A 144,179-nucleotide genomic window follows, 5' to 3' on the forward strand; every position below is an offset into this window, starting at 1 on the left:
TGTATTTTATGCATAAAACCACAGTTATACAAAAGATTATAAATGCATAAAAACAAAATACATTACACTCAGAAATAGAGAAAAGAAATTCCCAAAGCTGTTTGGGAATTAGGCTTAACTTACCAAACAAATAAATCTTTACGAATATTCAGGCATTTTCGAGAACATAGAGAAAAACAGCACTAAAAATTGAGACACTGATATCGAGAGCATGCAGTTCATCTTCAACTGTTTATGATAATCATGACAAAACACACTGAAAACTTAATTTGAAATAAATGTGCACAACTGCAAATTATCCTATAGTCACAATCTAGTACTATCTTTGGACATAAACTGCAAGGAGTGTATGTAACTGTATGTATGCTAGAAATCAGCAACAGACTCAAGTATAGCAGTGCATATCGTGATACTAGATGACATTTTCACGATTCGTATCATGATAATTTATTTTAATAAGCTGGAACAGACAATGCTCCAGCAAAACAACAGTGCCATACTTAAACGAAATGTAATTAAAAACATGAACTTGCAGTCTCCGGATAATAGAGTGAATCCTTATACCCCTTGGGTCTAAAGCCCTTTTTAATGAAACATGCAGTTGGTCAGTGTTTTATTAAACACTGGCGATAGCTACGGTATGTTCAAAAAAGCTTATTGCAACACAATGTCTTGTGATACGTTCACATTGCTTAACGCTAGGGAAATAGCTGCTAATGAGCAAACTCAAAAACCTCAAAAAACCAAAGCTGTAATTGTCCTTATATTGTCCAAATATTGCAGTAATACTGTCCACTCATCATCTGACTCACTTCCAGGCAGAATTTCTTCTGAAGCAAAAGCTTGACTTTTTGGTATTTTTTCCATTTTCATCATCTTTCCTGTCAGCTCCAACACAGGCATGTTTTGACGTGCCGTGAAATACTGTCATTAATGCTTGCAAAACTAGCATGGTGTAGGAGTCCTCGTCTTGTCCTGGTCCTGTATAGGAAGCATGTCTGAAGAGTTTTTGGAGTTTTGCATCTTGTGCTGGCTGCTCTCTGTGGAGCGCTGGCGGAGTGCAGTGCGAGTCCAAAACCCAGCCACGCAGCTCCGGATCTCCTTATGGATATTGTCGCTGGACAGCACATACAGGATAGGGTTAATGGCGCTGTTGATGGTGGACAGGCCCAGCGAGATGGTGTAGGGCGTGTAGACGCACCGCTCAAAGTGGCAGTCCTCCTGCAGGTGGGGGAAGTGGTAGGTAATTGCACGCATTAGCAGGATGATGTGGTATGGACCAAAACAGACCATGAACAGCAACACCACGGCTACAGCCAGGAGGCGCACCTTGTCCTTCTGGCAGGGTCGTAGACCAGTGCTGGCCCGCACGTTGGCAAGGATGGCCCGGTTAGTGAAGATCAGCACAGCAAGTGGGGCAAAGAAGCCCAGGCAGAAGCGGGCATAGTTGAAGCCTGTGATGGTGGCTGTGCTTTGGCTTGGCTCAAAGCAGTGACGCTCTCCTATGGCAGCATTGCCCTCAGGCATGTTAAAAACAGGAGCATGGCCTAGGCCTACAACCACACAGATTGTCAAAGTAACCAAAGTGGCGAGTCTCTGGTGCCGGAGCCCCCGTGACTCCACAGCGTAGACCACCGCCACGTAACGGTCGATGGAGACACAGCAGAGCAGGAAGATGCTGATGTACATGTTGGTAAAGAATACGTAGCCAGTCACCTGACATGCCAGTGAGCTCCAGGGCCAGCGGTGCCCCCCGTTGACATAGATGGCCCATGTGGGAAGCGTCAGTAGGTATGTGAAGTCGCAGATGGACAGGCTCAGCAAGTAGATACCAAGCACATTCTTACGCCGCACCTGGAGATAGGTGAGGTACATGGTGGCCAGGTTGGCAGGCAGGCCCACGATCAGCACCACACTATACAGCACCACCAGAGGAATACGGTCCTCATTGTACGGGGTGGTACAGGTCAGATTCACGTTTCCATTCATCACTGTCACAGAGGTCTGAGTCACAGTCCGCTCATGCATGGTCCCTACAGCCAGGCACAGAAGCAAGGAAAAAAAGAGCATTTTAAAAACAGCTAAAGAGAAAACACCTTTCTGCTCATGTAGGTGAGCTATAACCACAACCACACTACTTACTGCTGTACTTGTTTACTGTTATATTAATCTTTTTTTTCTTTCCTTATGATTGTTATTTCTTTTTTCCCCATATTTTTCCCCCACTTAATTCATATGTGGGTTTCACTTGGCTGTGGACCTTGTTTCACAGAAGGGGGGGGGGGTTGTACCATTGTCTCCTACACTGCTGTTTAATAACATAATATAGGTTTCTATCCATAACACTATATAAAACCCATATACATATATAGTACTGTGCAAAAGTTGTAGGCACCAGAGAAAATTATTTTTTAAAAAGATATTTTCCTAGGCAGTTTGTGTCTTTTGCTCAGAAAAACACTAACATTAGACTTAACATTAACACAAAACATTAATCTAAAAAGTATTGATTTTTTTCTATGTCACTGTGCTTGTTTATCCATTTCCAAACATCTCCTTGAGGAAGACCAGTGTTGCTTGTAACTATCAATAGTAAACCATCAATGCCTAGTTTGACTATTCAACCTTTTAATTAAATCAGGTGAGCTGGTGATGCAATTTAACAAATCCATGCAATGGCTAAAGAACACAGAAGAAAAATCTGCTACCAAACTTTTTTTTTCGATAAACTAGCTCAAAAGACATATAGATGACGAGTTTTGTTCCAAATGCTGTAAATCTAAAGGACCTGTTTTGCTAAAAATAAGTTAACACATCCTCTACAGAGTATACACTTATGGCAAAATATGGAATGTTTCAATTTTATTGCACATTATGGCTCATTTGCTGAGTTTAACATATTGGAAGAAAATAAAAACTAAATGTGTGTGTATGTATATATATATATATATATATATATATATATATATATATATATATATATATATATACACACACACACACACACACACACACACACACCTTATATATATATGATATATATATATATATATATATATATATATATATAAGGCAGTTGCCATTTTTGTTGTGTAAAAATTTCATGATGAACGAACAAACAGAAATGGTCCATGATTACTTGGGAAAAAATATTTCTCCATTTACTACCATTAAAAGTTAAGAACATATTTCCTTGTCCTGTATAGTTACCTTTTTAGAGATCCAATGTTATACACACACACACACACACACATACAATGCCGACTAGCTAAACAAAACTCACAATGCAAGGCACTCATTTTTAAGAAGAATATGTTTCTTTCACTGCATTTTTTCAACACACTCTCACTATAACTTCAAAAAGGGGAACAGAACGAAAAGTCCAGTTCCTTTTTTCATGAATTTAGGCTCTTGTCTGTAAAACAGTATAATGCAACAGAGGGGTTCACCCTTAACCAGCCCAGATCAGTGACAGACAGTGACAATAAAGACCACAGCATCCTTGCGCACCAGCCCACTTTCAGCGATGCAGCACAAAACAACCCCCCACTCAAGCCAGAGGAGCTTCCTCTTGTCCGTGCCTTCGCCTCCAGCCTAACGAGACAGCTGCTGAAATATTCATCTAGTCTCTGCGGAGATGGGGAAAGCAGCAGGAAAAAGAAAGAAAACAGGCGGCCTAATTTACCCATCGGTCTGAGATGAGTGAGTGACAGGTGCCACAATGGAGTTAGAGCTCCACTGGTGGAAACTGCAATTGGAGCATGTCTGAATCGATCACAGTTTTGTCAGGCTGAGCTGCTTTGCACTACAAATGAATAAATTAGTGCAGCAAATGAGCTCAGTAGGTGGAAACACTGGGTAGACCTAATTACGAATTACGAGCAATGCCAGTACATCTCCCGCTGAAAAGTGGAAGTGATGGTGAATGAACTGAATGAAATGAAACAGAATGAAACAACCTAATAGAATTAACAAATCACTTCAGTGATTAGAAATAGAGGTTCACTCATGAAGAGTCAACAGCCAACATACAATAAAGGGGCCATACAGCTCCCCAGCATTAAATCAGTTGAACTGAATTCTCTGGACTGATGGAGTTTGATCCAGTACAACTGGGATGAGTTGGAATGGTGTTTTTGATCCAACATCAGCACCTCACTAATGCTCATGTGGTTGAATGCAATCAAATTCTCAAAGCAATGTTCCATCTAGTGCAAAACCCAAGCTCCACCTTCTTTTCTCAGCCCTCCATTCGCTGCTTAAGAACTGTTGCTATCTGCCATTGCTTCAAGCCTTCAGGTTATTATGAGTGTGCCAGTGTTTAAATTTGAAGCTCCAGCTGCAGTTCAAATAAAAGAACTGGGGACATCTAAAAGTGAGATTCTGTTCCATAGAGTGTGTCACTTTCTAACAAAAAAACAAATTTAAAATACGTCATTTTAAATGAAATTGGTACTTACAATTCTCTTCTATTACGAATTTTTTGATGAGCTTTGTGAAAATGTCAAAATAAACGTCTAATGTTACGTCAATGCATTGAGTTATCAAGGGTAAGACATTAAGGCCTAACCAAACATTTATTTCTGCCCAACGCCACTGAGAAGTTACACTATGTTGCCCCAGAAATAAATGTTTGGGTACTTAAATGCATCAAGTTATCGAAGGGAAAATATAAAGGCCCACCCAAACATTTATTTCTGCCCACGCAACTGAGACGTTCCACTATGTTTCCTCAGAAATGAAAATGTGGTTTTCTGACAACCACCAAGCAACACTTAACGTACATCACTAGTACAGCATTGCTCACATCATTCAGTGCTTCTTCTAAATAAAGCATTGGGGCAGGGCTGACAACTTGACCTTATAGCACATCTGAAGCTCTTAGTAATAGCTGGAGATGACTGCGTCACACAGAAGCCCTAGAAACCCCTCTCTGCCTTCATTTTTTTTCCATGCCCTCCGTCCATTTATTCTTACACTTCAGCAGTGTTAAGAGCGACACGATACATTTCGGGCCAAGAAAAGAGCTTTTTATTCACCTGTCTGCTCTCATTAGGGTGAGAAGAGTGACAGGAACCGCTCAAGCGCACGAGGGCTTTTCAGAGCCACTCGACTCAGCCTGAGGTAAAAACTAATAAATAAAGAAACAAAACCTCTGAGAACTGTGGGGTCTCAGGAACGCAGAAACCGCTTCCGTTACTATATGAGGATATGCGATTATATTTAAGGCAAATGTAAGCGAGAAGTATGTTACACATCGGAATGGGCTTCATTAACTATTAAAGCATCTTTTGTTTACCTCAAATATCATAACCCATTTTACTCTCTGGACAACAAAGGCATTCGAAACTACACAAAAGAGGACACAACAGCGCCTGCTCGTCCTTTTAGCCAAAAGACAAGTTTATTTAGGATGTTATCGCCTGAGACAGTCGTTAACCTCCTATAAAGGTTGAGGAACTTTTTACAGCATAGACAAATAAGCACAGCCGTCAACTAATGTCAATTCAACGTGATGCTACATGAGAAGAAGTAGGCTGTTACTAGTTTTCCGCATTGCGAAGCGTTACCGATCAATTGAACGTTAAGTTCACACGTCATCGCGAATAAAGACGTCTGGCCAGGGGTCTCAGGACAACTCAGCAACACAGTCCTCAGTACCAACTTCAGTAAGTGACGTCTGATGGGAGTGAAAACTGTACTCAAAAACACACTTACACTAAATCCTGTACCAATATATCACTACTGAGTGAACGTATAAGAAACTAACGTTACCTGTAAGTGCTGAAGAAAGCGCTGCTAGCTAACCTTCTCTTCAAAGCAGCGAGTCTTCATTACTGACCACGCGCCTCAGTGCAGTAACGTATGTCTCCTGCGGACTGAAGAGACTGTCGCTGTGGCTTTCACACAGGCTGAGTTAGTCTGGTCACGTGGTCACAGCTACGCTCATCACAATACAGGATGGGTGGTTGTAAAAACCAGGTTTCTCCAGAGAGAATAAATTGACCAAGGATTAATCAATCAACACTCCTGCTGTGTGGTACACTGTGGACAGATCCTATCTAGGCTCTGTTGACACACCCAGCATCACAAGAGAATTTCATACATTTATGTGCAACTTTCTTTTTCTCTTCATTGAAAACAGTGATCTCGAACTTTTTAATGCTATTGTATATAGAACCGCAACAACTCAAAGAACCACTTGAACACATAAATGGTTCTCTATACTTGGAACCCAATGTGTTTTGTTGTGTTTTTTAAAAATCACAGTTTTGAAAACTCCACCATTATTATATCATATTATTATTATTATTGTCATATAACCTTTTTGGTATTATATAAAACCCCTTTTTGTTAAGACATCTTGGACTAAATTGCAGTGTCAGTGTTCACCTTAGACTTAACCTGGGTTAAGGAAACTGGCCTTTTATTTTTAAAAAAATGTAGACACTTGATTATCCAACATTTCTTCTGAAATCAAGAGTATTTATACAAGCTGTGTGCCAAATTGAATGCCTCAGCAATGAGGGCACATTAAAGGCACTGAATTCAATTAAAAAGTTCTGGATACTTTAGGAATAGTGTACAAAGCTTTCCAGTATCAACATGAATTAAGAGCTGCAAATTGGTTTACAGTAGAACTCGTCCAGAAATTATTCAAGCTGTAATTTTTTTCCTCCTCTTTCAAAGCTAAGCGTAAACAAAAAGTGTCTGGACTATGCATGATCAGGGATTTGTCAGTTTAAATAAGTTTTCATTAAATAATTTTATTTTCACCTTTTTGATACAAAAAGCCTTTGATCAGGAATGTTCAAAACAGAGACACATGGCATTGTAAGTGGGGACTAAATACAGTGGTATCCGTGCAGTGCTGAGCAGCTCCTGGTATTGCACTTTTAATTTTCCTTAAAATGCATGTTAGTGTTCAGCTGTCATTGGCAAAAGGACACTTGGCAGCTCTACAGTCATAACAAGCTTATAAATTAAAAGACGAAGATGGAAATATTATAAGGACAAAGATAATAAAGGAAGTATAAAACGTTTCTTTATCCATGACCCAGGTGTCGTTTTTTTCAATGCTTCACTATCATGGCAAAGTTACCACGGCTGGTTTCAGATGGTGAAATTGACATAGTGAAAGCCTTTCTTTTGAGGTCCTTTTAGGGAGTGTGGCCATGTGTCAGCTGAAGCCTCCGAGTAGGCTCATTTCAAAACGTCTGTTTTTCGAAATGTCGTCCTCAAATTTGCAGGGTACACAAGAGTCAATTCTTCCATCTGATTTGCTGTAGGAGAGAAAAGTGTGTCAGCAGATTGTACTGAAATTCAGAAATATGACATATTACCACAGCCAGTTCAGTATTTGTCAAGTCATTTCAATTCAGAGGAATGCAAAGTGGATGACAGACTATGAGGCCAAAAGTTAGTAGATATACGCTCATCCAACATTTTATCTGAAATCAAGGGTATTAACAGAGAGTTTGTCTTTCTTTGCTGCAGTAGCAGCCTCTACTCTTCTGAAGAGGCTTTAAACTACATGCTGGAACACTGCTGTCAGGATTTGGTTGCATTCGGCCACATAAGCATTGGTAAGGTCAGGTACCGATGTTGGACGATTAGTTTTGGATCACAAACACCACTCCAACTCATCCCAATGGTATTCAGTGAAACTCCGTCACTACAGAAAATACATTTGTACTGCTCCACAGCCCAATGCTGGGGGGCTTTATACCCCTCTAGACGACGCTTGGCACTAGGCATGATGACCTTAGGCTGGTGTGTGGCTTCTTCAGAGTGTCTAATTCTATTGACAGTGCTTTTCTATGGAGGTAACACAAGCTGTGTGTGCACAATTGAATGCCTGTGTCAGCAATAGGTGCAACTTAAAGTAGCTGATTTCACTACTAAGAAAGGGTGTCTTGATACTTTTGTACATACAGTACATACTACTATTGATAGTAGTGACTATATTTCAGAAACTATAAATAAAAGGAACAACAGGAATGACAGCACGATGAGCATGCGTTTATTAAAATTTTGCTGCCATTGTGGAATATTGTGGGGGAGCTTTAAAGGGTGTCACTCCGAGGTCAGTTCAATTGCACGTCTGCATGCCTATTTCCCAAATGTGACAGGAAATTACTTCTGAATGTGTTACTCATGGGGCCACAGTTCCTCTCACCATGTTACCGAGGAGCTCCTCAATCTTCTTGTCTTCTTTTGAGCCACGCTCAACTTTCCCTCGGTACACAATCAGCTGCTGCCGGTCTTTCAGGTCTCTGTATGTCTGATTGGTACAAAAACAGCTCCATTATTCTGTAAACTGGGATGTGCTCATAGAAAACAAGAAAAAAATGAATGATGATATAAAGTGTCAGCCTAAATGTAATAATGTAGATAAACTCACATCAATGACTATGTCATGACATTTATATTTCTGAGCCAGGCTGAGCCTCAGCTCTGGGTCATCAATCAGGTTCATGTATTCTTGCAACACCTGAGAGAGAGAGAGAGAGAGAGAGAGCAGCACTGACACTCAAATATATACTATAACAAAAAAAAGGATTGAATGAATAAATAAAACAGGTTAAAATGAAAGACCCTTATTTGATCTGAACCACATTTATATTCCAAATTTGTGTATACTGTTGCTATCGCTTATCCACACTCTTAAAAATAAAGGTGGCAAAAAGTGTTTTTTAGATGGATGCCACAGAAGAACCACTTTTGGTCCCCGTAAAGAACTATTCAATTAGGGCTGAACAATTCATTGTTTTTATATTGTAATCAAATCAATTTTTCAAATCACAAGAGCTACAATTTTAATTATATCTGGCATTCTTCAGCATTGTGTTAACAAACTTTAAGTGGGGATATGTGATCTAACAGAGCTTATCAACTGTCAATCTGTCATTCAGTGTTCAAGTCTCAAGTCGAAAATAATTGCATTTAAATCACAAACGCAATATTGGTCAGAAATAATTTGCTAAACTTCCTTCGGGACCATCCATCCATCCATCCATCCATCCATCCATCCATCCATCTTGACTAGACCCCATTATCTTTCCAAAATCATTCAGCTCTACTTTCAACACATGGTTCTTTAAACAATCATTTTTGTTAACAAGATGTGTGCAAAGAGTCTTTTTAACGTTTAAAGAACCTCCACATGATGTAATGGTTCTACACCAAAGGTTTTTCCTAGAACCATATGTTTATGCCAAGAATCATGTAAGATCCTTTTTAAGAATGTCAGTGTAGAAACACAACTGAGGAAAAATAAAAAAATTAATGAACATCTCTGTGTCACACGATAAAACAACCCTGGTCTGGTGTACAAGAGCATATTTTGTGAGCAGTATGCATCTATGTCTATGCATGTTAGACTCACATAGTTTAAAATATATTCCACATCATATATTCACACAAGCAGTAAACGTTAAAAACACATACATCTCACTTAAATAGAAAAGACGAACTGATAAGATCAATGACAGATGACAATGACAATGATAGATGGCCAACTAAACATCACACAGCTCCCCCTAGTGAAAGAAGCTCAGTACTGAAAGAGACGGACCTGTACAGGGGCGTTGTTTTTCTGCAGGATATCCACCACTCTGTGAAAGCCGATGGGGGATCTCTTCTTGGTGTAACCCAGCCAGTTCTTGGTGTTGAATAAACTATCCACATCAAACCAGGATTTCAACTTTGCCCTTGCTCCAAGAGCTGTGAGGATGTACTGCTTTTCTGAAATCTGCCAATGAAAACATTTTGTGATCTTTGTGTCAATAGTTTCCCAGCAAAACCAACACAGTTCACTGAAAGTGAATGCAAGGACAAAAGTAAACTTTAAAAAGAAGGAAAAAAAAACTATTGCTTCCAGCAAGTTGATAGGACTTGAGCAATATGCCTTACCCTGAATGTTTTCCTGATGTTAGCTGGACTGCTGAAAGTACCCTGCATGTAAAAACATATGACAAACTTGATTTAGTGTTTGTGTATAAGGTTCTGTAGGGTATGGCTGAGGATACATAAACAAATACATGGTAGGTCCAAAAGTATCCAGACACCATTTTTAATTTGTGAATTCAGCTTCTTTAAGGGGCACCCATTGGCATTTGATTGTACACACACTAGAATAAGATGCTCTGGAGAAACTGTACATGACTCTAAGGTCACCATGCCCAATGCCACACAGCACTGGGCTGCAGAACAGTGGAACTGCATTCCTTGAAGTGATGGAGCACCACTGAATACCTTTGGGCATCTGTGATCCAGAACTAGTCATCTAAAATCTGTTCCTGACCTCACTAATGCTCTTGTGGCTGAACTCAATCAGATCCTTACAGAAATGTCCCAACATTTAGTGTAAAATCTCAGAAGATTGGAGGCTGTTAGTGTGACAAAATGGGTACTCTCTATTTATACCCTCAGTATAAATAAAGTTCAGAATAAATGCTGGATAAGCAGGTGTCCAGAAACTTTTAGACATTCAACACACTTCATACATAATTATATCCATATTTAGTCCATTTCCAACACTGCGACTGAATTCAAGGTGAAATGTGAAAAATGCAGTAAAAGTGCTTACATCAGACTCTCCGTAGTGGTAGAAACAGGAGTAGTACAGAGTGGTGATAATTGGCATGTTTAAGATGGAAGCCTTTCTTGGGAACTTCTTAAAAATCTCTGCTTCTCCCCTCTTGTCATTAGCCTAGAAAAGAAAACACAAAAACACAAAATGAGGTATCAGCTAATTTTATATTAGACAGAACTGAGAAATCTAAATTTCTCTTCAAGTGGAACTTCTGATGTGACTATCAGTGGCTATGTAAATAGCATATTTAGTGCCTAAAAATCCATTTCACCTTTAAAAGGTAAGTTTTAATACAAACACAAATCGAGTGAATTTTGAAGTCCATTTCATTGAATTGAAAAAAAGAAGAACAAGGAAAAAACAAACAACAACAACAAAAAAGAGTACTGCGATTTAGGTTGTGACCACCCGCCACATTTCTCGAGAAACCCACAAGTGTCATGCCCTTCTCATTTCCCTCTCCACTCCCCTGGACAGTTCTACAGCACATTTCCAGTAGTGGAGCAAAATGTAACCACCCACACCCCCTCTACACTCATTAGAGAGAAAAAAAGGAGAAGAAAAACATGAAATACAGAAAAGTTAAAAAGAGAAACAAGAAAGAATGAGAAAATAGCGGCCGTGTCACATCATCGCAGTTTTAGAGGGAGAGGTCAGACAAAAGTGTGGTTACACAGACAAACCACAGTGCTATCTTGAAGTATTCTGAGTCAGAGTCTTGCTTGGTTTCCACCATGGCTTCTGACAAAAATATCAGCTCTCACCTCTATGATGATTTGCCTCTCCAGAAGTGTGTAGTGATCTTGCACATGAGTAGCATCATCTTGTGAGAAAGGGAGACTGACAGAAAGATACAGAGCGACAGTAAGCCCCTTACACCAATGTGATTTACATTATGTGGATTTATACGGAACTATTTTTTTTATACCTTAGACAGTTTTTAAGGAAGTCTCGTCTTCGGCCTTCATCCTTAATATTCAAATGCTCCTTGTACTGCATTAACTACACAAGTATATTTGGGGGAAAAAAACATCAGTATTATGTTCCTGTGACAATGTATGGTGATATCAGTGTGCTATATAAATATGTTTCAATGCCACACTGGTTAGTTATGAGCAAACAATTAGGGAAAAGTTTAAGTCAGAAATTTTCATTGACATTTATTTCCCTTCCCCTTTTCTGCTAAGCTCAAAAATATACAAAATACATGAGAACACAAGTATATCTTGTTTGATTATGATGGCAGTTGTTAAACAAGAGCTACACAGTATTCATCACTCACCGCCATATCCTCTGTTCTGCCGAGGGCCCTACAATCAAACAAAGTCATTTGATAAGAGCTGATTACAGTAGTATAACGGAAAGAATGGCAGTTATTCAAATTCAACCAAACACAGGCACAGGCAAATAAGGTTAAAAAAATGTGAGAGGTCTTACAATGAATCTCTCTTAATCAACAAGGAAATAAAGAGAACCAAAGCACTGACTTACTTCATCAGCTCCACCAAAAGCTTCTGCTCTCCCATCTCTTTCAGATAGTGAACATAATGCCGCAAAGCTATTTCTCTCAACATTAACTCCCGGAAGAGGATTTCTGCAAAGGCATTATTATCATCACATTTACTTTCATGCTCTTCACTATAAAAGATGTTTTGGTTACACTTTATTTTGTCTGCTGTAGAATAGCTACAGATGCTTAAATTATAAACAAACCTGAAACGACAACATTAAGGTTAGGGTTAGGTTTATTATTAGGTTTAGGATTAGGTTTAAAGGGCCCATATCTTGTAAAACCAAGGCAAGACTGCTTTTTAAATGAGGTGCAATACAGGGCAGTCAATCAGAACAGAGCTCATTTATATATACCACTCTTAAAAGGCACAGTATCAAAACAGCCTATTAAATTCTAAGAGATTGGAAAATAGTAAAAAAAAATAAAAAAAAAAAAAATAATAAAAGAAATTATGTTTTTTGGCACATAAAACCACACAAATGTTATAAGTGGACCTCAAGGAAGAAGTATAATACAATAAAAATGTAGGATATGGGCCCTTGAATAAAATCCATTACTTACAAGTTAACTTAAAATTCAATCACATTTATTAGATATTTAGTTGAATGTTAGAATCTTAGTTTAATGGTTAGTACAAAAAAGTACATAAATAATGACCACTCACCTTTACTTAATGATTTCTTTAAATATATTAAGACCTATGAGAAAAGAAAGTAATGCACATTTAAACAATGGTCAGTCATAACCAGTTTTAGATAACTGGAACGCCTGCAAGCATCTTCTTTACCAGTGTGGTAACATCTGTGCAAGGTGTAACTGAAATATGAGATGAAATGCTTACTGCAGTAATGACATTGCCATCATTTTCGCTGACCGCCTCGTCCAGGAGCAGCAATTTTTCCTGCAGAGAACGAAACCTCTCCAGGGAAAACGCCTGCACAAAAATGTTAATGGGTTTAATGACACTATAAACAACCAAAAAATAAAATAAATTATGAAAACTAAGATCATAACAAAGGACTATGTAAGTATTACTGTGATCATGGCAGCTTTGAATGGGAAATGTTCTTTCTGAAATTCCACTTTTACTTTCTTTACAAAGTCTGAGCCAAAAAAGGACAATAGAAATAATTTTTTTTTCTGATATTTGTCGCACAAATTATACTTATTTTTGAAAACAAAAACAACAAAAAAATGCTACTTCAGAACACCAGGTGGCGATATTACAAGGTCAGGATTGAGAAGTGTAGCCGTCCACTTGAAACAGCACAAACCAGTGAGCCAGTTTTGCTAATTATTTTCACTGCTGAAATTACTCAGCATGAAAAAGACTCATAGTTGGGGGAAAACATCTCAGAACAATATGTTTACAGGGTTTGCAAATGTATATAATGATCATCATCAACTCTCAATATCAAATGTCCTGAATTGATATATTATGGTAGGATTTTTGGCCATATTACTCAGCCCTATTCTAGACTGCCCATACCTTTCCTTTCCGCATTCTCCGAACTGTCTCCTCAGGACTCCAGTCACTCATATAGTCCTGCAATCACAGTTCATTACAGCCAGGTTAATGTCATTCCACCACTGTAATCGTGACTAAATCACACACATAAGCTCAACCCCACCAAACAAAGTAGACTAACATTTGGGCAGTAGGTACACACCTTACACTCTGACTTTGGCTTGCGCAGTTCTGGCGCATATGCTCTGGTAGAAGTGTCAGAAAAAGCTAGAAAAAAGAGAGATTTCAATGTAACAGATTCAGTACATCTGAATACACTTCCTTTAGTCTTGATGACAAAGGTCTGCATTGCACTTACATTCAGAAAAAGACTGGAATTGCTTGCTCCTTCCTAATGAGATAAAAAATTGAAAGGTAGGAAATAAATAATATGAGAAAAAAAATACACAAACACAGACGTAGGCCTTTGCCAAGTCAAAACAACATATGACCTGCTGATTACCTTTGAACAAGGAACTTAAGGAGTAACCAGAACCCTGTTTAGGCAACGAAGGGGTGGTGTCGATTTTTGGAAAGCTTTGTTCTCCACCTGAACGGATGCTGGAAGCTGTCTCTTTGACAGACCAGGTGATACCTGTAATCCAACAAACAAGCCCCAGTGGTAATGGCCCAATGCAACTGGAAAAGACACAATCTGGACCAGTTTCCCCTAAGCCTAACCTAAAAATTATTTTCAGTGGTAATTCATGATTCACAATGCAATTTAGTCTAAGACTAGGCTTCATGCATGTCTGGGAAACCAGCTTAAAGTGTCCAAAATATTGTAGACAACTGTTAATCTAATGTTTCTTCTGAATTCAATGACAATAATAGAGAGTTTGTCACCTCTTTTGCTGCAGTGACAGCCTCTGCTCTTTTGGGAAACCTTTGCACTAGATGTTGGAACATTTAAGTGATGATTCAATCCACTGATTGGAAGGGGTCTCTCAATACTTTTGGACATATCGTGTATGCTGCGATAAAAGCAGAAAACTGCGAGTGAAGTCTGGCTTACTTCCAATGGGCTCCCCACTCCAGCTGACCTTCTCCACATCATCATCATCGTCATCATCTTCATCAACAAGTATGCTATTCACTGCACGTTTTGATTCTTTCAGCTGAATAAGGGGGAGGGGGGAGAAAACAAAAAGGAATTAAACCTTTCCTTTTACTATTTTATTGTGCGCTTTAATATTACATCAATTTTTTTCAGAAATATGATCTTTGTGACAGACAGTAGAAATCCTTAACTGCCTAGACCAGAGGTCACTAAAAGGCGGACCGCGGTCTAAGTCTGGACCCAGACGCTCTCCTATGCGGACCTGGACCTATAACTGCTAAACTATGGAAAATTATTTAATTTCGACAGGGTGGTCCTATTTTAATCGACTCGAATGAGTGATGCACACGCAGGGGAGGGACGAGGCAAAACACAGCAGTCGGAGAAGAAAGTGAGCCATATTATTTTACATGGTGTGCTCTAAAAACAGAAAACTGACAATAAATACTGTTGAAATATTACTGAGCTGTACTTTATTTGATTTGACATTCAGTTGTTGACTGCATAAGATGTTGATACAACTACTAGGCTACTTCATTATATACAGTATATGGCACTGAATCATAATGCAAGTTAGACATTATGATGTTCCGGACCTTTGCTTGAGGAAATTTTCTTTAACTGGACCTTATTGAATTGTAATTAAATACCCCTGGCCTAGACTCTGAGTCTGAAGCACAGGGTGCTTTGCTTAAGCTTACCTTTGTAAATTCATCGTCTTCGTCGTCAAACGTGAAGGCACTGAATTTGGAGCTGTTCCAGTATTCATCATCTTCTGGTTTGGGTCTTGTCATCTACACCGGGAGCAAATGTGCACAACAAGGCATCACATTATACAGTAACACCAGCTGTTTACCTAAACAAAACAACTCGCCTGCCTCCTCCTTGTTGTTCACCATGACTGGTTCAGCTTGCTGAAAACAGGGTTTAAAGTGCGTTTCACTTCACAAAATAGCTCATGTTCATAATTCTCTTATTCTTTATTCGTTCATTACTATCTGTCCATCTTTAAGTTTGCGCTCTAATATTGCCGAAGAGGCGTTTGAGGATCTGTGGGGCTGCTTCGAGCTGTCATCCTGCACTACAAGCCTTTATTTCGCTATTTTCACACAACACAGAAATATATTCTAAAGTGTTTCAAAGACAAAATACGATATAATGAACGTGTCGCCTGAGTGCAGCCTGGACAGCCATATATTAATAACCAAAAATCATAAATCCGACTTACCTTCGAAATATTGAAGGGAAATCAAAACCATGAAACGTCAGTCACTCACTTCCGGTAAGCCATCCTTCTCAACGCTTGTCAAAATAAAAGTTCGAAAATCTCCGCAACATTTCAGTATTTTTTACATTTGTGTTTTGGTGCCCATCTGGAACTCGAGATTCCCCGCAGTGAACATGTTTAAATAGTCATGGGTCAGTTTCCCTGAGACGGATTAAGCCAGTCTTGAATGCCAGTGCAGATTTGCCTTTGAAAAGCTTTTGTAGTCTAAATTTACGAAGAATTTAATTTACCACTATAAAATTTCCACTTTTTCTAAATGTAGTCGATTGGCCGAGCCATATTTGGGGTATTAATTTAGCTTGTTTAGAACAGGAACGGCAAGAATACCATAATTAACAAAGACTACAACGCATTAGTCACGTTTCTTTGAAAATACATCGACAAAACATCCTACATCCTAATCAAACCGTATTCAGGTCTTTATTAAGGTCGCGCAGATTTCTCAGTGGTGGTTTAGGACACAGAAAGACTTAATATAAAGTATAAACATGAACAAAACTGCAGGCGGCCACTTTAGAAAAGAGTTTGTCGGAGCAAGAGCGCTGATCAGAATTTGTGTCACTGACAGTCAAAGGGATCTGATCAAAGTTTAGTCCAGTTTTGTGAACACCAGCCCTGGGGGTATCTGAAATGTCTGCCCATTGTGCAGTGGTTTTGTCTATCTTCATAACTCAGTGGCCCAAGTCTGTGTGAGCTCACGTGGTTTTAGACAGGCTGAGAAAAGTTTTGAGGACGTATTTTCACAGAAACAATTTGGGTGACTATTGAGTACTAGTGTTTGTTTGCAATGTTGGCCTTGTAGCTCCAGTTCTACACTAAGGAAGCAAAATTTGGAACCCAAACCTGTCTTTGTTGATTAACCACATCTGGGGTAAGTGAAAGACCGTGTACATTAGATTTTTTGCCAAACTTCTCTCTTTCGTTCAGGACTGGAAACCCAGTCCTGTATTTTAAAGTGTATCCAGACAACCCTGGAAAATTCTTTGCTAACAGAATGGGACACTCTGTAGCAGCCACATATGAGTGTAGGTCACCATGCCCAATGCCAAGTGTTGAGAGGGATATTAAACTCCTGCGCACTGGGCTGTGGAGCAGTGCACCTGTGTTCTTGGAAGTGATGGAGCACCACTTAATATGTTTGTGATCCATATTCAATCATCCCTTAATTTCAGAAGAAACGTTGGATGAGTGGATGAGCAGATATTTACAAATGTTGACATAAGATCTATGTATGTATGTATGTATATATAAGAAAGAATACAGCACACATGCATCAGATTATACAAAGTCACACAACCTTGATTCATTGCCTGAATCATTGTGCATAAATGATAATATCTGACCATAATTAACTGAACAAACTCCCTGTTTTGGGCCCTGTTCTCTATCTAATGTCCAGGTGCAGATCCAGCCCCTTTCAACACTTCCATATCACACACCGTTTTGACAACAAAAACACACGACAGATACTCTTTTTATTGTTTGTTCAAATTTATGAGGCTAACAATTCAATAATTACAAAGATTTCAACGTGTGATTTGTTTCTTCTGAAGTAAAAGCAGTAGTGTTTTGAGGATAAAGTCCCATTTTTTTTTTAAGGAAGCTGAAAAGTCAGGTGGAGGGGACGGGGGAATAGGAACAGGAAAGAAAGACCATCAACACAAATCAAAAGAAATTTCCTTGGACTAAAACATGTTCATGTGCAAGTTTCATACAGTGTTTCAGGGAGGGGGGGGAGAGGAACACAAATAATAAAACATCACCATTAGCCTGTCTTGTTAAAAACAACTGAAATGCTTTAGCGGACAAAGAGTTGCTGTAACACAAAATGGCACTGAAGGCACGCTAGTGAGAAAATGGATATGACAGTCATGCCTGTAGCTCTCATGTTGCGGTTCTGATTCCACCACGTACATGAGCGTTCCACATTTATGATAACGTCTATGTTCGAGAAACTCGCACAGGGCCGCCTGTAGATACTCCTTAATGCAACAATTTATAAACTAGGGACTGAGCATGGCTATGGTGAGAATCTTGATCACATAGTTATTTCTTTACATAGCACATAAAAGCAGCAGCAGCAGTTTCAGAAGAACTATTGAAATCCTATGAATAGTATGGTCTTTTAGCTGTGTGCCATTTCTCTTGTTAAAACACTTATCTATATGTAAAGTCTTATTACTGTTCAGTTTCTTTTTCTTTTGTTTTTTCTTTGTGGTAATGTGCAGTGTTCCACCAGTTAAGTATGTTTTGTCTCAAATGTCTAGGTTAAAACAATGATATTACAAAGGCTGCCTGAAAATTCAGATCTGGGAGGGGGAAAAAAAAAGAATTACATTACAATAAAAGTGCCCACTTGTTTGGCTTAAAATCCCCAGTCTGATAAGTGTCAATGCCTCTTTGTAACTGCTCTGAGCCAGCACTCAGACTACGTAGAGAACGGTCACTGATAAAGAACAGCAAAAAAAACTTTTTCATTACTGGTCCAGCTACGTCCTTGTCCTTGGTCTGCAGAATCATTAAGAGTCCCTCAGGTCCTTCCTACCACCACATGATGAGTGAACATATCCACTGAAATATTATACACTTAAAAACAGGAAAGTCTATTTTCCCTCACTTGTGTAATTTTACGAAACAGAAAGTCTCTTTCACGATCAGAGCAGTTCATGATTACAGATATTTTTTGTGAGCATAGATTTTCTGACATTTTTAATTGCCTGGCAGCTGCTAGCTACCCATTCATCTTCTGAGTTAAAAAAAAAGAAAAGAAACCCTCACAGGAGCATGACATGGAATTGAGATAAATCAAAAATCAACATACTGATGATTAGACCCTGTTAGCTATGCTACCACCGTTGCTCCAGCAGGGGGCAGACTTTACACACATCCAGATGCCAGACATGGCAGGAGCTTTGATTCTCATCCAGGCTCGCTTTGCATGAGCCAGGCAGCACACTCCACTAGGAGCACATCACAGAAGTTTTCCGACTGTATGTCGGTTTCCCAGTTCTGTCCAGGGGATTTTTTTCTCTAGCCAAGCAGCCTGGAGAGTGAAGAGTTTTGGCGGTAAAGGTGTCTTAGGTGTCTAGAGATGAAACCGGGAGATGAGAGTCTGAATCTTGGCACTTTGTAGCGAGTCCTAACTGACTGGAGAGCAGTGGGAAGGAAAGTGTGTTTCAAAGTGAAGGTGGGTGGAAACAGGGCAGTCTTCTTTATCAGCCATCCAGGGTGTGCTCCAGGCCATCCAGGGTGAGCTGGCTACGATGGGGGGAGTTTGGGCTTGGGGGGCTGCTGGGGTTAGAGCTGTTGGACGGGGTGGAGTGTTTGGTGGAGTCTGAGTCAGGCTGCAGGGAAACACAAGAAGAGATCACTAAGTGAGAAATACAACTATGAAAACTAAGGCCTTTTCACATGTATCAAAATAAGGAGGAAAACATTTTAGCCTCCTGAATTTTGCTCAGTTTTGCTTTATGTTTTCATTAAAATGTAGTGCAGACGTGTCGGAACTATGTTCAGTTCTTTTAAATGGGCGTCAATTGTGAATATTACAACGCCTCAATGATTTTAAAGATACATAACTTGGAAATCATTAACCAAAGTCGGGTTTGGAAAAAACTCCATAAAGCTAGAAAAACCTGGTGGCAGCTTCTCTGATTGATCAAGACTATGTAACGGTGTTACAGACAGTGGTGTAGCCATAGCAATGTACACAACCCCAAGACAGCAAGCTGTAGGCTTTCTTTAGCCTTTTAAGCTTGTATTGTCTGGCAGAAATCAGACTGTGTAAGGCAAGTAATTATACTGGTCTGCAGGCCTGCAAATCAAAGCCTGCTGCTTGGAACACCCTGCCTTCATCTTTGCTGTGCGCTATAATGTGCACAATATGGACACTCACAGTGTTGTTCTTGAGGTTTATGACATCAGTTTTTATGAAGTATCATCGCCCTCTACTGTGCTGACTTGCTCATGTGAGCGATTCTGATTCAGTCGTTCTTTTTTCTCATGTGGATGGAGACTTTTTTTAAACACATTTGTTTGGATGATATTTTTATTTTTATTTTTTTAGGATGAGTAAAAATTTTATGTTTTTAAAAGGTAAACAGACAAAATATGAATGAGGCCTAAGGGAGGAAAAAAACAACTTTGTGTGTTCACCCTCTGCATATTCTTAATTTATTAATGGCCTCTTTTAAAGCCGTGGTGAGTGACTGATCAGCAGAGCCTGAGGGTTTACTGCAGCTGTGATTTACTTTGAGAACTGGGGCAGTTATTGCTGACCACAAAACCAGGGCACCCAAAAACACGGAACTCTTTTTGTGCCTGAGGTTGACATATGATCGAAGCTTGTAACAATAGCAAGAAATCATGTATTAAAACAGCCTACTTGACAGAGCCAGGACAGAATAAAATAGAAGCACCATTTGACAAAGCACCTGAGTACATTCCTTGAGAAGAGACTGCATTTAGAGACTTTTACCTCTCTCTCAAAGTCCTGATCAGGATCTGAGATATTGCGAGATGACCCGGCTCCAATAAAATCGCCACCCCCTACAAATACACACGCAACCAATGAAAAACATTAATACTGACTGGCACTCTCACAAAATCAAGGCAACATAAATGACAAGCATGATAAGCATTTGTGTGTGCGTGGGAGGAAGTGGTGAGACATGACTAACCTGAGGCAGTACGTGTGATGTGAGTCTTACTCCTCTGTTGCCGTGAAATACTAGAGAGGGGGCGTGGCTTTTCCCTAATTGAATCATCCTGAGAAGAGGGCATCACACTCTGTAGCAGTGGGCACACAATACAGACAGTTAAAACACAGAGGAAGTAAGTGAAAGGCTTGTGTTTATGGTCTTCATACCGTCTTCAAAACTCGTCTCACTTTTTTCTCCACACTGTTTTGTTTTTGGACAAAACAGCGACACAGTGATCCAACTTTTTCTCTCACAATATAGACCATACTGATATTTGAATTCAGGGTATCAGCAGACATGGAGCACTGATCTGATACCAGTGCTCTGTAAAGGCACTCAAGTTTTGTAGTGGCAAAGTAACTCCATATACATTAAATCAGATACGATATTGTTTCTTGCTGTACTGTTCTGACTAGTATGTAAAGTTTGATTCTATCACTGATTTACCAAATTCAGTGATAGCATGCAGAAAAACAAAAAAACAAACAAACAAACAAAAAAAAAACATATGCTAGGGTTGGGCAGTATAACTGTAATAAGATATACCGTGGTTATTTATATACCTATCAGATTTCTGTTCCATGTCTATCTAGTAAATGGCCAAATATACATATTCCACCCATTTTCATTTGGGATACACAGAGGATGATGGGCTCTCAGATTGGTGGTGTGAGAAGGCCCTGATTGGTTGTGCTACGTGTTCGCCAATTAGTCTAGTTTATTTGCATTTAACGTATTCTCATCGCAAATTTCAGCACCCTGTAATTGCTTCAAAGATGCTGTTTACAGGCTCACTGGACTCTTTTCCACTGTAGAGCCAAATGGTTCCCATGGCCATACCAAACCAGTTTAAGTTTCTTTTTCTGTCTGTCTGCCGCTAAATCAAGACCAGGAAATACCTAAGTAAAACATATGTACATTAGAGGCTCAGTGACGCCTAACAACCACACACACACACACACACACACATCTGCTGTCACTCCAACACCAATTATAACATGAGCATCAGTTAGGTGGAGCCGACAGCACTGTCTGACCTGTACTGTGGTGTGTGGCGCTGTTTGTCTAGGCAGCCTTCTCACCAAGTTATCGTTGCACATTTGTCTTCCCAGCATCAGATGCTTGAATTTGCTCCCTCAGATTTAAGCCATTATTATCTAAACTTGTGTTAGTAGTGCTGCAGTTTGATTTAGACTTATGTGGTGAGCAGAGCTGTTATCATGCTAGTTAGGCTAATACTAACCAGATCCTGTCTCCTAGTCAGCAGCACTTTTTAAACATTGATTTGTTGTTGTTAGCTGACAGTTTGACAGTTATTGAATGATGGGTTGCGCACTTATGTGGTGACTGTGTATGCAAACCCAACTTTTTATTTGATTGTTTTAGGTTTTGAAATAATGCCACAGGAGATGGCACAAAGGCAAAAAAAAATGTAGAACCAACCAGCGAATACTTACGCCCACCAATGTAATACTGTATACCACGGTACTATCTGGAGAGAGGCTTGAATGTATTAAAAAAAGTGGACGCCCAACCCCAGCAAGTGCTTTAATATTTATCCTTACACAAGTATGTTTTTAATCACGAATGTGACTGAGACAGCAAACTGTTCCATGGCTCAATCACATCTCAACCAAATGGACATATACACCAATCAGGCGTAACATTATGACCACCTCCTTGCATACTTTGTTAGCCTCCTTTTACCCTGTTCTTCAGTGGTCAGGACTGTGTCTGATCCACTCAGACCATCGCAACACACACTAACACACCACCACCCCATCAGTGTTACTGCAGTGCTGAGAATGATCCACCACCCAAATACTACCTGCTCTGTGAGGGTCCATGGGGATCCTGACCACTGAAGAACAGGATAAAAGGGGGCTAACAAAGTATGCAGAGAAACAGATGAACTACAGTCTGTAATTGTAGAACTACAAAGTGCACCTATATAGTAAGTGGAGCTGATAAAATGGACAATGAGCGTAGAAACAAGGAGGTGGTCATAATGTTATGCCTGATTGGTGTACGTACATTGGAGGCCAAAGTACCACAGTTGAGAGAGTCATACACTAAATGTTCTTTTTAGGATTGTGAACTTTTTAATTGTACTTTGCTAAAACAGTGTTTATTAATCATGGTCCTGGGGACTCGATGGTGTGCTGAGGCAGAAAAATAACTGTTCTAGAAAGCTCATAAACTTGAGTTGTTAAAAGTTTATTACAACCATGACTAAGAAACAATACTAACTGTGGACTGGTCATGTCTGGCAAATATTTGACCTGTTTAAGGTAAGTTAGATGCTGATGAAAGTTGTGGAATGGGGCAGCTGAAGGGGACTGTCCCCCTATTACTAGCCTGACTTGATTGCCATTTCACAGAGTCAATTTATTGAATGATCAGCTCAAGAACAATTAAAAAACAAAACAAAAAAACAAACATGGTTACAAAGCCTCTGCAGACAGGCTACAGCTTTCAAGCATAAAACAAAAGGGGAGAGAGAGAGAGAGAGAACACGAATGACCAAGGCAGGAAAAAGAAGGGAAAAGAAAGGGAAAAGAAGGGAAGGGGGGCTGTGAGGCAGGCACAGATGGAGAGAGGGAAAGGGGGTGCTAGCCTACCCTTCCGAGGGAGGAGGTGGAGGGTGAGGAGGAAGAGGAGGAGAGCTGTGGCAGGCTCTGCTGCGAGGAAGGCTCTTTCTGCAGATAGAACCCAGCAGAGACGGGACTCATGTGATACACGTGCTCAAAGTTGGTTGGAGGAGAGATCAGGGCGTGGTGACGAGAGGATGAGGGGGAAGGACTCTCACTCGGCTGCTGCCACGGCAACCAGAGACCAGAGCAAATCCACAACCACAGGGGGAAAGAGAGAAGGAAAGGAGTGAAACAGAAAGAAGGAGGAAAAGGGTGGGAGGGTGGAAAAGTGGAAGCTACTACAGCATAAGAAAAAGAAGACAAGGTGAGCAGCGAAGGAGTGAGGATACAGTGCTGTGTAGTTGTATAATGCCACAAACCTTAGGGTGACTCCAGAAGCCTCAGTGGACTCTTCAAGTCCTAAGCAAGGCTATCAACTACAACTCTTGTCCAAGATACTTCAAAGAACAAATTGTCCTAAGAAAACCTTATAAACTGCATTTTTTCGCACTATGTAAAAGTAGCAGCTGCTCTTTACATTGTGTAAACATTTCATAATAAATGGATGAATCGAACTGGATAATTGTGTTGAACAAAATCTTGTCAGCTACATCAGCAGATTGTAAGATAAGAATGCTGCTTCACAGATGGGAGGTTTTCTTATGACAATGACAAAATTAACAATAATATGTGGGATAACTATTGTGTCACTGGGCCTCTGTTCACTGATCAGTGTTGGTGTGCTGATCTAGTACCGCATGCCACTGAATCCAGTCCTGTTCTCCTAACCATCATCCAACAGTCTCTTGAGCTATTAACCTCCTAGTGTCTAAGCCTGATGAATAAAGCCATTACCAGAGGCAGGTCCATGAGGACTTGCATTCCATCTCCTGGACCCATGTGGGCCACATGGTTGAAGTTAGTGGGATTGGAAATCAGCTTAGATCTCATTTCTGGGTCTCTCAGCATCTCCCTGTTGGATAAACAGATACGAAACATTCATCCATTGGCTTTGTTGTATAGGATGTCATCGTGTGAACATGACCAGAGGGCAAAGTTCTCCTACCTCCTCTGCTGTATCCGCTCCTCTTCGGGAACCTTGAAGAGGAACTTCCTCTTGCTGCGCGTTCTCACCATGAGTTTCTTACTGTTGTCTGAAGTCTCAGGGATGGTTAGATCACACCCTTCTGGAGAAACAACAGAGGAAGACAAAAGCAGGGCAAGAACAAAAGAAAAATCTGAGGTCACTTCAGACAGATCATTTTTAAATGACTGATAATGCTCAATTTTAAGCCTGAATATTTTGAACCCTAAATAGTTTATTTTGAAGTAATATACAACATAAAATAATAATAGTAATAATACAAACAACATCACACGTTGCATGTTGAGTGTGGAATTTAAAGGCCCTGTAAAAGTGCAGCCTTTGCAAAATGTACGCAAAAATCATATAGATGCACTTTGCAGTTCTACAATTACAGACTGTAGTTCATCTGTTTCTCTGCATACTTTGTTAGCCCCCTTTCACCCTGTTCTTCAGTGGTCAGGACGTCCCACATGGGGCAACACAGGGCAGGTATGATTTGGGTGGTGGATCATTCTCAGCACTGCAGTCACATAGCCAACAGCATCCTGTGACCACTGATGAAGGACTAGAGGATGACCAACACAAACTGTGCAACAACAGATGAGCTATCGTCTCTGACTTTACATCTACAAGGTGGACCAATAAGGTAGGAGTGTCTAATAGAGTGGACAGTGAGTGGACACAGTGTTGAAAACTCCAGCAGCACTGCTGTGTCTGATCCACTCGTACCAGCACAACACACACTAACACACCACCACCATGTCAGTGTCATTGCAGTGCTGAGAATGATCCACCACCCAAATAATAACCTGCTCTGTGGTGATCCTGACAATTGACGGACTACAGTCTGTAACTGTAGAACTATAAAGTGCTCCTATATGGTAAGTGGAGCCGCTATAAATGGACAATGAATGTAAAAACAAGGCTGCGTCTCTACATTTTGCAAATACTGCACTTTTACAGGGCCTTAAAATTCAACACGCAACATGCAACACTTGTTTTAACACTCAAAAAGAGAAAGATATTTCAGAGCACTACTGGCTTTTTGCCACCATCTCTTGTTCTGAGATGTTTTCCTCAAGCTCTCATTAAAAATGTTAGCTAGCTTACTCATCCATCACACCTGATTATGCTGTTATTAGTGAATGGCTAGACTTCTCCCTTCCTGTCTGTGCCACCCAGTATACCAAAGCAGCAACTGTTTAGATGTCAAACCTTTCTTGCTAAATTGAACTGTGTAACACAATGGCATGTTAATTTAGCAAAAATACCTTGAATGTGCATTTTTGACATTAAAAATGTTAGACTTTTTAAAAGTAATAGTCATTATTGTTTTATTGTGCAGGCCTAGAGGTCATCATGTCAAACTTGCTTTTGTTTATGCACTATCGGTGAAGGCAGCTTAGAGTGGCAGTGTGTGATGAAGTCATGGGCAGGCAGCCTGAAGGAGGTGTGATGAATGAGGTCATTTCAGTTTACCAAACACAAGCGCCATTATCATCAGGGCAATCTGCCAGGGCTGAGAGGAAATGAATTGGAAACAGAGAGTGGCACAGAGTGAGGCCCAACATGCCACAGATTTCTAAATCTGAGTGTCTTTACTCAGACAGCAGGAATATGAGTGACAATGAATGAGCTGCATCTGAACTTAAAGGAGCCACAAAGTCTGGTCACATGAGGGCACATTGTTGTGTTTCATGAGCATGTTAGAAGTATAAATTAATTAGGAGTGTTAGCTTATGTATAGAGCATATAGCTACATCACACAGCATAAACTGGATTGCAAACCTTCAGCACAGAAAATTTGCTTTGACAGAATGTGGGACTGGGGAATTTATGAAAGGGGAAAAATTATCAAAAAATACTGCTTCAACATGCAGTTCCAAAATTCAAACACTACAATCAACAGAGATTCTTAAACATTATTAAAACTATTCAGAACAATTTATTACAAAATAAGAAAAGCTCAAAGAACAATTCTTTTTCATCCTAAGGTAACTTTTGTCAACAAGGAACACTGCTGCTATGATAGGTATTTATATATAGCTACTTCACAGAGGTGACAAGACATCAAAAAAGACTGAGAGACCCTGAAAAACTGTTTAAAAGGTGTCTGGATTAGTTAATGAGGAAGTAACAACTGCACAGTACAGGGTCTAAGTGATAGAGCTGGCTTGAATGAAGGTAAAAAGGTGTACCTGCAGAGTTGTTGCTGAAGTAGATGAGCCGGGGCTGCTCTGAGCCCAGAAGATTTAGACTGCCCTCCACATTCAAAGGTCTGATCTGATGAGGTAGTGAACAGGAGTCAGACAAGGATATTATTTCTGTATATTAGGATTACATTTTTGAATACAAAAAGGAGCTAACACTATGTCCAGCATTGTTGTTTACTCTGCCTTGAAAATGCTACTTTTCTCTCTATAATTACCTTTCTTAATGAAATGGTTTGGACCCATTCTGTGGTATGGACATCAAACACATCGACTCCATAGTCGCTGTACACAGTTAGGTAAGTGGAGTTTGAGCCTGGAAAGAGGACAAATTCAGTGACAAAGTGGTTGCTAAACAAAATGTTCCTGGTCAATGTTTTATGTGATGCGCTTGTTATATGCATGCAATTCAAGAAGAACTTCCTATGGTGTGATTTCATGTAAAGCAATATTACAGTCAAAAAAAATTTTCAGCCCCCAACCCAAATGTACCAGACATGCCTGGTGGCTGAAGTTGGCTTATTTAGTTTTGCTCTGGAGAAAATGGGCTAATACAGTTGAAAAAGCAGTCGTTTAAAATCTTGCAAACTGGCTACATCATCACATACTTTCAAACAGAACAGGGTTGTTAAGAAATGTCAAAATTAAATGCATATGTGGTTTCTGACACTACATAATTTATAAGGAAAAAGTAGCTGTAGTAGCAGCCATCTTGAAGCCTGAAGTCCCATGTAACTGTATAAGAGTAGAGTATTCAGTCTTTGTTAAAGACCTTCAGCATTTTACAAAAGTAACCCCTGCCTGAAAACCTGTCAGTTTTGACAACTTCAAATAATGAGCCTTTCATTATAAAGCTTCAGTGTGAAGGACAGAAATAGTGCTACACATAGTAAATGCAGTTTTTAAAGGAATAAGGCAAAACAAATCGAAAGAGCTGGATGGTCTGTAGTTTATATAGCACATAAGCTAACTAACTAGTTAAATAACTAATTCAGCTGAAACTTTAGTAACTGTTAAAGGGCTGTGGTCTCTAACAAACCTCAGCTAGATTAGCAGACAACTTCAGCTATATACTTGATGTCCCAAGCTGTTTTGCATTTTTCCCTTTAAACACAGCATTTACTGCATGTAGTTTAATTCTGTCCAGACTGAAGGCACTTCTATAATGAAAAGCTAGTTATCTGAAATGACAGGTGAAGTCACACATGCAAGGTTGGAAACAAAAAGTTTAACTGATTTACCACGTCAAGGTATGTTAATCAGTGCTTTCTCAGGCTGAGATTTTACAAGTCACCATTTCTGAATACCACATATGCAAGTCTGTTTGAGATTACCTAACAACTCAAAGCTGGAAAACTCGGAAAACTATGCAAATTGGATTTTTGGCCGAACCATCACTTTAAGCTTGATGCCTGAGTATGTCTATCTTCTAACACACACATACACATATAGGTACATACTGCAGGCGAGTGGTGTGGCAGGCCACATAAGCTCCTGGGTGCGGGAGCGCCGTCCCTGAGCATCTACATAGACTCCCAGCTGACTGAAGCACAGAAGCAGCTCATTAGATCCCACTTCCATGGCATGCAGCGCATCCAGAGGTTGCTGGGCCAGGAAAGCCAGTGATGGATCCCCAGGGCTCACCAGGCTCACAGGTGAAGACTCACCCTGAAGGGCAAGCAGGGCAAAGCCTGATGGGTAGCCCACGCACAAGCGTTCCCGCACCATACCGAGCCACTGTACTACGCCCGGTGCCTGCACCTCCCACAGCTTGCGGTAGTGGGGCTTAGCACGAGTGATCTCGTAGCACAGGACTTGGCGCTTGACGGCTGCTAGCAGGCAGGCAGGGCCCCCAGGTCGCAGCACACCTGTAGTCAGAGCCTGGCAGCCTTTAGTCTCAGTCAGTTTCACGTCAAAAGCAGCTTCAGCACCCTCCAGCGCACCCCAGGGGTGGAGGTGCACATGGCGGTTGCGACCACACAGCAGGACCACCATCTTCTCTTTGGGGATCAGATCGATCTGGTGAACTTTCTTGCAGTCGGCAGCACGGACAATGACTTAAAAGAACAAGAAAACACAGATAAGTAAAATAATATTAAGAAAACTCAAGATTACACAGATCATATTATTAGTTTCATTTATTTAAAGATGCACTGGGGTATGTGGGGCGTAGGATTCTTACTATCTCTGGTGATCTCAACCACAAACAAGCCCTCTTCTGTGCCCAATGCAATTCGCTCCCGATCTAGAGGAGAGAGAAAAGCAGCATGTGGGAAGCAATGAGAAATACAAAGAAAGAACATGTTATACACTGAAAATCCAATATCACTGAAAACAAAGGAAAACAATCCAAAGTTTTCACAGGTGTTACAGGATTCCATGATTTAATTTCTAATGACACAATCACAGCCACCACCAGAAATTTCCCAAAGTCAAAATACAAAAATAATAATAAAAAAAAAAATAAGGCAAAAGCTCACTGACCAACAATGGCTGCGGACAATGTGGTTTTGATGGCAGGCAGGCTGCTGTCGTAAGCCTCATGCAGGACGTGCACAACTCGGTTCTTCAGGCAGTTTTTGGCCAGGATGCTCTGCAGGCCCTCCAGGATGCCCACCCACTTCCTTTTTTCTGCCTCGCTCTCAGCCAGAACTAGCAGAGAAACGGCCCGCACCGGCGAGCTCAGTGTGGACGACGTTACCTATGCGGTTCAAAAATAATGAGTCATAATACCAGTACAGGAAAGAACAGACTTAATATTCTGTAGAGCTAACTTCTGTGTTTGAAAGGACTTACTCTAAATATGCAGGGAACATCTTTGCGTGTAGCGTGAATCACATCAGATGCCAACACGGAGCTTACAGAGAAGTCCTCATCTCTGTATCATAAAGAGAGAAAGCGTCACAAGGATTTAAAATAAATCTTGAACCATCTTTTAGTATGGGTGTGTAAAGAATAAACAAACAAAAGAAGCCCTAGAAGGGTAAGTAAAAGAAACCTGAGGTCAAGGACTTGGCTTGCCACCACAACAGGCTGAGTGGACTTCCCTTCAGGAACCTCATACAGGAAAAGCTTGCAGTCACACACCACAGCATACGCTCTCTGCCAGCCTTTCTTCACCCCAGTGGGCTTTGGGATCTAAGAGAGCAACACGATAATCACTATATCACTTCAGCATAACTCTCATATACACCAAATTTGAACAGCATATGAGGAAGAGTGGAAATAAACAGCACAGAATTAGACATGACAGTGGGTCTTAGACTAAAATCACAAACTTACCCTGACAAAGCCTTTGTAGGCTGTGCCTATGCCTCTCTGCACATCAATACCCAGCGGCCTTTTGGCCTGTTCTGGTGGAATAGGGCACACTTGAGGAGCATTGTCCTTACAGGATACATGACAGATGAAGGAACACACTGAGAGGGGGAAAAAAAGAAATAAAATGACACTCTCTAAAATATCTGAACTTGCAAATAGTTTGTAAAATTATGAAAAATCTTCAATTTACTCTTTCAAAAACACAGCAGGAGTAGTAATTGTCAGTTCTATTATTAAGAAGAAATGCATTTGTGGATACAGTATGGTGCACCAACCTTCACAAGCGTAGCCCTGTCTGATCAGGCCCACCATCAGAGAGGTGCAGTGTGTGCACTGAGTTGGGCTGGAGAAGGTCTTAATGCTCAACTGGTGAGCTTTAGGCTGTGGATACAAACACCAAAAAGGCTGGTAAGAACCAAGAATGAGGTTAATAAATATGCTAGCATGCAAACATATGATACAGGCCAAACTACACTTCCTGAAAAATTCTCTAATGTGTCTATAAGTTATATCAAATATTTATATTTTTAGCTTCACGTCAGGGAAAACATCAATTCCCTGAGTAGCCAACTGTACCTTTGGCGCTGTAAGCAGAGAGGACTGGTAGACTGGAGAGGGGGCAGCCGGAGTGGTAGCAGAGGGCTTTGCTGGCTCCTAAAAAGGGACAAAGTATCCCCAAACACTTCATGAGAAAAGGATTCTGAGAATAACTAGGGAGAGGCATTTAGAGTACTACTGTGACCTAGTATTCAATTAATTTCACAAGCATGTACTTTCGGAGTGCTAGTCAAAGAATTGCAAAAGCGTTTATTTAAAGTCTGTTAACAGTTCATGAAATCTTGCCTTTTGTTGAAAGCAGATACAGCTTTACCCGGTAATCGCAAGTCATTACATGCTGTTTTGTCTGTTTTAGTTCTAACACTGTTTTAGCAAGTGCCTGCTCCTACACATCACGCAAAAGGTCTGTGATTGGTTATTTTGCACATCAGTCAAGTGGCCCTTTCTTGTCACAGTAGGTAGTTCTTGGACACACTGAGTGATGTAAATTACCAGACACTCTGGCTGTACGAGATGTAAACTAGCAACACTACTATTCCATGGATTCAGCTAAGGTTCAGGTAAGATGTGTATCGGGATTTTTTTTGTTTAATCACAGGCAACACAAAATTAAGAAGAAATTTTAAGAAATGTTTTACAGATCAAATAGGTGGTTAGCTCACAAGTAGACTAGCCAATTATTCATACACATCGCAAAAATTAGCACAAATATTAACTGTCATCCTAAATATTGCTTCAAAACAAGAAAAAAAAAAACAACACAAGTACCATCTGGTTTAGGAGAAATCGTGAAAACTATGCCTTTCTGCTTTATCAAGCATCTCAAGAATGAGTGAAATGAAGTGACCAAGAGGGTGGAAGGCTTGCTATTACAGACAGCGGTTATTGAGCCAGGAAGTGAGCACTGAGGTGGAATGTCAGAGGAAGTATAAGGTGGACACTCACATCCTGCTCTGAAGCCACTGAAGGGGAGGAAGAGGGAACGTCTGATTTCTGAGGCGTGGCTTCCACCTCACTGACTGAGCTAGTCTGGAGAGGGGGAGAGGAAGACTTAGGTGAAAGGTAGTACATTGTGTGTTTGTGAAGAAGGTGCTAGTTTACATCAGTTAAGAGTGATTATTTCTTTGCTCTTTGTTTGTTGTTTTGTTTGTAAAAACATCCCCTTTCATATCAAAAGAGGCTAGTCAACTGGACACGAATACGTCTAGTATTAGGCTAAAAAGGATTTTCCCCACTGTGCACCATTGTGAAGGCGTTAGTCCAGGGCTGGACTAAAGCTGTACTTGGGGAAACTTCTTGCCAAATATCATTTCCTTCCAGCAGGTGGGGTCAAGACTTTTAAAAACAAACCTTCTACACAATCACACACACACTGACAATAACACTCTAAATCATTATGAAATCTCTGAGTGGGAGTGTTAACAGCTTCAACAGTAACAATGTATGAATGCACAACATTTTTTGCCAATACCGTGAAGTTTTATGTGGTAGGATCTTATCTGATCTAGACACTTGAGGTCTAGAACTACATCAGACAGAAGGATCAGATGAATAAGACTTTAAACTTTATACAGTGGTCAAGAACCTTTAATCAATTATAAATGTTTCAGTTGGCTGCCATACAAACATTTTAAATGTGCTAGTTACTCATCAAGTTAACAGAATGGCAGAAAATATTTAAAGTTTTTTTTTATTTAAAAAAATACAAAAAACAAAGGAATTAAATTTTGCTAGACTGTATGATTGCATATAACTGTATGCATGTATATGTGGTGAAGATTAAAAGTAATTATCATCTTAATTATAAATATAAATATTATCCTAGTGAAACTAATATTTACTTTATAGCAAGACTCACAAACAACAGAGGTCATTTGGATAATTTGATTCTTCCCACATAGCATTAGTCAGATGTCAGTCCAAGGTTTTGATAGGGATCTGCCTGTAATACTCATTTCCCTTTTCATTGGCTTAGTACCCCTGATCAGTATTCTCAGAATATCTTCCCACACGATTCAATTAACTTTTTTTTTTTCATATGTTTTTCTCAGTTAACAATTCATTCCACATTAAGGGGGTTATTCCTATGCCACTCTAAGCGCTAGCATGACCTGCAGCATGAATATGCAGTCTAAACAAATGAGGCATGACATGATTCACATTAGCTTTTTAAGAGGTTAGAAGGTACAAGGAGGCAGTTAATGCTAACTTGAGGTTGCTAATCCTGAAAGCACGCTCTATGTTTTGGCTTGCTAACCTTTAGCACCTAGAATTAGCTTTGACGTGATCTGGGACTGGGCAAATTATGGAAGGAGAACACAGTCAGCAGACAAAAAGATGTTTCAGTACCGCTTCACAGGCGCTAGTTTTTAAACATTATACATTCAGTACAGATGATTTAAGATGTTTAAAATTGTCATACAATTCAAGACAAAGAGAGCAGAGCTTCAAAGTCTATTTCTTCTCATCAATTATCGTAAGCAAAAACTTTTTGTTGGTCCTAACAAGAATGTTGTGGTATTACACGCTTTTTGTCTGCTGACGGCTCCTCTCCCACAGGGGTTAAAGGTGACGGAGGGTGGGGGAGCTCTTCACAGCCAACTTACTTCATCCCAAAATGCTAGCAGAGAGGATGCAGACGAGGAAGAGACAGAGTCCTTTTTTGGGGAGGACAAAAATAAAATTATAGGTGACAAAGCTTTTTATTTGGCCTAAACTCCCCTTGCTTTTTGATTCTTCTTAATAAGAAAATTCCATCCTCAAAGTCACAGCCTGACAAACTGGCCGTAACCCACATAAAATCTGTGTGCTTTGCAGCTTCAGCGCTTAAGAAGCAAAATTGCAAAACATCTGGGCTAAGTGGAAAATTCTGTAAATTTGACTACTTTACACCAAACCAATCCAAAAGGAATACATAAGCCCTGAAATCAGGCAACAAGAGTGTCAGCATGGGAACTAAATGTAGCTTTAGGCCTGCATAATATTTCCATTTGTCTAGGCCCTCTTCCTAGGTAACTGTTAGAGTATAAGGAAATAGCACAGGTCACTTTATAGCCATGGTCAACTGCAAGCTCCTTCTTTGTTGTCATAAGCCCTTGACATGATCCTTGGTGATTAGCTACTGCTCCAGTGCAGACTGTAACTATTGTATCGCATGGCTGAGAGCTGGATGTAACTGGAGCCAGACTGATTCCATTAGAGGAGAGCAGGAAGCATCATATCACACACTTTTACACAAGTTGGCTTTGAAATTACACTCATGAACCGGAACAGTGTAATCCAGCTGATCCAAGAACCAGCAGTCACTACTCTTTAATGGATTCTTACTCATTTCAATCTCTGCATTACCCATTTTAAAACATTTAGTTATGCATTCTTGCACTCTGAAAAACAGTTTTTCTTTTTTATGGAGACACATGATGCCTTATTAATGGCAGCAAAGCCAGGTAGCTGGAGGTCAATATTATTATTACTATTACTATTATTATTATTATTATTATGACAAACAGAACAGAAGCTTGTTAAGGCTGGACAATGCAAAAGCAGATGGAACGATGCCATGAGAAATACTCACTCTGAATGTTAGGTCATGAGCCAAGGGAGAAGTGTTGAAGTACTCAAAGATAGAGTCCTGGAAGTCTGGAAGTTTTAAACCTGCAGTGGAGGAAATAAATTCATAACAGGAATTATTTACTCTGTACAAAAGTGAAATACAGCTGGAGATTTGGCTTCAGTACAAAATATATTGCACTATGTTGTCGGAACAATATGGTATCTTTACAGGAGAAGAAAAAAAATTATGCTAATGTTAAACGGGTTTTGTCCAAGTAGTTCTGGATCATTTCTATTGGTCCATTCATCATGAACTTTTTACACACTGTAAAGGTCAGCTGGCATCAAAATTATATATAAAAAAACATGGTTTTGTTTGAACAGTGACAATATCCTGCTGTCAAGTGAGGTAAAACATTCTGCATGTTTCTTCATTACCCATTGTTACATTACTTGTATAAATCACAAATGTACAGGTCGTAATACAAAATACAAATATATAACACAGTTAATATATTTTTAATGTTACTATGACTGGAATAATTAGTGTTGTTTTAAAAACAACAGCAGGATTTATGCTGCATGGTCACCTCTGTCAGTGCGTGACCGACTCTCTTCCAGATCTTTCTTCATGCCTTCTAACTGTTCCTCCAGCTCCCTGTTTTTCGCCTCTGCATCTTTCAGTTTGCTACAAGAAAAAAAAACAAAAAACAATGAATTGGAGACAAAAGAGAAATGCAACAAAAAATGACCAACTAGAATAAATCACATTCTGGTGATTTGCCTCCTCAAATACACCTGAAACAACTCATCAGTTAACTGCCAGGTTCAGTCTGTGTGTTAGAGATATCACCAAACCGTGCTGGACACCAGCCTTTTGTTCCCCACCAATGCTGAGGCATTTGTTGTTTTATGTCAAGACACAGCAAGCAGACTTGATTTTGGTCTTGTCAATCATTTTTCAGATTTATGGAAAAATTTTCTCTAACATGTTTTCTCTTACACTGTAATAATACAAAGGTCAAAACTCTAATTGCTTTTTCTAAAGATTAGTTACTTTAACCTTTTTAACTCCTTGGGACCACCGGTCCTTGTCAGAACAAAATGGTATCTTTACAGGAGAAGAAAAAACATTATGCTAATGTTAAACAATTTTTGTCCAAAGTAGTTCTGGATCATTTTCTATTGGTCCATTCATTATGAACTTTTTAATTAAAAAAAAAATTATGAAAATAATAAAAAAATACATTTTTATTAAATAATACAGTGTCTAAGATTTTTGGCTTTCAGCAGTAATTAGTAAGCATATAGCAATATGTGTATGATCATAAAGCACATTTTCTGTTAATTTGAGGGGAGCTTTTACAAAAAAAATAAATAAATAAAAATGTAAATTAACTGCATGAAATGAATGATTTGCCTTACAATTTGGGCATGTAAATTCAGATGAAAAAACCAAAATATATCCTGGTGAATAAGAGGTTAAACTTAGCTCTGCCACACTACATTGCCTCATAGTACTGAAAAGATTATAATCAAACTAGCAAATTCATGGACAAATCCAATGTGCATTTTCTTTGTAATGTCAACGTTCTCACAAATGATGCATGTTTTCTGAGATCTCACTGGCTAATGCAACTTCGAGGCCACTCTTATAAACAGTTTTTTTTTTCCTTCAAAACATTTTTTTTCTACATTCAGAACTAACAAAACAGAGTTTCTAGAAATCCTGCATGAATGAAATCTTACATATTAATTCCTAGCCCTGTTTTGATGGATAGTACAGAAAGACATCTCAATATATTGCTAAATACATATACATTTTAACATTAAATGTTCTAATATAATACGAACATCAATATGCGCAAATAAATGTGTGGTTTAATATGTGATTTGTTTTACTTAAAGTAACCCACTCACAGAAGCAGAATGCGATTCTGTAACATCTGGTCTTACTATTAGCACACCAATAGTGGAGGCTAAGTAATGTGGGGTGGCTATTCAAAAGCCATAAATCTGGGGAAGGCTGAAAGCACTGACCTCTCGAAGGAGATGTTGGCAGCCTTGACCTTGCGCAGCTCCTCCTGGACCAGCTGTTTGGCTCTGATCTCAGCGTCCAGTGCCGACTGCAGTTCCAAACGAGCAGACATGTCCAGCTTTTGACTGCGACGCACCTTCCACAAGGGATCCTGATTTAAGAGTGAAGAGGTGGACAAGAGGGTTTATGGAAGGTCATCAAGACGACAGGCAGGATTCAATGCAGATCAAGTTAACTTTATGCATCATGCAGTTCACCTTTATGGTTAGATGTCCGCGTTCTAATCTACTAATAAGAAATTCCATGATTATATGGGTCACCGAAGAGTCAGTGTTACTCTACTATTTTTACCCATATAAAGTTGTTATAACACTGTCAGACACTGTTCACTTATTTAAATACAAAGCTGAAAGCTTCACAGCATTCTAAGTACTTGGATAGAAATTTAACACAGGGGTTGTAAACTGAACAATGAAAGCACGAAGCAACATGCAGGAAAAGAGGAGGTCCAAGCCATGACCCGAAAATAACCATATAAATATAAAGCCTAAAATTCTAGTAAAAAAAAAAAACAAAAAAAACAAAAGTATTTAGAGTCTTTAACCTAAACCATGATTTCACTTATTACAGAAGCATTTCATTGCAGAAGGAGAAAAAAGCGAAAAGCAGAGGTAAAAGATCTGTCTTTGATGTAAAAGGAGCATTTAATATGTAAGCAGGGGCTGCCAGCATGACTCCACAGCTGAGGAGAAGCAGTGAATGGTGAAATGTTTTAATTTAAGCATTATAGACAGAGCTAATCGGTCTCACATTGCAGTACAGAGAGCAGGGACTTTCCCACTGTCCTTCTCAAATCCACGCTCATCCTGTCTCAAACCACAGAACTCAACACCTCAATCTTATTCATAGACAACAGAAGGTACACAAAGCGTTGCAGCAAGTCCTTTCTGACATCTAATCATTCATTTAACGCCAGTTCTGTCCAGCTGATCTGATGAGTCTTGCTGAGAATGAGTAGGACACATACTGATCCCACAGCATGATTATTTAGCAATGGAAAGCAAACTTTCATCTGCCCCTCAATACTCCTCTGAACAAGAAAACAATAGACAGATATATTTTAAAATTTGAAAAGGACTTTTTTAAAAATTGCACAAGAGATTCAAGAGGAAGCATGGACAGATGAACAACAGCCATGAGAACAATCTGTTTCCCCCTCTTCCTTTTGGAGCCGATCCACACTGACTGGAGGACTTGATGGATGCACTCACCCGCTTTGTGCTCCTAGAAGCCACCAAAGACTTCTGGGTGGGGGTGCTCATTCCAGACCCTTGCTAAGGCAATAGGTAAGAAAACAGCACTTCACAGATCTATCATACTGTCCAAGAGAACTCTATGGGAGTAAGAACTGTCTACTTATGAACATACAAACAATTTCTGTTTGAAATCCCTGTTTCAGAAAAAGGAAGCAACAAAATGTGTTCCTTAGACTGAATGTTTAGGTGCTTAAGCAACGAATTACATCTTCAGGGATTAGCTCTTGTCTGAGGGTCGCTTATACACAACAACAGACAGTATTTTCACTGCGAACATTGTTGGCTTGCACCTTCCCATTATTTGTCCTTAACCTTGTTAGTGAAGGATATTCAATCAAATGTGACCTCCTTCCTCACCTAGAAGAGCAACATGTCACTTTCCTTCAATCAATTTCCATTAGATTTGCTATTTTAAGGTACTGAGGAGAACATACTTAGCCTGCTTTTAATTATATCAGCACCACATCGTTACTGTGCTATGGCTCAGAGGAGTTGGAAAGAAAAAAGGAGGGATGAGAAAGAGGGAGGGGAGAGAGGGGGGACAACAAGACAAATAAGACATGAAAAAAAGGGGAAAGAGAAAGGGCACGGAGAAAGAGGGGAAGAGTATATGGTCCTTGCGCCCCCAGTTAACATTAAGTGAACTTAGCACACGGTACCTTTTGAAGTACACAAAACTTCTGAACTGAGCAAAAGTTGCAGAAGTAAAAAGGGTGCAAGGTCACCAAAAAGGACCATAGGAGAAAGAAATGAGGTCATACCAAGTGTCTTGATCCCAGGCTGGAGCTACGTAGTGACTCCAACTCCTCAGTCATCTTAGAGGCCAGAGCCTGTAGGTAGCCACGGGCATCCTTCTCATCACTCACCCTGCAGGCCAACCAGATACAAAGCAATGCAGTTCATCACCACATTCTTGGGTACCTCTAGAAATGGTATGGATATAATTATAGGTGGGCTGCCTTAGAAATGTATGGTAAATGACTTCCTCACCACTGAATGATCTCAGCAATCTGCGCCTCCCAGTGGGCAACGCTCTCTTTTTTAGATGCCAAGTCTTGCAACTCATCCTCCAGCTGTCTGTTCTGGGCTGTTAGTTTGTCCACAAATGTGCCCAGCTGGAGGGGGGGATACCAAGGTTAAGGGTCAATGCTCTATGATGACCAGATTCCTCCAAGGACCCTTGGAGCAATGGTTTTGTGCAGTTATTTGTTTGCGAGCCCCAATCCCTTTCATTGCCTTTCACAGTGGCTTCTGCAGAACACTTACCCTGTCTGTTTCTGAGGTTAGCTTGCGGTTCTCCTCGGTTAGCAGGTTGCGTTCGCGCTCGTATTTCTCTTTCAGAGATCCCAGTGCCTCGTCCATCTCCGTTTGCCTGCCCAAAAACACAAAGACATTAACCTAAACGCTAGACAGCACATTCTTAAATGCACCTTCATGCTTTTTGCTTTACCATTCATGAAGTCCCTCAGACTGGTTCTACCTCACTTACCGTTCCCTCTTGGCCTTCTCCAGCTTGTCCTTAAGCATGAGCAGCTCTTTGTGCAGAGAGAGCTGCTGGCTCTCAGAATCATGAAGTTCTTTGCGCAGGTTCTTCAGCTCAGTGCTGTGGCATGCCTCACGCCTCACCAGCTCCTCCTCATAGAACAACACTTTCTTATCTAGTTCTGACTTCACCTTTGTCAGCTCTTGCTGGGTCTCAGCACTCGCACCTGAAGCTCGTCCACTGCCCTGCTTAACCAGAGACACAAACTCGTTAGAGAACTTGATTGAGGTTATAGGAGAGAATAATATAAAAGCGAAAGGTCAACATTGGCAGAAAAAAAATGAAGAGATGTCAAAAGGAAGTGAAAGGTAAAATAAAGTAAATGTATGACAGGAAATAAGGGTAAAATGGGACAGGTACTGATTCAGAGTGAACAGCAAAGCCATGCTCTTTAGTCCAGCTGTGCACCTCAATCTATGCCAACACAAATAACAGACAACACAACAAGAACAACAGAACTAAAAATAACCAGGCAGGATATCCCTTCATCTGGAGGGGAGAAAAGGGGTGAAGACAGTCTAAGTAAAAAAAGCAGGATGATTCAAGGAGGAAACAGGGTGGAAGGAGCTGGCCAGCTGGAAGAAAGGTGGAACAGGCCCACAGGGAAGCAGAAGAGAAGAAAAATGGGTATACAAAGTCAGGAGGGAAACCGAAAAGACAGACAGAGCTATAAAAATAGTAAGAGAAAGAATTAAAGTGGATTAAAGAATATATCAGATTAGCTGCAGAAAAAAAAGAAGGAAAAAGAAGGTGTGTGGGGTGACCCCTGACCTTCAATGTCTCCAGCTCACTCTCCAGCTGCTTAGAGTAAACTTCACTGTGTTCTCGCAGCTTCCGCTCCTTTGAAGCCTCTGCTCGAGCATCTTCCAGCTGAGCTTCGAGCTAAAACACAAACACACAAACATGAACAGTGAATAACACACAGATATAACGATTTAGTTCCTCACACAATTAGAAAAACACACACATTCTTTCTCTTGGCCTAATTTCAAACACACTCCCTAAGTGACATTCCGCTGTAGAAACCTGATACTTCAGGGGGATTCATCCGGCATATTGATCTAGCGAAGCCATATGTCTTAAAGTATTAAAGTCTTTCCTCTGTCATGCCTTAACCAAACGCAGCACCAAGCCACGCCTAAAATACTGCTTTAATCCTGCCTGTTCCAAAACAAGTAAATGTAAACATGTGTAACTAAGAAATTGAAGTGCTGATGTGTGCAAGTGTGAGAGAATGTGCAAGATTGAGGAAGAAAATGCAAAAGAGAGAGATACACCGGTTGGCAGAGAAAAAATAACAGTTGTCCAGACTGTTCCCTGTGCTCCTCTAAAGTCTTAGTAAAAGGAGCCTGGTCAGTCAGTGCTGCCCATCTGGCTCTGGTTAGCCATGCAAGTCCACTAAGGGTCAAAGAGGGTCAGCAGGAAGGCCCTACAGCAAGGCAGGGGTGGGAGGTACAAGGGGAGAGCTGAGAAATTCCTGCTGTCGCCCTTGGAGATCTGAGCTTGCAGAGTTTAAGCAAGGCCCGGCTCCACTCTCTCCCTGCACTTCTGTTGTGTCACTAAGGAACTCCAAAAATGCCGTGCATTCCAGGCCTTGCTGTTGTCTGGCAATGAGTACTGTCAGCCCCAGGGGGAGTCTGGTGTTATGCTGGGTTATAAATACTGCAGGACAAAACATGGCAGGAGCCGTGCGCAACGTCCATACACCAAGATGTCACACGCTGCCTCCAAACACGCATATGATTCTACAGCACTTCAAATCTAAACTTGGTTTACTTCGTAACATATTCAAAACATGTGAACACATGACAAAATGGGAACGATACTATTAAAACATCTATTCTGCAAACACTACACACAAGAACCTCCCGCATACATGCATCCTTAGGGTTGGGAATCATCCATATTAGGAATCTGGGGAAAGTTCTATTAGAAACAGTTTTTTTTGCATATGTTAATTATCTGAATGAATTCGCTATTAAAGAAGCAATAAGAAGTAAATATTAGTTTACTGCTTACTGTATTAATATTATACAAGTTTTCTTTAACATTAATGCATTTTCCAAATTTGAACCTTTTAACCATCTATAGTAGTGCAGGCTGAAACCTAGCTGCTCGCATGATGTATGCTGCTAAGATAGAATCGTTGACTTCTGCCCTTTCATTGCCTTTAATGCAATACCTTTGATACCTTCACTGGACAGTGCTTATAGGTGGCTTATGGATAAATCAACAAGTAGCCTACTAACAAAAGCAATAGCAAAGTGGAAAGCTGCACTTCCCATTAAAAGCCTCCACCATAACAATAATCCACAAGCTGTCTGAAAGAGAGGGCTACATTCATGGGGAAGTTGAAACCACTGACTGTATATATGATAAAAACATATTGGTTGGAACATGCAGCTGCTGTCATACTCAGTGAACAGAATGCGAACACTGCATTTACTGGAAAATAACAAACGCATTGTGATCACTTATTTTGTTCATACATATTGCTACAACAAAATGCACTCATTTCAAACTGAAATCTTCAGAGCAGAATTTGATCATCACAATTACCTACACAAAATAATCTGATAGTGAATAGTTATTTAAATCTTTTGACAACCCTAGTAAATATTTATTAATTTTGAACAAAAACATTATCATAGGAGCACACTGCAAGTAGCAAAACAGTCATTGCGTCTGGTCAAAATAATGACCAGGCAGTTGCTCTTAATGACAATGCAGCTTGCTAACTGTTTGCCAACAACCTTTGTGATGAACTTTAAATTTATGTTGAAAGAAGCTTAGGTCATTTATTTTGGACTAAATATCAGTTTTGGAGCTTATTAGGAAAGTTAAGGTCAGTGGTATTACAATTAGCAAATATCAAATGATACCCAACTCTATACTTCACACACAGCCACACGTGCACACATTCTCTCTCTCTCTCTCTCTCTCTCTCTCTCTCTCTCTCTCGCTCTCTCTCTCTCTCTCTCACACACACACACACACACACACACACACACACACACACACACACACACACAAAACTCTGTCCTCACCTCTTTGCGGGCCTTCTCAGTCTTGCGAATGTCCTGGCGCATGGCGTCGATCTTCTGCATGACCACATCCATCTCCTCCTCCTTGTCGCGGAGCTGTCGTGAGAGCCTCTGCTTCTGCGACCGCAGCTCGGCCATGCGCTCGTTTAGCTCTGAGAACTCTTGCATGGCCAGCTTCCTCTGCTGGTGGGCGTCCTTCAGCTCCTTCGTTTGAGATTTCAGACGATCCAGTGACTCCACCAGTTGCTGCGGATGCAGATGCAGAAGAGGGACAAAAGAGAGGGGGGGAAAAGAGAAAAAGATAAGAATAGGAGACAGGTGATGGAGAGAAAGAGAACAGTGATATTAACAGGAGGAAAAAGGTAACAGAGAAAGAGACGTGTGTGTAAGAGACAGAACGAGAGGAAAAAGAAAGCAGCCGTGGCGGTCTCAGAGAGAGGACTGAAAAAGAGGCTGAGTGAGAAATAGAAATTGTCAAGAGAATTGGGAGCACTACGCTAAAAGAGAAGGACATGCTAAAGCCGATGAAGACATCATCTATCCTTCTATTGCAGCTTTGCTATCAAAGACAAGGGACATTCAAATATCTTATTAATACAATGTGTTTAGTTGAAAATACAGACTTTAACAGGCCTATCTGTCAAATCACGCCGACAGCCATGGATAACTTGGATAACATTAGGGTTACTAAGAGCTCAGGGTCAAGATTCGAGTGGAGGAGCAGGACAAATTCAATTAGGCAGAAATGCAATGGGTTGGTAAAAAGCTCTGCCTCTGCTTAAGTGAGGGAATGATGGCATTAATCATGATGAAGTGGTCCAGTGTGTATAAACACTAGGATGGAATGAGACAAAGGGTCATGATATGGGTGAAACAGAGAGGGTAGGAGGGCTTAGGGCAGAACAGGCGCTAAAGAGAAACGATTTCGTGCCTATGCTCCGACAGCTGCATGAATGACGACAATCCATTTGTGTCACATGGAAAGAACACAATGGTATCTTAGAGTGGAAGGAGTGAGCGATGGAAAGACTCACTTTGTTAAGTCATGCCTACATGAAGAGATTCACTGCTAATTTACAGTGCGCCTCCCCAGATTTTTCTCCCTTATTTGTTTAAAAACAGTGCCTCCTGTAAAGTTTTTCCTCTTTAAAATAAACTTCGTGAAATATGGTTTATTTGTTGACTAATGAAGCAACCTGTTGTAGATCTAACTTCACATTACATAATGACAAATATGTTGCTCAAATGTAACAAAGAAAAATATTTTGAGCTTGTGAGTACATTTATATGTTATGAAGTACCACGTTTCAAGCACTGGTGGCCTGAGCCCAAAGGCTTCACTACCTTATGGATGTCTTCCTTTTCCTGCCGTAGAGCTTTGACCTGCTTGTCCAGAGCCTTCAGCTTGGTGGAAGAGCTCTCGTAGTCTTGCCGCAGAGTCACTGCTTCCTCCAGCTGGTGCTCCAGCCTATCAGAGTCTGAGAGAAACACGCACCCAGCAGAATGAGTAATCACTGACTGGATGCTAAAAAAACTACCACAGCACAGCTTCATAACTAAATAAGAACTTCTGATTCAGGAACATGATGATTACTACAGATGATCATTACAGGAACAATGCTTTCAAGGATTTTCCAAGAATGTGTCAATTTCCTTGATGATTAAGAAAGTTTAATCTCTGTAGTCATCGGTGATAAATGTGTGTGTGACACCTGACCTGCTACTCTGTCACTGTGATGTTTTCCATTATCTTGTTCTGTTTTACAAGCGAGGGTAGGATGTTGCTGCTCACCTGCTAGTTTCTTCTTTAGGCGATCAATCTCCTCATTGAGCTTTTTTATCTCTTTATCACGGCCCAATGTGCCTGCCCCACGACTGGAGCCATGGAGGGACTGCGCAGCCTGAGTGGATTCTGTGAAAATGTAGAGAAGATGGTTACAACAATATTTTAACAGCCACAGGAACTGGGCGAAAATCAAAGGCTAGAAGACAAATTTCCTCTTAGTCTTTCCAAGATTGAAAATGGTAAACCGACAACAAATCTAACAAGTGAGAGTTAGCATGCATCAGCTCAAGTTTTCGACATGTGACCCTCTTTTAAATCTATGAATCAAGGTGCAGCTTTGTGTACCCTGTAACTTGCGATTGAGCTCCTGTTTTTCTTGCTCCAAGGAGCGGATCCTCCTTTCGAAAGCTTCCAGCTGCAGACCTCCATCCTCATCGCGCCGTAGCAGCTCTCCTGAGCTGCTGTCAGCCAGCGCCGTTAGCCTCAGAGAGCCCCCGTCTGAGAAACAGCTCTCCGTGGTATAGGTAAAGCCCACAAAGGGTAGGTGCTGTCCCGTAAAGCCAGTGTGAGAGATGGGAGGCGCGATGTCCTGCATGGAGTAGACAGACTTAAAGGTTACTTGGAGAACTATGCCACACAACCAAGACAAGGCCTGCTAAAGTTGTGAAAAGCAAAAAAGTATACATAAAAACACAGATAGCAGGCTTGATTCTGTGCAAATTAGTTCTGAAATATTTCATATTATAGTTTGTCATTGTTCACCTGCCACTTTTAATAGCCTCTGATATGCATTTACCCCTGCTTTAGATTTTCTTCGGCCTTCTTTACCCTAAACACTTAATTTGAAACACTGGAGTCATTCGTGTTGCAGGCAGCAACATCAACTGAGGTCTGAGGCCAGCATGTGAACAGCACATTATATAAACTATATCGAGACTAAAAACTTGTGATTTTGTTCAAAATGTATTCATTAATAAACTCCTTAAAGTGAAATTTCACCTAATGTTTGGATAGCTGAACATCAGACTATTTTTCATGTTTAGTGATGATCTGACGGCAGCTGTCACTGTTGCTATGCTATGAGGTAACATAGCAGACGCAATCACGGGAAATGTGGACTGGATTTGGTTCAGACTTCAACAGAAGTTTGTTGGGCTATCCTCGTGCTTTGACCACAATTTCACAACTCCAGTGTAACAAGATCATTGAATCATTACGCAATGTTGAAAAGTAAGGCAATGCTTTTAGCTCAAATCCTGAAGAGAGCTGAGAAACGTAGATTACGCAGGTGCAGAGAGAGAGAGAGAGAGAAACACTTACAGGGTTTTTCAAGACATCATCATCCACATCGAAGTTGGAGGTGTCAGATGGAGAGCTGACGTCAGGAATATAAGGAGCTTCTGTGCTACGAATGTTCTCCCAGTCGATGCCAGAGAAAAAAGGGTGCTTTTTAAACTCCTCAATGCCGTTCTGGCCTAGCCTGCGCTCCCTGCTGCAGATCAGCCGCTGGATCAGGTCTTTGGCATCCTCAGACACGTCAGTGATGTGAGATGGGAACTGGAAGCGCTCCTGGAGAAGAAGAACAAGGTTGTGATAGTGTGAAACATTTGTCATCAGCAGCTCAGAATAAAGTCTTCACTTTGGTGTGTTCATCTGATTCTGCATACGTATTAAATACTGCAATAAGACACATGAAAACTGGAAAAGATAAAAAAGAAAAAATGAACATAACACCCAGTTTTGTCTCACCTGCTACTGGTTAATACAAGTAGCATTTTTTATATCTGAATATTGTATCCAAGTCTAGTCCTAGATTTTGCCATCACTAGTAGATGAATCTAAAGCAAGGAGATCTAAAGTAGATCTCAAGCAAGGAGGTTTATTTAAATAGCATATTTCATACACAAAGGCAATCTGCTTTTCATAACCTGTCCAGAAGTATTACATGATCTACAGTGTTGAATGTAGCACTAAGATCTCATAATATCAGAAGTGATATTTTACCCGAGTCAGTATTCAGCCGTGTATCTTAACACTTTGATAAGGAAAGTTTCAGTACAGCGATGATTTTGAAAGTCTTATTAAAATTTGTTAAAATAACCCTGTAAGTTAAAATAATTGCTAAATTAATTAAAAACAACCTAAATTATCTTAGCTATAAAAGGAGGACTTGAAAGGTCTGTAGTTGTTCGATACAGAGGCATAAAGAGTTCTCTTTTTTCTGAGTGGCTTAATGTTAGCTGTTTTTAGTGACTTTGGGAAAATGCCTGATAGCAGCTAATCATTAAACATTTGTGCAAATCACTTGCTACAGAGTTAAAAGCAGTAAAATGTCAGATGGTAGTGTTTTGAGAGAACATGACAATGATTTAAAGTGCTGAACATTTTCCTCTAGAGTTTTTGGTCAATTGTGTTAAACTATGATGTAATAATCAAGTTATTTCAAGGCGGTTGTAAAGACTGCATCGATACATTATCTGAGTGTGTGGTACTGATGGTCAATGGAGTAGTTTTGATTTTGAACCGAACAAACAAGCAAATTTATTGCATTGCTCTGTGGAAAGGAGCTCTGTGATTATTTTTTTTGGGGGGGTTAGTAAGCTTGTTAACTGTGATAAATAGAGTGTGGGTATTGTTGATGTTTCTGTTGATTGTGTTTGATAATCAAAACTGTTTAGTCCTGCATAACCCAAGGTTAAAAGTACAAAAGCTTTGTTTATAGATGTCATAGTGGATTTCAAGTTTAGTTTTCTTCCACTTAGGTTCCTGCCTTCTCTTTTCAGGGCTTTTACCATCATGGTGTTTTTCCACGGTGTTTTCCGTTTGTTCAGAGATCTCTTTGACTTTTATTGGTGCAACAACATCCATCACATTAGAAATCATCAACAGACTCTGCACTTATGGTTGCAAGAGAAAGTGTCAAATTAGGCAAAATGTTATGTGGCATTATTGTCCTCATTGTTTATGTAGATGTTAAAATCACCAGTTATGATTAAAAAAAATTTAAATCAAAGGAGATAACTGATAGTAGTTCAGCAAAGTCGTCAATGAAATTTGCAGAGTATCTTGGGGGTCTGTAAATGATTACAATTTGAATATCTGTCAATTAAGTAAAAAGAAACAACCAAAAGAAACTAGATTCGCATGAGCCATATCCTGGGTTATTTAAGGAAACAGTGGCATTTCTGTTTACAACATGGAATAAGATTAGGGCCAAACGATTTGGGGAAAACATCTAACTGCAAATTTTCCTATCAATATTGTGATTTAAATCTAAATTTGTGCTATTATTTAAATTTGAGCTATTATTGTCTATAAATTAAGCTGCAGGCCTTTTTTTGCCAGACCAGCACATACTTTTTTCTGACTTCTCTGCTTAAATACTGAATGTAGTGTGCCAGACTGCCAGTTCACAAACTCTGCACTTTTAGCTTAAAATTCCACACTTAATACTTTTTAAGAAAACACAATATTAAAAGATATGATTAAAATTTCAGCACTTGCAATATGAAAATGGCATTCTTCCAGCTGCGATTTTGATATATAAACGATAAACTGTTCAGGCTTGGATAAGATATGGGTACAGCTACTTTCGGAATGTTAAAAAAGGTATGTAAGGTTCTACGCTTTAGCAGTAGTTTACATAACAGCTTTATCTGCAATCTGAAGCTGTGCTTATCATTTAACCACATCCTTTACGAAATCTATCTTGCTTTTCAGACTTCATTATAAAAGAAAAGCAGTGGTTGCTGTGAGTCGGCCCACATAAACAGACATGAAGAAATGCGATACAGCAGGCACGCTTGCCTTGAAGCAGCACTCCGTAGCGCATGCTCCATTGTGCCCATGCAAATTCCATCCAAATCTTGCTTGCTTGTTATGATCTAACGACCACATTCGTTTTCCTAAATACAAAAGCGACTGATTGCTAAACATACAGGGAGGGAGGAGTAACAGCAAGTGCAAGTGTAATTCCCACTCTCTGCATACATATCAGATTTCATAATTCCTCTGATGTCAGGTACAATGACAAGCATCACCTTTAAATATTCAAATACAAAATGCAAGAATGTTACAGTGTTTGGGGAGAATTATCAGAAAAGCTGTTAGCTAAGTTTGGTATTGCTAATAGCCTTAAACTACTGAGCTTGAAAATAGTAATAATAAAATATGTTTGCCAAACATCATATTTACCAGCTATTTAATTATCTTACTAGTTGGACTGCAATGTCAAAGTCAAATCGGTGTGACAAAAGTCTTAACACAGATGTTTTTGATACATGACATCACATTGCTGTTTTACACTTTCCTGTACTGTATGCGAAATGGCAGCTGTGACAGTGAAAATATGAAGGCTCTGTGTGTGTACACATTTACTTAAGTGGGGTGGGACATTTGCTCAGTACGACGCAGCACAGAGCAGAAAATCATAACATGATGTAGAATCACTGAGATGGCATTCATTGAGATGAGGCCAATTACAGTGATGTTCAGACCTCTAACAGCTCTCACCTCATGGTTCATGATCTTGCCATAGGTCTCAACCAGAGACTCAGCGTAGAAGGGGGTCTCCCCATACAGCATCTCATACATGCACACACCCAGAGACCACCAATCACACTCCGGGCCGTATTTCCCCATTCCATCCTCCATTGCTTGCAGGATCTCTGGAGAGATGTAATCTGGAGTTCCTACGGCTACTGATGATTGGACCTGTACAAGGGAAGTACAGAAACAACAAGAAAACAATCAGAAACATTTATAATACAGACAAAAATACAAGCCAAGCTTATAAAGAATACATAATTGTCAGGTAAGCTTTTAAAAAAAAGAATTACACAAAACACAAAAAAGACTGAATGATTAACAGATATAATCTCCAGGACAACAGAATTTCATGAAGAAACTGAGGGAGAGGTTCAATCAATGCAATGACACAAGACAAAAACAGAACAGGCCATTAAACCGGCCTAACTGTAGGTTAATTTTCCCAAGTGAAAAATCTGTGGAAAAAAAGCAGCACAGGGAGCACAAAAGAATAATAATGCAAAAATAAAAGAGCAGAAAAGGCACTGGGCCATAAACACTGTAGTGGGAACTGCTTCACTGGACAAAAAAGACCTTTACTCCTTACATATCAGCTGTATCACAACACAGCAGTTAGCTCAGTCAAAGAATAAAGAGCCCATGCCGGGTGAAGTGCAGATGTTTTTGTTCATTACCTCATCTTCAGTTGTGCCTAACTCTAAGTGGCTGATGATGAGGCAGGACGTACAAAGGCTCAAGCTAAGGATGGCACTGATCTAATGTATACTAGGAGTCTTAGAAAAAATATTGCACACATCTGATATTAAAAATCTTTTAGCCTTTGGTCAATTGGGCGAGATACCTTGGTAAAAGGTAATCTGTTTTACAGACAGATAACATTGAAAATTAGTTACACAACCAAGGAACAACACTGCAAAAATAATAGTCAAGAGCACTGGGGAGAGGTAAGGAGACAACTTTTTTTTTGTTTTTGCCCCAGTTCTTAACAAGGAATTAGCTTTCGGTTATGTGTGATGGGCTGTTGCTGCTTAACCTGTCACTTCTCCTTCAGCTGCCCAGCATGGCCTGTCACCACTCCATACTATTATGTCACTGTCACACTACTGAATGCTTGAGTGACTCACACACACTGAAACTACTGTCAGCCTAGGACACAAGCTGCCTCCTGGGTTTCCTTTTAATCTGAGTTGTGCTGTTTACGAAAATAAATGATGGAAAAAAGGACCTCCTGGCACAACAACAGATGACCCTAACCAAAAAGAGAACTAATGCGGATAAAGAGCAAACTTGTACTATGTGCAGGTTTATAAAGACTCAGCACAAAAGAGAGAGAGAATCACATGGAATGCTGTGATGAAAGCTAATCTTGCCTCAAAGCCTTTAAATCACCAATCTATGCAGCTGGAGTGGTAAAGTACAAGAGGAAGGAAACTTTGAAACTGATCCAATCAGAACTGATAGAATCAGCTCAACCCAGGACAACACACAGAACAACACAACTGCAATGACTTTTGCTTCTAATCATGGGGAGATAAATCTGCTAGGAGCCGGAAGAGATAAAGATAAATCTGTCAATGTGACGAAAAACACAGAACATTCACAGGATAAAATCCCCATTGTTGCTAAGTGAATTCTATGCTAAATATAAGACTAGACTAAGCTAAAATGCTGAGTTTTGACTATACGTTATAGTTCTAAGTGCAACATGGAGAATGGTAAGACTATGAAATTAACTGTGATTGCTGACAGGGCCCCTCCTCCACTGACCCAGGGTCAAAATTAGCTCCATCACTGTCAGGGGCATAGTGATTAATGCAGAGGGAGCCCTTTCACCACACTCATGCAGATCACCTGCTGTATGGACGATGAAAGGCCTACGGGCTCTGTTTTAGAGAAGGGTGGGACTATTCACACTATGTCTGTCTCTCACTCACCGTGCCATCCTGCATCATCCTCAGGCAAGAACCAAAGTCAGCCAGGCGGATATGGCCATTCATGTCAAGCAGCACATTATCAGGCTTTATGTCCCTGTAAGAGAAAGACAGAGAGAGACTTACTGCAGCACAAAGAAGCCAACTTGATAAAATCCTGAAAACTATGCCTTACTTTCAGTTCTAAAGGAGGGGTTTCTTTTTTCAAAGCAGCACTTGATTAGTGTGCAGGCCTTTTCTGAATTAAATCCAGTTTAATTTTGTATAGCCTACAAAACAATAGTTTAGACAGCTTTTTCTTAGGTGTGGTGAGTTTTTTCTGGACTACTGTTAACCTGCCAAATCCTCACTTTTGGAGATTCACTGGCTTGTTGGCCTGAGTGATCAGTGCAGATTTTATATCTGCCTACCACATAAAAAAATGTTTCTTTAAATTCTAAGGTGATCATGTCTTGAGAGCACACCCACGTGATTACCCACCCCTTCCCTCCCCAGGGCTCTGCAGGGCGACTTGTTCCATGCCTGCCAGTGCCCTGCTTGCTGCACTGAACAGCCTGGCATTGTTCATCCTTCCCCAGCTCTCACTTTTTCTTTACTGGACTAGGGCCACACACAGCGCGCCCTCTGCTTCACAGTGTTGGCACCGTGCTGGGCACAGCGGGCATGGTGTAAACATGGTGTCAAAATTCAACACATAAATACACAGACAGACAAACAGACTCACACACACACACATACAAACAACTACCGCCATCCACACCTAACTATCAGACACACATAAAACATTTTTTTATAAACAGGAAATCATTTAGCATCAAGTGTACAACAAGACCTCTGTGACTAAATCTGTTCTGTATGCCATGCCCTGAAATATGATAGCAGGAGTTGTTCAAAAAAGGTTGTCACTAGCTCTAGGAATGAACGTGGTACTGCTAGTGTGTCAGAGGGAAACTGCAGGAAGCTGTCAAGCCCCTTTGGATTAGGAAGGAAAGGGGCTCAGCTGGGTCAGACAGCAGCCCAGTACAGGTCATCACCACATAGTAGCACTGGCAGGAAGAAAGTATTCAGCCTAAACAGACCAGGCCCATCTGCAGCCATTTTACTACCCTGTCGTAATTCTGTGATTAAGTGAAAATAAGATAAAGCTATATATGTATATGTGTATATATATATATATATATATATATGAAACAAAATTTGAACAAACTGAGCCCCATGGTTTGAAATTTGTATTAAAAAATATTATTTAAAAACGTATTGTTTAAAACTAGACAAGCATATCTAAGATCCGTTTACACCTGGTTGCTTCACGCGTTTTGAGTTTGAGTTTCAGGATCACTAAAGTAGTTTTAGAAACTTTTAGGAATTGAAAGCTTTTCAAGGAATCGTCAGTGGTATAGGAATCCGTATTTCAAACATACCAACACTGAACACAGTCTTAAGTACAGGAAATTTGGTTTTACAAGCAACTGATCTGCTCATGTTTATTGTGCTTGTTTTTTTTTTTTTCTCTCTCACACACAGACACCTATTTTACCTGTGCACGTAGTGCTGCTGGTGGATTGAGTGAATGGCAAGGACCATCTCTGCCACATAGAACTTGGCCATGTCCTCAGGTAGTCGGTCCTCAAACTTGCTGAGTAGTGTTAGCAGATCCCCGCCCACATAGTAGTCCATCACCAGGTACTAAAGAGCATATCACAGAGCACAGAACTGTTAGTCAAGTTGCAAGAGAATATTATTTATGTATATTATGGTTTGTGCAGCACTACAGCAGAGTTTTTAATTATTAAATGGACATTTTAATCATTTTACTTCACCAAATAATCAGACAGAGATAAAGATGTTCACCAGGTAGTTATCATCCTGAAAGGCATAATGCAGGGTGGTTATCCACTGGCAGTCTCCATTCACCAAAACATCTCTCTCCTCTCTGAAGCAGGCAGTCTACAGAAGACAAAGAAAAAGAAAATGTCATTAATACAAAGCAAGCATGTACTTTATACATTCTGCAAAGTGATTCTGTGTTTCCTGAAATTTTGTACAAAAGTGTTGCAACTAAATCTTCTGGAAATAAGGATAACTGGTTTTTCCCCATTTAACAAGATAATTCAAGCCTCACTCTTTTTCATAGTGAGGACACGTGGTCTTACATCCTCAGACCTCTGGCGTTCCATTGTAGTCCTTTGCTTTACACCTTCCTCTGATGATCTAATAGCTGCTAATGTACTATATTAAGACAGACACGAAGAAGGCCTGGTGTTGTTCAGCATGGGATTACTGACCAGCCGCACTGACAAAAGCTCTCCTGACACAGCTCTGGGAGGCCTGAGGCCACTGTCAGAGCTCATTGTGTAAAAACTGGGTCAAGATGGAGCAGAAAAGAAAATGGCCCCCATCTCCATCACAGCCTTCACTGCACAGGTTTGATCCTAGTCACCGGTCTCAAGGAAAATCCCCCTTCAGTAATTTCATAGAGCAAAGCAGCTACAACGGCATTAAGGTCTGTATCTAAAAAAGGTGGTGCTTCAACCATACTACGAGAGGCAAGGCAAGTCCATGTGGGAATGGTTTATGGAAGCTGTTTTGTCCATGAGAGATCCCACTCTAAATGAACAGTAGAAAGATCTTTACCTCAGCCCTCTTCAGCATCTCCCACTTGTTCAGAATTTTCATGGCATAAACTCGCTCCGTGTTCTTCATCTTCACGACGGCAACCTAAAGAAAAGATAAAAAGCAACTGAAATGCAGAGATGTTGCAGGTCTAGAAAGAGCTCAGCATGATTTCTCTTCATTTATTCATCTTATTTACACTTGCCCTACTTAGGTTATGGTCCCTTGGGAAAAGCATTTTCCAAAAGGAGGTTTTTGATCTGAGATGACTCTGAAAAGGGGTGTCAGACAGTCTGTCAGTAATTATCTTGAAATTAAGAAGAGAATTTAACACATGACCACTTGAGCCTGTAGCAGACAAACATGTCAGCTAGGGAAGTAAAAGTTACTGGATATAATTAAATACCACACAGGGATGTAAAAGACTATCTACGATCTAAGCATTATCTAACAACTATGCATTATTGTTATTATTTTAATAATCAGTTCCTATTTGAGCAGGCAGGTTTGTCATTCAAGTTCAGGAATGTTTTTGAATTGTACGCATGAGAATGCAACAGGCAACTGGTTAGGCTAGAGAGGTCAACCCAAGAAAAATACCCAAATAACCCAAAATATATATAGCTATGCGCAGAACTATCACTCTTTCAAAGGATGACAGCACCATTACAACAATATACCATCCCGAAAAACAAACATCCGCAAGAGCAACTATTTTGTCTATGTTCTTAGGTGGTGTGAGGAAATTACACAAAGGTGTGCACAATTATTATAAAATTACATTCCAGTCATTTCAGCACCTTTTTAGTTTTTGGTCATATAATCATGACCATAAAATAGTTCTTAGCTCCTCAGTTCAAACAAAAGCAGATTCTTACGTAAGGTATGTTTACTTCATATACATGCTAATACCTGGTCCCATGCATCAGAACTACATTCCAGGGTCCACACAAGGAACACTAATATCCCGGTACTTCAATGCATAAGTCAGTTGCTGTTCACTCATTAGAATCGATCATTCAAGTGTTTCACAATGGATATGAACATGGCTCAGCCAAATCAGACTTCAGAACCAGAACTATCAGTTTTGGAATAAATATTCTGGAAGGCCATGTCCATGATTTTAGGCTTGTCTGTTAACACTTAATTGCTGACTAATGAAGGCTGCTTGAGTAAAAATGACTTTAATATCATGAAATAAAAAGCCAGTGATGATCTTAATGCTTTAAAGTAGAAAAAATTACAGATGTGAAGTGATTGACAAATGTATTCAATAAAAAGTTAATTAAACATCTATTGCTACAATATCTGTGGCAAAGTTTGTTTTAGAGCTTAGAAAATTAGTATATTTTAGTGATATTGAAAACCATGATGAATTTGGTCATTGGTATCACGCAAGGAAATGTCAAAACTGTCTCATTCCTAATGTGAACAGCACAATGAGTGTGTGAAGGTGACCAAGTTCTTCCTCTAGAGAGCAGTGAGTAAGTGCAAGAAGGGAAGGGACAGGGAGGAGAGCAGAGATGTTTGCTTGGGGTGGAGAGGGAGACACCCTGCTTGAAAGAGGACATGTCAGGGAGGGGGATTAAGGACGTCTGCTATGAGTGACGGCATGATGATAATGATGCCTCAAAAACAACAAAATGAACAGCTTCTGGTTGCTAAGGATATGGATTAACAAAAGGCAGGAAGCAACACTGAAAAGCCATGACTTTTCAAAATGGTCACTGGATTACATGGCATGGTTTGAAGACTTATGTAAAAGGTGGCATATTGCGATACTTTCTGACTACATATACTAAAAACATTGGCCTGGATGACCTCAGGCATGGCGCAAGGTGTTCACAAGCTGCTTGCGGTGGTCCAGTAAGCTAGTTTAGTTTCTCTGTACTCTGTACTACAGAGATCACATGACATGTTTACCCAAAGTAAGCACTAGTGAAGAACCAATCTCACACACAACTGGTCGTAGCACTATGTGCTGCCTCAGCAAAGAATATGAGGGCAAACTGAGACTTGCACCCTCAAGATAAACACTCTAAAGGGATCTATGACTAACGCACACACCAAACAGGTTGAAACACAGAAATGAGAAGTCACGGGGAAAGTATGTGAAAGGTACACACTGAAAACAGAGGTTCAATCAAAGACAAACTCCTTATCAAGCAGACTCCTATCCACACCAGATAACTGACCTCATTACAAAAACAAACCAAACCCAATGTGCTTAGAATCCCCTCAATTCCTCCTCCCAGAGTGTCTCTCGTCCTCTTTCCATCTCTCCTTTTTTAGACACAGATTTCGACACAGGCAGTCGGCCTGACCTGATTGGAAAGGCGGGGAGGTACATGCAGGGAAGGCGGGTGGCCAGAGTCCTTTCACGCTGCTGCATGATTGGACAAGTCACTGGCGCACTCCCACACGAGGCAGAGATCATATACGCAATGACTGCCTGAAGGATCAAAGACTCTAGAGCGGTCATTTAGAAATGCTAAGTGTTGGTTTATTGCATGAGTGAGGAAAAACTCAACACCTCTATATTACTGAGATGAACAGGAATTGCTTACACCACACTGAAAAGAACTGTTGATAAAGTTCTGCAGAAAATGGAATGACTTTCTATCAGTCACAAAACCACACAGTGTGCACTGATCTTGATCTCACTGCTCCAAGTTGGGCAATATGGTAAAAAAAACACATTATAATAATTCAAGACATTTTCACAATACGCTATATTAATCACAATATTTGTTTTGCTGAGGTTAGATGGGTTGGAACAGAAAAAATCCCCAGTAGTGTGACATTTAAAAATAACTATAAAAAACTGCGAATAATGCTGCACAACTAAAGAGGATTATGTTCTGTTTGTAAAGAAACATACAGTTCATCCGTTTTCTTTAAGTACTGACGATATGCATGGTATGTTCAGAAAAGCATACTGAGATATAGCGTGACAATTTAACATGATAACGATAAATATCGTCATATTGCCCATCCTTAATTCATGGTTGGATGTACTGTACTCTCTGACTATGTCATCGAGGAGATACATTATTCACTGTACAAACCTGATAGACAAAGACAAATATTTTAAAATTAATAATGACTGGAAGACATTTCACTCCTCATTTTAGAATGAAGGAAAGTGATAACATTCCCTTTAAAGCAGCACTACATAATATTTTTGTTAAAACTAAAAGAAGCAGCGTTACTGAGTCAGGACAAAAATAAGAACACTACAATGTGAGGTCTGTGCACTGCTGCGAAAGCCTGAAATAATAATAACCAAATCAGAGGTGTCTGTTCGAATTTTGCAGGTTTATATATTAATGTCACACTGAGGCTCAATAACGTGGTCTAACTTAATATTTAGGTCGCAAACGTAAAGTCAACCTTATAGTATAACCGTGCAAAAAAAATGGAAGAAACTGCATAAAGTTATCCTAATTTTATGTCCCTCCCTCTCCACTCTACTCTACTAAAGTGGAGAGTTATTCAGAGCAAGTTTCAGGGGAGGTAGAGGGAGTGTACATTTTGGCAGCCATTGAAGTGCACGGCTCAGTCTGAGGAACCTGGTGTACCATAAAAGCCAGTCATGCAGCAGGCGTTCAGAGGGGATACAGCCATCAATCATAAACAGGAAATGCTGTGACTTATCTGGAAATGCATCCTGTAACGCCTGGGCTAGAGGAAACGACTGGGAGTGGGAACACATGAAGCCATGCCTCACATTCTCTCTCACTCTCTCACACATTCATAAACCCAACACCCCAAAACAATACTATAAACGGAGCTAACAAATAAATAGCATGAGAGATGCAACGGAGTAAAAACGTTTTGGATAACAGGAAATTTCTGTTCCAGTCATGGTATCCGGAAATGATTCCATTTGCTTGACAAATGGGTAAAATTCCAGTCACGTGGTAGTGAAACAGAACTGATGTAATGTTGAGAAAAAACATTTACATGGTGGCTACACAAAAGAATGTCTACTGTTTTTTGTTCCCTTTTACATCGGTATGTTTTAGGGGTGTGACAATTCACAAAATTCACAGCTCTGTTCAATACGATACAATGGTGTTTGATTTGACTTTTTTCCCCCCATACTGTTAAATTTAAGGTGTGGCTGAAAATTTACCTTATATTAAAATGTTAATGTTAACATTTTCAGTTTAAAGTGTTCAATATTATAGAAGTGCAATATTTTATAATAATAAGCTTTTCCCTCACTGCTCTTGGTTTAGTATAAATCAGTTATAAATTGCTCCAGCATGCTGAATTTATAAAAATTTGTATATCTCATATGGGAAAAGTCAGCATACTCTATCCATTCTTCCTTCAGACATCTGTGCTAATGTAATTAGTTCCGCTATCAGTATTTTGGATTATGCATTTCAAGATATTGCACTTTACCAGCAGCTGTTTTTACTATTATGCTTTCAAGACTGGTATATGTAAATTATGTCTATTCCGTTTGGCTGCGTCATTCAAAAAACAGTCTCCTTCTAACTTCAGCATGAGCAAGCGGAGCTATAGTACAGTAAACTGAACAGGCGGATGTGTGTGTTTGGTTTGGTAACATCATAAAAACAGTGAATTCAAAATAGATCTTTTTAAAATATATGAACTGTATGGACTGAAGAGCTGAAGTTACATTTTGAAACTTTAACAATGTTTACATACTAGGTCAAATGCATACATAAAATACTTTTTTGTCTATATACTACTGATTACCAGCTTGGACCTAATTTATATGCCTTAACACACCAAACAAAGACTAAAGAGTCAGGATAAATTTACTTTTAAAAATGTGATGTGGCTAAAACCAAAACCAAATATATCTACCATGGATGAATAGTTTCTGTGTCTGAAGGGGATGCTTAGCAAGGTTTGAAGAGCTGTGTGCTTCTCCGTACATTTTCTGAGGAGGGAAACACTATTTTTGTAACAGTCTCTCCTCTGAGACAGACTTCATTTCCTGAACCCTTCCTGGAAGCTACACCGTCCTGCTCTGCTTCCTTTGCCACTATTGGCACCCCTGTCTTCATTGTAGGACGGGAAACTCAGTACTGAAGTGTTCTGAATCAACAAGTCTTCACTAAACAAACACACAGCTCAAACACAGCTGCTATAATGTGTGTCTTGTACTGTTATACTTGTATCTGGAGATTATGTGACAGATATTTTAAGGGGTTGAAAGCAGAGTTAATTAGCTGCACACAATGATTACTGATCTGGTTGAATACAACAAACAGATCAGTTAACAAGCTCCATACTGCATGAATCCTAACAATACCACTCCCAAACCATCCTTCATCAAAGGGCTACATTTATTTGCTTTTTGTGCTGTAAGAAACTGTATCTCATTTTTATTTTGCACTATGCATCATAGTGAATAGCGATTAGGGACACACCAATACCTTTTTTTTCCCACACCAAGTACATGTACATATTTTTAGTTTTTCAACCAATACCGAGTCTGATACCATACTCAGCAACCTATGTAGAATTAAGTAGTTATTAGTGTAAATGAGAGCAACCTAAACAGATAAATGATTTAGCTGACTCTAAATGAAGTGCATTAGCTAGCTATACTATATTGTTTAAAGCTACCCTAGATTAAGTAGCGCTGCAGTGTAGATGTTTTGTTCCAAGTCAGAAAAGCGCATCTGTACGGCTGTAGTTTTGCTCCTCATCTGTGTCTTTCAACATCAGTCTCTGTAGCACAGTGACAGCAGGAATCACAACCGAGGCTGAGGCATCCAAGTCTAAAGAATCTGAGGAGTGGATGCTTGAGTTTATTGTCTGGCTGGAGTATTTTACTTGGCTGGTTGAGCTCTAGTTGATTGTCTTCTAAAGCCAGACATACACTGTGCCATTTTAGAAATCTTGATCTTTGGTGACTCACACTGTAAGTTTGAATAGTCCATCATGTGCAGACAAAACCTACAATTTATTTACTCACACTGCATGAAAACCACGTCCATCATATGTGAAACGCAGTCCTTACAGACAGCTCTGTCTACAGACAATTTCAAATAAACCTGTTTCATTTAAAATAACACGCTGTGCGCCAAGTACTGAGCAAACAGTGACCGAGCAGCGCTGCTATCACTGTGCACTGAAGCTAAAACCAGGCAGTGATGTAAAAAGTAGGCCAATACGGTCTTTCTATAAACTATTTTGCATAACAAAAAAAATAAATAAATAAAAAAAAATATCACTGTATTAACATTTATACCTCACTATTATATTCATTCAAACAGTCTAAAGCCGGCACAGACAGATTTTGTTAGAAAAGTCTCTGTTTGGCTGGCCTCTGTGTCTCCACCCGTATTGGAGAAGTACTTGTGATCGTGTGTTTAAAAATGTATTTGAATTTGAGTGCCAAGGCAGAATGTTTAAAGTTACCAGCGACTTTGTATCTCCACGGAGTAACATTGTGTGAGCAGAGCTCCTTCACTGCAAGCTTCGGTGTGTTTATTAGCGCAGCAGTGTACACTCAGCTGATGTGGCACTGTATTAGCAGCTATGTTGGTATTGGTGATTTTTTTATGACAATGAGTAGATGAACATGGTACCGGCCCGGTACTTGACACCAGTATCGGTATCAATGCATCCCTAGTAATTATGTAATTTTTGCTATTTGCCTAAAGGAGCTGTTAGTGATGCTCTTCTTAATGCACACTAGATGTGCAAAATATTACTAATATCTACTGTTGGATAAACTATGATATGCTTGCAATTCATGTCAATTACACTAACATTGTATTTTGAAATTCCAATTTATTGCTTGGCCCATCGTGATCATGAAATTTTAGCTGATGACTGCAATATATAAGTCCATATAAACCCGTAGCAGCTCTTAAATCACCAACAGACACATCTCATCTTCCTTTTATTTACATATATTCACCATATCTAAACAGCTGAAAACCTGATTTAATTCATTCACATTCTGTTGCGACAAACATATGGTCACTGTCAGAGTCAAACCTTGTCTGTTTAGCATGAAATTTGTAAAGGGCAACTTGCATTTTCAAATTCTGTTAAAATATTACAACAAAAATGTAGAGATGAGAAACTCTAGAAAGAAACTGTGGTCAGCTTTAATAATTGCAATCAGACTATCATATAATAATATATGATAGCCTGACTGCCTGACTATCATAAAATATGACAGATTTAGTAATTCTCAAGTAATGTTATCCTTGTGTTACACATCACATTATGTCCATTTTGTGCTGCCCTAGTCCAGACATAGTGGTTCAGAGGTCTCATGTTTAAAGACAAACTGTGAAACAAACAAACCAAGCCATCTAGCTGTTTTAAAAAAAAAAAAAAGTGAGCAATGCTTTTCATGTCAAGTGTTAGCTAAATGACAACTGTTAATATCTGAGCTGCCATATCCTCAAAGCTTACATAAGCTCATTTAAGAACTACTTTCTGTTTCAGAGCATAAAGCTTGTAAATGCCCAATACCGTCTAATAGGACAGTCAGAACCTCTTCCTTAGCACTATGATAGATTATGAGACATTTGCTCAACATTTACCCAGCATAACATGAGGCATTTAAGGGTGAACAGTTAAAGAATTTAAGACATAATTCCATGAAGAAGATGCTTTTTTAGCTTTAGTTTAGTTTGAAACAGAGAGGCAGTTTAAACAGCCAAGGCACATTTTAATCTGCAATGCATCAAAAATCTATTATTCCATCAATTTTAGAAAAGGTTCAGTGGAAAGCTAATAAACAAGACATAGAAGGATAAGGTTAACAAAATGCAAGTGAGAAAGACGGATCTACCTATCTATCCATAAAGTTCCAGAGAAACCCAGAGAGAGAATTCAGGAGCAGAAGATGGAGACAGTGAATGTGCTTTGTACATGGACTGAGCAGGCCAGGGCCAGTAGTGAAGGGACTTGAGCAGCACATTCCACAGTTAAACAAATGATCCATCTCAAACGCCCAGATCTGTCCCGGCCCAAAAACAGCACAGTAAGGCCAGGCCGGGCCCCAGGGGAACTAGCAGGAGGACGAAAGAGAAAGAAGGGAAAGGAGGTAGAGAGGAAGGAACGAGCTTGTGGCTGTAGATAAGGGGGCTTTGCTGGAGAGTAAAACCGCTTGCTGTTTCACCGATAGCTCATGGTTTTCATTGGATACATAGGCGCTGTCTAACGAATATGATACAGCAGAATTTTGCTAAGGGTCATGAAAACAAAACTCAGGAACACCAAAACAAACCACATTGCAAGACGAATTGCAGTGTGATGAGAGAGAACATTCTCCTGCATTTTTGTACTTTTGAAGGCAGTTTGCCTTGGGGAGCTGTCTGACTTGAGAAACATGGGGATAGCTGGAGAGTCTTATGAGAACAGGTGAGTTCAGTTTTTCTTACCTCTCCGAAGGCACCCCTGCCTATCACTTTGAGCATCTCAAAGTCGTCCCTGTGGAGACGCATCTCCTTGACTGTTGTGGTGAATGGCTTCACTGAAAAGACAGAGAGAAAGAAAAAGAGAGGCTTGATTATCACAGCCATAAATCAGTAAACATCCTCCTCAAGTGCTTCAAGTTTATTTTTCAAACAGCAATAATAATTTATTTTTGATTTATTTATTAATTAACTTGAAAAGCTCTACAAGACTAGTTTGTCTTCTTGTTTGTCACCATATAAGAACACGATGTGCTATGTAATCCCAAAATGTAGGTGTGCTGTGTGGCACCACAGTACTCCTGAGGCTCTGAATAAACACTTACTACAAGCAGTCCTAATAATCCATATCAATATGCAAAAATGCTAAAATATGCACATTGAGTAACAACTGAGGGTGCAAAAGTTAGCATCCCATCTCTACAAAAGCTTCTCCTCCTCCTTTTTTACGAGGCACTGCAGGGGGCCTGGCAGGCACCCAAGACGTGGCTAAGCCGGCCTGCAGCCCTCGCCATATGAGGACATGTGCGGTGTCTCGTGCAGAAAAGACGTTTATCAGTCCTAAGGCCACTAACTTTAAACAGGCTCGACCAGCCTTGACCTTTCAGAGAGGGATGGGCTTTCAGAGTGGCGTGGAAAGAGCATCATCTGCTTTCCAAGAGGCGATTCATCACAGGAGCCTAGCACTTAGCATCAGGTTTACAGTCAATAATCTACAGCACCGGCGAGGCCCTACACGTGACACTCACCTAAGAGTTTCAGTGCCGGTTGACGGCACTCCAGCTGAAAACACTACCAGGATTTATTTATAGAAAACGACTACTGTCTTTCACATTATCAGCCACACTAATACTTAAATGTTGTAAACAGCTAATAGGTACTGGTATTAGTGCTCAATGGAAACAAATTGTGTCACTGGTAAAAAAAAAATACTGATTTCAAGATGCTAAAAATTCAAACAACTGACAATATTGGCTGATATTTTTATAGAATTAAATATTTAAACAGATTCCAATAGTTTTACTGACTCATATGATGTGTCAGGTCTCAATTATTGTATTTTTTAAACAAAGATAAAATACAGAAGCTCACGAATAGGCCTAATAAAAATAAAACAAACCACTTAAATGAGATGATCGCAATGATTTAAGTTGATCACAATTTTACATCCCAACTTTAACTATTTTATATCTGCATAGCAACAAACAATGTGAATTGGGTGCATTTTTTAGGTGTGTGGAGTTTTAAACAAATTTTAAAAAATCAGAGAACACATTTATTAACCCATATCATGAGTCTAACAAAAACAAGAGATCTAACTTTTGACGTCTGCTAGAACACTTTGATGGCAGCAGTCAGTAATATTTGGTTTATCTGAGCTCTACCTGCATCTGTCATTGTTATCATCATCAAGGAAGCAATATAGCAAACCAGCCAATTTGGCCAAGCCGGGCTTGTACCTTAAGGGCTGCATACAATGAATGAACAAATACAATTAAATCGTCAAATGCAATTTTCTATGGCAAATATTGGTCAGCTAAAATTTTATTACCATGACAGGCCTAATAATGATCTAACACTATTCAACTGTTCAAGAGAACCACACCAATGAAGTGCATTCACACACACAAAAAAGTTATGTGGCATAGCACACACAAACATAACACAAGACTGTCATCACTGCGGAGACAACCAGACAGGGATATAATGTCAGATTATGTTCTGCAGAAACCAGTTTCAGGAACAATTTCAATTACAATGAATGTGAATGAAAATAAATGTCATTTAATCGCTTGAGCTGGGAATCCTGATTTTTATATATTGTATAAAGCAACATTACTTGTGCTGAATCAGCAGTAAATACCTTAATATCAAAGCCTTGTGTATTACATGGAACCTTAATAATCAGTTGATTTTATTGGCTGACCGATACATTTACCAGGCCCTAACCGGTATCTGCAGATATTCAGACACAGCCAGACAAGATTACTCCACATCAATCCAAAACTGTCTTACTGCTCTTTACATGATGACTAATGCTCCACTGTACCTGTGCTCATGACTATGAAGCAAGAAGGTGAGGATTTATGAGAGATAAGGCCTGAGCTTGGAGGCCTACGCGCTGCATGGATGATGACCACCCACTAAGAACACAAACACTAAGCTAAATGAGATATGACTGTAAGCAGACACATGCAACCTTCCACCACCTCCACACCAACAGCAGAAAGACAGAGAAATAAAAACCCACTTAGCTACTAAATTATACTTGGCACATCCAAATTTTACAAAAGCTCCTCTTTACAGGCTATTTCATCATAATCACTGGCTTCTGTCCTGCGTGCATCATGTCCAAAAAACCTCCAAGAGACAAAGCAACTGAGAGTTGCACACTTTTCTGGAAGCACTCCTTAAGGACAAAGGCAATCTTTTCATGTTCAATATTGCTTTTTTGGGGGGTGGGGTGAGGAGGGGTGTTCATATGTGTAATCTGATAATCCTCTCAGCCTGAATAATGCAGCATTTCTGTTATTCACACAAGCCATGACCTCTCAATTACAATAAACTCATCACCACAATCTGAATGATTAAGTCTGAAATCAGAGCGGCAGCTGCGAAGAATGGATATTGCCTGAATATTTATCCACTACTTTACATAGGACAGTTGCGGTAAAAGTGGGGCAAAAGGGTGCGAAACTAACATTAGATAAAAGACTCAATACTGAAGTCATATCAACTCATCTTGAAACTGTGCCACTCAAAGAAGTCCAAGGCTCTTTTTGGCTCAGTAAGGTCCTGATGGAACACAGAGTGCTGCCTACTGTTCCAGCAGCTGCTCCAGCCTCTCTAAATACAGGTCCATTCACACCAGTGCCAAGCTGACTTACATACACAGGCGGGCCAAAGGAAAGGACCTTGAAGCAGATTCACTGCTGTTAATTTTACAGCAAAGCTTATCATGATGTGAAAGCAAGGCTCAGACACTCAGAGATAATCTTAAATTAAAATTCAAAAAGGAAGAATTAGGTAGCTGCCACAAGATGAATGAGAATAAAACAGATCAGGTAGTAAGAAGTTTGGATCTTATGGCACCTAAAAATATGTAGGGGAAAAAATATATACCACAGTTTTATTCTAAAACACTGATTCTCTTTCCGGCCGCTGAGACTGTAAAAATAAGTCTTAAGCCATAAGGACACCTGAAAACAGAGCACTGGAAGTGGCAGAGACCTGCAATGTTTCATTGCATGGACAAAGACAGATGATTTGGCTCAAGAGAAAGTGAATCAAACACCCTCTGGCTGAAAAAATACTGTCCTGCCTTCCACAAAGCACATTAGACGATTCCTCATCCATCACAAGGAGCATTACATTACTCATCTATGGTCTGACATACATAAACTTGTCAAAAGTCATTTGACAACAATTAAATTCAAAACAAACTTCATACCAAACAAAATGCAACATTACTGAACAAATAGACATTTCAATGTATATTTATTGCTAGGAACGCACCACTACACTACTTCTTGCCTGAAACAATAATCAATAATTAACACCTTATTGTGGCCTATATTATATATAATATATTTTGCATTTTACATTTCAAAACAAATATGTACATATCAAAAATGCATCATTTTATTACTTATATATTTTTTTTACTACTCATAACCACAGCCAAATCAGACAAGCAAATTATTGACAGCTTTTACATTATTTTATTCCACAATTTAACAGATGGTCTTATCCAGGGCCATTCATAACAGTAGATGCATGTGACATTGGTAGTCTTACCAAAGTACTCCTCTTAGTACAGCAATGGTGTTCTTGTCTGAAATCATTCCTCAGTCTCCTGTGTGTGAGGCACTAGCATTAACCACTATGCTCCACTAAGTTTAAAAGAAGGGAAATTCCCATCACTAGTGACTACATATGCCTCAGTGCCTGTACCCAGACAAAAACAGGATGTTAAATTAGTGGTTGTGATTATAACTACATCCTCACATTTATCAGCATACATATACATACATACATACATATATATATATACATACATACATACATACATATATATATATATATATATACATACATACATACATATATATATATATATATACGTGCCCCTTTTTAATGCTGAACAAGGCAATAGAATTAGCTAGAATTTGGCTAGACATACAAAATTAGTTGCTCGAGTGAGTGATTGAAGATCTTTGCTCGTTTTACAGTGCACTATTAACCTTATGTAAAATTTCTAAAATTAATAGCTATGTCAAGGAAGGACAGCTTTCCCTTAGGCGGGCTAAAAAGTAAAAAAAAAAATAAATAAAAAAATAAATAAATAAAAAAAAAAACAAAAAAAAACAAAAAAAAACACCTAACCAGTCTACATCAGCCTGCCACAATGACTGGCCCATTCCCAACAAGCTAGGCTCTGAATGGACTGCACTACTGGATGAGTGGAAATCATCCAACAACACGCCTCTGTGAAATGTCTAGATATAAAAGTGCATCTCCCATGCAGACATTTGCCTGCGCCCAGAGACAGTCACAGCAGTAGAGAGCCACTAAGTGGGAGACCACAGGAGGGAGAATAGTGTGCACTGTTCTGTCTGCACCCCCCCGCAACTCCTCCCAGAAATGTAGCAGTATCGGAAAACATGTATCTAAGTAAAGATGAACAAGTGAGGAAATCAGAAGGACTTTTGTCCACTGCCGGTCAGTAGGATGAGGAAACAGCACTTGAGAGATGGCTAACACAGTCTACACTGTTCTTTCCTCATCGCAGGGTCAGAACGGGTTCTGTAGGGCATTCGCCATGACTGGGGGCTGAAACAACGTTTATGGCCGTGGCAATGGCTAGAACAATCAAGAAAGGGCTTATGTCAGTTTTTAGCTGGCAGAATCAGAAGACAAAAAAAGAGAGCTGGAACTGAAAAACAGGCAGAATCACACTTGATCTATAACATCCAACAGTGTATGAATTCTACAAGCACTAGGACCATGTTCAGCTACAGAGCACTGCTCTAGATACTGCTTCTCCCCAGTAACACGAACAGCAACACATCTTTTATTTATTGATTTGCTTCATAGCCTTCTCAAAAGTGTGCCATAGATTAACACATTTAAGAAGCATGTGCAGAGAGCAAGCAGTAAATCCACAGATATCATTTATAATTTAAGATAATGACCATACCACATAGCCCACGCAAAGCACACAGTCTAATCAAAAATAAATCACTCACAAAGAAGAAATTATTAACCAACCATCTCACACTAAACACATAGGCCTGTGGGTTATAAAGCTAAATATCAAACATTCCTTCTGAATTCCAAACATATGTGCTACTGATTGGCAGGGATTCCCTGCTGAGTTTGGATGTTTGCAGAGTGAATGAGTGACATCAGGGATCTTACAGATAGTATCCTGGGCTGCTGCATTAGGCATAATCCTCACAAATACAGCACATTAGGAGTCATATCTCTTCTCTTCCAGGAACCAGAACTGATGCTTGCTTTGGAAGATGCCAAGCTACACATAAGTGAAATCAGTTGAGTAACAGAATAGCTAAACAGTCAGCAAATGTTCTTTTAGAGGGACATATTTTTACACTGCTTGATTAAGCAATGCCCTTTAAGAGCACAGTTGAGAACCAAAACAATCAAACACAACTATACTAAAAATTGAGCGCAACTAACTCTTAGAGTTTCTAATCCAGATCAATTGGACCAAAAAAAAATCTACTGCTCCGTGCGAGTGTGCCAAGTGATTTGGTCAAGCGCAGAGCAAAACTTCATAAGGTTCCCCAACATGTGTTCTGGCAATGGCAGACTGTGTTGTCAACTGTGTAAAAGTAATCTTTCATTGGGTGATACTAAAGTCCTTATAGAAATGTCTGTCCATTTAGTGGTCATTTTGGCAAAAACCCCAGGCAGTTATTTCCAGTCTTACAAGACCCTGCTCATATCTCTTTGAATAGAGAACTACAAACCTGAAACTGAAAGCCACAGTAACATTTGAAAAACATATTTTAAATCATTGTGAAATCTGAAAAAAATTGCATAAATAGTTTGCAGCGTTTGGCTCAAATAACGCAAAAAGCATGTTTACTCAAATTGCCTTGGCTACTGCGCATATGCATATCTCCACAACGAGGGAGGGCATTTCCCACTTGCGGCTTTCCCAGCTTGTGGCTGTTTTTACTGAAGCAGGGGACTTTCCCTGTAAACATACTCCTTGCTGAGCGTTACAAGCTATCCCATTCGTTTTTCAACCAGTAAGCCGTCTCCTCCTCCTTTACATTGTCTTGGGCAATACCTGCCAAACAGTTGGTATACACAGGCTACTCCAGGACTTTTCAAGTCAATACCAATAAGGAACCACTAAGTAAACAATGTTAATTATACCATGATTTATCAACGTTTCTCATTACTTATCCAGACGGTGGCAGTCCACCATAGGCTAATTTTTTAAAGTTTCATAATTATCTGAAAATATCTTTACACTTCTCATGATAAAATAATAGCCATTGTTTTGCCGCATTGCTTTGGCAAAGCATCTCATTCCCAGTCAGCCCTCTTCCTGTTCCCTGTTGTATGCATGAGGCATGAGGCATTTTGAGGACACAACACTGTTTGATTTGCGGTAAGTACCATGAACTTTACAGTATCCCCTGCAGTTTCCACTAGCCCAAACACAATCTTATGGTTAACAATGTAAGACCACAAACAGATAATGCAGGTAATTAAAGCAGAAGTTGTCACTGATGATTAACAATCTTAGTTAGAGAACATTAACATCAGTGTGTCCGACTTGTCTCCTCACTTTAAAACAGACATTTAGCTTGTTTCTGTTTTGGAAAAGTTGACATCAATGCTGCTATCATGTCCTTCAAAATACGACTGCATGCTGTGACCACAGCTACTGTAATATTCGAGTTCTAAAATGTGATTCTTTCTTAAGGTCTTTGCTGTGGCCAGCAAGGCGGCAAACATACAAGATTATGTCATGCACATGCTCTGACAAAGTAATAATTTTCAGCACATGATGAGCAAGCTGGCTCTTCATGTAACATTTGGCTATTTGTAATGTTAACTAATCAGGATAACTTACCAAGGTTATTGCTGCTGTTTTAAGCTTAATGTTTGTGCTTCACATGTTACATATGCTGCCCTAGTCTTTTTTTTTTTGCTTTGACCATTTGTGAACTGTTAAAATCCTTTATCATGCTTTGTGGGTGTGACCTCTTTGCTGTGTCCTCACCATTTATACCCATAACAAGTGTGCTTATGAATAAATTACTAAAGCACAAAATTGCTTAGAGCACAAAGTTCTGTGCAGATCTAACCTCTTAAATCTTGCTCTCAAAGTACACTAGACTGATGCATTTAACTTCAAAATATACAAAATCTTTTTCCAGCGGACCATGCCTCTGGGCCCCCAGAGGGTTAGAGTAAGGTCCACCCACTGTAGCCTCACAAAACCCTGTGAGGGAAACACTGTACATGCCTTTAAAAAGACAAGACATAAGGATAACAAGTGGAGCTGCATTGCGAAACATCCACAAGGCCTGGTCTGGGGATTCTGTTAGCCATTTCCTCCTCTCCACACAGGAGGTCTTCATACTACTCAGAGAGAAGAAAAACATCAGAGATCCTGGCAACTCTGTCACAAACCAGTCTTACCTCCCTGCTATTCTTGGCCTGAAGAAACCAGGCCTGTGTACATGGGAGCCCAACCTTTGGGCAAACATAAGAGAAAGAAGATCAGAAGACATGCTTGCTGCTCACACTCAAAATGAGGAGCTCTGTAATTTATTTTCTCTTCAACTTCCCCAGTCCTCTCGGTATCAGTCTTATCGTGCATATTCTATGTTGTTTGCTAGTTCCTGCTACATTCTTCTGTATTCTATCTTCTCTTGTTTGTGAGTTATGGGAGTGTATGGGAGTCCCAACCCTAAGGTGGGGCAACTAAGCTCTAAGAGCCACCACACCTGAGTAACATGCTCTAAAAGCTGGCACACCCCTGTTAGGTATCACAACTGGTTGGCAGTTACAAAATACCAAGAACACTACTCAGGGGTGAGGCCTGCATTACAAAAATATCTATCCATCAATGAAACAAATGTGTGTTTGTTAAGGATGTTAAGGATCATGGCTAGATAGCGATGTCACCTTAAAGCCCACAATCCAAACTGAAGTTCATTAAGGTCATCGTTTGATAAAAAAATGATGAAGAAATATTAGCCAATAAAAACAGACAATCAAAAGTACTTAACTGGGTATGCTATTCTCTTTGTTGATCCCATAACTGCAAACACAAATAGAGCAATAAGGGATTAGCAACTACTATAATCAAATGAGCAATGTGAAAGATAAATGAACTTTGACCCTTATGACTCAATTGTACAAAGACACAAAGTAACAGAGACATAATCAGTATCATAAAGCAGGTCCAATTGACATAGTCTAGCAGTTAAGTGGGCTGACAGGCACAAAATGGCTTATTAAACATTAATAGGGATGTCAATGTGAGAAGAACAGGGAGTGGAGTCTAGTATATGTGCTTAGGCTGGTAGAGTGAGGAGGAGGGGGGTTGGTTTGGCTGGTAACAGGAGGTAAAAGCATCAGGGCCCCGCCCAGGGTTAATCTATTATCCTGCACCAGCTGCCACGCAGGCCCAGCCCCCATCAAACCAGCCATTTACCGGCAGCTCCCTGCAGAGCCGGCTGCCTGCCAGGCAGCCCTGCGGACCCGTGGCTGGATCCCTGCTTTGCCTATACTCAGGAACCTTGGTGTGCTTTACTACAGATGGGCCAGGCCTGGGGATAAAAGAGCAGGTATGGTATAGTAAGATGTAAAGCCATAGGCTCTGACATGGAAGGCCGCACCACAATCCTCAGCTCTCAGGGATTTTCTCCAGGGCTCCCTTGGGAAAATCGGATAACTTTCCTCGTGTGCCAGCTGAGGAATGAGCCAGCCATCTGAGGGTGAGAGGGTCAGCGAAAGACCTCCCTCTTAGGTTCTGAGCTCATCTGACAAAAGGACACCCCCAAGAGGCCTTACACCAAAAACGATAGAACGCCATTAAAGCTCAACTAACCCACATCCTCTTGTACAAGCCAGGAGGAAAACATAAGCCCCAGGCTGACAATAAAAGCCAGGAAGACATAGGTGGAGCCTTTTGACATGGAGGCTACTTACACTGAGACCACATGGCCTATGGTCTCAGTTCACCATAAACGCTTAAACGAAGGAATGAATGAACGAATTACTACAAATGCAACCATTCCCTTCCTCAATCTTGGGTTCTAAGGGCTGCTGAAGCTAAAGGCTAAAGCTTCAAAGCCAAAGGGCCTCAGGGTCAAAATGGGTTGCTGCTACAATGCCATTCAACAGCTAGCACATGTTTTCTTACAATGTGATTTGCCTCAATCACCACCCCAGCTGGACCAAGCAAAAAGTGACTCATACTCGTCAGAACAAAACGATTTTGCCGCTTCCTGCCTGCAGCTCTCTTCCATAGATTGAACATCCTAAAATCCAAGAAAATGTTTTGTATATGATAAGCCTGATTCTTTAAAACTACATTCATTTGAACACTTTGCTGATTCAATCCTCACATCTAACTATCTTAGCATGATGAAAGGGTAACAGGGTTTCCTGTGGTGAATGACTGAAGCCACAACACATTTAAATACAGCATTAGCTGACTTGAGTTACCTCATTAATGCAGATTTTCTAACCACAGACCCTGGTTTTGAACAGTACAAATAACTTTCTTTTCTTCAGATGTGAACTTCAGCTTCCCTTTCTGTGGGCTGAAAGAAATAGACACGACCCTGGTAGTAATGCAAAACCTTTCTAAAGCCTTCTGCAGTTACACAGAAATACAGTACAGAGCAACCTGAGCAAGAGAGCTGCCTTATCAAGTCTCTAGGCATCCTCAAGTTCAATGAAATACTTTTCAAGACTTTTGAAGCAACTTTAAATGTAATTTAAGAGCAAATTTGCAGTAACAATACACAGAATACAAAAAAACAATTCTTCAACCACATCACTCTCTCTGTGTAAGCTAGCTCAATAGCAGGTAACTTAACTTAAACACACCCCTACCTCATCACAGTGACACAGTAATCCTCACTATGTGATGTGATGCTATTTTTTTATTATTAAAAATAAAAATTAACAGGAGTTCAAAAACAGCTGCTGCGCCCCACCACACGGACCAAAGACAGTAGTACCAAAGGCATGAAATGGTCAGTGATATTTCTTGATTGAGAACACAGCCCGCATCAAGGTCACAGCAACTCTGCAACTTTCATCTCTTAGCAATGCTTACACTCTCAATGATCATTCTAGTACTGCAATGATGAGAGTTTGAAACTATCAGCTGTATATTGCACTTGCACAGAGCAACTCACTCGCACATGACACTGAATAAATAATTTTTTTTGGAAAGTGTTCTGTTAAGCTGTTGCTAAAACACTTCTGCAATGTCACTTCTTGCCTGAATGGACTAAAAATCTCACATGAGCTCTGGTGATTGGCAAGTTAGAGCAATGGTCCAGCCAAATACTGCATTTACGTGACTGAGTATTAGTGAATCAGACATGCTTCATGTGGGAAATTTGCTTCTTTGGTTTGTTTTGAGTACCTAAAAAGTAACAGAGGCTTATAGTCAATTGTTAGCATAATCCAAACCGCATGCCTAAATTCACAGATCTGAAAGTGGGGAGAAAAAGGAGGTTAAAAAAATATATCAAAACATATAGAGAAAATTTGACAGCCATGCAAGGTAGACCACCGAAAACATGCTTTGATCGTGAGACACCAAAAATGCAACCAACCTTTTCAGTGTAAACTTTGGAGATTTTTTTAAAAAAAAAGTCTAAACAACTCGCAATTAATGGAGATTATCGCAATTATTATTATTATTTATTCTGACTGCAATCATCTTTTACAGTTGTTAGATTTCACAGACATTAACTGAGACAAATAAATGTAAATAAAAGAAAGCAGTAAATGCATTGATTGAGAAATCATGGGACTTATGAAGGCAACAATTGTCAAGTATAGCTAAACAACTATATTTATGGTAAGGAGACAATATGAATCATCACCTTAAGACTCTAGCATGCTTACCAGTTAGGATAAAAGTCAAAACATTAAAGTTTTACCTTCAGTTTTCAGTGTTCAAAAGTACGTCATGATCATAGCACAGGATGTAACTGCCATCATTTGCTAGTTAAGGACAACTCGACCAATTAAAAGAGCACTGTCAGGGGCATAAATAAGGCCAGGTAATTTAACCTGTTACCACTCTCAAGCAGACGTTTGGATTAAGTTATTAATCAAAGCTATAATGAATTAACTGATTACCAAAACAGGTCTAAATGTTGGTGCACCTAAGGGGCATCTGACATGGCAAGAATTCAGCCTAAACAAAAAATAATTTCATCTTTAAATGTCAACATATATACAAACCATGTCTTTCTAAATGAGCTCACATTCATATATACATATAAAAATACTCCACCTACCCCCAATATTTAATAATAATTAATAAGTCTTACTTGAGCAAAAGAAAGACCTGATTATAAAAACAGCTAAGAAAGTTCATGTCAATGCTATAACATTGTAACTAATTAAAGGGAGAGCAAAAACATCAACGACCCTCTGTCTTAATCGGCAAATCATCTTCACGGTCAGAGTTAAACAGCCTGTGATGAGATAAAATATTTAATCAAGCTTGTATGGGCATGACAGTTCCAAATATGTGTGCTAGAACAGACTTGAACAGACAAAAACTATTCCCTTCCTGCACCCTCATTCCAATAATAAGAGCAAAGAAGAACCTTCTAACAACTACTGACAAGCTCCAGAATGCAATCAATCAAAAATACTGAAACCATCATACTAAGATATGTAGTTAAACCAACACAGAGTTCTCTGGGGGAGGTCTCATACATACATTTGGCCTTAAGAGAAGTACAGAAGTATGAGAGACCTGAACAGCTAATCTCTGTCATGCCTGCGGCCTAGTGCCTTAAAGCGAAGGAGGGGAAGGAAGGGGGAAGGGGAGACCGCCTCCACATGCCTTGTGTTGGGGGAGGATATTTTCAGGAATGAATGGAATTCCCTTCAGTAGTGCCACTGCTTCAAGTCAGGTGACTTCAATTTCTGTGGGACAGCAACTTTACAACATTATGTGTCCAAAACAAATTATTCCAAAAGGGCCAGTGAAGAACTTACGATCGCAAAGTTGTAACTCTATATCAACATGTTTTCTTATTCCTTGGCTCTACATAAGTAGAGGACTTACGTAAAATGTGCACCATTTGTTTTAAAAGACATTCCTGACATGCCCTGTCCTGACTCCCTGTTTTCTCTTGCCTCCAAGCACGACACCAACTCTGGTAAATAATGGCACATTTTACCTTTACCTCCTGAGTCTTCAGTGCTTGCAGGCATTTTTGTTCCAAGCTGCTAAAAAGTAAAAATACTGCACTTTCAACATAACATCACTGATATAACCTAACTGGCACAGTAACATCTCTATATTCCTACAAGGGTAGAGTTATACTCTGTCCTGCACTCCATTTTGCAATGTTTTGCAGTGTTCAGTTGTCTTGGCTGTTGTTTAAAGAGACTGAACGCATAAGACGGAAGTCAAACAACCCACGTTCATGATCTCAATATCACTTTCGATACATATTATGGCACCTTAATGTTAACGTGCCAAATGCCTCATTTCAAAAGGAATGTTGGATGAACAGGTGTCTACAAACTTTAATTTGATGTAGAGAACCACATAAACTACTTAAAATAAAAAATGAAACTGATTTTTGATTGACTTTATGTTAATTGCATGTCATCACCAGTCAATTGCACCAGTCACTCTTGTATCTTTTCAAACTTTTAACTGTCATTTTCACTGGCTAGACAAATTGCTAGTGTAAAGGCAAAAGCAAGCAAAAAATATACAGTTCTGTTGTAGCTCAAAGTCTGCCTAAAGTAAAGACAGACTTGTTTTTTAAATAACCACTGATCTGATAGGGATCACAATTAGTAAATTTGTAACTACAACTAGCCTACTTGGATAATGAACTCTGATGGCTTATGACAATAGTTTGTAAGAAAGCATAATAGCAGGAAAACATGATAGCAAACATACTGAAAACTATAGCACAGCAGATCACAAATCAGAAAAAAAAAAACATTATTCTGCAAACAGAATATTAAGATTTTTGTTTACACTGACATTGGTTTTCCACCATTAACCATTTCATTCTCCTGCCATAAGCATATTTCTACGTAGTAACCACTATGAGACACTTGTACAATCTATACAGAACACTGTCAAAATTCCCATTCAACTGAATGAATCATTATGTAACATGCAGCTAATCAAAACTAGATAAGCTGTAAACAACAATTAATCAATACGTTAAAAAAAAGTTAATTTGGTTTCATTTTGAATAAACAAAAATAGGTGAGTTCATCATTCAAGCTCAGAAATGTTTCTGAATTGTATGCACGAGGGTACTACAGTCAGTTTGACAGGCCTACAAAAATATCCAGCGTGCAGCTAAAAACAGTGGTGTTCAGCACCACTTTTTGGATGGAAAATAGCACAAATACAATGACGTACCCTGCCGAAAGCAAGCATCCACAAGCCTTAATACAGAAAGCTAGTTCATCTATGTTCTTGGAGAGAAAGTGTGATGCATGGCAGTATGAGGTAATCACACATGGCTGTGTAAAATTATAGAGAAGAATGTGGTGGACGTCAACGGCTTTCAAGAGCCATTGAGGTACAATGATTAATTAGTGCATTAGCACAGAACTCAGTTAATATTTGCACTCATAAGTGTACATCTTTCAACTATTTTATAAAGGCTTCTAAAGTGCCTAAGCCAGTCAGCTTTTCCATTTTTCTATGTCATTTTTCAGTTTTTGACATCATTCAAAGTAAATGCTGCCTTTTATGTTGTGTGTAAATTTCATGATGAACGGACCAAAAGAAATGGCCCAAAATTATTCAGTCAAAAAGTCTGGTTCCACTGACTTACATTAAAAGTGAAGTATGTTTTTTCCTTCTCCTGTAAAGTTACAATTTTGGAGATATGAGGTTTTGTTCTGACTGCAGTGATTTAAATCCCTATTAGCAAGATTGCACAGCAAAGCATTTTGCACATGCATACAAAAACATCAGTTGAAATTAATAATGTAATTTAGGCAGTTTGTACACAAAACATTCTCATTATGTTACCCAGCTTTACAACAGCTAGTATAAAGAACGCATTTGTGGATGGAGCACAGATAGGTCAATTATGCTTACATATTGAAAAACTGCCACAGCATGGAGTCTCCTCAGGGAGGTGACTGCTGAAATGAACATAACACAAGCACAGGAGTTTTAAAGGAAGCTTAAACTTTTGAATTTGAGGCACAAAATAAGTTTAATACAAATAAATATCCTCAACTGGTGTGTCCACAAATGTATTTTATAATTGTAATTTTATTATTCTAACTCAAATACAGAGTTCAGTTTTAAAACAACAGTTTTGGAGCCAAACATATTTGAGAAATTGGCAAGACAGGAGCAGCATTTTCAGATACAAGACAGCAAACATTTTATGCATACACTCGATGACTATTAAAGCAAATGTAATCCAAAATTGAAAAGCTAACCTTCTGAGTAAAAGGGCTTTTTTAAGCCTCGAGTGTGTGCCAAGAAAGTATGTGATGATCCAGGATGGCCAGCACAGTGAATACGAGTTGTGCAATAAACTCTCAGGCCTATTCAGGCAGATGGGAGATTTCAGGCTACAAAAACACCCATGGTGAAGGACATACCAGGCATTTCCAATGTAAGAGGAGTCGCAGACTATGCATTTCCTTCTTTTAAGCATCAATCGTTAGACCCTGTGACCTGGGGATTGGTTTACTGAAGATTCCTTCAAACCAACCTCTTAAAATCAGTTTAGCTGATTAAAAAATGACAGATTTCACAGTTGTGTGTCATGAACCAAAAGTGATTGAATTAATTTCCTGAAAATAAGACTCATTCAGGGTAAAGTCAGATATTTGTGCTTCAAGCAACAATTGGAGCAGATAACATTACCATGCTATTATTCAATGTCATTTAATTCCAAAAATGCATAAAAATAAACCTCCATTTCAAAAATTCTTAGAACTCAAACCAATGCTATTGAAAACACAAGGCAATTACATTAGGAGCATCTAAAGAGGTGTAATTCTAAGCTACATGACACAGCAGTTATTTCATCAAAACCATCATAACAACTATTTGAATGTCTGCAAGAACACACAGATAAAATTAGCCAACTAAAATACTGGATCGTTTACTGGTCTGTCTAATTAGCATATAATTGCTGATCTTGCTGTGTTTGGCCACAGTTTTATGCACAATGTTATGAGGTTTCAATTTACACAATGGAACATTCTGAGAGGTGAGCAAGTCGCAAAACTTTACAACTCTACTTCACACCAGGGGATTTACATTAATGAGAGTAGTAATGATATTAAACCATCATTAAAGAATGAAAAGCCTTTAAAATAGCATGTGTTAAGCTTAAGATGCATGAATCTGGGTTTAAGTGCAAACAGAAGAATCTACAACTGAAGCCTTGCAAGTTGACACTTCCACAGATGTATGCAAAGGGTTTCTACATTAGATCCCAAAGAACAGACCAGCTCTCCAGTACCTTGGGACAGATATGAGCCCCCAGGTGATTTAAAGAGACACACTGGCCACAATGAAAGATTGATCCAATGCTTTATCTGTTGTAAACATCCATTCTCGCTGGCTACATTGCTGCTGCTGTGGTCTTTCAAGCAAGATTTTCATGTTTTAAGGCTAGACTTCGTTTTGCTATATAGTGTTGAGGAGGACAGGTTCCCCAGCTAACATCACTGCTAGAAAGACTGAAATGTGACATTACAGAATTCTTCTGTGGCATATGAACATCCTTTCAAAATTCAACATATTTTTCAGAGAACACAGTGAAAAACATCTAGTCTCGTTGGTGCCGGGCAAGGGTGTTATCCAGGGTACTAGTCAATCACTCTGGCTTTGACATGCGCCCCTTCACATCACTAATTTGTGTCTTTGATAAGAGGTTTGACCAGCACACATTTAGAACATCAATATTTGCTTAATACTAGCAAGTAGGCCAACTATTAGGCTAACTATTCTAGACAGAATAGGCATTAGGCTAACTTAGTTCAATGTTGGGTGCATATTTATTGACACATACCACAAAAAAAAAGGATCAACTGCACAAATTAGGCTAACACAACCTTGTCTAATAACAGACACAGCCAGATCAAAAGTCAAAAGCAAAAAATGCAGTAGCTCTGTATTTCACACACGCTTCAAGTGGGCCAAAAATGAAAAAAATACCATTGCTACATGAATGTGACGACTGCACTATTTGCATTGCGCAGCAATACTAAATACTACAATGATTATCATGGAAGCCTATGGCAAAAGATGTGACAGTGTACAGTGGCAGTGTAAACTAACTGTACAGTAACAATACAATACATATCATGATACAAGCTCCTCAATTTAACACAATGACAAAACACACCAGATGTTGACCAAATTCTTGCTGGTTAAATTTTGTTCTTAAAACTATAGCAATAATGAATGAATGAATAAGGAAAGGGAGAATGACAGACATGTTTAATAACCACATCATATTTATGGTCTGAGGTGCTGGTCATATGGTAAAGTAAGTCTGTAACTGTAAAATTATTAGTGAACAACTTTTATATGGAGCCCTGCTGGTGACATCCCACATAAATAAAAATAAGGTGTGGCCACGACTTAGTAAGGCATGGGAATGAGATCCTAATGCATTGCCATGACTTAGTAAGGCGTGGGATTGTGGCCACAACTTAATTATCTCGTCCCCACACCTTACTAAGTCGGGGCCACGCATTAGGATCTCATTCCCACACGTTAATACAGCATGGCCAGGCATTTTTTTTTTGTACCGGATGTCACCAGCAGGGCTCCATACATTTAATATTTATTGAGATAAGCTGATGTTGGCTTCGTAATCGCCACCTTTCATAATTCATTCTATGTTTAAGGCACGTCAATGTAACTGCAGCACCATTTAAGGTGGAACAGATAATTCAAAAGGGAAGCTGGCGAATAAAAAAAGCTAACTTCAGCTCTATATGTGTATAAGTTTACTATTTAAGAGCTTTGGCAGTTTTGGTAGTCATTTTTAATAGTTTTTGTAAAATCTCAAGAGATTGGAATTTTCTGAACTCTGGATATACACAGGCTATGTGGATCCGGTCCACCAATCTAGGTGATCTTATCCTTGTAGCATTTTCTGGAGACTGCATCTAAAGTGTCTACATATCTTTTCATGTTAAGACATTTTTGTGGTCATTCTGATATATTTTGCTTTTGGTCTTCAGCCACCTGCAGGGTTGTAACTGCAGTAACAATGATGAGACGAGCTCTCAGAGTCAGTTACAGCACGCCTAGCAACATAGCAACGTGGTCTTCTTAATGACATTATCGAATACTATGTATTAGAACACATTTGCCACAAAGTGGATGCTGTAAAAAGTCGGCCTCTCAGACCTGATCTGTTTCACTCGGGCATCCATAAATATCGACACAGCTATCACTGTATCAATAAACATATCACCATGAGCTTATCCATGATATACTGCCATATCGATATTCTGAACACAGAGTGCAGTGCAGAAGCGGCAAAATCACTGCTTCTGGTTTAAAGCACTTTACCTTTTCTAGGTGTTCACTCATGGAGGAAAAACTGAAATATGCATAGTTATGAGGCAACATCCCCAACACAGCAGTCAGCATGCTACCATCTTTGCAGGCGTAGTTTAAGCTCACGCTTATTCGTTGCATTTGTATTTCAAGCAAGTCCACATCTGCTCGCTTCAGGGGCAACATTTAAGACACCACCACGCCATTGTTCTCCATTTAACAAAGATATAAGGTAAGGCAGACAGGAGCATCTCCCACGACTGAGAAAAGCAAGCAACTAGCCACTCGGTGAACAGTAGCACTTAAACAGAGGGCATGAATCCAGTGACTGCAAAAAGCTATTTCTCCAGAGGGACCAGGTATTTGTGTTGTCTTGTGTTTTATTCTTCTAGACCTTTTTGAAAACCAGTGTGTTGGGAGGTTTAAGGGTTCAGAAGGGGAGTATCCTCTAGTCAAAGCTCTTGCAGCAGCACAGCATGCTTGACTAGCAGTGGCTTTGATGTTTGAGACTGGCACAGATAAACAGCACTGATCCCATGGGGGAATGCCAGCCAGAGAGCAATGTTTCCTAAGCCTACTCCCTGCTAGCGCGCGCTCTCTCTCTCTCTCTCTCTGGGTCAGAATTAAACAGAAGCATAACCTGCTCTGCAGCATGCCTTCAAAGAACAGAACCTAATGCTGTTTACATGTAAACACCAGTGGTAAGCCAGGCTATTCAGCTGCTACTCTCTGACTCTATCCGCCTTATTCAGAGAGATGCACAGCTAGTCTACCTCCCTTTTGTCATGGAGAGAATACCACCACATCCAGAGAGATATGCCACATCTGTTCTCACACAAACACTGAACACATTAAGCATTCCTATTTTAAATATGAACTGTTGAAATAATAAATAGGAGGGATGCACTGATATGAGAACAGCAGGCTGAGCGCATTACCTGGCGATGCACAATGATATTGGAATCATTATGCGTATCTGCAGATGTTTGCGTTAAAAAAAAATAAATAAAAAATCAGCAGATGTTCAGATCTGACTGATATTTTAAACTGATGTTTGATGTATTCATTATACTGTAGAAAAACAACATGTATGCAATGCTGGGCTTCTATACTTAATTTTACAGCATTTTTAACCCTCTACAAGTGAGTGTTACAATAATTTTAGAAACGCTAATCCAATTTAACAGATTCTAGTTGAAGATTTGAGATTTCATAAATGTTTATGTAAATAATGAAAAATATGGGATATGGGTGTCAGCCCAAAATTCTAACATCAGTGCACCCTCACCGTTACTCAATATTTATCACGTACATATCTGTCAATGCCGATACACAAATATTTTAGATTAGCATTATGGAGAAATATAGTGTTTATATAGCTTTACAAAGGCAGTAGAATAATTAAAAGGCAGACATTCTAGTATAATTAGTACAAATACTTGTTTGAAATTTCAGTCAAATCTAAAAATCCAAACAATTATTTGCTGATACTAATACGCATCCGATATCATCACGCACCCGTAATAAAAAGTAGATAAATATGTTGATGTAGGAGAGATCACACGGAAGTGCGGACTAGAGAACTTTTGCAGTTGAAGGTAAATGCTGGTTGATATGTTTATCTCCTTTTCCTATTCTCCCTTCAGTTAGTCATCGCTGCCCTGCTATCAGGTAGGCACACGAGCACAAACACCTGCATACCACTGTCCATATCCTGCTGACCTCGATTCTACTTCTTCCATGGAGTCACATAAGTCCTCTCAAAGCATGACATGGACAGGCCAGGCAAAGTTTAAGAAATTATCCTGAGATTGATTTTTGAGGAAGCAACTAGAAGATGTCTCAAATGAAATCTTATTGCAATTCACTAGCACTCCTCATCTCCCTTGATTTGTTTCTCCATGTCAGCTTCTAAGCACTCAGTAAAGTGGCAGAGTGAGCAGAGATGGACTGTAAACCTATAGCTGTGATCAATAGCAGAATGTGAAATGTGGTCAATATGTCAGTTAATGATAAAGAGGTGCAGATCTATCTGGTCTCTGGAGTGCAAAGACCCAAAGAATAAAAATGCATTTAACAAATAACCCTAAACACACTCGACGACATCGTCTAAAGCAGTATTAAGAGTTTATTCACAGTGCCCAGCCACTACGAATAAGTTTTACTGAACTAAAAGCCTGTTCAGAGAGATCTCCAAAACATGAATACTGAAAATAACTTCCTTAACATGATGCACATGGATACTAGATGCACCCTTCTGTTGCAAGTGTAGACCACAACGCATCCGCAGAGCCAAAAGTTAGCTTAATTTTCCACATTCAGGAGCCCAGACAGGAAGTGAATGACCCAGCACTGGGCTATGGAGGAACACACAAACAAGTTTCCTGAGTCCTGGAAATTGAGTCACACTCATGGCTCATTGTGAGCGATGGGATGTGAGGTGGCACCTGCTCGTGGTGGGTTCCTCAAGGACAGTGGTGCTCTTTTGGGAAACAGACACACTGGGCTGTAATCTCATTACTGACGTCAATGAAACACTCAGAGCAGAGAATCCTCTCATTGTGCGTCCACAAGGCCAGGACAGCCCCAAAGAGAGAAGTGGTTGCCACCTTGGGTCCATCTCAAGTGGACTGCAAACTCTACCAGAGGAGGAGGAGTAAGGGACTTTGTCTGCCAACACGCTTCAGAAATACACACAGAACAGTCCAGAATAAGCCACAGGGATTCTGGCATAAAATGGAGGAACAAGCGCAGCATTACAGAGCAGCTGTTAATTATTCACTAAGCAACAGTCTATTCGTACATGGCCAAACTTGACATTATTATAAGGTGGGGGATTTCTCATTGCCCTTAAGCAGGAACTAAAACCTCTGCCACAAGTGTCTGGAAATATGAAAACAAATTCAGCAAAAGTGACATCACTGATATCTATGGCTATCTGGTAAAACAACGTTACATGTACAGTTGGTGTAGTTCCAGGATAATCAAATCCCTAAAAACTACTTTAATAATGGCACACAACCTAAAAATAAGCATTGGCTAAACAGCTAAGTTCTGATTACAGTCACAAATTGAATGCAGCAGAAACAAGATTCAGCATTTACCATTCATAAGCTATTAGTGACCAACTGTCATGGCACCACACTGGCTATGGCCTGAAACTGGCTAGCCAGTCATTTTCAATAACGAGTTACTAGGCTGGCTAACAGTTACAAAGGGACAGCCGCAGATAGCGACTAATATAATCAAGCGCTATCAGAGAATAAGCCGACTCACCCCATTCCAGAAAGTCCGTCACATGTTTTTCCCGTTTCAAGGGCGAACTGCTGCATTCGTTAAACAAACATATCAAAATATCCAGAAGTGTCTCGACACTAAGTGATCTTGCGTTCTTTTGATGGCCATCCAAGAGCATCTGCTCCAACTTCTTCAGGCGCACCTTCGCAGACATTTTCTATCAGTCAAGGCCTGACCACCACTCCCTAGCCTAGAAAAAACAGCCCCGAAGCGGAGTGAACTGGTGGGGGAAAACACGAACCCTGCGCCGCTTGGCGCAACGAAAAAACAAATACACGAATATCTGTTCGGCCGATTTGGAGCACTGAAGTGCCAGACTCCAACTTGCTAGCTAGCTATTCAGCTAGCTAGCTAGCAAAACAAGCCTAACATTATGTTCAGCTTCACTAAACGAGGCTTCTGATCGGCGCGCTAAATAAATCTCTCCGCTCTTCACGCTCGAGGCCCCGCCGGTTCCATCTGCTTTAGCTACCGTTAACGCGAATCCCGACAAAATCTGTACGCTACTTTCCACTCTGAAAAGCTGCGATGTCGGAGCTTTTTTTTAATCCCGTCGAATCTCACGCTGACCGGACGTCCATTCCCTCTCAGCCTCGGACGAATGTATCCCGAAAAAAACACGAGAGCCCCCGATGAAGAACTCCAGACGCTACGCCGAGGTACATAAACGTGCCCGCGGATTTTGGGAGTGGTGGCCTTTCAGTCGGCGAGTCTCCGCTAGCCCGTGCTAGCCGGTGTGGCTCTGTGTGAAGCCGAATATGGCCGCGCGCATCCGTGTCCAAGCTGCGCTCGCGCTCCCACACTCCAGACCGGGACACCGGAGCCCCGCCCACCGCGCCGGAAACGCCATGGAGACGCGTGACGTAACGCTTTGATTGACACATACTGGGAGCGGGGCAAGCACTGACCTCATCACTCTTCTCTCAGCAGCACCCTACAGGTCAGTGAGCAGAAATCCCGTCTGTCTGTCTGACCTCTCTCCAAAAAGAAAACCTAAAATTATATTAAAAATCGAATTTAAGCTTCTTGATGATTATAAAACCTTTTAAGTGATGTAATAAAAACAGTGGAATGATCACGTCTTTATTACTAGTTTGAATCCTATGAAAGTGTCTTCTTTATAGACACCGAGTCTGCAGGCTTTGCTTGTTCCATTGTAGGGCATATTTATTAATGCAGCCAGTCTGTCTAAGTGCCATTACTGCTGAGTTCCTGATGAGAAAGCAAGACTGAGGGGCTCAGGAAGCTGCTGACCACACCACAGTCCTCCACAGCCTGAGGCCAGAACCGACTCCATCAGCACTGTGTCCTCTGTGTAGTTTCATTAGCTGGCACTTTTCATTCCCGCCACTATTTAAAGCAGCAAACACTTTTACAAACGGCTAGTTTGCAATGAGCATTAAAGGAAAAAAATGTACGATTCTCTCAGGAAAGGGATGTCCGTCCAGTCTCTCTACTTTGAACGTTTCCTCGGGAAAAATGTTTGAGAATGATGCCCTCTGCTGGAGAATTGGAATAGGAATTTAAGTTTACGTCCATTTGCACTGCTTAATTCCCAGGTGCTCTCAATAGTCACAAAATTGGGGCTGAAAGGTTTCATGAACATGATGCAGGATGCAAACAGCCCTTCTGTTCAGTGGAGCCAATAGCCAATAATTTCCCTCTTAAAATATGATAAATATGTAAATATCTAACAAATATGAATAAAGAGAGCAGTGATTTGCCACTAGACAGACCAGTCAGCTTTACTCCTCTCTCCCCCACAACTGTATTGGATTCAAGATTCACAAGGGAACTCATAAGCTGGAATCACATCTGAGGAAGTAGTTTAAATCACTACCCAGAACCCTAATCTAGAGTAAAATGTTTACGTTGGTGTACAGATGTAAATGTCTAAGTGATTAGTGTCATAACTGAACAAATAGTGGAAAAGTAAATAGTTTCAGACTAAACTGGTAATATGAACCACCCATCATTTCATTTCCAGTCAAAATGACCATTAAGTACAAATTATTTATATTTCAGCATCAAGAAAAAAACGGAACTCACACATTTAACACACACTTACACAGAAGCCTCAACAACTAAATGTAATATATTTTTTTCACCATTTATTACAGCTTTCATATTTTTAGGAGGCTTACTTTCAGTTCTTCAAATAACTCTGCAGGGATTTTTCCACAGCTCCAAAGTTCAGTCTTTGTTTGCATTTTCTGCTTCTCATGATGCAAGTAAATTCACATTCAGTGATGTTGAGGTCTGAACTCTGGGGTGCTCAGTTCATTGTTCTGAGAACACCAGCAGCTTCTTTGTTTGATCTGCAATTTTTTGTCTTTTTCCTTTTCACAGTAAATGCTTCTTGACAGCTACACATCCTTTCAAACCCATAGTGTTAAGTTTTATTCTCACAGTTCAAGGACAGGCAAAAACACCTGTGGACTGTTTCAGATCTGAATCAAGAGTGGAGCTTGATTTTCTCTCTAAGATAAAAGCTTTAGTTATCTTTAAGCTTATTTGATGGTGGCAGTTTTGTTGGTTCTCCAGGTCTTGCACGGTTGTTTGGAGTTTCTTTTCCTATATGTCTTTCTTTTTATTGCTCCTAGTCTCCAGGAACTCCATTGTTGTCTATGACCATTTCCTTTTTACTTGGGTTAAAAAATATGAGGTTACACACATGTCAAATCTATTTGTCATCCACCAACATTGCTAAAGCCAATGAGCTGTCAGCTCAAAATAGACAGGTTGTACAACTGTACAGATTAGGACAATGTTCTAAAAAATGAGTCAGTTGAAATTACTGTAAAGCACAATCATGGTGATAATAGAAAACTTTAAAAAGCATGGAACAGTTTTCACCAGAAATAGGACACATGAGCATACCATCCCCACGTACGGTGAGGAGGATGGTAATAGTGGAAAAAGAGAACTGAAAGATCACAGTTTCAGAGCTGCACAGTTTGGTTTATTCTCGGGATTTTCACATTTCAGAATCCACTGTCAGACACCACCACCATGACCAGAAGCTTTCATGAAAGAATACTTTCATAAGAGAAAGCCACAAAATGCAGCACCAGGACTAGCTAAATGTTACTGGTCCAGAGGCTATTGTGAAAATCAGTGGCATAATGAATTTCACCAAACATCATTAGAGTCAGCCTAAAATCTGTCTGCCTCAGCCAGAGGGCTGAAACTTGGCCATGGGTGCACCTCTAAGCAAGATAATGACCTCAAACACACGTTAAAATCCATAAAGAAATGTTTGCAGGAACACAGAATCAGAATTTGGTAATGGCCCTCTCATTCTCCATATTTGAATCCACAAGAGAAGACCCAAGAATATTAAGGAACTGGAAATGACCTGCTTAGAGGAGAGGTCCAAGATCCTTCAACAAACATTCTCTAACCTTGTTAAGCAGAAAGTGGCTCAGTGCTATTATTCTTACCAGGCGGGTTACATCAAATATTAATACACACACTCACACACACACACACACACACACACACACACGCACATCTTCTAAGCCGCTTCTCCTTCTGGGTCACGGGGGGTGCTGGAGCCTATCCCAGCAGTCATCGGGTGGAAGACAGGATACACCCTGGACAGGTCACCAGCCCATCACAGGGCACAGATATTAATATTGGTAAAAAAAAAAAAAGTGTGTTACTAAAGATTTTTTTTTCAAAACACAGTGTAAAAATAAAAGCATGCAGCTTACCCATTTGCTTAAACCAAAATATTACTCATATGTGGTTTATTTAATATATTGAATTGAGCTCATTTTCATGAAGGTGGCCAAAACTTGTTGGAGTGGACTCTATACAGTAGGTTGTTTAATAAGGTTTGGATATTTTCAAGAAATAAGAGGGGAGCAGATGCTTCCCTTTGGATCAACAAAGAGAGCATTTATTGAGGGCCTAGAAATTTGTGAGATGCGCCTGAATTGTATTTTGTCCCTTGAGGACTGACATATGACATAGACTGACCAGCTGAAGATGAAATCATCTTTTAATGAGTCTTTTGCTTTGAAACTGCCTACAGACAGTTGATTTAAGAAAACTGTTTTACTGGCTGTTTAGTACTTCATAAGCAGGGCAGCCTCTGGTCTCAGTGGTAGCCTAGAAGTGTCAGAAAGTGTCATTTTTTTGCTGCCCTATCTATGAAATGTGTCTTTCACCCACATTTGGATGCTCTGACCTGTTTAGAGTGGCACACAAGAGAGACGGACCGAGAGATCAGAGAGAATCTGCCTTGTTCCCAGCCTCACTTCTTTTTTGGCCTTTTTGGGACCAAGCAGCATGCAGTTGGAAGGTGGCACGATGCACTCAATCACTGTATTCAAATGTCCCGTTTCACCTTTTGCACCGCTCCTCCAATCAGTCCAAATCTCAAGCATCTCTGTTGCCAAGTGATAAGAATTCACAGTGGGAAGGCCATCTACACAAATAATGGATTCAGAGAACTGACTGTGATATGTAGGAGGCAGGGTGAGTCACTGTTGCTTTCACCCAGTGCACCAGGCCTATAACTCTAGTCAGACATTTTGCATTAAGGCTAGTGGATAATACTTCTTATATGCAACCACTGATAACTACTGACCTACATACGCATATGCATTGACATATTCCATCAACCTAAATAAGCCAAAGCTAGATATATTTTTTTTAATGTAGTGCATTATCTGTGCACTAGGAGGAGCTCTGAACCCAGACATCATCTTTGTTTTGTCTTCTTTTTTTCTCCAACACAGCTTCACTTACTCAAGTTTGTTTTTGTAAAAACGCCCCCTTTTTATCAGCCACAGTTCATATGAGGCTCACTAGTTGCAGCTTGGTAGCTTTTGCTTTGTGGTCATAGTGTTCAGATGGTGTGACCAAATGGTGTAAAACTCCCACTCATGTGAAGCGCAGAAACACACCTGTAGATTTAATCACATTAACAGTATGCTTTATTTTTTTCAGCATACCACAGGATGACCTTTCTGTCATCATTTGAATTCTGCTCTTGGCTCTGGCTTCACTGATCACCATAACAGCCTTTTTTGACTGACCTGCTTTGCTCCTCCCCACAAATATGTAATCAGCTTAACAGCACTGCAGTAGTGTTACAGAGGCCATAAAAGTTCTTGTTCCCAGTAAACTGTGCTTCACACACAGGGATATGCAAACTTCTGTGTAATATTTTAGTGGAATTTTATGCTAGAGAAGCTCAGATGGTGGAGAGGCAGCTATGAACCATAGATATACTTCATTTTTTAGCACAGGAAAAAAGCTTTTCGGCTATTTCTCTTCCTGTACTGTGATTAGATTGCCTAGGCCACAATAATCAGACCGACGCAGTTCTAGGTTGTTTTGATACCCTTTTTTAACATGCCCTCGCCAACTTCGACTCACCACCTGAAAGTGCATTGCACCTATGTTACACATGTGGCCACACAAGCAAAGGAGGGGACAGCAAGGAGTAGATTATTAAATGTAAATGCACTCACCCTTTGCTAGGTAAGCTAATCAGCTTACCATGCAAACTCTGTAATGCTGAGTGTTTTTTGAGATTTCTGAACATAGCATACATATATTGTGTGAGTAATTGCTCCGTCTGGCTATAAACTTTGGTTTAAAACTGTGGTTTATTGCCTTTTATGCTGCTAGCTATGTAGCCTTTAGCATGCTAACTAGCAAACTAGCAAATTAAAGTAATTAAGTTCAGCAGTCATGTATAACAGATGGAGCACTTAGCTAACGTTACCTAAAACTCATTGTCAGCATAGCAAATTGAATGTTATTGTTTATAAATGTTAAGCATTTTGAAGTTTTTTAATGCTCTGACTTATGCCTTTATGGATAGAGTAGTACCAACGTTATTTATCCTAGAGTTTGCACAAAAAAAGATCAGTTTCCAACTTAAAAACTGAAAAAATTAAAAAGATTAACAGGAAACAGCCAGTCACCCCTTTGGTCAAGGTCTGGTCAGAAAACTCTCCTATTTATTTGTTTGTTTGTTTAACATTTCTTCAGTTTGGCCCGTTTATTTAATATTTGAACATTTAACATTTTTAACATTTAGTTATTTAATTTAGAGTTTGGTTTGAGTACTTAGGGTTTTTAAGAACTATTAGTATTGTTTTACACTTTGGTTTGCAGTTGTTTTGTATGGGCAGCTAAAAGAAGGCCATTATAGGGGGGTGGGCAATCAGCTGAAGCTTGCCTAGGGCACCAAATGTACTAGAACTGGTACTGAATCAGACTTTCTTTTCAATACCATGGTATAAGAACTCATTTTGAGTTATAAGATGCAGCCAACTAAAAACAGCTTGTGACAATCTTACGGTTGTAGGCTTATTTCATAGACTGTGATATGTTTTGTAAAGTCCATGTGAATCAAAAATCATTAAAAAAAAAATATTCTTTACAGTGAGACATTTCCAGGATAAGGGAGGGTCTCTGAGGAAGCTGAGCATTCGCTTGGTGAAATGTAGGCTGGTGGAAGTAGGAGCTGAAACATGTTATTAATGTGGCTACCACATGCTCCACATTTCAAGAAGGTGCTTTAGAGTCGAGGTACACGCTGCCACACGCCCTACCCCCTTCATAAAAGAGATGTTAAATGTTATTGTTTTATGTTGTTAATGTTGTTGTTCCTTAGTTTAACGTGTGTTTACATGTTATTTGTGTTATTCTGTGTTGAGCTGTTGGGATAGTTAGTATGGTTTTGTACTAACCACAAAGTGAAGGTGTATGACTATAGATAACCTCTTGCTATCTCCAGGTGTATTTCATGTGCCTTTTATGCTGGTCTTAATAAAAGAGCACATCTCAAGGCAGAAATAATGGCCTTATTCTAAATAATGGTCTTATTATATGCCGACACATTGGTGTCAGTAGTGGGATAGCGTCGCCAAGAGGCAAGAAGCAGAACAGTGCTTCAAGAAACTGTGATGGCAAAGAAAAAGTGAAGTTGGCAGAAGAGAAGTCAGCGAAAGAGACAGTGCAGCAAACCTTGGCAGTAACAAAAGAAGCAGCATGGTGAGGACCAGTGGTGGAGACGGTGAAAGAAACAGCATGGCAAGGCTAGAAGGCAGAGCTCAGCTGGACCCTGGTGAGAAGGAGCTGGTGCATATCCACCTCCCACGCTACAACAGCAAGAGTGCCTGGGAGCCATACTCCATGCATCTGTAAGTAGTCGACCAGCATCATGGCTGGATGATGGCCATTACCGTAATTCAGCTGTGCCTGTTCCTGGAACCTGGAAGAAAAAGTGCCTTAGGTGCTCGCAGGCCTTGTGGTGTTGACCATTCCAGTGGCGGTTCATGCAGAAGCTGGCTGTGCAGTTGGTCAGGAAGCTTCTTCTGATGTGAGGGGACGGCGGATAAGTGTGCTCGTGGCAGAGCTGAGCACAATGGTTCTACAGGCATACCCCACGTTTAAGAGGGCCATGACAGAGGAGCTGGCACTTGAGTATTTCCTGAACGTGCTGTGGCCAGGAACTGAGGCTGCAGGTGCACCTTGCCAAACCAGCTGGCCTCTGACCTCTTGAGGTGGTGATGGCCGAGCTCACCCTCAGTAAAGAGACATCAGGGAGAGTAACGAAGTGCCACATGGCGGAGGAGCTTGAGGCAGAGACAGCATGCCACACGGCCCTCGAGTGAGTGGCAGGGGAGAAATGGTATGTTGCCGGTGCAGGAAAAGGGGGCACTGTGCCAGACAATGCCGTGAGCCAGTAGGAAAACGGACGCTGGCCAGGAAGACTGGCTGCCTTTATACCACTGACTTTATGTCAAGTACAGCATAAACAGCAGACGGCTCACCCTGCTTATTGACATGAGCTCATTAGTGTCCCTGCTATGACCAGGGATGCTCCCATATACTGAAAGAGGCACATCAGATGACCAGGAGGTGACCATCAACCAGTTCAGGTCAGTCACCAGCAGCTGTGATGCGTGCATGCTTGGCTTAGATTTTCTTAGCAGTGGCTGAGGCCGTGCTCGATCTCAGTAGGAAATGTTGGGCTTGGATACAGGACAAGTTAAGCTGGTCATGGCAGCTAGAGATGGAACTAAGGCAGAGAGTAGGGGCAGTGCACACGAGTAGCACACTTGCCAGTGTTGATGGCGCAGTGGATGGCGGAGAAAGTGAAAGGCAGCAAAGAGGAGTGCCATTGCTGCTATTGCTGTCCCCGGGTGCCACATGCTCCACATTTCAGAGCTGTAACATGCTTCTTCATAAACGAGATGTTGTTAATGTTGTTGTTACTTAGTTTAAACTGTGTGTACATGTTATTTGTGTTATTCTGTGTTGGCCTGTTGGGGTAGTTACTGGGGTTTTGTGCTAACCATGAAGTGCGATGTATGGCTAGAGATGACCTCCTGCTGTTTTTCATTTGCTTTTTCTGCTGGTATAAATAAAAGAGCACTTCTCGTGGCAGAAATAATGGCCTTGTCTTATGCCGACAGCACAATATTATTGCCTAATAATATTTTTTCCCTATCCACTGCACAGTCACATAATCAAAACTCAGAAGGTGTTTTTCTTCTAGGCTTACCCAATTTTCTGTTCAATTTAGTCATAACCAGTTTCCACTCCGTAGGTAAGTCTCCCCCATCACACAACGCTACCAGGCTGGGAAGGTGAAGCTCCACCACATTGTTTTTGAACGAGTTCTTACACAACATCTTTGAACAAATCAACATTTGGAGGACAACACTAGCTGCCAATTGTGTTATGTCAGGTAACAGATGGCCACATTGGCTAGCATTGCACTAAGTCATGAGGGGAGAGGGAGGGCTGTCGTACCCATCCAGACTGAGCGAGGACTCATGGCCATGGATAGCTGTGGCATCACCAGCATGGCAACTTGAGATCTTGTTGGGCCACTTGGGAGTCCAGAAGATGTTTTAGAGGTGGATGAAAGTCCTTGGATTACTTTGAATAAACAATATGGAGAAATAAAAATAGCATCTTTTAATGATGTGATATGATGTGAACTGTGCTTAATATGACCAGAGACATGAAGTAACAAAGAAAAAGTTAACTTTAAAGGCAACTTGGCATGTAAATCTCAATGGAATTATTGATGGAATTAAAATATTGACTGGCGATAATCTTAGGTGATCTAATGACATCCAAAGGAGATGGAAATGAGAGATTGGCAGCTGTACAAGAGGGATGATTTAGTATCTTCTTTTTTTCTGGGGGATGGCATCCACTAGCATATCCATGCAAATTGAACTCCATGTGTCACCTCCTTTATGCAGAGTTCTAAATCCAATCATATAGAATTGTTAAATGTGCTTTAAGCTACATCCAATCCGTCACTAATTCAGTTTGATATGGAGCAATGTCATAGCTGCCTGAGGAATCATTTATCTCTGTCAATCAACAGTTCCAATTTAGCACTCAAAGGCTGCGTGCAACACATATTGTCATTCAAGTAAGGTCTGTTTTTGTTCGGTGACCTATTCTGATGAGACGATGTTTAATTCCAGAACTTTCACAAAAGCTGCTGGGAATAAGACAGCAGGGTAAGGAGGTAATTGGCTGTATAAGAGGATGTCAGGGCGAGGTAAAGAGTTTGACTGGAATTAAAGCAAGATAGCAGCATTAAATTGCCCACACCGTCATACGTGCATAGATCAAAGCTCTGTTCTGAAGTTGAGACATCAATGGCATCAAAAATCAAAGAAAGTGGGGGATGGAATAACTGGATGGAAGGTGTTCTTGCTAACCTCCTGCTTCTCAAGACCCCTAAGGGTTTGCTTCTTCTCAGACTACTTCTGCTTTTATTAGGAAGGTAAATGTGGAAAAAGGCACGTTAGCCTGATCTACATGTCTCTTATTCCATCTGTCTGCTCATTACATGCATCATCAGCAGCTGCACTCAAATGACACCACCAGCGTGTGTTTAAAGATTTACATGCTCAGGGGTGTGTGTGTCAAACACCTTTCCCTAGCAGCAACTGAGACACTGGAAAAAATGTACTTGCCAAGAGCCAAAGGTTTTCCATTTTCCATTTGGAACTGGGAGGTGAGACGATCACTGGCTCTATGAATGGAAGCGTCTCCTTTCTCTGGTTACTCCCTATGACATCAAGGCTGTGCCAGTGGCAACATGAGATGTCCACAGTGTGACACTGACCCTGACATTTGACCTCTTGCCCTGGTTTCCACTGTGTGTGATCTTACTGTGTAACCTGAGAAGTAATTCTGTGTGTGTGTGCATGAGAAAGAAAAAGAGTGAGAGAGATAGAAAGGGGTAAGACAGAAAGATACCAGTTTAATGTGTGTGTGTATGTGCTTATAGGGTTATTCTATGCCAACTTACCTAAAGCCTGTCTGGCCACAGCATAGATTTTCATGCAAAACTGCAAAACCTTGTATTTGTTTCATCCACCCATGCAACATTTTGAAATTGTGCTTAAATTAGTTTTTTGTTTTAAAAATCTTAAATATTGAATTTAACTGCTCACAAAATGACCGAACTGTGCTAAAATGTTATGTGGGCATAAATACAGCACAAAGAATAATATTTTATTTCAGAATAAATGTTTTCACGTCAATAAGTACAGTACAGTTTAAAGTACAGTTTTCAAAATTTGCATGGTTGCATTAATTTACATGAGTTTTTTTTTTTGTTTTTTTTTTTTTTACCATAGAACTTTATGGAACCCTCCCTACATGAACTGGTGTAGAATAACCCTTAAATAGTTTGCTTCACAGAGGGCTCTCCATTCTTAACTTTGGGCCACCTGTCCTTGGCTTTCTGAAGTTCTGCTGACTTGATTCAGAGGATCCATTTGGATTAATTAACAGATGTGTCTGATTTTAGTTGTCAGACTTTTAAATTTAGTTAGCATGTACTAGTTAACTGTATTGGAGATGCTAAGACACAAAATGTTTCCAAGGTGTCGAAAGTTGTTGTCCAAGTGCTTCACTTTCATATTTAAAGCAAGCATCTATATCTATCTATATCTAGCCAGTCCATTATTCTGATTCTTTGTTTTGCAATTTTTTGTGTATTTCCTTTTCTCAGTAATGGTTTCTTGACAGCTACGCATCCTTTCAGACCCATAGTGTTAAGTTTTCTTCTCACAGTGGAAGGATGGACAGAAACACCTGTTGATTTTTTGGATCTGTAGTAAGAAAGGAGCTTGATTTTCTCCTCTCTCCAAAAGATGAAAGCTTTAAGCACTGTTTATCTGATGGTGACAGTTTCAGTGGCCTACCAGGTCTTTGGAAGATTGGATGGTTGATTGGATACCCATTTTCTCTGTACCCTTTAATATTTTTGACCTCCAGTTTTGGAAACTTCTGTTTTTACTTGCAAGTGTGTAATGATTTAGACATACAGTTTGGATGATGCTAACAAGCGACTAAGCTTCTAAACTTTTTGGCTACTGTGTTGTTAGGAGTCCCATTTTCTTTATATCTTTCTCTTTCTATCTTTTGTATCTTTTTTCACTTAACTTCCTTTTACCTTTTCCTTCCCAGGGCATGTTGGTTATCTTAAACCTAATCTGCTCAGATATATCTCCTGAAAATCGAATAACATTGTACTTGAACATGAACATGAACATGTACAATGTTAAAAGTTGCACAGTACTGCAGTACGGACGCAGATATTGGTATAGATGTAGATATAAAGACAGATATACAAACTCAGTTCCAAAATAGTTGTGACAGGCTGTGAAATGCAAATAAAAACAGAAAGCAGTGATTAGTATGTTAGTGTACCTATATTAAATTGAAAATGGTACAAAAAAACATGTTATGTTTTACCATATAAATTTCATTGTTTTTGTGAATATGTACTCACACCAAATTTGATACATGACAGGACCATGTTTACCACTGTGTTATCACCTTTCACTCAATAAGACACATGTTTTCAGTGGGATACAGTTCTGGACAGCAGACAGGCCACTCCAGCACCTATACTCTCTGATTACTCAGCCATGCTGTTGTAACACAGAACACAGAATATGAGTTGGTGTTGTCATGTTGAAATAGTATAGACAAGTGAAAAAGGAAACACAAGTTGCTCCAAAATGTGTTCAGAGTTAATAGTGTTTTCACAGAAGTACAAGTGCATTATTACACCCACATATTATGACAGACCCTGGCTTTTGAACTATGCTGGTAACAGTCTGGATCGTCCTTATCTTATCTGGACTGGATATCACAGCGTACATTATTTTCATAAATAATCTTAAAGTTGGACTCGTCAGATCACAAAACACATTTCCACTGTGCATCAGTCCATTTCAGCTGAGCTCAAACCTTTTCTGGACACTGTTGACATATAACTTCAATTGTACATAGAATCTTAACTTGCATTTGTGGATGCAGCGACAGATGGTGTTTATTGACTACTGTTTTTCAAAATATTCCTAAGCACATGTGATGATGTCATCACAGAAGCATGCCAGCTTTAATGAGAGGTCGAAAGTCATGGGCATTCATTTTGGTTTTTGGTCTTTTCCTTTACGTACAGATTTCTCTGGATTTCCTGAATCTTTTGGTTTTGGATTTTTGCTGATGCATTTTTGCCAAAGTTGTGAGCCTCAACTCATTCTTGCTCACAAAGGACTAGGCCTTCCCTGAATGCTTGTTTTATATCCAAGAATGACTGCATCATCAGTTCAAGATGTTTTTTTGAATACTTCACAATATTCTTAGTCTTAAACTACCCTTGTTCCAGCTTTTGGAATGTGTTGCAGGCATTAGTTTCAGAATGAGTCCATATTTACCAAAAGGTAAATATTACATATCTTGTCTTTATACTGCTCAGTCCTGCTGCTACACAATATTATAACTTTACAGCTCTTAACGTGATAGTAATCAGCAGTTTTGCAGCCAGTAACCTATTCTGCCAACCAGACTGCCTCTTCCACAGTAACACGATCAATAATAGTTTATTAAGAATTTATAACCCATTTAATTAAAAATGCATGACTGAGAATAAATTGCCCATGCCCTGCACAAGGTATGTGGTTTAGAAGCTGTGATCATTCATTGAAAATTTGCTTTTAAATGAAGTGTTTGGCTTATTTGTGCCAGAAACACTGCAGAAGTACATTCGAGAGACAACACAGCGCTGCAGTACCCTGCAGAAACTGTGAATTACTGTAGAGGCTAATGTTGATTACTATAGAGGCGTCAGTGACTAATGAAGAAGAATCATGATCACTTCCCTGCTGAAAACAGCATAGGGCAGTATGAATTCCATGCTTGTCTAAGCTGGTTTATGCTGGTCTTGTGCTGATTTGGTTGGTGCTGGTTTATTTGGTTACCCAGCATAGTCATGCTGGTTGACCAGCATCCAAAACACAGGATATGCTGGTTTTGCTGGTCTATGCTGGGTTTTCTAACAGGGTTGTATAGTAAGATAGTATTTGTATTCTATGTAGTTGTTTTTTTTTCAGGCTATAATCAACACATAAGTATTAAAGAATCAAAGAAAGAAAGAAAGAAAGGAAGGAAGGAAGAAAGAAAGAAAGAAAGAAAGAAAGAAAGAAAGAAAGAAAGAAAGAAGAGAAGAAAGAAAGAAAGAAAGAAAAAAGAAAGAAAGAAAGAAAGAAAAAAGAAAGTGAGAAAGAAAGAAAGTGAAAGATCCCCCTCCACACACACTCCACCCCCCCACACACACACGCGTTTGTTTTACATTACTAGTGAGGACATCCATTGATTTCTGTTGATTTTGTTATTACTGTAGCCAAGTAATACTACACCCGCACCTAAACCTAAACCTAACCCTAACCTCAGGATTCAAAAGGCGAATTTTCTGCTCTTTCAGTTTTTCCAGAAGAAAAGTAATTTGTGATGAAACAAAATTTACGTTACATGTAGTCCTCACAAGGATAGCAAGACAAGCACACACAAACACAAGCAAGCACCCCATACCACGCACAAGCTCGCGGCACTGCTCTCCGTGTCACTCATTGGCTGAGCCCAAACGCCGCTCGCACGCGCGTGTCTCCTGTGTCTCGGCTGCTGCGCGTGAAATTTCACTCGTTAACAAGTTTGCTGCGCGCGCGGATCTATCAGAGAGCTGGAGGGTGGGAGCGCGCGCTCACTGCACACTGCTTACCGAACACACCGCACATACTCGTCCAGCAGCGGCACAGCGGCCACACAGAGCGGCGCACACGGGGACCCTCAGCAGCACTGAAGAAACAGGTAAGACCCCACAACCCACACATCACTCACCACACTGAAACACAATGCCCTTCACTTCAGACACAGGCTGATTTCTGCTTGTTCATAAACTGGATGTTAACAGCACCTCTGAGCTGAATTGAACATGTAATCATAAAACTAGGCACAGATCTCAACCTCTTACAGACGGAGGGTTTTTTTAAGAAAATCCCTGGAAGGAATTATTCTGAAACTGCAAGAAGTTCAGTTACTTAGCACCAGCCGACAGGAGGCTCTTCATAGTATAAACCAGTCTTTTGTTAATGCTTTTGTTTAGTATAATATCGCAAGTCATATCTATAATGTATACCCTGAAATAATTGTGGTATAATTGTTGTGATATCTTGAGATGTCTATTATAGATACTGTACTGCATCAATATTTGAGATTTATTCTCCAAGCTGCATGAAATCTATTGGAAATTTCTTGCGTCATACCAACAAGTTAAACCATCCTCAGAAATACAGACCACACATCGTCTATGATATCTGTGGTTCTGACCCACTAAGAATGCTTACATTACAGCCCTTCGCTCAGCTGGAAATATATCCATTAAACTACTAAGGTACATGCCGTACGCTGCTGCCATTTTTTTCTCCAGCTATGTTCTGCCATTGCAAGTACATATTTTTCAAATTATGTAACATTTGAGATTGTGTGCTGTGGATTTAATCTCTCATGGGGTAATATTAGACTCAAATCTCAAGTATGCTACAACAGTATTACATCTCTCAGATAGAGCGGTCCAGCTTCAGGAGATCAGCTCCCTCATGAAGTGCCAGAATCGCTCAGCACATGATCCAGCTCGAGTTTTTGGAGATTGTGAACTGCAAGTTTTGCCAAGTTGCTGTGTTTTACATGCAATCTTAAAATTAAAGTTGCCAACAAGGTTTTTTCTGGTACAATGCCATAGAAAAAACTATGTTGAACTCATGAAGACCTTTTTTAATAGATTATCCTTTTTGTGAATGTCCAAATATGGTTTTTCTACATTCTTAGCGAAAACGGTTCTATATAATACCTCAAAAAGGTGCTTTGATTTCTTAGTGCTGTTGAACCATTGTTAGAAAGGTCCTTTAAAGCAGTGGTCCTAAAACTGGTCCTCAGGGACCCCACATTTTCTATCCATTCCAACTCGTGACACATTGGGATGGAGAAAAAATATGGAGGGTCCCTGAAGATGACTTTGAGAGCCACTGCTCCAAAGAGCCATCAGGTTTTCCATCATGAAGAAGAACCATTTAACCATGCAAAGAACCACATGTATTCAAATGGTTCTTTAAGTGTCCACGGTGCGATATATAACCACTGCCTTGACTAAAGAACCACTGAACTGTTTTCTTTTTTTTAAAGCTGTAAGGCCTCAAAAGAACCCTTTATTTTAAAGAGTGCAGGTTTCACTATTTTGCAGTTTGCTCTGAGACTCTTGTGCTCACCTATCGTGCCGTCAGCGGTTTCGTGTACGACTCACATGACTTAGATAGTTCTATTTGCTCTAATCATAGCATCCCCAGTTCCCTGTATTGTTACCTGAGGCTAGCAAAGATAATGTTTAGTCATCTGTGAGGCGTTGTGTCCGCGCTATCCATTGGTGGATGGCAGCAGAAGCACCAGTCAGGCCAGTATCCATCATTTCCCTGGATTTGAATAAGATTTTCCATACAGCTGGGAGGGGGGTGGGGATGGGGGTGGGTGGTTGAACTCTGTCCTTGGACCCAGCCATGTTCAATTATTCAGGAAACCATCTCTATTTTTTGCCTCCCTGACTGTCAAGCCTTGCACAGCAACACCTCAGGGCACCTTTAATTGAAAGAAAACGGGGCTGTTTGTGGAAATCAGTCATTTCCTCTTCATTGTCCTGAGTGGTACCTTTCACCAGCTATAGCTTCCAGTAATGCAGCCTTATGAATCAGCTCCTGAGAGATTTCAAACGCAGACACAGACACACGCGTACATACATATATGCAGCTGACATAACTGTTCCTGCCCACACACAGACACAGACACAGACACAAAAGCTTACACTTTTTTTTTTATTTTGCACGCATCCTCTGTGGATGAATTAACACGTCCACTGTCTTTAGGGGTTGCCCCTCTGAAAATATTTTGATGAGCAAATGAAGGCTTTGTGCGGCCGCCCACAGAGACAGCCTTTGACTGCGCCTTTGTCCCACTATAAATGGCACCAAACACAAGCATGGCCCTTTGATCCCTCACTCAAGGCCGCTTTGTCTCTGCCGCTCAAATTTACCAATGAAAAGGCTTGTATGCTAACAAGGGCCCCCGGTGCCCGCCGAGCGAGCCGCGTTTGTGTTGGCCACTGTGATCATAATAACAAGCATGAATAATTAGTCCATTCTCAACCCAGTGAGAGAGAGAGAAAGAGAGAGAGAGAGAGAGCGCACAAACAACTCGGCCTCCCTCTCTTTTTCTTTCTTCCGCTTCAGGTCGTGCCGCCGCCGTGGCAGATCAATTTGAATAGTGCTTTTAGTAAAGTTTTTTTTTCCTTCGTCACTGTGGCTTGTTGTGCTACTTGCTGTGGTGTTACAGCTTTGTTTCATGGAAGTATCCTGACCACGTTAAGGCCGTAGGAGGCAGTTTTTTTTTTCTTTTCATGGTCCTTTAATCTCTTTTGCTTTATATTACTGCTCTTTTACTTCTCACTTTCATCTACCCACTCACTCACTCACTCACCACCCCCCACCCCCCATCAATTCATCCCCAGTCTCTCTTTCTGAGTGAACGGACTACACTGACACCTGTATCAGGGACGATAAGCCGCAATGCCAGGATCAGCTACTCCTCATTGCGGATAAGTAAGGAAAAATCTGTTAAAGTGGAACTTATCTAGCAGCGGATAGCATTGTCTCACCTGTCACCTCTGAAGCTTATGGCAAGCTTATGGGCTCGGCACATCAAAGCTCATGACACGCTCCTGCAGCCTCCTCGCTCGCCTTATCTCAGATCAGTAGGCCCTAAAGAGACTGACGTTATCCATGTAAATGCCGAACTGATAACAGGTCTGCAGTCAGATTAACGTACTATGCCGAGGCGACATTTGTTTACACCAGTGATTAGGCCGACATGGTCAAGAAGTCTATGTGTTACACGCAGCATACTCAGTGGGACGGTGGTTCAAATGACCACAGGGTACGTCATGGTTGTGATGTCTATGGAATAAAAGCATTTTTGACTATATACTGTTTTATACTGTGATTAGACAGACCTCTATTTTCTAAAGTGAAAAAGTATAACATCACTGTCAGAACAAAACCCCTTTTTTCTCCATTTTTGTTGTCACACTGTGTCAAAATGTCATGAAAAACAGACCAACAGAAATGGTCCAAAAGTGTAAAATCTAAACTCCCATTTAAAGTTAAGAATGTTTTTTCCTTCTACTGAAACATTACTTTTTCTGAGACACAAGATTTTGTTTCCCGACAGCAATGATAAGCTCATACTTCTACCGTCATTAGATTTTTCCCAATTAAAAGTGTGCATACTTGCTTTTACTTGATCGTAACTTGTTGGTTTGACATGAAGAACTTCCAAAATATCCAGGGTAACTTGAAGTCTACATCTCAAATATAGATGGAATTGAAATATCTATAATAGACATCTTAGAGTGTATCACATAATGCTTATATCACACCTTTAACAAGGAATATCACAATAAGCTAAAAGGGATTGAAAAAGTGGATGATTTGTTTTTCAATGGGGAAGGCATCCCCTTGTATTGCCCCTCCCATTAAGGTCTGAGAATAATATAATCAGCTGTTTTTTTGACTCATGCAACAAACGATTCAAACAATGCAAATATTAATACACATCCCAAGTCCTGCTTTATGTAGATAGCCCTTCATAGATTATCTACACACACACACATTTTCCAAGCCACTTGAGCTGGAGCTGGAGCCTATCCCAGCAGTCATTGGGTGGAGGGCAAAAGATTATCTATAGTTCTTTCTCAACAGTGTTCAGCTTAGCGTTAAGGTCAGTTCCAGGGTTAGGTTTAGGACCAGAGTTATGGTTAGGGTTAGGTTTAGTGTTGGGGTTAGGGTTAAGAAAAATTAAGGAGAATTTTAATAAATTTACTAAGTATTTAGTTCACTGCATGATGAGTATCTAGAGAGCATCTATAATGGGCTATATAAATAAAATGTTACCCCAGTTTTAAAAAATCAGCACAGATCCTTTTACCAAGTTTATTCAAATGCAAAAATGTCTTGCAGCCTGGCCATGACTTCTCTTCTTAAGCAAAGATGAGGTTTCAGACTGACAGAAAATTATCTGTCTCATGTCAGTGGATGAAATGCCACCTTACATTTACTCTACATGATTATGCAGCACTGTGTGGGAAATGTACAGTCTGAGTCAGGCAGCCTTAGACAAGGTTTCAACATTTATAGAGAATTAAAAACACAACAACAATGAAAGACCCCAAAAATGCTTCAAATGCGCACTGCATTCCTGCAGGCAATCAAGCCAACTTTTTAAAATTCAACAGATGTCAAATGGCCTAATATCTATGTAGGCCAGTCCTTGACCTTGTTGAACTAAACAATTTGAGGATGAAAATTTGAGGGATCCATTCAAATGCAGAAAGGTGCTAAGAAAACTCTGTAAAAGAAAAGCTGTAGAGTGCCTTACTTTGGCTTCCCTTAGAATCAGAATCAGAATCAAGCTTTATTGGCCAGGTATGCTTACACATACAAGGAATTTGGTTTTGGTTACAGGAGCTCACAGTGCACAGTATCAAACATTTACATGTAGTGAGTAAAATAAAATACAATAAGATACAATACAAAAAAATAAAATAAAGATAAAATAAAACATGCATTCCTACCATCACTCACTCATACACACACATACAGTCATACCTGTAACCTTTACATGTGCAAAGTATGAGTCTAAAGTCAATGAATCAATTCAGTGCTGTCTGTCTGAGCAGTTCTCAAAAATGCTGAAAGCAATATTAATTAGTAAGACACCACCAGGTTTATTTACTGACCATGGCACTGTCCATGGCACCATGGTACAGGACTGTTTACTTAGAAAGTATTTCACTTTTCCACTTTTCATTTCTGAGACTACAGGTCAACTAATTACATCACATACATACACATCACTGATTCATTGATTCATTGATTGACTCATTCATTTGTTTAAAGTATCTTAGCTTTAACTAGAAGTATTCAGGACTTTTTTAAAGGCAACAAGATGATCTTTTGGTTTAGCTGATGTATTAGATGACCATACACATTTGGCAATACTCAAAACCTCTTTTAACTATCAAAAAAATTAGAGGCTCCTATGCAAATGGGATCTAATATTGAATTTCACACCAGGAAATGTAATTTGATCTATTATACTGATAATTTTGAACATTAAAAAGAAAACATCCATAATACATTGATATGGATGATGTATTAAGGGTGAGATATCAGTGACTTACATCAGTCAGAATCTTCATACTGATACATCATTAATGATAGCTATGCCTGATTCAATGAACAGTTATTGAGATGTGTATCAGAAATAGCATACATTATAGACTTGGACTTGAACTACAGAATGGACCTCCACAGGACTGGGCTGTGATTTGACTGTCAGTGAAAATAAAACTCAACTTACCATATGTAGTTGTGCCATTTTTTCATGGGTTTTTATTATGGGTTTCAGTCTGGGCTCAGGAAGACAGACTATCCTAGTTATTTTTGACAGAAGTATTTAGGGTTTTGAAATGTTCCCCAAAAAGATCAGGGATGATGTCCACAAACCAAACTGCCCTCCTTATTTGCTCTGATTTGTGCAGCTGAGACCAAAAATATCTTCCTCTCTGATTTAGTTCAGACAAACTGCTTGGTACATTTCAAATGTATTTTCATGAATTCTCAAAGTTCTGGTTTCTGTAGCTGTCAGCGGGCTCAATATTGTGCGAATACAATTTCAACTCCAAATTGCTTGATGAGCTGATCTGAATAAGCAGCAGCCAAATGAACCATGGCAAGCCCCTGGCTTAAGATGTGGAAGCTGGAAAGGATATTTTTGGCTGGTCTCACTTATTTAGAACTGAGAAAATAACCCAGCTGTGGTTATTTCAGGTGGCTGGTTTCATTCAGGCTCAGCCACATTCATAGGCAAATGAGAGCATGGATGCATTGGCTGAGCTTTCTGACAGTAATGGCTTTGTGCTGGGGAGTTCACTTCCTTGTCATTTCTTATTTTAGGCTTTTTAGTGTGCAGGACATTATGACGGAGGTGATGAACACCTGCGAGACGGCGGTTGGAGACTATGGAGCATCTGGAGACCAGAACATCGGTTTTCAGGTGACCTGTTCAAGTTGGATTAGTTTAACCTGCAATTTAAGACATTACTGATGAAATCTGCAATGTCTATAGTTGTTTTTTTCTTTTTAAGTTTGATAACAATTAACCTAATATAATTAATTGACTCCAGAGCTCATTATGTGATAGTAATCCTGTTTAAATTAACCTCACAGCAAAGGAATAACAAAACCTGCTAACAGAAATAGCAATGTACTGTGTTATTATTGTCATTGAGTGTTGCTCCTGTCACTTTACACTGATATGTACATCTGAGACATTTCAATGCAGGCTATCTGTGGTAATTTGGGAAAATTATAGATAAATCTTCAGCGAATTTTTTTACTGATTGTTTGAACTGACTTAGTTTTACATTTTTATTCATAAACAATCATCATCAATTTTGTCCTCACATGCATATGATTTTATGATTAAATCTTTTACAATAGAGTAATTGTTTTGCTATAATATAAACTTTTGTGACTCCGTTTTATCTTTTATGGATTTTTACACCCTCTTATTAAGCTGCTCTTTATCATCATGTACACAGGATGATTCAGGGACACTAGCTGAATTCTAACTGGTTCATACAGTCAGAGAAATTGCTGACACATGCTCATTGCACATAGACACACAGAGAACACACGCATGCAAGAACACATACTGTGTTCTGAGTTGTGAGGTGTCTCCATTGCCTCTTTCCTCTTCTCATCTCTGCTTCCCCAGCGTCCCCGCGGATGGCTGACAGGTGTAAATGTCCCTCCATTGCTCTCTGTTGACAGGATCTATTTCTGACTGCACCTCCATCACTTCAGCCTGATTGCTATCCCTTTCGTTTTGCTCTCATTGCCCCCTAAAAGCCAATCTGATGTCTGTATGCTCATAAAGACCAGATGAATTCAGATTGCTTCCAGCAAGCTCGGGAGAGACTTGAAAGGTCACAATCTTTTCAGGAAATTATCATCATTACATTTTTTGTGTGCGTGTGCATGAATGAACACTGCCCATACATGCAGTTGAATAGATCCTATGTGTCCCCTTTCTGTTTTGTGATGGCGGCTAACATGAAGAATTCTCTGGAGTTTGATCAATATGCCATTCTGTATTTATCGTTATGGCTTGGCACAGTCTCTTGACCTTTTTCTGTCTTCCGTCCCTCTCTTTCTCTCTCTTTCATCTCCGTCACTTCACAAGTGCACTTTAGAAATAATCATACATGACATAAGTCACATCTCGCTCTCCTGAACTCTAAACAGAGCAGTGGCGTGGTCGAAGGACCTATGCATGACGTGAGGTGAATGCTGGACGCTTCATTATTGAGACCCATCTTGCTGCTCTTAATGGAGCCTTTGGAGTAGCACACAGTGGGGAACAGTCTGTAAACATGTGTTTATTCTTATCCCGAGCGATCACCTCGGCAACAGACTCTCTGATTGGCCATAATGGACGTGCATAGATATTCAAAGCGGAGTGTTGAACTCTTCAGGGCTGAATATGGATTGCGGTTGCCTTAAGCCTGTTAATTCGCTTCAAGAGCTTTCAGCAGTGTGTGCATGCCTCCATGCTCTAATGAGATCTCGCTGCTCTAAACCCTTGATAATCTGAGGGGATATTTTGGGGAAATATGGTTATAACCTTATTGATCTTGCATGCATGACAAGAAGCCATAACTCAAGAAAAGAATGACTCCAATGACTCCTGTGCTGCAGGTTTTTCCAGATTCGCACGAGCGGTACCCTAAGCTTTCCAAACGTTTGCCGTCCATCGTGGTGGAGCCCACTGAAAGTGGAGAGGTGGAGAGTGGAGAGTTGCGATGGCCTCCAGATGACTTGAGCCCTACAGATGAAACCAGAGACACCCAGGCCAAGAAAGCAGGTGAGAATTTCCAATGAACAAGTTTTATTCCATTGAGTGTAGAGTAAAACCTTGAAGTCTGTTGATTTAGACAGGTTAAAAGCATAACAGTACACCCTTAAAATACAGGTGCCATCTTTGCTTCCCTGAAGAATGTCTCATTTTTGATACCAAAAAGTGGTTTATGGATCCAACAATGGTTCCTGTATGGCAGTGTTTCCCTACTTGGTCCTCAGGACCACCCAGACGGTCCACATTTTTCCTTCATCCTATATATTGTGACTTAGATTGGAGCAAAAAATGTGGACCACTTGGGAGGCCCTGAGGACCAGCCTGGGAAACACAGTTTCATGACATCTCTTCAAAGAACCCTTTGGCACCTCAGTTTTTATGAGTGTAAATAATGAGCTATCAAGCTCCAATCGTGTTCAAACAAGCAGAGGATGAAGCAATGCTAACTGCCATGACATGTAACAAAGGCCACATTTATGCACCACATTTTAATGTAAGATCATTGACAGCGTGTGGAAACTAAATGTGTTTCAGGTGAAGAGCCGTCGGCAGAGGTTGAGGAGGCTGGCAGAGTGACAGCAAACTGAAGGGCAGTAGCTGGCACCAATCCAACCTAATACTGTGAATGTCTTCATGATGGACAAGAGTGAGCAGGAGGCTCCTACAGTTAGGTCTGACTGCAGTATCACCCGCACTAGAGCCACCCACCTGTTGACAGACCTCCCATCCAGTAGGGGGAGCTGAGGCCTGAGAGACTGTCTTTGCTGAAATAACTCACGTGCCAAACTCTAGTGGTAGCCAGCTACTGTGACTGAGTTGTACATTCTTTTTATCCATACCATTATGAGTCATCTACAATATTAGCATTAGATTTCATTTGTGCCTGGTTTAAATGATGTATTGACTTTGAGGTAGCCTATATATTTATTTGCTTTGGACCAAAGTCTTCAATATTTGACCCTATTGACCCACCACTCCCATTAGTTGAACAGCTTATAATTTGATGTGTAATACAGAAATTTAATATATGTCAAGATGAATTTCAATCAATGTAAACATGTAGTTCATCAGCAATAGTGCTTCTTTGCAAATGTAGATTACTATGAATATGTACAATAGATTATATTTTACAGCTTTCTTATATTATGTTTAATGTAAAGCTACTATAACATAGTATAAGATATGATATTCCTTAATCATATTTTTCATTTGTTCCCTAGACACATTTGCACATATTGCTTGCCATTTACATTATGTTTTTTATCTAACATTATTTCTTCTACTGCTTTTGTGTTTCAAGTCATAACTGTCTACAGTCACAGAGATTGTTCACTGGATGTTTTCCATATGAATTATAACTATATATTGTTTTACCAACATCTAAATTATTCTAATTAAACATCTTTTGCAGTCATGTTAGCCAACTTTTGAAGACAAAAACCTGGAAAAAAAACAGAACACAATCTCTGGATTGTACCAGTTCAATAACCTATCTACTCAATATGCCACGAATGTCCTGTTTATGTAAAATCTGTTACAAATACGAAGCACCTTGCCTAGACGTTTGGAATATGATAGCACTGTTGATCATTTTCTACCGAGGTGCTTACTAGCTTGGTTTGACAACATATTAAAGGCACATATGCTATAACATGTCAGTGCCTTTCTGTGGACACATGTCAGGTGTTAGCTGAAGGGGCTCTCAGACGAAGATGTGTTGACACAAGCAGTGAATTAGGCTGCTTTTACCCAACAGCAGCTGTCTTGCTCTTTGTGGACAAAGTCTGCCAGCTCCTCCACTCACTGCCAAAATGGCTACCCTCACAAAAGCGACGCTGCCTGAATCCTAGATCATTCCCCACCAGAGTGTACTATTTACCAACGTCCTGAACAGTGAGCCGTTTGTAGAAATTTCAGGTTATTTCAGATTCAGATTCAGATTCAGCTACTTTTAGGGTCTGCTTTCTAGGCACTGAAATCAGACCTGAAAAGTACAGAACACAGAATCCAAAGCACTAATTCTTCAAAGTGGACCCTGAAATATTTGACCAAACCTGAAGAAAATAGTCATGTCCTGATTTGGATATCATTTTAAAACTTTTTTGGGTTTGTTTCGAGTTCATATTGGACACCCATGTTCTCATAGCCACCCTTATGGTCTCCATTCAATAGATTTTGTCCTGCATTTGCTGCTGCCTTTGTTATTCTTGCTATTTTACTCTTCCTGGAGTCACTCATGGTTTTGACAGTGCAATCCACAAGGACCAGCACAGGCCTGTCCCAAAAGGCGCCATAAGCCCTGCAGTTCTCTAAAAGTCTGCAATTTGGTGACATCAACAACATTCGTATGTAAACAGCGAGACCTCAGGGTGCTAAGTTCAAGAAAGTACTTGCTCACCCAGCAAAAATATTTGAATGCCAAAATGAGAAATGGGACACTATATGGTCTCATGGGTACTCACAATATAGGACCACAGAACCAAGTGAGCCAAATGTAGTGCTTATTGATGATCTTGTGACAACTGTTAATCAATGCACTGTTTGTCAATGTTTATATGCACACCAATAGTTTGACAATAGTGTAACAAAGCCTGCTAAGATATGACCATGTATTTAGCATGATTTAATCATCATGGTCCAACTAATGTCTTAGTCAACCTAAGCTTAAACCATGTGGTCCAGGCTCATATTGGCTAGACTATAAAAGGGAGATTTGGACACGTACATACTTAGATCACTCAACTGACATTTTGTATGTAAGCAAAATTCCAATGATTTTTCAAAATTTCTGTAATTCTGTCGTAGAACTGTGAACAAAGTCATACAGTGGTGTGATGTGAAATGATACATTGTAGAGAAACTTACTGGCTCAGGTTTCTTCACAGTAGTGGTGATAGCAACCAGGATGTCTACAATGCAAAAATGGCCATTTTATTTACAAACTGACCAGTAAAATGTGTTTTCTAACTTTTATATGTATTGTTGTTGATGGTAGAATAGCAGTAAATCTGTTTTTGCTTACAATGTCCTGCATGTTCCTCTTCACTATGAATGTATTTAAAGCTGATCTCAAAATCTGATTTCAAAATTATTGTAAAACAATGTTTTAGGCATCAAGTATAAACATTTCAAGTAATTGTTTTTCTTGAGAAAGTGTTCAAAAGCAATAAACACTTTCAATATCTGGTTCCTATCACCGCCCACAGTGAACAATACTAGCTTATGATTCCAGCTCCAGCTAATGTGCAACAATGTCTCAGGCATCAGGCAGCGTATTCATAACCATGTCATGTAATAACTTTTTCCGAGGGACCTTTTAGAGGCAGTAAACTTGTTAGATGTCTGGTTCCAATCACCACCACTGTGAACACTTCTGATTCAGTAATTGTCTCTAGAATAAAGAACTTCACCTTTCACAAACCACTGTGAAGTTTTGAAAAATCCATGGAATTCCCCTTTAAGAATGTTGACCTTTTTCCATTATCGGTGATAAGAAATTTTGTTGGACTCACATCAGGTTGGGGTCAGGTTTGGGCAGAATTTTGTTGGACTGCATTCGGTTCAGACCAGAATCTCAGGCTCTATAACAGCTCTACTTCAAAGCGCCATCTCTGTATCTCCTCTCTGGCACAGTGAAAGGTGGTGGCTACCTGCACAAGGGCAGAAGCCTCTGTCACTTTGGTTTTATTCCTCGCTGACGGAGGCTCTCCCTCGACAGAGCCCTAAAAGCACAATGTCAGAGAGAACAGGTGACTCTTGGGAAATGAGGCACTACTCAGTTCAGTCAAGTAGTGCTGGAGCTGTGACCTGACAGCCCAGAGATGATTTTCACTTCTTCTCCACAAGAGAGCTCCTCCATCACCGTGACCTTTTTTTCAGGGTGCGGCTTCTGAAAATAAACACGACGCTCTCAAAGGGAGCAGGAGTCGCAAGCCTCTTCCACAGAAGCACACACACCGCTCTTCTCCTGTCACACACTCACTCAGGCTGCTCACATGAGACGAGCAGCGGTTTATGAGTGCTCCTACACATGCTCACTCACCCACACACGCACACATACTCTCAGGCACCCACGCTCACTGGCCGCACTCACCCATGCTCAGTCTCAAACACACACACACACAATACTGCACTCCCCCTCACTCCTTCAAAATGACGAATTCAAGGAAAGAAACAACATAATGAGTAAGATGTTATTAAGGTGTCAGGCCACCACAAGCCACTAGAACAGCTTTAGTGCACCTTGGTGTGTATTCTATAATCTCTGGAACTGTACTGGAGGGACAGAACACCACTTTTCCAAAAGATACGCTCTCAATTGGTATTTTGATGGTGGTGGTGGAGAGCACTGTCTAACACATCAGTCCAAAATCTCCCATTGTTGTTGAATTGGGTCTAGATTTGCAATCCCATAGGATTTACATAATTTTTATACATAATTTTAATACATAATTTTCATCAAAATTATTCAGTCACCCCTCAGGCCCTGTTGTTGGGAGCTTTGTTATCCTGGAAGAGATCACCAGGATAGAAATGTTTCAATGTAGGACAAAGGCGATCAGTCAGAATAACTTTGTTTTGTCTAAGGGCACATGAGGACCTAAATGTTGCCAGCAAAATACCCCTCACAGCATAACAGAGCCAACTGACCCCCTCACTGTAGGGGTCAATTATTCAGGCCTATATCATTCTCTTGGCATACACCACACATGCACTCACCCACCAATAATATTGTGACGAATGACTCATCTAATCATATCACATTTTTCCGTGTCCCTGTAGAACAGTGAACTCCATAATATCCAGTGGTAATAGATACTTCTGTTAGAAATCAGCATGGGATTCCCTATCCCTATTGGATTCTAGTAGCATGTTAGCACTAAGCTAACAGCAATTCAAATGAATTTTTTTGGCCGTTCTAGATTAAACACAGACATTTAAAATGTGCACTGTAACATTCCAAGTTTTATTTGACGTTTTTAACATACATATCAACATACATTTTACCTTATAGCAAATTTACAGTCTCCTTCAGTGAAGAGTCTTGGCACAGAGCTGCCACTGTTTTCTACCATTGATTGAAGCACACTGATAAGGTTATCACTCATACTCACAGCAAGTGATCTAGGACTCTTAGAAGGCAGAAGGCCTGGAGTGACATATTTTCTGACAAAGTTAATCTCTGTCACTGTAAATCAAAACATGATGGGTTGATTCCAGTTTTTAATTGAACTGAAGGTTAACACATTAGTTTAAGTTTAGTCTATTAAATGTCTATTAGTGAGTCACTGACTATTAGCATATCTTACAGATATCCCTGCTGAAAAGACTAGCACAAACCGGCAAGCATTCCATGCTGGTCTAAGCTGGTCTGTGCTGGTTTAGCTGGTCACCCAGCATGGTCATGCTGGTTGACCAGCATACCAGTGTCCAAAACATGACATATGCTGGTTTTGCTGGTGACCAGCAGTGCTGTACTATGCTGGTTCTTCTAGCAGGGATGGCTCTGACTGAATTACTGGCTCTGACTGAATTACTATTGCGCTGGATCCAAAACAGTATTTAAATTAAACCTAGATTCAAGTCAATGAGACAAAAAGTGAGACAGTTCCTACCACCATTTCCTGAGGCAACAACAGCAGGCTGTGCACCAAGTACCGGCGGCCAGCTGGACAGACCTCAAATAAAACAGTTTTTACTTAAAATAAGCTCATTAGAAAATGTTTTGTTTGGAAATAGTGTTTGTTTTGTTTTGGTTCAAAATAGTCACAAGACCCTAACAATCACAAAAACAGCCACAGGTTCACTGTAATCATGAAGGGGTTTAGTGAAATCGCTCTAAATTTCCTGCTGGTGTGAATGGGACCTGGGTCATTGTTGTGACCTGATTTACTTGAACAATAAGTAACAATAACATTCTGCTTCTTCTTCTTATTATTATTATTATTATTATTATTATTATTTACAGTGATGTGATGTTGAACTCAAGTGAGCAAATGCTAGATTGTCAAATAAATGTGATTTTAAAACCTGATGCTAAAAATAGCGAAAGACACCTCAAAATATGATATAAACAAAAAAATGTCAGACAGCTGATGCCAATCCAGCACAACTAGGCTTGCCTAGTCTTGTTATGTATCGTCACTGTCCAAAGAACAACACATATCTCTTTATTTTATTTTTACTTTTTTACACTACTCGAGCATGGTTGACTTCCTTCATATTGTGTGAAATTTTCATGATGAACAAATAGAAATGCTCCAAAATTGCTTGGAACAAAATTTCTTTATGTTCACTTAAACGTAAAGTGACTGTTTTGGAGATACTTGTTTTTCTTTGGACAGTGATGATATGCAACAGAACATAGTAGGATGTAAACAGTTTAATTGCATCAGGCAGTACACCTGTACGGAAGCATCTGCTTGTTTTGCCTCTCCATTCACTTATTTAGATTTTTCCTTTAATTTATCACATGCTTGTTACACACTCCCAGACATCAAAAACACACACACACACACACACACACTCTGTCACCCACACTACCTCACCCACAAATGCACACGCAAATCCATGATTACTCACATACACATACACCCACGTGCTCATATTCACCCCTTCACACACACACATGCACACATATATATGCACATTACAAGCAGTCAGACATCCACACACCCAGACTTGTGTAATTCCAGTCCCAATAATGAAAAGAAGTAGGTGGATGCACTGTGTCCTTGTCTGTCTATTGAGGTGTGTGTTCTGTGTCGTTGGTATATATTTTGTTAAAAGGCCTTCTTTAATCCAACATGAGGTAAATATATTTTGCGATTGTTCTGTGTGATTTGTCAGCCCCCATCAGTTCTTAAATTAGCCCGGTATTTCAGGCTCCCCAGGTTTGTCTTTCACTTCAGCGCAGCCCCCTTTGACTCGCTGGAAGAAGGATTTTTAAGCCCACGCTGCTGAGACGCATAGCTGTGCTGCCTAATGTGCCAATCAGGCCCGGCAGCAGGAAGCAGAGCGGCAGCCCTCTGTAAAGTGCGCACTACAAACCTGCCCTTTCACTCTCCCACGCTGTACCCACCTCCATTTTCATCTCTTTATTAAGAAGACTCATTGCCATCAGACCAGCAACCTTTCTTTTCTCTCTTTCTCATTATCTCTCTCTCACTCTTTCTCTGTCTCTTTTCCTCTCTTTTTCTCTTCCTCTTTCCCTCCTTGTCTCTCTCCCTCCCTCCCCCACCCTCTCTCTCTTTCTCTCTAGCTTTCTTCCCCTCTCTGTCCCTCTTCTCTCTCTATCTCTCTCTCTCTCTTTCATTCGCCACACTCTCTTTTGTCCACTGGAGAGCCCTTCTGATGCACTTGTCTTCTGGCGTCACTTTGAGCTGTTGCGTTGCCATGGCAACCACCTTGTCATTCCAAGCATCAGTGTGTCTCTCACCTCTGGCGGTTCTCCACGCTGAGCACTTAGCCTGCCTGCTCTCCTCCGATTCTGACTGTTATTGAAACAGAACCGTCACGTCCTGTCACATTAACACTGCTATTATTCAGAAGTGAGGCGAAAACAGCATAATGACTCTTTGATTGTAGTGTTAGTCTCGCAAAGTTTTTTTTTCCTCTCTGCTGAAGTAGGAGAGGTTAGTCAGAGTTGAGCATCTCTCTAGATGCATGGTAGTGTGGAGGCATGTGTTTCTGAGCAGTGTCTCCTGATATGTGGAAGATCTAAGCATATCCAGACTCTGCTGGCTGCTGCACCGTCCACTGTTTTCACTCTCACGAAGAGTGTTTTTGACACAACATCAGGAACGGGGGTTGTCATATGTCCAGTTTGTATTACATAACAATAGGTAGAGAGTTTTCAGTAACACTTTACTTGAACCCTGCTACATAACATTGATATAACCATGCCATAACATGTCATGTGTTGTCATTAGTTGTCATGAAATTTGTTTAGTTCCATAACAGTGTTTGTTACCATTAGTAGGTCTGGTACAATTACTACATGATTGACTGATCATAGTTATTTGAGCCCATCTAAATTATTTTTGCTGATTGCAGTTATTTTCCACAGTCGTTATCTTCCACAATGATATGCTTATGTTGCAACAAATATAATGTAAACTGGGTGTTTTTTCATCAGTTGGGTGAAAAGCATGTAAATACAAGACAGGAGAAAACATGTTTATTGAGACATGTCATGGGTCTATTAAAACAACACAAGGTCTAACTTCTGACTGGGGCTATAACACTTTTACAGGGCAGCAATGAGTAATGTTTGTTTATTTGATGTTTGTTAATAACACCACTAGTGGGCAGTGGTGAGTAATGTTTGTTTATTTGATGTTTGTTAACAACACTTCTAGAGAGCAGCAGTAAGTACTGTTTGTTTATTTGATGTTTTGATGTTTGTTTATTTGATGTTAGACGGCAGCAGTTAGTAATGTTCATTTATTTGATCTTTCGATGTTTGTTTATTTGATGTTAGATGGCAGTAGCGAGTAATGTTTGTTTATTTGATGTTTTGATGTTTGTTTATTTGATGTTTGCTAAACGGCAGCACTGAGTAATTTGTACTCTTGTGTAAGTTTATTTGTGCTTGAGCTGTTTCTGTGGTCAGTTCGGAGCTACTAAGTATCAATAGATAATAAGGAACATAGCTAATCAGCCAAATTTCAACATTTTATGTTTACACTTTGACAACAGAGAATTAAATTGTTGACCGGAGTTATTTATTTGGCAATTAATCATCAGCTAAAACTTCATGACTGTGAAAGGCCTAATCATTACTGGTAATTGTCATGACAGAAAAGTTTTGTGTCATAACATTAAACATTATGACATGAAAATTACCAGTAATGGAAAGATGACACTGTTATATTACTGGACATAGTCTGCCATAAAAACTCACAACAGCATAATACATCTTCCTGGAAATGTTTATGGTTGTATCAGTGATGTGTAGCAGGATTCAAGTAAAGTGTTTCCATATGTTCCAAGCCTAAGAAAAAATCTTATCCTAACTGTAATTGCAGTATCCAAGACATAATGCTTCTGCTCATTTGATTCAGTACAGATTTTGTGTTAATAAAAAGTCAGGACCATTTTGTTGGTCATTACATTGTAGGTTAGCTCTGTTTTTGTGTAGTTGTCTGCTGTCTATTGCCTCTTACTGAATGAAAATTCTCAGATCTCTATGTACTATGGAATTAATCAATACCATAAAAATATTAAAATGTTTTAAAAATGTGTACCGTGTGAGCTGTGGGAGTGTCCTGTATACGCAATTTCCAAAAAAACAATCCAGTGATTATCCTCATATTAGGAACAGCCCTTACTAAAGGAATTCTTTCATGTCTAAGCTGAGACCAGACAATCCTCAGAATCAGTCAGAATTAATCAAAATAAAGACACTGTACACTATGTATCCAAATCTAGACCTTTAATTAATTAATTTAGCTACTTTAAGGTGCCCCCATTACCAGGGGCATAGCACCAAATTTTGGGCCCCTGGCACAGTAGTATGCCCAGCTCCCTCCTAAATTATCAATTACAATAACAAAAACGTGTTTATTATGTTGTATTTCTTAATGAGGTTAGTTGGTACGTATTTAAGGCTAAAACAGCTAACAATCAGTAAGGTAAATTGTGCTTTCACTGCAAGAAATAACATCTTGGTAAGTGAAATCATCTTACATCTAGTCGATATATCTAATATTTCTAATTTTGAGATTGTTTTAAGCTTATTTTAAGATTATTTCACTTATTTGTAGCCATTTGTACTTGCTTTAAGTAATTTTGTCAAGTTCATTAATAAATGCTTATTAGCTGCATTTACACAAATCCTACTTCTTTAACAGCTTGTGCTTGTTATGAATGACTGTTTACTAGCTAGTTACTAGTTAGTAAGCTAGCTTATTTTACTGCAACATATTTACAGTTTGGCCCTTCAAGCTCACCTGTTTTCTGAAAGAAACTCGTCAGCAGTTGCCTGCCTGCCTGCCCTCTATTAGCTTTCTCGCTCTCTGCGATCCTTGCACCTTGGAAATCCTGATTTTGGTTTTAGAATTGGTGAAAGCCGCTGACTGCTTTCTTTAGCCACATTTTTTACACGGCACATTTGTGCACCAAAGGATTAAACCATTTTTGCTTTAGAGGTGGAGGGGGCATGGGAGCAGGAAGCAGGCAAATAAGCAGATATAGGAAACAACAGACAGATACATTTCATGGAAGCTATTTACATAACACACAAAATGAAAAAAATAGCAAAATGAAAAATCAAAATCAATTTATTAGCAAGGCTTTTGGAGGGCCCACAATCCAGGCAGGGCCCTTGTTGGTCAGGCCCACCATTACCCGCGGTCCGACACCTCTGCCCATTGCTGACACAGGCATTCAAACGAAGAGAAGCACTGCCGGTAGAATAGGACAATCTGGAAAAGTTGCACATGAGCCTAAGGTCACCACGCCAAGCGTCAGCTAGAGTTGTATACAGCCCCCAGTACTGGGTTGTGGAGCAGTGGAATTGGGTTCTCTGGAGTGATGAAGCTCCATTTTAATACTGGAATGAGTTAGCGTGACGTTTGTGACCCAGAACTGTTATCCAACACCAATACCTGACCTCGCTAATGATCTTGTGGCTGAATGCAATCAAATCCTCACAGCAGTGTTCCAACACTTAGTGTAAATCTGCAACAATGGGTGGCAAACTCACTGTTAATACCCTTGATTTCAGAAGAAATGCTGAATGAGCAGGCGTCTACAGACATTTAGACAAATAGTGTGTACTGAACACTAGATTAAGACTTGTCAACATGTCTGTCATTATCATATCATATCACATTACATTTGACACACCTTTTCCAAACATATACAGTACTGTGCCAGAGCTATTTATTATTTATTTTTAATTAATATTAGAATATTTACAGATAAACAAATAAACAATACATTGTGATTTTATGTGTGTCAGTGTATTTAACCCTTTACAAAGCTCTCCTTGACAAAGCTTGGCATTTACCATCCAGTACCAAGTTCAGCTAATCTGTCCTTCTTTAAATTAAATTAGCTGTGCTGCTGATGCAATTGAGCAAATCCATGCGATGGCTGGAGCACACCAAGAAGGCAGGAACCCTAGCTGTGTTCTTCTAACTGTATTCTTTATCTGTTCTTTATTCTGATATCTGTAACTTTTTAAAGATATAATATATCTTTTACAGGCAAAAACACACTTTACTGCCCAGACAAAACATACTATATAGTGTTATGTTCCAAAATGTATTAAAATGCCCATATTTTCTTTTTCATGAGTCATGATACACTGTTTTTAATGGGCTTTACCTTTATTAAAGAAATAAAAATGTTTTTGACATAGTCCATTATCCATCAGCTGTTTTTCTTTTCTATCCTCTTCTTGATATACAGCATTTTAGAATTCATATAGACAAGTGGAGCAATGAAGCTGGGAGAAAGTTCAAGAACTGCAAGTGAAACTGATGCCATTCTTTGTTCGGCTTCTAAGGGTCAAGTAATAAATAACTTTAAATAAGAGAAAAGTCGGCACCTAAAATGATTTCTCTCATTTCCTTGCCAGGCGAGCAGCAGAGTTCAATCTGTTACTGTAAAGTCAACAATGCTCTATTGTGCGGTGTGCCTTTATTCTGTATATAGCCACTGATCAATGGGTGCAAATGAGAAAATGACAAAGGCCGTCACTGCAATTACAGGACTGATTTGAAAGGTGGGCGTGTGTTCCTCTGGGGATGTGCATGAGAGTGGAGATATTAGGGAAATAAATCTTTGACCTCACAGTGATTTTATTTCACTATGATAAAAAAAATCTAAAAATGCATCACAATTTTTTTTGATTATTTTGGTAGGATTCAGAGGATTCAAGCTGAATATATATTTATATGTGTACACATATATACAGTACTGTGCAAAAATCAGAGACTGAAGGAAAAAATTAAAGGAAAATAAGTAAAAAACAAGTTAGACCAAAACTGGAATTTAAACAATCTTAAAATGTCCAGAGAAAATGGGACACTTAACAACCATGTAAGACTATCAACATCAGATGAACAGCACTTAAAGCTTCTGCACTTCTGATGATGGGCAGTGTTTCTGTCCCTAAGTCTCCTTCCTTCCTTTCTTCCTTTGTCGTTTCTTTCTTTCTTTCTTTCTTTCTTTCTTTCTTTCTTTCTTTCCACTTTTTGCATTTATTTAGCCTGTATAGTTCATTTTGTTTTAAAAAATCAAGTTAAATGACCATTTATTATATTGCAGTGTTCAGTGAAGTTAGTAGCAGATGGAGGATCACAACACTCTCTAGATAATAATAATGATAAAAAAATAAGCATGGAACAGCTAATAAAATACTCTAATAATAAACACACAGTACTGTTCAAAAATCAGAGACCAGAGCACACTTCATTTATTTGTTTCCCAGTAAAAACAGCCATTAAGCACAATTTATTGATTTTTCACAAGATAATTCAAAGGAGATTTGAGAGATGGGAGAAATTTAAGCTCCACTTTTGCATCAGATCTGAAAAAATCCACAGGTGTTTCTGTGCACTATGGGTCTGAAAGGATGTGAAGCTGTCAAGAAGCTGTTACTGAGAAAACAAAACAAACAAAAAAGGAGAAATTTTGCAGATAAAAAAAAAGGTGCTGGTGTTTTCAGAACAATGGACTAGACAATGGTCCAGACCTGAACATCACTGAATGTAATTGCAAATACTTGAATAGTGAGAAGCAGAAAAAGTAACTTCTAAGACTGAACTTCGGAGGTGTGGAAAAATATTCCTGCAGATTTCTTTGAAAAACTGAAAGCAGGTCGTCTAAAAAGAAAAGGAGGCTGTAATAAAGACAAGGAGTGAACAAATTTAGTTGTTGGGGCTTTTAAATGTATATCGCTGTTGTCAGAAGAAAATCTACTTTTAATGTAAGTCAATGGAGCCAGAGTTTTTTCCAAGTAATTCTGGACTGTTTCTTTTGGTCCATTCTTCATGAAATTTACACACAATGTAAATGACAACAGGCATTTCCAAATTATGTCAAAAACTGGAAAAAAATTGGGTATACAAGATTTTCTTCCAACAGCAGTGATATATATGGTTATGGTTAGTGTGTGGCAAATCCACCTTGACCTGATTAAATGCATTTCTAAGCAGTAAAAAGACAATGCTTTATCTTATCAACTTCAGAATTTACCATCACTATTTTATTGGCATTTCACATATTGTGTCAACAATTTGGCATTATGACCACTTTTATTGAATTAGGTAAATTAAAGGAATGAAAATGAAAAGTGGTCTCTGACTTTTGGACAGTACTGTATTTTATGGATGACAATTATTATCATTATTATGATTATTATTATTGATTTTAACTTTCCACAATCGTTGCATTTCATCACCTTCAGATTGATGCATTGTGGTGCATTTTTACACACCTTGTAGATGCATTACTGCAAACATGAACATACAGACACAAATCAGGCATCAGTCTGTACCATATGCTTGGGAGGGTTACAGAGTATGTACAGGGACTGTGTGTGTGTGTGTGTGTCTGGGTGGTTCCTCATCTTCCTGGGACTGCGGTGGTGTGTGGTGCGGTGCCCTGCTGAGATCAGAACACACATGCTGAGTCAAAGTTCACCCTGCATCCCTGCCAGCCGCCCAGCTGCCACACTAAAATAACAGCTGATATTTACGGTGGAAATGTCAAACTCAGTTGTTTCTTCCAGCTGAGCTGAGCTCCGACTGGGTCTCTTACACGCACAAGCTCACACACACACACACACATTCACACAAATATGCATGCACGCTCTCTCATAGAAAGCATTTGGCTGAGGCATTATGTAATGGCACTTTGGCATGTCGCAGTGTTCTGCAACATTCAGCGGTGTCCTCACTAATGCAGTTGTTTCAAGGCGAGATCATCACATGAATTCATTTATAAGGCTGCAAAGAACAACTACGCACAAGTCACTGATGTGTGCGTATGTGTGTTGCCTCAAAGAGATCCAAGTGGAAGCAGTAAATAGTGTTTCCACACCAGGTGTCATTCAACCAACAGAGAGTGTAATTCTCAGAAAGCCCAGATGTTCAAAACACGCACTATTTATACAAGCAAAGGCAATTTAAGGTAGTGCAGCACAGATTGCAAAATTCACGAGATCATGTTGCAGTATTTTGACATTATATAGTAAATGAATATGGTAGTAAATGGCTCAAAGACTAATTTAAAGTGTAGTTATCTTTTACAAAAAAAATGTAATTATGATCTTCCCATCAATTGCATTACTTTTTTATAGGGCCAATATGAAGGAGAACGAATTATTAAAGCAATTTAATATACTATGTAAACACTGTTATTTCAAGACATACCATTCACTTTTCAATTTTTCATTAATATGTTAATAAAACTGACATGTCTACATATATACGCCTACAGCAATTTAGCCCCGCCCATTCACACTGAAGTTATAAGGAGTGTTTCAGCCTGGACTGCTTTTTAAATAAGGCACAATATAGGACACTCAATCAGAACAGAGGGCAGTTACATATATTACTCTTAAAGAGGCATTCTCAACTAAAACTAGCATTCAGTATGTTATCTGTCATGTTATGTAGTATTCTGTAGCACAGCATTGCATCCCTCAGCCTCATTGGTTTAATAAAATTCACAATTTATTAGAATTTTGTTTTTTGTATTTTTATCCATCAGTGTTTTCTCACTACAATATCTACACTCTCAGAAATAAAGGTATGAAACTATCATACCAAGAAGTACCCTTCTTGTCACTGGGGTGGTACCATCAAGGGTACATCTCAGTACCTTTAGTCAGGGAACATAACTGTACCATAATCCACTGAAATTATATTTTATATGTTGTATTGACTCCACACACCCCGTCTCGTCTCCAGGCTTTTTATTTTATTGTTCTGTTTTAAAACATCAAGTTATAAAAAATACAAATATATACTTTTTCACTGGGAAAAGCTTATTTAAGTTGCACAATTGGACCTTAAAACTACTGTTGTAGCTTTAAGAGAACATTTACATTGTTTGTACCTTAATAAACAATGAATGTACCTGCACAGAACTGTTATTTCTAACAGTGCAGTATGCATTATGCAAATATACCAAACACCCAATGGGAATACTCTACATCATGATAAAGATCACTGATGTAGATATCACGTATGATATCTGGCTTCCTAGTAGTAACATTAGCTATCTGGCTTCCTTCTGTATTAGCCATCTAATGGGAAATTTAAAAAAAGACAGCCAGCCTTCATGTATCCACTCCAAAACACTTGTAGGTTTTCAAAAGTTCCACCCACCTTCAAGACACAGATCAGAAAGAGGTTTTCTTAGTCTTTGCGCTGGAAAATCTCACTCTCAGGGCTACCGCAGCAGCACTGTAGGAGGCGAGTAGGCATGTTTACAACAGATGCAGTTTGTCATTTTTGTTCAGAGTGCCCCTTTAAATGCAATAACAAAAACAGCCTCTTTAATTTTAAGGTATAAAGAGATGTTGGAAATTAATCAAGTAGAAGTGAATTATGACTGTTTTTGGTACATAAACCCACACAAAGTTTATTTCAGTGAAAAAAAAAAGAAAAATACAAGACAAATCCAGCTAAAGGTTTACAGAGTGAACCCAAAAGAAACAACAGACAGTGTTATCCTCTCAAATCTATTACACACGCACACACACTGATACACACGCACACTGGCTCTTCACAAATCCGTCACACCTGATTGGTCAGCTTTGTCTCAGCAGGATATGAGAGACTTCCCATGAATAAACATTGGCGTCTGGTGCCAAACAATATTTTCCTCAGTGTGTACCAAATTCAATTACCAATGAACTACACAGCTCCTCCCATCAGCATCATTATCTCTCTCTTTCCCTCTCTCTCTCTCTCCTTCTGTTTCTGGAACCAACTGCTTTGTCAGGTCAAATTACAGCGAATGTTAAAATCTATCTGTGCACAGTGTTAGCCTGGGCTTCTAGATACTGCTTACCATTTAGAGCCGGTGAAAAAGTAGGGGAACCCCAATGGCTCTTCACTGCTGCAGCTACAGCCTGTGTGTGTGTGAGTGTGTGCGTGTGTGTGGGTTGGTGGTCAGGTGGTGTTTTTTGACTATTTTCTCTGCCTGGAACCAACTGATAAGCACATATTAATATTCATGTTTGTGCATCCATAGTCTGGCAAATACAGCAGTCATATCTATTGTCAAATGAATGTGAAAATACTTGGATGTTTATGTTTGTGCTTACTTGCACAGCTGTGCAGTCTCTCTCTCTCTCTCTCTCTCTCTCTCTCTCTCTCTCTTTCAGGTTTATTTCTGGAAGTGTGTCAGGGCACCTCCTGTCGTCTGACCACTCTAGCTACCAACCCCAATTAGCACTGTGGATGGCAGGGTGCCGGGCTTTTGCAAAGACAATGAATGCTCTCACTCTCCTATATAGCTCCTGAGTCCTGGGTTCAACTCCCGCATATCAAGGCTATAAAAAAATGCACATGTAAAAGTGAAAACAACAAAACTCATTTGTGGTTCATTGTAAATTTTTCATTAATTATATAGTCACTGTATATCAATAAATAATATTATATTGTATAATATATTTTGTAAAACATAACAAATAACATATAGCCTAAATGTTATTATTATTATTATTATTATTATTATTATTATTATTATATTACACTCTCAGTCTAACTTTGCATTGTCACTTTTGAAAATAAATGACAGTGAGGTTATTCTTGTTCCTTCTTCTCTAAAACCTATTCAGAATTTACCACCTAAAGTCAACTGAATATGAACAAAAAAACATACATACATTTTTTAGTTAAATTAAATCATTCAGATCTGCCCAGTTAAACCATCACAGAAAGGATCATTTAGATCCTCAACCGGCACAGAACAGTTTTTATGTAAATGTGTAGAACAGAAAGTCCCAAACTTAAATTACCTGAGGGCCACTATAGACAGGTGGTCTTGTTCAAGAGGGGCTAGTTAAAAAAATGAAGAGAAAAAATGTCCCATTTTTTTGCAAGTATGAACTCAAACAACATAGATGCACTCATTTAAGCGCTTCTTAGTCAATGCCTATTAGCAAATATTTTGTCACCACAAACCACAACTACTAATATTAGTGATGATGATTATTACCAGGCATGCACTGATACTGATACTGGTTTCAGGTATTGGCCTGATACTGTGCTCATCTACTCGTAGTCATAAAAATGCACTGGAAACAGCATCCAATACCAGCCAATATAATGAGACATGAGCCTTGTGTATGCTGCCACACTAATGAACAAATAACTCAAGCTGACAGTGAATGAGGGTCTGCTCACACAGTGAAGTAGGACAGTCAGACACAAAGCCACTGGTCACTTTAAATATTCTGCTTTGGCAGACCCCCTTCAGGAATTCACTGCGCCATTTTAGCCTGTTTTTAAACACACACAAACACAATCACAACCACTTCCCCAATATCGGGGAACACACATAGGCCAGCAAAACAGAGGCAAAAAAGTTATACATTTGAGGAACTGAAGTCCATTTATGCTGAATTTACGCTGTTTGATTGAATAAAATTAATATGCTGTTTTAATTGCCTTTATAAGATAGGCTTTAGAGAGAATGTATTGTTCTACACATATACGTCACTGCCTGGTTTTATTTGTGGTACAAGTTGTGATACAAGCTGGGAAAGATACTGTAGCTCAGTTTCTTAGCATGTTTGCCTGGTACTCAGGTATCCTGTGTGTTATTTTAAAAGAAACAGCATTATTGATATTTGTCTGTAGACAGAGCTGTCTGTAGGGGCTGCATTTCACGTTGCATGTCAATCAGAGTTTGTGCAGTATGAGTATATAAATCATATACTTAGTCTGTCCACGATGATCTATTCAAACATACAGTGTGAGTCACCAAAGAACAAGATTTCTAAAGTCTCACAGTGTATGTCAGCTTTAGAGGACATTCAACTACAGCTCAAAGGACAAAAAGACTCCAACAAGGCATAAAACTCTCCACTGCAGTGCTACTCAATCCAAGGTAATTAATGTAACATAGTTAGCTAATGCACATCATTTAAAATCTGCTAAATTTTACAATTTGATATTATGTTTTTTTTAGATGTTAGCAATTTAATAATTGTTAACGTACATTGCATTCATTTACACTAACAAGTACTCAATTCTAAGCAGATTACACAGTAAGGTACCAACATCAGCGAGTACTAAAAAACATGTACTCATACTCGTACTTGGTCTGAAAAAAACGGTATGGATGCATCAATAATAATAATAATAATAATAATAATAATATATATTAATATATTATTATTATTATTATTATTATTATTATTGTTGTTGAGATGCATCCATACCGTTTTTTTCAGACCAAGTACGAGTATTATTATTATTATCAGTATTATTATTATAATTTGCAGTTGTATAAATACTTGGAGAATCTGATAAACATTTTAGCATTCACTTGAATTGAATAAGGTTTGAACAGTCTAGTCTAGTTTAGTTTTCGTGAGTGAAGTGCTAGGAATGGAGACCAGTTATTTTTGTGTCCTCGGTTCATTTGTTTGATCATTTTGTTAATGTCTTAATTAAAAAAAGTTTCCAGTTACCTCAGATAGAGGCCTCACACTCGGCTGGCCTCAAAAACAATAGCTGCATTACAAAAAGCCTTGGCTGCAGCCGAAGTAGGCTGCATTTCTCGGCCGCTACATCATAGCAGGCCGTTCCAAAGTCAAGGACCCTACGTATACAGCCTAGAAATGCAGCTTACGTTCAGAGTGCTTTCAGGGATTTCAGGGATCAGATGTCCTTCCAGGCCTTCGGTTAACCACAGTTCTCTGCGCACAAACGACGCGAAGGAGAAAAAGAAACAGCACCGCTAAAATGGCAGAAAACAAAGCCATTGTTCACGTACTTGAATTTGTCTTCGTTATCTTATAAAGTGAAAAATGACTGCTTAATTAAAGCATTTGTCTATGTATCATACATCGTCCATATATCTTATTTCATTTAGAAGTATTTGTATATAAGTAGTTTATCGTACTACATAAGAACATCTCCTCCATTTCCATGAAGAAACGAAAAAGCAACAAAAACAAAGCAACAGGCTCCAGTTTCTCTCACCAGTTCCCTCACGAGTTTCGCGCCGCTCTGGTGACGTCACCAAGCAGCCTCTTTAGGACTGTTCCATTTGTGTGACCAATAGGCTGCTAAGGAGGAGTCTTCATAGGACAGTCCTACTGAGGACACGCACTACCCTCGGCTGCAGCCTAGGCTTTGGGACGCAGCTAAATGAGTTCGCCTTACCCCGAGTCTGAGACAAACTGATTTTAGCAGAAAATTCTGGATTAGATTTTGGATGGAAGAGAAGGATTAATTCGATCCAGACCTGTAACAAATCTAGTCTGAAATATCAAACACTTACACTGTCTAATGTGATGTTAGCTTTGTATCAATTAAATTGCTTAAATTAAAAACAGCTCAAGTTAACGCTAGACCTGTAAAGATCAGATCAGTATCAGACAATACTTAAGATTTAAATATTGGTAGTGAAAAAAGAAAGGGGTATTGTGCCTTCTCTACTCTCAGCTGCTGTCTACTGGCAGCCAAAGAAAGGCTTCCGTAGTAAGTAAAGTAGTGACCTAATTGCCTTTGACACAGCAGCTAAGTACTTTAACATTAATTATTGATTTACATCTTGCTTAATAATGAAGGTAAAATGAAGACAGTGACAGAGAAAAATCAAGTTTTTTACTCCAAAGGTTGTTGATTAGACATGTTTGGTGTCGAACCATGTTGAGTGGAGTAATATTTAAATAGACTGGCCTATGTGTTTTCCAACATACTGTTTTCTATAGACAGGAGCTTGAAAGGTACATCACATAATTACAGTAGTGGTAACAGCCATCTTGAAGCCTGAATTTTGTCTGTGCTTCTGTCCATTTGTCTACTTTTCTTGTCCTCTTATTACACCTCTTGAACCTGAGGGACAGCTGCAGTATCATTATGCACACACTCTTCCTTTGATGCAGACAGGACCCGACACTCAAACTCCTCTGTCTCTATAAACAATTATTTTATTCATCCAGTCACATTCCATCATACTTGAAGCGGTGCTAAAATATTTTCATAAGATAAAGCAGACGGATTCTTCAAACACTTAACATCTTGTAAGGTCTTTTAAGATGTCTGCTCTGACTTTTCACTGCAGATCTGAGACAAAAGGAAGCTGACATTTCGTCTTTATATGAGGCTGAACTGTATGTCTTGTCTTTGTATAAAAATGCCTTGACTTGCTTGTTTGCTTGTTGATCTTGACATAACTGTTCTAATGATTTCTTTCATTCCTGAGAAAAGCAGTTAAAATAGTATATCTTCACTGTTCAGAATGCACAAATATCTCATTTTTTTTATTTCATTTTTAAAAATCATTTGAACACAGCAGCTGCCTTTTAGGTTGTGTGAACATTTTATAATGAACAATAGAAATGCTCCAAAATGGCTAGGAATAAAATTGCTTTACATTAACTTACATCTACATTAAATAATGTTTTTGCCTTCTTGTACAAAGTTGCCATTGCATAATTATTAATACATATTAAATGGTAAGTGACTCACACAACGACACTGCAATTAGAATAATTCATCTTACTGTAGTTACACTGAATCTAGCACAAGTAACTACATGTGTGTCTGTACATGTGCAAAATCAGGGTCACACTGAATTACATTTCTCCATTTACTGGCAAATTACATATAAGTCATCAATATTTTGCACATTTAGTTTATATCTTATGATCTAAATTTAACCTTGAATCAGATACAAGCATAGCTGTATGGCAGATACAATTAATATCAAAAATCAATCCTAGTTTTTACCTTTAGATCTTTACTACAGACTGACCTTACATTTTGTAATAATAATAATAATTATTATTATTGTTATTATTGTTATCATTATTATTATTATTGCACATATAATGCACACACAACTCTAATGTTCTGCCTCAACTCACCTGATTCAACTCAACAACTAATAAGCAAGGCCTTTGTGAATTGAATTTGGAGCATTAGATGAGGGACATCACTTATCTCTGCAGAGCAGTGGCCCACAAGTAGCCCAGTTTCACATGCTGGATACAATGCATTATACAAATAATCTGTCATATTATTTACATGTTTCTGGTGTTCCTGAGACAGCATAGGTGGACTTGCACATACACTGTAAACAATAGCTTGTCAGTTTAACCTAAAAATACTTAATGTGGTAACAAGTAAATGAGCTAACTGAATTAACAATTCTTTCAATGTATTTTTTGAGTTGAATAAAACTAGTTCACTTGCTTGTTACCAGTATTTTTTAGGTTGATCTGACGAGGCGTTTTTTACAGTGTAGGTGCTAGGCAAGATCAAGGATTCAGTTTCATAGCTGCTACGATAATTACATGAAATTACAGCACATAATGCTGTCCTAGGAACATTATGTCTAATGTTGAGCTGTGTTAACCCATCACACTGTCATGTTGATCCAGGGACCATATTAAAAGTCCCTGTGTTAAGATTAGCTATGATGTTCCTGGGAACACATAGGCAAGCATGTCTAGTAATCTTTGTTACTTTATTCTTATTTGAAAAAAAATAAATAAATCAAATATCAGTCTGTCCTGGCTCCAAGGGTGGTGGAACAAATTTCCACTGGCTGTCTGAGCAGCAGAGTCTTCAAATGCAAGACCATCTCTTTGAAAGCACTTTAAATAATAATTTGTGAAAGTGCGCTATTCCTGCACTTATTAAAACGACTTAATTGCTCTTACTAAATATCCATCAGCACTGATTCTTGCTTCTGGCAGTATCTTATCTCACAGGTATTTTTGGACTTATTTGTATGAGCTACAGATACATTCTATCAACAAGGCACTTTTGGGAGTAGCTCTCGATAAGAGCATCTGCTAAATGCCATAAATGAAAATGTAAATGTTAGGTAGCAATTTTTATCTGATGTTACTTAGCAGACTGTGCTATAAGTGATGAAACTGGGTCACTTTGTTTTTTTGTGATCAATGTTTTATGTGTTTTCTGTTAATCAAGTAGCACTTTATCACAACATTACTGAACTGAAGGAAATCAAAAAACAACCCCCTTTCCCCTCCCATCCCTCCCAGTCCCACTGGTCCATCCATCCCCATTTTCTGTACATACTTTTATACTGTTTACTAAATAAGATTTAATGAAAAGCATGAGATTTCAAGAATAAAATGAAAAAAGAGAGAGAAAAGAATGTTAGCCTATAAGATGTACCTCACAACATTTGTTCCAATCTTTTCATCACATCTCAACAAAACTGTTTCCCTGTTAAATTTAAATTGGAGTCGTTGTTGAGCAATAATATAGCTGGATCCACAGGAATTTCTTGTCGAACCAGGGCAGATAATATGGTAGTAACCTTTATCCAGAAGTCATTCACATCCCCACATTCCCACACCATGTGCAAAAAAAGTTCCCATTGGTTGTTGTGGACAATGGTTGCAGTAGGGATTTAATGCAGTTTTTGTAAGAAAGTGTTTTCTTGGTGTCCAATATAACTTATGACAATAGAAACTGGGTTACTTTGTAATTTAGACTAATATTTCATACTATGCAAATAAAAATATAGCATTACTAGTTGCAGGAGTCAGCATTTTTAATTAGTTTTAATGAATCCAACTATCATTAAACACAGTTGAGACAAGTAGCCAGTATTAGCAAGCTAGTGTTAGAGACATCAAACCATAACACTTACGTCATTTTTTTTATTTTGTGAATTTCAGATTACGCATCCTTGCACTGATATAGCACAGACACTGCATATTAGTTTATATTAGTACATTAAATTAGGAAAACAAAACATGATATTACCTGACACTGTCTTCCATATTCAAGTGGCAAATGTTATAACCTGGTATTTGAATGTGAATGTTGAGCTTCTTTCTTACTGTGGCCCTTGCAACAATGTCTGAGAGATAGCTTGGTTTGATAATATGCTGACTATCCTACATCATCTTACTAGGATTTGTTTCAGGAGCATCTCTTATAAAACAGATCATGCACTACTTTACATTTGTCTTTCTTTAGCTAATGTGCTTATAGACATTTTAAATGAGCTCACTGGCTGAAACAAAAACAATAAGTATATTAATTGTAAAATAACATTGATCACATGGGGGGGGGGCACTTTTCACTTGCTGAACAGGCTGTGTACTGGACTTGGGGTATATATTCAACACAAGGCATCATAATTAATTTCATACACATTTTTTTTAAAAAGTATTTAAAACAGCCAAAACACATTTCAACTATAAAAACCATTCCTTAGATCTGAGCTGGAACGTCGTTCCGTCTGGATTTTAACTCCCGGATTGACATTCCAGTGCTTTGCGGCTCATATGGTGTCAGAAACCACATAAGCAAGTCTATTTGAGATTACTTAACAGCTCTTTGTAGAATGAGGTAAGTGTGTGATGATTTAAGCACTCAGTTTGCCAGATGTTATTTGGTCAGGTATAGCCTAAAATTCTATTACTTATTAGCTACATTAGCTTCATACAAAACTAAAGCAAACTTTACTTATCAAACATGTCTTGGCTGATCAACTATATTTGAGACAAGGGAAAACTGGGTAAATTAGATTTTTTTCCCCAAGCTATTTCTTTAAAGTGAAATAAATGTAGCATGTGAACAAGAGAAGTAATATCTTGAAAAAATGAATGCTTAAAAACCATAGTTTTGAAAATGTAACTATACTCCTATAACCCCCTTTATGTATACCCTCTGGGAAACTAGTTAAATTGATAGTTACTTGTAACTCAGCCACTCTTCACATCTCTAAAGTGTATGCACTACTTATATCACAGACATCTTCAGACATCATTAGTTCTGTGACAGGCCTTTGCGGAAGACGGATGAGCGAGCTTGGTTAAATATTCAGTCCTCTCACTCAGGAAGTCTGTCTCATCTCGTGTATTCGGAGAGTGTGCGACCCATGAAATGGAGAGAATGGATAGGCTGGCCTCAATTAGTGCCTGTCTGCAGGCATCAGACCTGATGACCATACACAGGGGTCAGAGGATCTACAAGCAAACACCAACATATCTACAGCTGACAGGGATACAGAGAGACAGTGCAGTCTCACAAACGCAAGCACAATCCTATGCTAACAGACAGACCACATGTATTAAACACACATGCAGATGGACAGATAGATTCATGGACAAATGGATCAAGCTCATGACTGATTTGCTCAAATAATAACCTGAACAGTTTTTATTATTCAAATGAGGCTTGTTCCAACTTCATTAATTCGTTCAGCCCCGCCACTTGTCACACAGCAAACAACCGCTCTTTATTCCTGCAAATCTGAGGGGATCTCATTATCAAGACTGCAGCAATAGCCTTCATCACTGCCACTTGCCTAGCAACTGTCAAACAGCCAAATGATGATTTTAGAGTATTTGCATTTAATTAGAGTATATCATTGTCAGTTGAAGAAAAATAACTAAACATCTTTGCTTGAGTTTAAGTAGATACACTGTTGAAACTTGCCTTCCAAACTTCTGCACAAAAAAGTATCAAATATCAGACTGAATAATTTGGAAAAAGATGATTACATGTCTATTTCTACTTGATTACATTGACTTCACATCACAACTGATACACAGCCTACAAAATCAAGCTTACTTTAGGCAGTAGAAACTGCAGCAAGGGCAGTCCCAACACCAAGAGTTCTCACAACAGTTAAAGATGCCACATTGAAAGTTTTGTTTATTTTTAACATGGCTGCATTTCAATTCATTTCTTTTTGTGATTTTTCCATCCATAGTAGAAAGATATAGTGGCATCCATTCTATGCATTTCATGTTGTCACTTGCAAATGGCTACTTGGCACACATATAGCGATTAAAATGTAGTAGATAGATATTTTTAAGAGAATTTTGCAAATGTGGGTTCCAAAGGGTTCTCCTTTGCACATTCACAATGATGCATCAATATAGATGAGTTAAAGGGACATTCAAAGTAGCATTTAAGGTGTTATTTTTCATGTTATGCAGTATTTCATAGCACAGCATGATTTAATGTTTTCATGTTTTCCTTCACCAATGTTCTCTTGCTACAGTAGTCAGCAATCGTTACACATCATACCTCGTATAACCATTGGACAACCCTACAATGCTTAACCAGTCCACAGCCACTGGCTTATAGGCTAATAAATACATCCAAGAAAGCACAATTCATTTGAAGAATGCCTGCAGAGTGTAGAATATCTGGATGGGAAAATTTGAAGAGGCAAATGCCGATAACCACAAGTATAACTAAAGAAAGGAAGGAAGGAAAAATAAGTAAATTGGACTGTGAGTGAAACAGGACTCTAATACTCTGCTTAACCACTGGTGGGCCGCCTAGAAAACACTGAGCAAAACACAAGTGGACCAATAGTGGTCCACTATCCTCTTGCTATCAGGGGTTCAGCTGTGTTCAAGAACTAAGCTTACCTTATATACTTTTTCCAAAATATATATTTCACACAGGATCCTAAGTGTGTGTTACATTAATAAATATGACAAACATTGCTCATAATGTTGGACATGCCAGCACAATCTTCTCTACTCACCATGTTCAAGGCAGATTACAGCTCTCAGAGTAAGCTTAGCTATGTGCTCAGAAGACCTGTCACTCAAAATCATTTGACCAACAGAGAATTTAGGTGAATGCCCATTTTTGAGAGATTTCACAAGCAAAGGAGCAAAACATATCAGCAGAATCAGGAAATTGAAAAAAAATGGAAGCAAAAACTGGCAAATTGAGTAATACATTTATGTCAAAATGACTGAAAATGAGTAGTGATCTTTTTGAAAAGTTCAATTTAACTGTCAATGTTTGTATTTGCAACTAAAGTTGGACATTTTGTTACTTAACATTTTTCTTGTGGATTTTTTATTTTATTTCAAACTTTTACAGCTAACAAAGCAAAACCACAACAGTTCAAAGGTTCCTCCCACCCTCATCAAAAGGAGGCTGGAAAATCTTGTTCTAGAGATTACTGTGGCACCATTGTAGGAGGTGAGTAGGCATGTTCACAACAAATGTAGTGGTTATTCAATTTGTCATTTTGGCTGGAGTGTCCCTGCAACACTGTGGTAGTCCTTCTGCTAGTCTCAGTAAATTTCAGCTATTGAATGAACCTATTTGAGATATTGTACAGCTATTTGCCATTTTTGAGCAAAATATTAGGCGGTGTAATGTCATATTGAAATATTCCAAATGAAATTGCATAATTGTTATCATAAAAGCAGAAATGTTCCTTTAAAATGTTATGATGTATAAACAGCAGTGCTGTAGGCACTGTGAGGTGTTGATTGCACTCAGTGACCCTGACTGAATTTTGCTCTCCAGCTTTAACATGACATGCAATAGGCATCAGTGAGCTGTTCCACCTTCCTGTTCTAAGAAGCATAAGAGCTGCAGTGCCCACTTATGTTCTTTTCATCATTTAGACATTAAAGGCAGTATGTTTTTGTGCCGGTTTTCTCTGCTGATCTCTGTGTGTGTGTGTGTGTGTGTGTGTGTGTGTGTGTGTGTGTGTGTGCACACTGATGATTTGTAATGAGTTTCCAGCCAAATCCACATGATAACAGGGGGAGAACAAATTCAGTGGAGGCCCGGGTTACATATCTGAGCTGCTTCAGTAGATGCAATATGCACTGACAATCATCTTCAACCATTACAATCTCATCAAGGAAGTGGGAGAAAGCCTTGGCCACCCAACCTGAGCTACATTCAAATCAGCCCTTTCCTCTCTCTCCATCATCATAACCCCAGGCATGTACTCATACAGCTGGAGAGAGAGAGAGAGAGAGAGAGAGAGAGAAAGACAGACAGACAGACAGACAGACAGACACAGAGAGAGAGAGAAAGAAGGCGAATAAAAAGGACAGTGGGGGAAAGAAAGAGATGTTTCAATGAGGAAGTGATGAGGAAGAAAGAGCTTTTGTCAGAGCCAGATTAAAATTCATACAGCCTAATCAGCGGCTAAATTTAACCTTGTCAGGCAGACCCCTGCACCACCGCCTCTCTTTCTCTCTCTCTCTCTCTCTCTCTCACACACACACACTCTTCTGCTCAGTCAACTTGGCTATGTCTCAAGGATAGCACCCTGTCAGAGCCAGAGGGTGCATTCAAAACAAGTTATATCAATGAATCATGCATTTTTACACTGACACACTAACAGGCTTTTTCTGAGACATTGCAATATTAGTTATCAATCTATTATTATCTATTTGCTGTTTTGTGCATGTCCGCTTTTATTTTTGGACTCATTAAACGATTCTGGATCTTTACATTCATTCAAATATTCAATATTAAAGTTCACTCTCATAAATCTTTCTTCCTGCTACCAGTAATTGAGTTCATTTCCATAAAGTTCTTTTCCTACTAACTGTAATTTCCTATAGAGGACCAAGCTAAAAAAAAAAAAGCAGGTTGATTCCAGACTCTTCCTCCTAATAATAATCCATTGTGCCCATCTCTCTGATCATTCATAATGTATTCTATTAGGATGGTAATGGTGTCGCTCACATGTGATAAACTCTGCATGGGCCCCTGGATGAGATCTTTGTCTTCCACTGCTTTTTGAAGACTCTTTTCTGCTGCACGAGGTCCCACTTATCAGATAAACCCAATGCAATAATAAGCACAGTCAAAATAAAACTGGCACCAGGGATTTGCACAACACAAATCTGAATAATCAGCAACACATAGGCTCTGAAAAAAACAAAACAAAACTTGTCGCATAACACAGTTATGCCATTTCAGCGGGAAGAGAATGGAGATCAGGTCCTTCAGATTGGTGCGCGATAATGAGCACATTTACATTTGGCCACAGCCGGCTTGCAGATGAGCTGGGGGGTGGCTGATTAGGACCTTCCCTCTGGTTACCAAGGCGATTATCATCATTATAGAGCAGGCGAGGCAGGAGAGGGATTTCCAAACACGGCCCCCCTGAGTCTGCCTGGAAGAGCATGGGCGGTCCGGACTGTGACAGCATCTGCGGGGCAATAGCTGTTAACAAGGTGCAGAGCTTGGTGCATGGCTGCCCGAGAGAACGCAAGAGATTCTTTTTACCAGGATTCCCTAAGACCACTGCCAACAGGGGGAGCCATGCAGTGTTTTGGAAAATGTGAATATTTTAGAAAACTTTTTTTTTTTCAAAGTAGCGCCAGCAAATATACCACGTAACTAGGTCTATCTTTATGTTGTTGCCTTTTACAGTAAAGTTTTACAACACACTTTACACTGTCCAAAATGTCACTAAAATGGCAATTAAAGGGGACTGTGCTATTCAAAACAAGATCTGGAAGATCAAGAAAACTCTCACATACAACTGATTGTATGCTGGCCAGAAATGCAAAGCAAAACCCCCATATGACAGCAAAGGACCTGCAGGAAAGTTCAGTTGAAGGTTCTCTGTTTGTGTAGCATTGCTTGCACAAACATTATCTGCATGGAAGATTCTTTAGAAACAAACCTTACCTGCAACCTCTTCACAAAAGTCAACATCTAAAATATGCAAAACATTTAGATGAACCAGAGGCATTTCAAAAACAAGTGCTGTGGAGTAATGAAATAAAAATGTAACTCGTTGGCCACAATCATCAAAAGTATGTTTGGAGAAAAAAGGAGCAGAGCTTGATGAAAAGAACACCTTGCCAAACATTAAGCGTAGGAGTGGATCTATTATGCTTTGGGGTTCTGTGGCAGGCAGTTGCACAGAAAACATTGCACAGGTAGATGAAAGAATGGATTCCACTAGCTGAAAAAAGGACAATGATTCAAAATATACTTCAACATCTTTCATGAAATACTTTAAGAAACACAATCTGAAGCTTTTGGAGTGGTCCTTACTGACATAAACATATGTGACATCAAAATCTGTGAGTAGATCTTAAATATGCTGTGCATGAAAGGTGGCCCAAGAATACTGAACTAGAAGGAGGGGTGAATTGAAATTCCTAAGACAAGAATAGAAACAAGAATAGAAATACAAAAATAGACTCCAAACTTTTGCATATGCCATAATTACTATTTTTTCTATTTTGTAGGTGAATCAATTCTAAAGTATTTTTGCATTAATTTTTACAGAAAATGTATATTTTAAAAAATTGTTTCCTGCAGAAGTTGTATTTACTTATTTTCACTTCGAAAACCAACATATATAATTTGGCCAGCGGTGCTCTAACTTTGTTGTTCATTTAGGTGAGGGAATGGTGAAGTTAGGACAAATTTTGGTGGAGCAGATCAAACGTGATCATTCTTAACTGTTATATCAGGTTGGGTTTCATGTCATCATCTACTGAACTTCTAGTAATGAAAAGTCTAGACGCCGTGCAGTGGATGATCTCTCTTCACAAGCACTCAGCTGACACCACCAGCCTCCACTGCAGAGAAGGAGGGCCATTGTACGCAGAAGCTGTCATTAATCCATGTGCAACCGCGGCATCATGACCTAAATGCTTGTGTGAGGAGCTCTTTTATTGTGAAGCGATCACAGTTTCAGGGTCAGTGAGTAACAGACAACTGGGCAGGTCACCCATTCACATGTTCTCTGAACGTATCAACAGCCCTGAGAGAATGGACCCTATTGTTCTCATTGATGGTGTACGATTGATTGAGGTATGCATAGGCTTTCACAAATTATAGAATAATACAATACTATAAGTGAGTCCCATAGTAAGAGTTTATTGTAATAATAAAACTTCAGCCCCTCTAATGAGCCCTCTCAACAACTCTTGGCTTTCACCTCTTGGCAGCAGTTATTTGAATCATGACCATAATTGGCTGAGCCATTATCTTGTCATCTCAGCTATAGGTGGGTCTAACAGTGAATAAGCAGATGATGTTATGAAAAGAGGATGGAAGATGGCAAGCATGTGGAAGCTAGAGAACAGACAGTGTTGTGCCAGACTAGCCTAGCATACTAGATTGCATGAACTGGGACCATCAATTTACATTTACTTGATTCAAATGTCCATCATTTCCACATGAGTAAAATATATTCAACATGACTTAATACAGCATCAACACAATTACTACCAAAAGTATGTGAACTGGAAAACCGAATTATGTAATATTTTTTTACTAAGGTGGAAATGATTTACGCATTTGAATCAAGTAAATTCAATGCATTACTTTTTGAATGATATGATCATTTTACATGAAAATGTGAATCAAATATTCCTTAATAATTGGGCTTTCTGCAGTAGGACCAACCAAACGTGTGCAAAACTGTTGCCATTACAAGCTTCACTAGTGTCATTGTTTATTATTGTTTACTATTGTCACACTATTTATCTGCTGGAAAAATGTTTTTCATTTATTTCACAGGGCATATTTCAATCAGACATACTCATAGAAATAGAGGTTATGTCCTTAACCAGCATCACCAAATGACATAATGACGGTTGACTGACGCCAGCCAAACCTCTTGGATTGCATCACTGGCTCATTGCATCATTGCTGGCATTCTTTCAGTGTAATACAGTAAAGAGGATAAAGAGCAGATGTTCTCCGATATCTTCTCTGGGTCTAAACTCTAAAACATAAGCTTTCCAACCAGCATTGCCTGACCTCACTGCAGCAAGGCTTAATACATTAGAATGCATTTAAAAATGTACTTTTATTGTTCTTATTATGAATGCAGGGATTATTGTGCTATTAAGGTTTAGTAGTGGCACAAACAACTGTTCCACTCAGCAGGGGGTTTAGTAGTGTCTCTGCTGCCAGGTGGTTCTTCCTTTCTCCAAATACAAATATCAAAAAGTATTCAGAAATGCTTCTATTCAGTGAATTTAGCTGCTTTAAGGTGCAAACATTGCTGTTACATTTCCATAGAAAAGCACTGCTAATAGAATGGGATGCTCTGCAACAGCTGCACATGAGCCTAAGGTCACCGTGCCCAATGCCAAGGGTCAGCTAGCAGAGTATAAAGCCCCCAGCATTTGGCCATGGAGCAGTGGAATCGTGTTCTCTGGAGTGATATAGAGCTATTGGCTACCTTTGGAATGAGTTGGAGTGGCATTTGTGATGCAGAACTAATCATCCAATATCAGTACCTGACCTCACTAATGCTCTTGTGGCTGAATGCAATCAAATCCTCACAGCAATGTTCCAACATCTAGTATAAAGCTTTCAAAGAACAGTAGAGACTGACAGTGCAGCACAGGGAGCCAAACTCCATGTTAATACCATTGATTTCAGAAGAAATGCTGGATGGGCAAGTGTCTACAGAGATATACTGTGTTAGTGTACTCTTTTTAGTGTTAGTGTTTTAGAGTGGTGCAGAGTCACAGCAAAAAGAGCGGTGGTGTATGGATTGTCCCGTTTCAAGGCCAATGTCAGTCCTTCATTCCTGCAGCCACTCTAGGGGCAGCAGTGGCTCTCTGGTCAATACAGAGAGCTGTCATGACTGTGAATGCCAAAAAGGCTCCCTCCTCTCATTCAATAGTGATACAATTTCATAGCCTCACTTGAGGGCTCTCTCTCTCTGTACGAGCATGGACGATCATGTAGTTTGTCAGTGCTCTTAGACTGAATGAGGCAAAGTTAGAAATGCCCTTCCTCATTCCAAAGTGATCTTGATTGAAGGTGAATTCTGATGTAATATTGTAAATATTTACTGTCAGTTATAACTGTGCAGAGCTGCGTAGACTTTGAAAAGCTAAGTATCTGCTTTGCCCTCCAATAGCAATTAGATGATATGCATCTCTTGGATTTTCATAGAGGAGTACCGTTCTAGGCTTTCTTACAGTGATTTACCATCAGCTAGATGTTAATATAAATGATGCTGATGAATGAATTTGATTGGCCCAATGTTGTATGAGGCAGTTCAGTTCAGTTCAGTTCAGAAGCAGCTGTTGAGAAAAGAAAGACTCATGTCTCCATCTGTTGGTATGAAGTGACAACTGCTTCTCATCTGACTCTCACTGAGAAGATCATCTCTCTGGTTTGCACCTGTCAGACTAATTTGTATTGTGCTATAATGTCTGTCTCTACATACTCAAACTTGTTTCAGTACAAAGTTCCTAACTTAAATTTTAATACTGCATCTTGGTTAAGATAAACAATCTAGTTTAAGTTCAGCTTACTTAAAAAGAGTGAATGTGACAGAGAAGCTGAAACAGCTTTAAATTTCTGTTAGATTTCTTCTCAGTTCCTGCCCAGGTTAGGAGGATTTTCTGATGATCAGGCACTAGTTGTGGCACCCTGGAGCTGTAAAACCACTGATAAAAACATATCAAAATGTTTAAAGTTTAAATGTTAAAGCTGCACTGTGCAAGATTTGAATATGGTAGTTAGGGTGGATGTTAAGTCATCTTATATTGTGATTATTGACAATGTAATGATTGACATTATTTGTTAATATAGATTAAATCATGTTCTGTTTAGCAAACTACAATTTTTTCACTTTTATAATAATCATTTATTCGTTCATTCGTCCATTTATTTATTTATTTATTTTTATTAGAATTGTCCTATGTGTATTTGAGGATACATGCATATTTGAGGTTTTGACCCTAAGCCTTTAAGTCCTCTAATGTACATCCTTCAATTAATTAGTCCTTCTCACTTTATTGCTGAGTCTAAATGTACTAAATCCACCTCCGGCCCATCATATATTTATAACGTGTTCTTAAAATCGACCCGCAAACTTTTCTTTTACAATATTTTCCAGATCTGCAATTTGTGCAATTATTTATTTTTTTACGGCTAAACTTTCTTCACCCACCCGACACAGTGGCTGGTTACCCCAACATAAGCTATCCAGGATGATGTTCGATGAACGGTGACGTCATGCAAAATGATTTGCAATTTTTTCATTTGAAATTTATTAGAATTTACAAACAACGTGGCATGACGTGCTATAGCATGGCGAGAGACGACAATACACTCACATAGCTGACACAGTAAACCGCTGACACACACCCTGATTTCTCTGCTCTCTCCTTCTGGAAATTTATGCAAATGAGATGAGTGACGTCCAATCAGATTGTTGTTGTATGAAGCGGTGACCAATTATATCTCCACTGCTAACAGGCTCCGAGCAGGAGATGTATTATTATACTAATACCGTAGATATACCTACCTAGGTGCCGCATTGGGTCCAGCCAGGCACGTCAACGGCGCCACCATTTTAGGGCGGTCAACATCGCTGCTGGACTGCATTCAGTACCATTACAGAGCGGCAGTTTAAGAAAGATACTCTCCAAAATTATACTATTTCAACAATATTGCGCTCAGAAAGTGGGATAGCATTATATAACGGAGGGGACGCAGCGATCCACGCTCATGTTTGTGTGATGTTCATGTGTAGATGTGGTCGTGTGGTTGGTGAGGCACAGAAAACCTGTTGATGTGATTGTTTTTCCTCTAGTTTTATATTAATCTTATTTCATTTAATAGTCCTTACACTTCTTAATCCGTGAAGATATTCATTATAGATTAGCACCTTATTACACGAACCTTAAGTTAGGCTTTTATTTGCCAGCTTGTTGTTCGAATTTTCCAGTTCCACCTTAAATGGTGCAGCTTCAGGCACCAGAAAGTGATTGCTGCACCATTTAAGGTGGAACGGGAAAACAAGAAGCTGGCGAATAGGAAGCCAACATTAGCTTCTTTCTTCTGTGTATAAAGATTAGAAGTGATTCACACACTGATGTATTTGTTGATTGTGTGTGCAGACTGAACACTTCCCTGCTGGTCCGGACGGCCAATTAGCACGATCAATTATTAAAGAAATAAAAGCTACCGAGAGCAGTCCGTGCAGCCTAGATTAATCTTTGGCTGAGGATTATAACAAAAATCATTTGGTGAAATCGGTTGAGTAATAAGGAAGTTGTGGCTGATTTAACCCTGAGATTCATCGTCTCTCAACACAAGTGAATTTGTTCACAAGCGGATCATGACCGCTCCAACATGGCGGACGCGCAGACGTATCGCCTTACATAGAGAACAGCAGGCAACGCGGCATCTAGGTATGTATATCTATGATTAATGTAGTTTTTACCAGCTGCAGTTAACCAACCCAGAAATCCGAGGGTGCCCGCTGTTAAAAGCAAATACAGAGCGCTGCATCCAAGAAGAGCGATTTAATTGAAATCCCGACACAGCATGAATGCTGCATATTGAGCACATAAGTAACTTAGCTTTTATTCTAATTTGGACTGATAGATAGATGAACGTGCCATGTGTCTGATTCATTCATGAAACAGTGGTAGATACAGCAGAATTAAGAAATAAACAGAATTATCAAACTAATCCACTGAAAATGCTGAATTAACCGCTCTCCACTCCCAGCAGGTCACTCGCAAACATTTCCGCAGTACCGCCAGCGCTGTCATAATAAGAGTCCCGTGCACTTCTATTGTTAAACCTAAATTAACTAAATTCAAGTGGCTAAGATGTTCATTAAACGCTCTGTGTATTTACACAACAACGATAAAGACATCATCATCAGCATCATCATCAACAACAATAATAGTAATACTTAATAATAATAATAATAATAATAATATTATTATTATTATTATTATTATTATTAGGAGGCTAGCAGTAGTAATTGCTGTAGGAGTTGTTCGTGGTGACAGAAAAATTGCTAATATACAATAACTAAGATGTGCTTAAACGAGTGCATATATGCAGTTAAAACACATATTCGGACCCCAGGTAATGTTAAACTTTATTCAGCATTTTACTCAAACAAACCTCTCCACAGCAATAACCAACAACATCAAGAAAACCAAGCATGATACTTACATACATCACTGTAGTAATAGCAACACTGTTGGCAGCAATATGTCAGCTTAGCAGTTCTGTAGAGCTGGCAGTGCTGCCTCTTTATACTATTTTTACCTTTTATTTAAATATTAAGATAATCCCCCAAAATTATAAGCTTCAATTTGAAACAACTCTCACTGGTTAATGCTGGTTATCATACCTGTCTCTCTCTCTTTTTTTAAAAGATACTCCAGAGATCTTGCTGTGTTTAGGGCAGGCAGGGTTGCCATGTCCAGCAAAACCATCAGTCTAAAGTCTGCTAAAAGTGTCTACCAGATGCTAAAACTTCATCTTTGCCCATGACAGCATTTTAAAGTAGCCCAATTTGGTGAGAGAACCATGAACCTGGCAACTCTGGCTGCAGGTGCATACACTGTACACTGTTAGAAACAAAGGTTCTGTGCAGGTACATTTTTTTGTTCATTAAGGTGCAAACAATGTAAATGTACCCTCAAAGGTACAACAGTGGTTTTAAGGTCCAATTGTGTTTTCCCAGTGGAAAACTACATACTTGTACCTTTTCATAACCTCATGTTTTAAAGCAGGACAACAAAATAAAAAGCATGGAGACAAGACAGGGTGTGTGGAGTCAACACAGCCTAGAAAATATCATTTCAATGGATTGTGGTACAATCATGCTCCCTGACTGAAGGTACTAAGATGTACCCTTGATGGTACCACCCCATGACAAGAGGGGTACTGCCCCAGTGACAGTTTCATTCATTTTTTTCTGAGAGTGTACCAAACACACTACACAGCTTAACCAAAGTGATTTTAACACTTTTCTCTCAGTAAGTTTATTTATACACATGAGTTTATTTAAACCTGAGGGGCTTTGTATGAGAAGACTCTCCCTCCTGATGTAACTTTATTAATTCTAGGTACTAATAGTAAGCCAGCACTTTGTGGTCTAAGAAGGCGTGATGGTTTATAATCAGAAAAAAGTTAACTCAGCTGCTGAGGGGTGGGGCTGTTTAGAGCTTTATATGCCAGTAACAGAATTTTGTAATCAGTGCGGAATTTAACAGGAAACCAGTGTAGGGTTGATAAAACTGGGCTGATATGGTCAAACTTTCTGGTTCTTGTGAGGACTCTGGCTGCAGCGTTCTGGACTAGCTGAAGCTTGTTCAGGTTTTTGCTGGGACGTTCAGACAGCAGGGCATTACAGTAATCAAGCCTTGGGGTAATAAATGCATGAAATAACTTTTCCGCAACCTGTAGAGACAATGCATTTCTTAATTTAGCAATATTGCAAAGATGCAGGAAAGCTATTCTAGTAATGTTAATCAAATGTGAATCGAAGGACAGATCAGGATCAATTGTGACACCAAGGTTTTTCCAAGGTTTTTTACAGATGTACCTGATGCAACTCTGTTAACCAAAGTGATTTTTAACACTTTTATATCAGTAAGCATAGACAACTGTATAAGTCTGACAGAGTTTGTCATTTATCATTCTTTCTTAGATACAAAAAATTAAGCACCTTTGCGCAACAGTGTAGGTGAGGTCTAAGTGTTAAAATGTAAGCAACTTTAGATTATCAGGAGGCAATTGCATTTACTTTTTTGAGTGAGCTTAAACTGTATTGTTGACCTACACTGAGATGCAGTGCTGAAAATGTGAAAATGTGAGTTAGGAGACCTTTAGAATAAACTAGTTTGTGATAAAAAAAAATAAATAAATAAATAAATAAATAAAAACATTTTCAGCTAATTGCCTTAAACCTTAAGCTTACCTGATTTCTATTGATTTTTTTATCCTTTTTTGTAGCAGTGTAGCACAATTGATTTATTTTCTGTTTCTGGCAAAAATACAGCTGTTGCCCAGTGATACACAATTTTGTAAACAAATTGATTGGTTTTGTTTGATGTAACAAAAACAAGAAACCAAAATAGCAACAACCAAAAATAGAGTTTATTTTGGGAAACAGTATTAGATTAATTGAAGAGTGAACAGGAGGACACACCCCAAGTCAAGAGGTTCACTATCAGATGTGAAGATGCGTAAATAATATCAGCTTATAAGGTTTCTGACACAAATCTATAGGTTAAATAAGGGTGAATGTGATAATGCAAAATTATTCATGCTGTGCTTCTTTACAAACTTTATGAATCGAAATGCATTACATCCATCAACAAACCTTATTATTTTGATATCTATTGTTTGTTATTGACTGCTTCATGTCTGTGTATGAAAGAAAAAAGGCTTACTTGTTTTGAGCAATCCTGCGTTTTGTCCACCAGGAGGCTCACCAATGCCAGTGCTCTGCATTACATCACAACCCTTTTTTGCTTTATCGATTCTTTAATCTAATACTGAGTTTAATACCACTTAAAATCAGAGCGTGGATGAAAACGTCATCTGTGTTTTTTGAAGGTCATAAAGTCTATTTAAACACTAAATCAGAAGAAGAAGAGCGCATGAACAGCACCGAACAGAACATAAACAAAGGGAAAATGGGTTTGGACATATGGAGGTTCGGAGGGGGTTCCCAGCTCTCTGCTACAGCTGGGATAGCAGGCTTAACAGCACAGTGAAGAGGACAGGGGAGAAAACCATGTGGTTTCCGAGAAGGCTGAGCTATACTTGGAACAAGCACAGGCAGGCAGGCTATCTGGAAGGAGGCTATGGAAAGTTTTGTTGTTGATATAGCATATAAACTAGCCTGGAACTTTCCAGCAAATCCCAGATACATTTTCATCTTAGACTTTCCTTGCTTGTAACAAAGGGGCATTCCAACCATGGACTACTAGACCAAGATGACGTTTTGAAGATAAAAGAAACTAGAGAGACTAGCCCAAAGATCTTCTGCATTTATTGTGCAAGAAAGGGATTTTTGGATAATACACCACCATTCAAAAGTTTGAAATCACTTACTATATTAGTCATTTTTGTTATGTCTAATAATAACTTATAGAATATTGATTTAAATCTTAGAAATTAGACACCAAAAGATATTCAAGTCATTGGGCTCCACCAGCATGCAAAAGCCATAATGCTTCTTGCAGTATTTTTTCTGGTCCTTTGGTATGTGCCTTAGTTTTCTTTCTCTCCTTAGCATTCCCACTCTTAAGTTAATTTAAAAAAGCAGTACTTACTGTATTGACCTGCTACTGGCTGGCACAGGCTCTGACAAGCTTGCAGTTGTGGTCATCTGAGTGGTCATGCGCAAAGGAACTATTTTACAAAGTCTCCAAAAAGACAGTGCAGTTCAAGCCTGGCTTACAAAGCCTCTGAAAGGGATACGATCACAACAGAGGCTGCATTGAAACTGCAAAATGCTAGCCTTCTGGGAAAAATGAAAGTAAGTCTGCAGCATGCAGCGCTCTGAAGAGGTTTATTCTTTTACGTACAACGTCCTTTGATATTGTATGCAATATTATTGACCTGAGATGGTTAGAGGTATGCGCATGTGTTAATGTGTCAGTCTGTGTTGGGAAGTGGGGTTATTGTGTGGCTGTGTTCTGCTGGGGTTTGGTCACAGTCAGGGAGAAGTACGTAGCTAGAGGTGACCTCAGTGCATTTTCAGTGTGCTGTCATGTGTCATTCATGCTGTGGTATAATAAAGAGCACTTTCTTGCAGCAGAATAATGGCCACCTCTGTGTCTTACTGTCTCCGAACGTTACAGTACCAAACTTTAAGTTCTGTGGCCGTTTTGTGCAAACTGTGCAAAATATCTCCCTTAGGGACTGATTTTTACACGTCTGCTCGATTTCCAAATTGGGTCCACAGCAAAGAGACAGGTATGCAGTCTCAGCTTAAGATTAAGCACTTGCAGTGTATATTCATTAGTTTTTAGTAATGCGTCATTGGTAAAACTAAGTCTATACAAATTCAAAGAAAGCTTGCTGTATTATCTCCCTCACACATTGTAGTAGGATTAAGCCCCCTGTGACATCTGAACATTCTCATAGAGGTATGGCTAAAACTGAAAACTTAACTGGATGGAATAGATGTATGTTTTGCACAATGGGAATACTAAATATAAACTAAACATAATCTAACCTAACCTAAAGGTACACTGTAAAATAAACAGCAGCGCAGATGAGACTGCATCAAAATGCCAGCTAGATATTAGCTGAACTTATCAGGCCCTTGTAAAAACGCAGTTTTCAAAGTATTTGCTGGCACCCCTAGACTGTTGTCACGGACCCATTTGGGAAAGTGTGGCCTAGAAAGCACACTAGAAGGGACTGTGCCTCATTTTGTTCACTGAGATATTTTTCTCTCCATTACAAGGGCACTTTATTGTGTTTTCTCACTTGGAACAGCATCTAAGAGGGCACCTCATGAGTTTTTTTCTTTAGAAAGGCACCTGTAGGGAACAATATCCCATTGTAAGGGCACTTACATGGCTACTCATCACATTTGTCCACTGGAGGGGCATCCATTAGGAAACTTCTGGACATTCTGAAGCATGTAGGGGCACCCTTTACAGCACTGCATCACATTTTATCCACTGGAAGGCAACCTTTGGAAAACTGTCATGTAGATGTGGCATAGAGGGCTCTTCA

General features: G+C 39.4%; 4 protein-coding genes across 9 annotated transcripts; 1 reads left to right on the plus strand and 3 right to left on the minus strand.

Annotated features, from left to right (window-relative positions):
• Positions 1 to 752: 752 nt before the first annotated feature.
• On the minus strand, positions 753 to 5,868 carry gpr132b (G protein-coupled receptor 132b). The gene is made up of 2 exons (XM_036581641.1): positions 5,776 to 5,868; positions 753 to 2,033 (listed from the first exon to the last, which is right to left on the minus strand). Exon 2 carries the CDS (start codon positions 2,026 to 2,028, stop codon positions 946 to 948), a length of 1,083 nt encoding a protein of 360 aa, XP_036437534.1. The 5' UTR covers positions 2,029 to 2,033; positions 5,776 to 5,868; the 3' UTR covers positions 753 to 945.
• An 879-nt stretch (positions 5,869 to 6,747) lies between these two features.
• On the minus strand, positions 6,748 to 15,989 carry vipas39 (VPS33B interacting protein, apical-basolateral polarity regulator, spe-39 homolog). Its single transcript, XM_036581640.1, has 19 exons — positions 15,906 to 15,989; positions 15,379 to 15,471; positions 14,633 to 14,735; positions 14,081 to 14,212; positions 13,937 to 13,969; positions 13,781 to 13,845; positions 13,600 to 13,656; positions 12,952 to 13,044; positions 12,775 to 12,808; positions 12,089 to 12,191; positions 11,880 to 11,907; positions 11,526 to 11,599; positions 11,362 to 11,437; positions 10,592 to 10,714; positions 9,916 to 9,957; positions 9,578 to 9,754; positions 8,405 to 8,494; positions 8,180 to 8,284; positions 6,748 to 7,283 (listed from the first exon to the last, which is right to left on the minus strand). The coding sequence occupies exons 2-19, from the start codon at positions 15,469 to 15,471 to the stop codon at positions 7,263 to 7,265; spliced, it is 1,449 nt and encodes a 482-aa protein (XP_036437533.1). The 5' UTR covers positions 15,906 to 15,989; the 3' UTR covers positions 6,748 to 7,262.
• A 1,433-nt stretch (positions 15,990 to 17,422) lies between these two features.
• On the minus strand, positions 17,423 to 83,176 carry cdc42bpb (CDC42 binding protein kinase beta (DMPK-like)). 4 transcript variants are annotated; one of them, XM_036581643.1, is made up of 37 exons: positions 82,345 to 83,176; positions 61,242 to 61,333; positions 52,867 to 52,950; positions 52,084 to 52,179; positions 51,770 to 51,918; positions 50,236 to 50,329; positions 48,266 to 48,466; positions 45,074 to 45,322; positions 44,099 to 44,342; positions 43,760 to 43,879; positions 43,312 to 43,445; positions 41,971 to 42,213; positions 39,695 to 39,805; positions 38,870 to 39,108; positions 38,647 to 38,752; positions 38,371 to 38,495; positions 38,142 to 38,247; positions 36,067 to 36,215; positions 34,617 to 34,714; positions 34,049 to 34,128; positions 31,420 to 31,503; positions 30,493 to 30,570; positions 30,192 to 30,297; positions 29,878 to 30,014; positions 29,594 to 29,733; positions 29,392 to 29,473; positions 29,080 to 29,296; positions 28,778 to 28,840; positions 28,056 to 28,652; positions 26,814 to 26,911; positions 26,584 to 26,668; positions 24,365 to 24,485; positions 24,154 to 24,271; positions 23,287 to 23,478; positions 20,645 to 20,753; positions 20,443 to 20,513; positions 17,423 to 19,309 (listed from the first exon to the last, which is right to left on the minus strand). In XM_036581643.1, exons 1-37 carry the CDS (start codon positions 82,517 to 82,519, stop codon positions 19,181 to 19,183), a joined length of 5,322 nt encoding a protein of 1,773 aa, XP_036437536.1. In that variant the 5' UTR covers positions 82,520 to 83,176; the 3' UTR covers positions 17,423 to 19,180. The 4 variants fall into 4 exon arrangements, with proteins under 4 accessions (XP_036437536.1, XP_036437535.1, XP_036437537.1 ...); XM_036581642.1 differs by having other exon boundaries at positions 23,287 to 23,481; XM_036581644.1 differs by lacking the exon at positions 23,287 to 23,478 and having other exon boundaries at positions 82,345 to 83,174.
• Positions 83,177 to 96,360: 13,184 nt separating this feature from the next.
• Positions 96,361 to 106,393, plus strand: si:dkeyp-72h1.1 (uncharacterized protein LOC799956 homolog). 3 transcript variants are annotated; one of them, XM_036581647.1, is made up of 5 exons: positions 96,361 to 96,534; positions 102,792 to 102,882; positions 104,589 to 104,754; positions 105,280 to 105,321; positions 105,545 to 106,393. In XM_036581647.1, the coding sequence occupies exons 2-5, from the start codon at positions 102,805 to 102,807 to the stop codon at positions 105,607 to 105,609; spliced, it is 351 nt and encodes a 116-aa protein (XP_036437540.1). In that variant the 5' UTR covers positions 96,361 to 96,534; positions 102,792 to 102,804; the 3' UTR covers positions 105,610 to 106,393. The 3 variants fall into 3 exon arrangements, with proteins under 3 accessions (XP_036437540.1, XP_036437539.1, XP_036437541.1); XM_036581646.1 differs by having other exon boundaries at positions 96,362 to 96,534; positions 102,783 to 102,882; XM_036581648.1 differs by having other exon boundaries at positions 96,366 to 96,534; positions 102,783 to 102,882; positions 105,280 to 106,393.
• Positions 106,394 to 144,179: the final 37,786 nt, after the last annotated feature.

Source organism: Colossoma macropomum, unplaced genomic scaffold, assembly GCF_904425465.1.
Source record: "Colossoma macropomum unplaced genomic scaffold, Colossoma_macropomum, whole genome shotgun sequence".
Taxonomy (NCBI): domain Eukaryota; kingdom Metazoa; phylum Chordata; class Actinopteri; order Characiformes; family Serrasalmidae; genus Colossoma; species Colossoma macropomum.

What these genes read in the sequence shown, in the direction of transcription:
- si:dkeyp-72h1.1 (XM_036581647.1), top strand. Translation starts at nt 102,805, where the DNA reads ATGACGGAGGTGATGAACACCTGCGAGACGGCGGTTGGAGACTATGGA. An exon ending in ACCAGAACATCGGTTTTCAG is followed by an intron (nt 102,883 to 104,588) that starts GTGACCTGTTCA and finishes CCTGTGCTGCAG; the next exon opens with GTTTTTCCAGATTCGCACGA. An exon ending in CACCCAGGCCAAGAAAGCAG is followed by an intron (nt 104,755 to 105,279) that starts GTGAGAATTTCC and finishes AATGTGTTTCAG; the next exon opens with GTGAAGAGCCGTCGGCAGAG.
- vipas39 (XM_036581640.1), bottom strand. Translation starts at nt 15,471, where the DNA reads ATGACAAGACCCAAACCAGAAGATGATGAATACTGGAACAGCTCCAAA. An exon ending in AAGACGATGAATTTACAAAG is followed by an intron (nt 14,736 to 15,378) that starts GTAAGCTTAAGC and finishes CCCCTTATTCAG; the next exon opens with CTGAAAGAATCAAAACGTGC. An exon ending in GGAGAATGCGGAAAGGAAAG is followed by an intron (nt 13,045 to 13,599) that starts GTATGGGCAGTC and finishes ATTTTTGTGCAG; the next exon opens with GCGTTTTCCCTGGAGAGGTT.
- gpr132b (XM_036581641.1), bottom strand. Translation starts at nt 2,028, where the DNA reads ATGCATGAGCGGACTGTGACTCAGACCTCTGTGACAGTGATGAATGGA.
- cdc42bpb (XM_036581642.1), bottom strand. Translation starts at nt 82,519, where the DNA reads ATGTCTGCGAAGGTGCGCCTGAAGAAGTTGGAGCAGATGCTCTTGGAT. An exon ending in AGATGCTGAAGAGGGCTGAG is followed by an intron (nt 52,180 to 52,866) that starts GTAAAGATCTTT and finishes TGTCTTCTGTAG; the next exon opens with ACTGCCTGCTTCAGAGAGGA. An exon ending in CCACCTCCTCCCTCGGAAGG is followed by an intron (nt 20,754 to 23,286) that starts GTAGGCTAGCAC and finishes CCACTGCTACAG; the next exon opens with AGTGTGATGCCCTCTTCTCA.